This window comes from Stegodyphus dumicola, chromosome 1, assembly GCF_044657685.1.
Source record: "Stegodyphus dumicola isolate Sdum_Otavi_A_Nest chromosome 1, ASM4465768v1".
Lineage (NCBI taxonomy): Eukaryota > Metazoa > Arthropoda > Arachnida > Araneae > Eresidae > Stegodyphus > Stegodyphus dumicola.
In genome coordinates this window covers 224,942,266-225,086,444 of record NC_140768.1, presented here as the reverse complement: position 1 = coordinate 225,086,444, position 144,179 = coordinate 224,942,266, and the positions used below count along the sequence as shown (strand labels likewise).

Sequence of the window (144,179 nt, the reverse complement as noted above, 5' to 3'; positions counted from 1 at the left end):
TTCTTAACATCATCCTGCGACATATTCTGCCAGGCATTCATCAGTTGTCGCTCCAGATCTGCCATATTTTGTGATGACCGAATCTGGCGCCCTACCATATATCAGACATGCTCGATTGGTGAAAGGTCTGGTGACCTTGCTGTTCAACGAAGAGTATCAACCGCGCAGAGACAGTCCAGAGATATGCAAGCGGTATGTGGCCTGGCATTATCTTGTTGGAAAATGGCCCCAGGATGACGTGCCATGAAGAGTAATGCAACCGGCCGCAGGATGGTATCAACATATCGTTGAGCTGTTAAAGATGTACGGAGGATGACTAAAGATGACTTGCTGTCATAAGAAATAGCGCCCCACACCATCACACCAGAGGTTATGGCTGTATGCCTTTGTAAAACAAAGGCTGATTAGAACCGCTGGCCCCATCCTCTCCGAACACAAAAACGGTGGTCATTTGCTTCAAGAGTGAAGCCGGATTCATTGCGGAACACTATACGATGCCAGTCTGATGGCATCCATGATGATCGGCTGCGACACCAGTCCAGACGATTCCGCCGATGTTGAAGGGGTCAGAGGCAAACGTTTTAAAGGCCTCTGTGAGCGTAACTCTGCTTCAGACAAGCGCCGTGAGACGGTGGACGGTACCACGGGAGGTATAGACGTGGCTGTAGTGCGTTGAATAGTCGACAATGATACCGTTGGGGAGGGGGCTTGGGGCCTGGAGAACAATCATCCTATCTTGCCTCGCATTTGTGCTCCTTGGCCTTCCAGATCCTTCATTTCGTCGGCAATTTCCTTGTAGCAACCATTGCGGTCACGTTCGAAGTAGTTTAGTTGTCGGTAAGGTTTTCGATATCGTCGTAATGGCATCTTTAGTTGTTTCTTGACGGAATTACAACGGGACCAACAAAAAAAGATAAATTTTCCGCCTCTGTTACTGATTTTATACTTTGCGAATTGCGCACTAGAAATGCGTGCCATGATCGCAATTGCTGTTCATTTTCCTCGAAAGTTGATCATTTGCATTTTCGATCAAGATGTTTTTGCATACTAAATTTCGTCACTATCGCTTCTATGTGCTTCGATGTTTTTTGCAAAAGAATGTATATAGGAAAAGATGATGTTTTTGATGAATTGTTAAAATTAATTTCGAAAGTATTGCCTCGTCACAACGATTTATTAAAAATATTCTTAGCTGACATGTGAGTATTATTAATAACAATAGTATTCATAAAATTACTAACGGAACAACCTTGAGTTTGGCGTAGATTTAGTTAAGATCTCAACCCATTTCAATGTACCACTGCTTTTCAGTCTTTTAGATTTTTTTGCTATTGACGAAGAAGGACTTAGAAAATCATTTACAGCAATGATTTTTCTGTACCTGTTTGCCCTCGAAATCGATTGAGATCTTGACTAAATCTACGTCAAACGGAAGGTTGTTGCGTTACTAATTTTATGTTTCACTTGGTGTTTCTCATCTGTTTTCAATAATATTCACTTATCCGTCTAATTATAATGATGATATGGCAATCCGTGCGTCAATGATAAACATAAAGTTCGATTTTTTCTTGCTGAAGAAAGCATGGACCGGTGTTGAATACAGTTTTAATCTGTACTGGGTTGTTAGCAACTCATCTATAAAAACATTGTAGTACTTTTAGAATCTAATATTGCTATGAATGCAATAAAAAGAATTCAGGGCATACTGAATTTTTATTATCACGTATATTAACACCAAAATCCCCCATTATTGTTTCAGACTGCATGCATTAAAATGATGCAACACACGAGAAAAATGAGTGCTCTTATTAAATTATAATATAATCTCGGTATATCTGAAGTGGAAAGTCATAAATAATACTAATGATTATCAATATTCACGCTACAAATAATTGATATTGCAACAATAATCATTAGACTTAGATTATATCGTAAATGATTGCTGTAAATGATTTTCTAAGTAATTTTCAGCACTTAATATTCAAAGCATTTACTGAAAGGTCTAAAGAGGCTTTCGTGAAGTTCATGCATGTATGAGTTAAGATCGTTTATATATATATTTTACATTTTTTTTTGTGTGTGTGTGTGATGGTGTATATATGTGTGTATGTGTGTATGTAAGTGCGTAAAGAAAGAAACTGTTGCTTCGTATCTTTCAAATCTTTTTTAAACACAATCCTTTTTTTTTTTTCAGGAATTGGCTCGTTGATAACTAGAAAATACACAAAAATGTTTGCCCAAAAGAGCTCTCAAGTCTCACTATTTTGCTGTTTCATATTTCCGTCGTATCACTTTAAACATCCGAGTCGGCAAAGCACATCTGTTTTTCAAATTTGATAAAATAATTCATCTATTTAAAAGAAATGTGTTACCAATGCCCGATATAAAATATTTTTATCTTTCACGATTCAATTTGTTGCTATTAATATTTATTTTTAAAATTTAATATATCTATTTTAAATCAAAAACTAAACGATTTAAAAGCTATAAACACAGTTCTTTATCTCTGACACTGTTAATTGCTAGCTGGACCCTTGAAGTTACACTAACTGGATTTATTAAAATGATCATATATTTTTTTAACCCAAAGGGCCGTTAGCTCAGAAAGGCTATTAGTCTCGAAACTGCATTTTGCATCGAATCATTATAAACTGCTGGTATCACTTTACAAATTGTCGCCATCAAATATTATTGCCCTGTATTACATTTAAAGAAATGAAATCATGAAAAATCTGCTTTAATTTTTCTCCAACTGTAAAAATACAATGGTACCTAGAGCCATCAAATTCTGAATAACGTAGCCCTCCATTCGAATGTGGGCGCCTGGAACACTGGATCTTGAATTTCGCATTTGCTTTATTATCTATTTTATATTTTTTAAGCTTTAACATATTTCTGATTAAAAAACTCAACGATTACAAAGCGAGCAGTGGCAACACACTGTACGGAATAAAATGTTTTTATTTCCATCGTTATTTTCTGTCCATCGGAAATTATAAGATATGCTGTTTTTAAATATTTTTAGCCAAAGGGACGTTAGCCGAAATGTATATATAAATATATATATAAAGTCTCTTTAGGCGTAATATAAATTTTTTTACTATTATTTTTTGTTAAACAAATGGGCTGGTTTCCAACCTTACTTAACGGACTTAAATACTCGAATCAGTTTTAAAATGTCCGTTGTTCGAAGAGGAAAAGCTGTTATCACGTGAAAAACAATTCAGAAAGTTGCGCGAAAACAACAAATAAAATCTACAGATTGAATAATGTCAGTCTAAATATTCATGATTATAGTCCGGATTTTGGTAACCTAAAAACTTATTAAAAATGTCCTTAAATGTGGTCGGAAAATGCATTTAAAATGAAAAAAAATACGCTCAAAAAATAAAAAAGTACACCTCTAAAAAAATTTTAGAAATGGCACAACTCACAAACATTGAAAAATGAATTAAAACTCGAAAAAAGAAAATCTGAATGCTTTCAGATTTTACATTACGCCCGAAGGGGCGTTTTCTGAACGTTTTGTGTGTTACCTTTATTAATTAAATATCATGTTCTTCGCACTTAAACCATAAAATTCTGTTGAACAGCAATATCGCAAAATAATTTTAAAATGAGCATGTATTTAGAATTTCCGATACACAGTTTCGCGCTCTGGAGATAAATTCCCCCCCCCGTACAGAGTTGCTATTGCTCTCTTTGAAATCGTTGAGTTTGTTAATCAAAAATTCGTTAAGTTGTACAAAATATGAAATAGATAATAAAACAAATTCCAAATTCCAAATTTGGGCTTCCAGTTGCCCATATTCGAATGGAAACGTACCTTATTCAAAATTTGTTGGCTCTAGGTACCGTTGTTTTAATCACAATGCGAGAAACATACATTTATATGCAGATTCTTCATTATTTAATTTCTTTAAGTATAATACAGGGCTTTAATATTTGGTGGCAACAATTTGAAAAGTGAACTGGCACTTATTGTGAATCAACGCAAAATGTTAAAACGAAATTAATAACCCTTTGGGCTAATAATTACACATATATGTCACTGGAATTTTATCTTTTCTTCCGAATTTCCAACCTTACACAAAATGTATTACAATTGCACTGAATTATTAAGTGGCTCTTAATGTTTTTGAAAGTGAAAGATCTTCTGTTGCCGCTATATAAGTTTTCGTATTGTAAGAAGCGACATCTACTGCAGTCATTGGAGTATACATTAAGAAAAGTCACTTATCGTTAACTCTCTGTCAGTTTTAAAAGAATCTGCTTCTCCTTTGAAGATAAGGGATATTTCCCGCATAGTTTGAAAGACACAGATTTTTGTTAAAGTTGTGCTGAATTTAGTAAATGCAATATCTTTAATTTTTAAAAGGTCTCTTGATTTAACAATGTAATTTATTGCATCGATAAGTTCCATATTTTGCTCTTGTAGAAACTGAATAGTGGAAATTAGGATCTTGAAGTTGGATTTGGTGTATTCAAGATTTTTTTCAATTTTATCTGTGGAGGAAAATGCTCCTTTTGTTTTATTTTAACCGAAGCAGCATCATTCGCATGAATTTATATATTTATTAGTAGTAGTATTTTTTAACAAGGGCTTGTCTGATTTTATACAATAATCAAAATAAATAAATAAAAAAATACTATAGTTTTTTTTCTGCAATATTTTTTTCAAAAATGCATATATCATATTGAAAAATTTTATATGTATGCGCATAAACCCTTATGAGTAATCTAAAGTAGCTTTGTTTTAAAAATAGGAAAGTCTATTTTAAATTTGATATGCGTATGAAGGAACATGTTCTGCCCTAAGCCCTTACGAAAAGATGTGAACAAAATATGTACAGTGAAGATTTTAAATTTTTAAAAATAGACTATTCATTTCGGACTTACATTCGAGGCAAAAGAATTATTTGACGAAACGTACGGTAGGTAAACTTCTTTTGTGTTTATGACACTCCTAATCCGATAGTTCCTATTTTAAAAATGAAAAACCGTGGATCATTCGCCAACTTACCGCCTACGGACTGTACCAGCTGAGAGGAAGAAAAAATAAAAAGAGATTTTATCTAGGTAGAAAGATATATTGCACACAGCTGCAAGTGTAATTCCAAGAATGTATCTATGGAATAGCTATTCCCTTCTACATATAATCGTATGGTATTGAACATGCTCAAGAAGTTTTAAACAGTTACAATTGCCGTCATAGAATTATTCTTAGAAGTGACACCTTGTGGAAAAAGGCTATCGGGATAGACAGGGCTAACATGTTACACAATCAGCTTTCTGTGGATAAACAAGCCTGCTTAGTAAAAATGAGTTCATAGGACACCCTTATTTTAAGGCTGTTTAGTTTGATTATTAGAATATACCTCTAAAAGCTCTGAAATGCCCGAAAAATGCCCTAAAAATCCTTCACAATGCTTTAAAAGAGAAAAATGTTAAAAAAATGCATATGCTATCAAAATCCAGGCGTTGATCATAACAAATCGTCCTTTAAATTTGCCTTTCACTCTTACCTTTTAGTGTTTTTGTTGAAGGTTATTATTATTTGATATATAACGTTTCCATGTTAATCTAAACATATATCCCTCCTACAAAATGTTTCATTAAAATAACTTACAAGTAAAATTTGTACTTACTGTGTTATTATTGATCAAAACAGAAAAAACTTATACAAAGGAATTGCATCACAGACGAAATGACTTTATAAAAAGATGAAAGGAAAATTTTGTAGATTTGTTGCTTATGCAAATTTTAAAATGTATTTAGATTGGCAGTTTATGAAAACTGCTTAACATTTTCGCCAATAGCGTAAAGATGATGGGATATTTGGGAAAGAAGGAGTTGTCTTGTCAGTGTATTCCACGGAAGAACGGAGCTTTAAAGAGGTTGGACTTCTACTTCCATCCAAATTTTGAGGGACAGCACCTCGTGGGAGAGTGGTCCGAGGGTCTCCTACCCCTGTCCACTCCCAACAAACCACACAAGAGGACTTTCGGCTCCCCATACATTTAGAGTGACCCCATGCCCCAAAGACAGTATACATTTACAAACATCCATGCCTTCTCCAGAATTCGAACTTTCTGACCACAACCGTAATGAAATTTTCAGGGACGATCAAGCACGTGGACAATACAACAGATGCAAAGTGGCATTTTGCAATCGCCCAATGGATATAATGTTCTGCAGAAAAGATAATTAAATGGTCTAAGTATTATACCTTTGATGTTAAACTATGCAAATTTAGTTATTTAAAAATTTTTGTTATTATACACCCATTGTCATAAAAATTTGTACCCCAAGAAGTGATTTTCGGATCATAATGAAACTTGGGATGAAATTACGTGTCAGGCAGATATGCAAATGATTAGAAATATAAAATTGCGTATTTCATAGTGCCAAGGGAAGGCTTTGAGCTTCGTTCCTCTTGGCCCATAAAAAGGCGCGCAGAGGCATTTTGCCTGCACTTATTCTGATGAAGAGGGATACTTTTTCAACAGGAATGCCATTACTCTGCCATCGATGACAAAATGATCAACTGCCAGAGTTCCTGACCGCTCAAACGGGATAGTTACAAGTGACTCTGACTGCCGTACCAAAGAGCCCGGATTTGAATCCGGGAGAAGATAGGGATATTTGTAACGCATAATATCTGTGTGGCAAGGGATCACTCAAAGTATATGACGAGCCGAAAGTTCTCTTGAGGGGTTGAGGGCAAAGTAAAAGAGACGGGAATCCTCGGACCACCCCTAAGAGTCTTTTTCAACAGAATTGGGGTAAAATTTAACAGCGAGCAAGGCACAGCGATTTTGCCAATAGTTGTTGCACCTAATACAGTAGCATGGCAAGGCGATACCTATTCGCCTAATTCGGAAAATTCTTGGTGCCCTCCACAGCAGCCAGATTCAGAATGCCATCGGCAGACGAATAACCGAAAGGAGCATCATATCATCTGACGAAGATATACATCGTGAACTGAATTATTACCTGCCATCCAGATAAAGGCAGCTCTTTCAGTTCGGGCCCCTGTGTTTCTTCACACTATCGCAAGAAGCCTGGCTTAAGGACAATGGTATCTCCCATTATAAGTGCTGCCAATGATAGCCATTTACCGTTCCTTCCATCTGGAGTGGTATTTCGCTCGACGGGATTAGATCGCGTACGAAAGGGACTAGGCCATTTTCAGTCACGAATTGAATCGAGATTTAGTTTGGGAAGTGATGATAAATGTGAACATATGTAGTGAATGCCTCATTACTGTTGCATGCCTTTTCCAGAGCTGATTGATGGTATGGGGTACCGTCGCATACGACACTCTGTCACTTTTAGTATAACGACGACATCATGACAGACTAGCGGTCCTCTACATGCATTACATGCTCTACATCTTTCAACTACATGTGTTGACACTCATGATGGGGCTCCCAGGGAACTTGAACGATTGATTTTTTTTTTTTTTTTTTAACAGATGACAATGTTCGGCTACCCAGAGCAAAGATGTCACTGGCACATCACCACCATTCCCTGTTCTACCCGATCCTCCGATTTGTTACCGGTTGAGCATGTCTAAGATCACTTGGAACAGAGAGTTAGGCAGCCTAGGAATTTGGTCGAACTAGAGGCCGCCTTACATGAACCCGGACTGAGATGACTGATACTATACAAAACCTGTATGCCTCAATGCATGCACGAATTGCATCGTATATTAAAGCTAAAGGTGGCTCAAAGTGTACTAGAACCTTCATTCAATTATAGTTTTTTTTTTTCTGCAATAAATGATCCTTTTGCTATGAGTTTGTAATCACTTATTTATATCGATGTTGCATTGACGTATAAAAAATTTCGTTCGGTTCTGACAACTGATTATTGGTTCACAAATTTTTATGGGAATGAGTGCATTTTATTTTACCTTAAGTAACTGAGCAGAAAAAATTAAAAATTATTTTAATATAATTTTAAATGTTAGGCTGAGCTTATAAGACAGGTATGATTTTCAGAATATTATATCTGACCCAATATTGCATTTTGTGCTTGATATTAAAAATATAAGACTACATATGCTCTACAAATTAATTACAAAGCATAAGACCAAAACTTTAATGTTTTAATTTATCTAATTAAAGTAAAATAATTTCTTAAGTCCTTATGCCTCATATTCTCTCATAACTCATTAGCTAATTATATCTCAATTAAAGCACTGAGGTAACAAGGAAAAATGATCTAAGAAAAGGTGTTTCATCTGAAAAAGTAATGCACAGTTTGAGCTGAAAGATTAAGAGATCTTCAAAATGTTTTTCTTTCCATATTACTTTCCTTTGCCACTTTTTTAAATTAGGTTTTGCTCTAGAAGTGTTGAATTTGATAGAACTATTTTTCTAGCTTCCTTTTTACTTATTTATTATTTATTTAAAATGAAGTCAAGTTCTCAAATTTGTTCACAATTTAATTTTAGATTAAGGAAATTCTATTAGAACATGCTACGAATTCCTCGTAAGAATCTGATACAATCTTTCATCTTCAAGGAGTAGAAGTTGTAGAGAAAATCCACGTATTTCCAAAAAATTTATAACAGGTCTCTCGAAATGCATGGAAATTTGTATAAAATCAGTTTTAGGATATGGTTTAATCTTTATTAACTCAAACGCTGATATGTTTCTCTTCTCTACATCGCAACTACTGAGAGATATAATGCCAAGTAATAATCAAATGGGGAGAAAATTAGACCAAAAATTTCAGCAAGAATTTGGTACTTGATTACGAAGATACACACTCAGGAAATCAAATTTCAAGCATATACTGATTTATGTCAGTTGCTTGGTAGAAGCATCAGAATAAGTCTACGGATTTTATCGTGGTGGGAAGCGTAATATTGCCTCTGTCGTTGACACAAATGGTGAGCATATAATAGGTCAGTGCACGCAGATCGCATGAAGCATATGAAAACAGCTTATAAAGTATTTCTCCGGCCTTCTTAGCATGCCTTCGTGGTGTAATGGCCAGCACACTTGAGAGGTCCGAGGTTCGAGTTTCGGAGAAGGAATTGCTCATTTTTTATGTCTCCTGCTTCGAAATAACATAATTACTCTACAAACTGACGGGCCAGAATTTTTTTAACAAAATGAAAACTTTAAAAAAATAAATTTTAACTATAACAAAAAAAAATCAAATTTGTATCAAATCATATTTTCTATTTGGTACTTGTAATACATTTTTGTTGGTTACACTTTGTAACTGAAATATATTGACAGCTAAATATTAAATATTTAGACTGACAATTTTTTCAAATAATTTTAACATATTTAACTAATAATGAAGTAATTTACTTTTAAACTAAAAATGAACACATCACAAAAATTTCTAAGTTTTCAGAAAAATTTGAGTATAAATAATAACACCCTAGTTTCTTTCTCTTATTTATGAAATTTTTCTTCGACGTTTAAATAAAAATCCTTATATTCGTATGTAAATAATAATAAATTTCTTCATTTCTTATAAAAGCTTGTCATTAGATGGCGTTTCGATTCTGATACTGTAGCACTGGAGAGAAATTGCTAGTAATTGTCTTCCTCTCGGACTGTTGATGCTCATAGGTCAGCCAGGTTCTTTTCTTATTATTTTTCAGCTGTTCAGATATAAATGCATGTCCGAGCAAATCGTTTCATTCTTAGTGCAAAAGTTCGTAACTGAGCTTATTTATTTTTGACAGGGTAGAATACATGTTAATAGAATTCTGTATCTTAAAGTTTTTGAATAAGATTAATATCACACTGTAAATTAATTAGCTCCATTTATAAATTTTCTGGTGCGCTTTTTATGTTCGATGGAAATGAAAATAATGTAAACTCTGACTTCAAATAACTAAAATCTTAAAATCTCTTCTCGGTGCACATAAAATTGCATTGGGGGCCGCACGCAGTCCGCGGGCTGTAGTTTTAGATCACTATTATACGTGTCAGCACATTTCATAGTTTCCCCAGTTTGTCTACTTTCGTGCCAATTTTGAAGGAGAATCGCCTGGGAGAGGGATCCGGGTAATTTTGACCCCTCTTCCTTGCCACCAAATTACTTAACAGGATTTCGGCTCGCCATGCATTTTAAGTGTCTCTATGCCACAAAGGTATTATACATTTACAAACATCGAAAAATTTGAACTTGAACCTAGCTAGACGACAGCAGGCAAAGCTAACCACATGTTGCCAAAGTGCTCTTTTTAAACTAAATTTCCAAACTCTAACTCTCTTCCCTTACAGGTTTCTTCAGTGCTCAGAGAGTGCCGTCCTGTTGGCATAGTGGAAGCCGGCTGCCATACTCTTGGGTCTGATTCGAATCCTTTGAGGAAACTCAATACTGTCAAGCCGACAGTATTGAGTAACTGATGGTAGGGAAGAAAGAGGGTTAAGAGACACATTTTTCGAGTGACGATTTGATTTGAGTGTTTTTCTTTTATGAAATAAAGTGAACTCTCTCGCAGTTTTGAAATAGATCAATAACTCGAACTGAATGGCGAGTCCAGCCTAAGTAAACAAATACAATAGGCAATTCACCTATAAGGTATTTCTCGCCCCTTCTTAGCATGCCTTCGTGGTGTGATGGTCAGCACGCTCCGCGCGTATTCGAGACGTCCGTGATTCGAGTCGCGGGAAGGGCACTGCTCATTTTTCATCTCTCCTGCTTTAAAAAAATACCTAATGTCTGTACAGTGGCGCCCGAACTAAAACAGGTGGTGGATGATAACTCTTTACCACCAGGATTTGGCGATTGGGTCCCCTAATCTCCAGTCGCCCTTTAAAAGGGGGAGTATATAAAGTATTTCTTCCGTCTTCTTAGCATGCCTTCGTTGTGTAGTGGTCAGCACACTCCGCGCGTTCGAGAGGACGTGGTTCGAGTCCTAGCAAACGCATTGCTCATTTTTCACATCTCCCGCATCAAAATAACCTAATGTCTTTACACATCTAAATAATAATAATAATAATAATAATAATAATAATAAATAAATAAATAAATAAATAAATAAACAGGCAGAAGGTAATCCACCTAAGCAATCAAATAAAATAATCAAACTGCAGGGACATTAGGATATTTTGAGAAGCAGGAAAGATGAAAAATATGCAACGCTTCGCCGGGAATCGAACCACGGACGTCTGGAATATGCGCCCAGGGTGCAGACCACCTCGAAGGCATGCGAAGAAGGCGGGAGAAATACCTTATATACTCCCCCTTTTAAAGGGCGACTGTGGTTTTTAGGGGATCCAATAACCAAATCCTGGGCCTGGAGATTCATCATCCACCACCCTTTTAGTTCGGGCGCCACTGTAGAGACCTTAGGTTGTTTTGAGAAGCAGGAAAGATGAAAAATATGCAACGCCTTCGCCGGAATCGAACCACGGACTCTGGAATACACGCCTAGCGTGCAGACATCCACACCACGAGGGCATGCGAAGAACGCGAGAGAAATACCTTATAAATCCACCTAAGTAATCAAATAAAGCAGGCAATCCACTTAAGTAGCCAAATAAAGTAAACAAACTAAAGTAACAAAAAAAAAAAAAAAAAAAAAAAAAAAAACACCGGCAGGAGTTAAACCACTTCGTGTGAAAACAATTTCTCTAAGGTGAATTCTTAGAGAAGACTACTTCTCTAAGGTGAATTCTTAGAGAATTAGAGAAGACTACTTCTCTAAGATGACCACCCTGAAAATGATCAGTATTTCTGAGACCAAAATAAACCTCAGTACAGAATATTATTTTTCTGAGACAACCACCGCTACAACAGATCATCTTGGAGACAGGTTATTCTGTTACTACAGTATCCAATCATTCTATCTTTTGAAAACAATGTGAGATAACAATAATCATGATCACAAAATTTTAATAGCATATAACCTAAAATTAGACAAAATGTAACTTTTATTCGAATAAAATGTTATTTGTAGAAGATCCCTCATGAAACCTTTATTAATGTTGGTATGAATGTATATATAATAACTTTTATCTTGATCGTTTGGAGGCCAACTATTCGCTGCGATTCGTATCCGGTTGCTGAACTTCACCATCCCCTTCCTGCCCCCCTGACTTTCACCTTGCTATGGTGATCGAACTCTGGCCAGTCGTCGAATTCGAACATCTGCTGGCCAATCATGTAGGGGGCTGAAAAAAGCGTATAATTTGTCTGGCTGAGGATTTGAAGAATCAGTCTGTGAGTCCCTCCTTCTAAAAACAAAAAGGCCATCATTTACAGGAATTTTGACAAGTGTTCTTTTTATTTTCCCTTCTGAATTATTACTTCGATGTTCCATGGAGGGAATGTATAGAAACATACATTCCATTCCTTTTGAAAAATTAATTCGTTTCAATAGAATGATTAAAACTAGCACTAATGACTTGGATAGGTATCTGACTGGCATACTTTGCTTGAATGGTTGACATTCCTTGCCTTTTGTAAAGCATCTAAATTTGACTGAAAAACGCTCATATTGCTTATATTTGGATCTTTCTAAATTTATTCTTTGGTTGCTAATTTGAAGCTACATTTTTCTTCGTATTTTATTCCCCCCCCCATATAGTTTTTCCACTCTAAATAAATTCTATAAATTATTACGGAAAGAAAAATTGTAAATAATCGCAGCTAAATATTTATGAATTATGTAAAAGAGAAACGGAAGTTAGGAAACATTACATTTTGCAGTGCAAACAAGTTCTAAAATTTTTAAATCTTCGGATCAATAAAATTTCTGCGTTAGGGGCTGTATAAGATTGACAAGAAAGTAGTTTGCTTTTCACCAAAATGAAGCCACTTGAAATAAGCTAATTATTTTTTTTATAAGTTGAAACTATCACATAAAACTTTTACATTAAAAAAAAATCAATGTAACATTGATAGGAATATTGTAGAAGTTTCTCCGAATTTTAAGATAAATCTGTTGCGTGCCTCAGTTAAATAAATATCAATGACTACATGATGCTACATGTTTTAAATAAATTTTAAATAGGCTTGCTTCTATTGAGGCTTTATAAATTTTTTTATTGATGTCTTTCTGTCAATTTTATCTCGACAGCCCCAAAATACAGGTAAAAAATATTACGAAGTGGGAGGTAATTAAGAGGCCAATTTTCGGCATTTGAAGTAACATATTATTTAAGCTTATGTTGATTGTCTCATGTATAAAGAAAATTAAGAAGAAATTTAAAATGTAGCTTAAAATCCATGAAATTAATGCAGTTCTATACAATACACAACAATAAACTATAAATCTACACATCTAACATTTTTTTCCTAATTGAATATAAACCACTTGTAATTCTAAATTTTAAAAGCTGAATAATAGTTTCTTCTTACAGTAAAGCTTTTTTATATGTGGAATTAAACAAAAATTGTGTAAAACGGTTGTTAATTATACTGCTATATAGCATAAAACTTAAAATTTTAAAATAGAATAAAATTTCTTGAATTAGATGCTGCATTTTGATGGAGGACTATGAAAAGTCAAGAAAATATTTGTGTTAAGAAAGCAGTATCTCTTAAAAAAAAAAAGGTGGATCAGTTTTTAGACAGACAAATAATGTCAATACAGTATGACTGGTTTAGAAAAGACTTGTTAAACAAAATTTTACGTGTCTTTATTGTCAGAATGGATTTTGACAACTTGACCGTTCTTTGATTATGTAGGTAAATATGTATGATCTGATAATAATGAGAAAATACGTTAGACGTTCAATTTATAAATTATCAATAAATTAAGTCTCCAGTACTAATTTTTTAATTATTTATTTTTTACAGACATTTTATTGGTGAAGGCTGCTTCAGTGCTAAAGTTTCTGCGATCTCAATAACCCGCACAAATTATTCATAAATCTGAAAATTAAATCCAAATTACTAAAAATTAATTCAAATTATTGAAATAATTATTTTTTAATTATTAAAATCTTGATTAATTGCTTCTGAATATTTTCATCGGAAACGTTTTGAGGGTTTGTTCCCCGTTTTCACTTTTAAAGTAACTCCATTTCTGAAAAGTATTTTTCAAAACCTGCTTCAGGTTGTGAGGATGGTCTACGGATACAGTTAACGAACGAAACATTTCAAGGGTGTTCAATTATTTTGAGTGCTCGTTTTAACAATCTAATTCAATAAATAAAAATATTTTACAATTAAATTTTTGATTTATTTAACGGTTTGGCAACGTAATGTTCATGTGAATTAAATAAAATATCAAAATATTTTTTTAAGATACTATGAGAAAGATACACAGTTTGGGCTAACGCATCTCGGGCTTATGTTCTAGACAACATTTGTTCATAATTTGCATTCTTTGCATTCTCCGGTTACCTTAATTTAAAGCAATTAATTTATGATCGGCCCCTTTCTTTGTATTTCAGCTTGGGTGTTGCGGCTCCTAGAAATAAATTCCAGACAGTAGCTCTGTCTCTGGCTTATAATTACAGACAGAATTCCCTTAAGTACCATTACAGAGCTACAAACATTAATTATAAAGAAAAAAAGACGGCGGTTTTTCTTAAACGAATCATTTATAGCTGACCTATTACATTCAAGATCTGCATTCCAATTATAATTCCCGCTTTAATGACAGGGTATATAGAGAAAAAGATGCTCACTTTTTTGATGAATTAGAGAGGTTTTGAGAAGAATCATTTGAGGAACCGCAGGGATTTCCAGAAAACGCTTTTCTGTTCCACAGCATCTCGATTCATTAGAGATTAATTTAATGGCTTCAGGTACTTGATCAACACAGCTTATAAAGTACATTACAACATGTGTTCATCAATTAAAACTAAATACAATAAATAAATGTATTTAAGTGAAGCTATAATGTAATTAAATGTTTGTTTATTTTTTCTCACTTTGCACTGAAGTCTTTAACTGCCTTTTGCGGAATCATTATATGCACTCAGCATTTATTTCAATAAAATAAAACTAAATAATAAATTACTATAGGAGAGGTATTCAACATAAGCTATTAAAAATATTTTATCAATTATACTAGCAAAGGTAAACATTAATAATGTTAGGAAAAGCACACATGTCTTTTTTAATTTCACCATTTTTTTTAGTCCAAAGGGGCTTTGTCCCTGAAGGACTATTGTTTTCGTTTTGCGATTTTGCGTCGGACTCATAAACATCGGTTCACTTTTCAAACTGTTGCCACAAAATGTTAGAGTCCTGCATTATATTTGAAGAAATTAAATAATGAAAAATCTGCATAAATGATTGTCTATTTCTCGCATTGTGATAAAACAATGGTACATAGAGCCATCGAATTTTGAATGACGAAATCCTACTGCGAATATGGGCATCTGAAATCCCAAATTTGGAATTTGTTTTATTATAGATTTTATATTTTGTAAAACTTTAACGAATTTTTGATTTACAAACTCAATGCTTTAAAAGCGAGAAATGGCAACGTTATATAGAAAAAAAATACTTTTATTTCCAGCTCGCGAGACTGTGTATATCGGAAATTCTAAAGATATGCTTAATTTAACATTATTTTGCGATATTGCTCTTGAACTGAATTTTATGGTTTAAGTGCAAAGAACATGATATTTAATAAATAAAGGAAACACTCAAAACGTTAAAAAAACGCCCCTTTGGACGTAATTTAAAATGTGAAACATTTCAGATTTTTTTTTTTTTTTTTTTTTTTTGTTTTTGTTTTTGTAAATAATGTATTACTATAATCTGAATGCTGAATTAAAATTCTTCCGCCTCTTGTAATGGAGTGGCAACAATTTTCAGAATTGGCAATTTCCTACAAAATTATAATTTGGTAAAGTATCAATGAATGACGATACCGTAATGTTAAGAATAAAAAGAAAAGAACAAGGCTAGGGACATTTTTATCATCAATATACAAATTTCTAAATAAATAATCTAAATGTGTCATTACCTAAACGTAGATAATACACATTTAAAATGAACAAATTGTTACCTCAGCTTGCAATCTCATAACACAATAAAAAAAATTATGCAATTATTTACTGTAACGAAAAAGTGCGCTGTAAAGTCCTGAACACTAATAATTCGACCTAGATTCAGACCCTGGTGAACGGATTGGCTGCGTGTTAATTATAGTGATATTCTTCATGTGGAATAGGAAAACAAATCTGTTTCCCTTAAAAACTTCTCCAGGAGGGTATTCCTCCTCTTCAGCAGGTGGCTCTTGTGTACTTTGCCGTAATTCCAATACATCAAATCAAACAGCAACATAAAACTTAAATCTGAAATAATGATTTGATTTTCTCCCTGCGCCCTGTTCTTAAACTCTTCAAGTAAATTGATCAGAAAGTCCTTCGAGTTCATAGTGATTTTTAAGTTTTTCACAGCTACTACAGTCTTTTCAGAACCAACTAAGGCTTCTAATAATAGCAGGCCTATTGGTGGAAAACCTGAGAACACGTTTATGTTTCATAGTTAATTAAGCTTTCCCAGTTAAACCTTTTTATGCCAACTTTCATTTACACACACTATTATCCTTTACTTACGTATTTTTTAAAACGCAGGTTAATAAAAAAAAAAAAAAGCTGAATTGCCAAAGATAAGACTGGGAGTGAATGTGGCATAATATTTGATGAGAACTATGTAAGAAATTCGAATATAAAAGTTATTAAGGTTATTTTAAATATGGCAAATAGGGCTATCTGCCAAGACGAAGTTTGCCTTCGCGGAGTAGTTTCTAAGAAAAACTGGCTTAAGTTCACATTACAAATGTGGGAATCCCGAAACCCAACCATGCAACCAGCTCGTTTGCCTGGATTCGATATGGGGTCGAACTACCAGTATTCAGAAATCTTAACCACTCGTCCACTGGCGAAGTCGGATATTAATTAAAGGCCATATCTATTTATTACCGCATTCTATATGTAATAAAACTGGTAAATTTTTCCCAGTTATTTTTGACAGTCATGAATAAGTTTTCTAGAAAATGTCGGAAGGAGGAAGTTTAAAAAGTAACGTGAGTTAAGAAAGTTGGGCTGATTTTTTTTTAATTCAAAATTTTTTGTCATTAATAAAAAAAGTATTATTGTTGGCTAGGTTTTCAGTTTCTGAGCTTCTTACTAGTTAATGTGTTAGTTTTAAGTAAGGGTTTAGTGTAAACATAAAAGTTTACAGATTAAAACTTGTGCACATACAGACAGAAAACATGAATGCACATGAAAGAACATGTGCTAGCCAAGAAAATAATGGCAGTCGGCTTTCACTATATTTGCAAAGACGATGATCATAATTTTTTAATATTTATTGCATGTGTGTACGGCATTCAACAAACCGAAAATCCTAATTTTGATAACATTGATGCCATCTAGCCAGGAGCCTTATAATACCACGGAATTTCGATTATTTTAAAACTTAAAAGTATTGTGATGAAGTGCTAACTTTTAAATTAGGAAATTTAAGAAATTATATTCCTATTTCTAACATTTCACTATGATTTCTCTTGCTTTTGATTTAATACTGACATTTATAAAGTGACTTTTTTTTTTTTTTTTTTTTTAATTTCCTTGTTCATTTACACTGGAATAGGTCAAAATGCAATCTGTGTTAAAAGGTTGTGAAATACAATCATTTTTTTTTTTCTTTTTTTGCATGAAATCTATTGTACGTTATAATATAACATGAAAACATATTAATAATCCATATAAAACAAGATGCATTAAATAAACAAAATATTGCTTTTCCTTTTTGTGTCAGTGGTTTTCTTTTTCGTAATTTATGTAAGGTTAATTTATTTAATGCATTTTCTGTTAGTGTTGAAAGGTAAACTGCGTACAGCTCGGAAAAAGTCTGTTCTCCAACACGCAGCTGCATCCTACTATAAATCTTTTTTTAGTCCAAAGGGATTTGAATCCCGAAGGACTATTAGTTTCGTTTTGGCATTTTGCGTCGGACTATAAATTTCGGTTCACTTTTCAAACTGTTGCCACAAAATGTTAGAGTCCTGCATTATATTTGAAGAAATTAAATAATGAAAAATCTGCATAAATGTATGTATATTTCTCGTATTGTGATAAAACAACGGTACATAGAGTCATCGAATTTTGAATAACGTAATCCTCCAACGAATATGAGCATGTGGAAGACCAAATTTGAAATTTGAAATTTGTTTTATGATCGATTTCCTATTTTTTAAAACTTTGACGAATTTTTGATTAACAAACTCAAGGATTTCAAAGCGAGCAATGGCAACGTTGTGCAGAAAAAACATTTTTATCTCCAGCGCGTGAGTCTCTGTATCGGAAATTCTAAAGATATGCTCGTTTTAAAACTATTTTGCGATATTGCTGTTGCACTGGATCTTATGGTTTAAGTGCGAGGAACATGATATTTAATAAAGAAAGGTAACACACAAAATGTTAAAAAACGCCCCTTTGGACGTAATTTAAAATCTGAAACATTTCAGATTTTTTATTTTTATTCATTTTTTATTTTTTTTATTTTTTTCTTTAAAAAGATGTAAAAAGCACTTAGACAGTGTCGATCTTTAGTAAGATTTATTGATTTGTTGTCAATCTTTTACGAGTTTTGCTTTTAAATTAAAAAAAAAATTAATTTATGTATTTAAATTTGCCATTTTGCACTCTTCTCAAAGAAATTTTATTTAAGAACTTAATAAAGTTTATCTAATTTGAATAAACATTTATTTTATCAAAATGGAATTTATTTGATCGAAATAGAAGCTTCTTAATAAAGCAATTTACAGAAAACGGTGAATATTTCTTTGATGTAAGGAAAAACAAAAAAGAAATGACAGTTCGAAATTTCGAATTAGACAAAATTCAGTAAAATTCAATTTATAACTGAAATTGTTCTAATTTAAAAAAAAAAAAAAAAAAACCTCCGAACATTTTGGAAGATATTGATTTGGGTCCCTATTTCTCAAGAAGTCAAAATATTACGTCGAGATACAGTTATTTTCAGTAGCTAGCGCTTTACGCAGCTGCACCACTGGTCCGGGGTTCGATCCTCGGGCTGGGCAAGGTTGACTCAGCCTTTCATCCCTTGATAAATTGAGTACCAAGTTCGCTTGGGGACTAAATACCGGGTGTCCTGCGACAAGCTGAACACTTGCCCAGGGCATATACTGATGCACTCCGAGACCCAATGTCAAGAAAGCAGTTTTCGGGGCACTGCAAGCCGTGGCCCAGTAGGGCATGTTGCGCCACTGAGTTTCTGAGTTTAGTTTACAGTTATTTACTCCCGGAACCCTTTCTTTCTAGTAGGATGTTTTGTTCCTTGAAAAAGATTAAAATGCCTCAAAATGCTTAGAATTTTTGTGCAAAATTAACTTAAGACGATTGACGATTGGCTAATTTTTTATATTTATATAATATATCGTTTTAAAGTATTTTGCCTCCTATGAGGGTACAGACAATTTACATCCATGCCTTCTCCGGCATTCGAACTTGTGCCCTTCGGTACGGCAATCTAACTACTTTCCCGTCTGTGCGGCACTAATTAGAAATAATGTAGCATTAAGTTGCTTGGAAGTATGGTGCAATGCGCGATATTAAGGCATGGCTGAACCACGCGCTTACTTAATCAAGATATAAAAGTATTATATTAAATTCTTCGAAGATTTTTAGAGCAAAACTTATTACTGAAAGGATTTAGATCCAAAAATAGTTCCATTAACTAGTTCTTGACATAGAAATAACTATACTTTGAAACTGCAAAATAAAAAAATACTTTTTGATCTCTTACACTATTATATTAGTAATGAATGATGCTTATTGCTGTGCAGTAATGAGTAACAAAAATTTTCTTTAACCCACGAAATTTTAGTTTACAGGCGCAGTTAAAAACTATTCTGTACGAGGTTTAACTTGCTTTAATTTGAATTTATAAATAGAAGATTAATTTTATTGGGCTAAAAAATTCATTGAATGCCTTATCAGTCACCATTTAAGTGGGGGAGAATGTAATTATTTTCTTCTTCATTACTACTTCGTTAGGTAACTGAAAGCATGTCTAACTAGAAAAAGAGAGGTCAAGAGTTTGAATTCTGGCGAGAGCATTGCTGAATTTTTTTTTTTTTTTTTTTTTTTCCCGTTTTGTTTCCTGCTCTAATAAATGCGTATTGACTCTACAAGTTGTAACATTTAAAGTCTTTCACTGCTGTAAACTATGACCAGATCTTTGACAGACGTAAAGGGACTTATCGCTAACTCTAAAAGTAAGTGTAGAAACTTGAGAAAAATGTAAAAGTTCCTTTTATTTTAGTTTGAAATAGATAAACAAAAGGCACATTTGGTGCATACAAATCCGCCAGTATTATGGCGAGAACTGAAGGTAGAAATTCAAATGTAAAGCTAAATTTAAATATCTAATAGCCAAAGGCTACACAAAGTAATTCATCGCGAAAGTTGGCTCGGAATTCACTGGCGTGAATTTAACTATCGGCAAATAGTAATTCCAACGCCGAAAATAGGAATTCTTCCATAGAATAGCAAAACTACATAGTAACGTCGCCTTCAAAAGGCAGAACACAACGTGACTTAACAATATCAAAACCTCACTTAAATACACGCGAACTAACTTGCATTTTGGCGGGGAAACCGAAAAGAGGGAAGTGGCAGTAAAGATTCCAAACCTAAAACAACTGATATAAAATTAGCAAAGCAATAGTTTGGCGTAGATTTAGTCAGCAACTCAATCGATTTCGAGAGAAAATAGAAAGGTCCCTCTTCATGAGGAGTAAAGAAATCTGCAAGACTCCAAGTAACTTCCAAGTGAATTTTGTGCATTAAAGTAAAGAGTATATTACGAAGGCGTTGATAGTTAAAGCGGAGTTATTAATGTGAATGATGTGTAATCTATACTGTTAAGATGTAGTATTTTACAGTGTGTTTCGTGTATCTTAATAAATTCAGTGAGGAATTTATTCGCGATACTCCCACAGAGTACTAAGAATAAAATAAAGACAATGATTTCTTGTTCGCATAAATTTGGCTACATGTTCTCCATCGCATTTCGGGTAATATTTTCCAAATTCTGCCTTGTGACGTCAGTAACACCCGGCATATCCTAACCTTATTTCCTCATACCTGCTTCGTTGGTTTTCATCTGCCGAGCGTAACAGATAACGGCCTGTTTATTATAAACGGAGGGCTCAGGGCTGATAGCCATCGCTTCAGGAATTTCAACGACCTTCTCTACTCGATAAGTGTATCGGTGTCACGGGGCTCGGTTAGTGGCTGCTTTCATTAAAGCTGATCCTCGTCTTGGCCAATTCACTTAGCTCGATACGACGAGCTCGTATGCAAATCAAAACATGGCTGGTCTTAACTTAATTTGGGGAAGAGAGCGCGCGCGTTCTGAGGGATAACTTAATAGTAAAGAGAGTATTCTGAGCAGGAATGGAGTATGTAGTTATGTTACGGTTGGCGAAGGTGCATGAGTTACTGCAAATTGGTATGGATACTTCTACAAACCTCTAATTTGGCTCTGGAAATTAAAGGCATGGGTTTTGCTAGACATTGTAAATGAGGGTGTATAGGAATATGAACAAATGTGTACTAAGCTCAAAATATTTGTTGGGAAATCGGACTGGATCACTTATGAAAGACAGATAGAATTTGAGCATAGAAAATCGCGCATGAGTTTGTTATTTAAAGGAATATTTTTTTAAATGAAACATACTTATTATTTTGAACATTGCTATTAGCAAATAAATTAAAATGTAGGAAATATGTTATTAATTTCACTGCGCCAATTTAATGTTTTAACAAATAAGAAATCGTTTCTGCGTTCTCTTTGGATAAAAATATTTATGAGATATTTTTACAAACGATCCATTAAAAATGCTCTGGTTTTCTTGAGTAGACTCTTTAGTAAATAAGTTCAAATTCAAATTTAGTAAATAAGTTCAATGGAGCATTATGATGGAAAAATAAATAGCAAGTTTTTTTCGTAAATATTTTGCGTTGCTGTTTTCCATATTTAGTTTTAAATGCAAGATTTTATGTTCTACATATTGAATTACTGTGGATCAATTTTTTAATTAATCTGTCTTGTCTAAATTTTAGCTTGAAATTGTTTCAGGTGTTAAATTCGACAACTTAAAAAACTTATTTTTTTTTATGCGTTAAGTTTATAAGGTATTTCTCCCACTATCCTAGCGTGCCTTCGTGGTATAGTGGTTCTGCACACTGGGTCGATATTCCAGATGTCCGTGGTTCAATTCCCGGCGAAGGCGATTGCTTATTTTTTATCTTGCCTTCTTCAAAAAATCCTAATGTCTCTATAGTGGCGCCCGAACTAAAAGGGTGTTGGATGAGGTTTCTCCACACCCAGGATTTGGCGATTGGGTCCCCTGAAAGCCCCAGTCACCCTTTAAAAAGGGAAGTATATAAGGTATTTCTCCCACTTTCCTACCGTGCTTTCGTGGTGTAGTGGTTCTGCCCTCTTGGCTGGCATTCCAGAGGTCCGTAGTTCGATTCCCGGCGAAGGCGACTGCTTATTCTTCATCTTGCCTGCTTCCAAAAAGTAGTAATGTCTCTACCAGTTTCCTGAAATAGTCTTTTAATTTTTCTGAAATTCTTCACAGTGAAATCTCTTTTGAGTTATTAGATTCCAATCTGTAGTTTTCAAATTGTAAGGTTAAATTAATTTTTATTCTAAGTAAGTATTTTGCTGAACAGTCAAGAGTAATAACAAACTGTCATGGTTTTTACAATTAATGAAAGAATAAGGGTAACGTCTGTCATATGAGATTGATAAAATTATGTGTCTGTATTAGCTTACAACTACTTCTATGCCTATATATCTAGGTCTAAGTTATTTATACATCTCACATGTCAAAAAGTTTTGTTATGTATATAGACTTTTAGAAGAAACAATCGCTTGAGAAGAATTTGTCAATTTAAAAGTCATTTAAAATGTTCTATATTAAACATTAAAATATATCTTCTACAGTAAAGTACATATAACCCTAAGTTAACATACTTATTATCTTTTACAATAACTAAACTAAAATTAAAATGAAATTGATTGCTAAATAATACTGTTTGATCAAATTTGATTTATTAGTAATTATTGATTAATAAGTAATTTTTGGATTGATTCCTTTGAACATTTACCATAACTCCCATTATTAAACCATTTCACTATCGTGAACACTATATCTGGAACACCTAGTACCTCTGGCCAAAAGAACAGAAAAGCAACTGCAGGCAGTTTAACACTCATTTTCTCCGAATGCCAAGGTATTATAGAACTACATTCAACTCTGTGTAGTGGCAGGTATAGCCCCTTTGCACATCCTGAATATGCAGAGGAGTTACCTCAAAACTCAGAAAAAAAAATATAATATAGAAGAAGAAAACGCAGAGCATATAAAATAGGAATTCCCATATAACCCTTAACGAAGACGTCCAGCAAAGATACAAAAATATTATGCATAATACAAGATACATAGGACAAGATATCACATACTTATATTTATACAATTGGTTCCAAAATAGAAACAAATGTAGGATGGGATTGCTTTATTCTATAAGCGCTTCAAATTAAAATAATTCCAAAAGGTCGCTTATAAAATGAAAATCGTATAATTTAAATTGAACACTGTGCATTCAAGATGGGCATTATACACTGCATTGAAAATAATCTAAAAAATATTAAAATTTATACAGAGTGTCATTTTGCAATACTAACATTGAAATTTCTTAAAATCACATTTTCATCAGCTGTTTGCTAATAAGTAAATGCCATATAAAGCTCCACAAAACCAGTAGTTACGAATGTATCAACAAAACAAAACAAAACAAAAAAAAAAAAAAAAAAAAAAAAAAAAAAGTAGAGGTGATTTTCAACAACTTTTCAAGTAGAGGAGAAGAAATATGTGCATGAAACTAAACAAGTATGTATATATCTTATAGTCACAGGAAAAGTCAATATATTAATGATTCTATGTTATTAAACATTGCGTGATAAAAGACGAAATTCATATTTTTCACAATAGAACTTTACATAAACTTTGCATGAAGAAAAGTTACATAGAAGAAATTTATATTTTAAACTTTATATATATATATATATATATATATAAAGTTTACATAATATATATATATATTAACAGTTCTTGCATATACGAACTAGTAGTAAAATAATGGATACTGTGCTGAAATTTTGTCATAAATATTATTTTATTCAAATTATATCTGAATCATAAGAGATCTGTAAGTGTAATTTTTTGTAAGTGAGAAAGACATGAAGGTTTCTAAATTTTTGTAAGTGCGAAAAACACCAACTGCAAAACGTTTTTTAAGGTCTTCGGCGATTCCATTTTACAGTCCTGCTGTACATTACTGTCTAAATAGCTAGTAGTAGAGTCTTTTAGAATTTTTCAGTGTCAGGAAACGAAAGAAACATGCAGTGACATAGCCACATAGCCGGGGTTCGAACTCCAAACATTTCAAATACGTGTCGAGATTGCTTCCAATTACATCATGAAGGCATATGGAAAGGAAGGAGGAAATACCTTATATACTTCTTCTTTTAAAGGGTGAATGGGAACGATAGGTTACCATCGCCAAACCTGATGGTGATAAATTATAGTCCGCCACCTTTTTAGTTACGGCGCTAGTTGTATAGTCTTTGAGAATTTTCTTTTATGTCAGGAAACTGAAGAAATGAGCACTGCCCTCGCAGGGTCTCGAACTTCAGACCTACCGAATACGCATCAAGCGTGCTTCCAGTTACAGACATGCGGAAAGGAGGTAGAAAATACATTATGAAGTGAAACTGGAACTGTACTCACATTACCCATGCTTAAACGTTGAGTATTCATTATACTTCAACCTGACCTAACCTGAGATTTTGTATTATCTTATTTGAAAATACAAATCTCATATTCTGGTGATTAAATTCTGATATACTGAAAGATATTCTGGTAATTGTCCCCAGGTGATTGTAAAGAGTGATTATCCAGCTTAAATTTTAATAGTAGAAAGTTCTGATGGTTTCCCATGATTGCAGAAAATGCAAAAGCAGCTAAAATAGGTTTAGTTTACTGGCTATTTCTTTTAAATTATATATCACTACTAAATTTGTATTTGAAAATTTCATATGATGATGGATTTCTTTACCATTTTGAACAAGTATGGAATTGAATATGTAATTACCCTGTAAAAAGGTATAATAATTTTAAAGGAAGACTTGCAAAGATATCTACCGCACATTAAGCCAGATTTATGATTACATACGGAAAATTTTAATAAAAAATGCTCTTGGGAATTAATGAAAGATTTTATGAATAAGGCTGTTTTAACCTTTATTTATTTATTTATTATTGTTGAAGAAAGGCATCGTGTAAAATAATGGAAGTCTTTATTCATGAGGCCGCTTCAATTTTTATTCAAATTTTAAATGCTACTATCTTGTCACTTACTGTGCTTTAAATTTTAGTCCCTTACTAGACAACATTATAGGATTAATAAAACTAACGATTCTAAAGACAACAAGTTCTTGGAATCCTTAGTTTATGAAAGAATGAGAATATTTTGTAGATTAAAAATAAAATAGTGTTGCCTTAAATATCATAACTAAAAAAATTATTCTTAAGAATTACAAGTGGGAAAACATCAATTTTAGTTCATATTATTTTTTAAGTGTTTTATTTAACTCTAAAATTTGGCGTGAGTGGCCGATTGGTAAAATATTTGAATACTAGTTCTAGCCTAGATTCGATTCCAGGCCAATGGGCCGCCTGCATTGACGTTTTTGTGGCTTTTCCCAAGTATAACATGTATGCAAGCCAGTTTCCCTTAGAAAATCCCCCCCCCCCACGAAGGCATCCTTTCCCTTAGGCAGGTATCCATAGAGTGCTTTGCGATAATAAATTAAACTAAATTTAAGCCTAAAATTTGGAGATGAGCTCCTAGTGCTAAAGAAATATTAAATATACATTTATTGTGTTAAAAGTTTACAATAAAAAGTTAATAATGCAGCTATTTTGAGCCTGGTTCTTTGCATGTGTAATGTAAGAATAAACAAGAATATATTTTTTACTTAATATTTGCATAATTAGATGGAATTCTTAATTAATTCTCAATTCTTAGTTAATGGAATTTTTAATGTTCATTCCCTCATTCCAAAAGAAATAAAATTTGCGATTCCATCACACTTTTTATTTTTGTTTTTATTTCTTTGCCCATCAGAAATCATTTACTCAAACTAAAGTGAAAACAAACCAGGGCTGTCTTAACACGTGGACCCACTGAGCTCTCGCGCTGTGGCCTATGAGGACAAGGGCTCCATGCTAACTCATTTACATTTTATTTTTGTGAGTGGTTGTCGCGAGGACACCAGCACACTGGTTAGTCTGCTCTTAAGTTGGCCGTGGATATATGAAGTTTTAAATGCAAATTAAAAAGATGGAATCAATTACTCTTCTCGGCACCTCTCTTTACTGTATATAATGTATAAGAATAAAGATGGCAAGTTATGTTATGAGTAAAAGCACGCAATTTGTCACATCCTTGCAAATCAGTGTAAAGTATTTTCTTATTCACGAGTACTAAATAATTCCTTTTGCTCGCGCCTTCCCAGAAGCGCACCCCACAGCACTAGAGCTCGAAGACCCGCTGCCATCCACTCCTCCTTTCAATATTTTAGAGAAAACAGCCCCTTAACGGCACCTTAAGGATTAGGCAAACATTAGATTAACGCGTGGCAGCAAATGGAGCGACGAAAAGTGCACGAGAATAACAAATCATGTTAGTCCATGTCTTCTGTACCGTAATACGAACCGATTACGCCAGAAGGGATTAATCAAGTTATATACAGGCGGACCTTTCTCCTTCCCCAAACAAAGTACAGTCTTCGCGCTAAGAATTAATCATTCGCAGTCCGCTGTACAATTGGAAAGTGATTTCGAAGAGATTAAAGAGCTTCGGGAACTGCAATCCTGGTCATTAGAAATTAACACAAACCCGTCGGACTAATAGTGGGTGGCCGTTCCTCAGCGAAGCCCTTCTCCTAATACTTTCGTTCCTTCGGTTGGCAACAGCTGGTCGCCTTCCAGTGGTAGTATGTAACGAACGTGGGTGGAGGGGAAGGAAACGCCATTTTATATTTTCTTTTGTAATGAACTTCGTCGCCTGTTTCGCAGTGGACGTGGAAAATATGATTATGAAATTGTCGGGCGTTATGAAGAGGTAGGAGGTAAGGAAAGGGAGAGCGCTTTGTGAAGTGGATGGACAATAACTTCGTTATTATTATTATTAGAGTCTCTCTCTAATGAACGGCCTACGATAACCCCTGCGATTCTTACAGACCGTAGGTACCCGGCGCAAATGCCGTCTATAAATGCATTAGGGGAGATTTTCTGCCTTCTATTCGATTATTTATATGCGCTGCCCGTGATTTCACCCAATGCACTAGGTAATCAAACTAGCGCTAAACAAAAAGGTTCCGTTAATTGAGCGAAGAAAGTTTTGTCTCAATTTGTCACTTTGAGTTTGTTGTTATTACGAGTTGAGGTGAATATATTTCGAGCATAAAATGACTAAAACTTACGCGGTACAGATAAATATCATTAGTACAGAAACGTAAATTTTGAAGACCGGAACAATATTTACTTTATTGAGCAATATTTTTAACCAACAATAATAAATTGTTATTCGTTATGAAATAACGTTTCGCAGTAATGAATTTATCACTTAGATTTCCTTTATAGATACCAAGAGAAAATTAATATTGCCATATATTACAATATAATGTGAATATACAAACGTATTCAAATACATTTTTATTACATATATTCGAATGAAACTATTTTACATAACGTACTTACTTTGAAAAGACAGTTTCTATGTTTTGTGCGTAATCTGGAAATTATCGAGAACATTAGCAGAAGAGCAGCGTTTCACGAGAATGTCTTTTCATCACGTAAGAAAGAAACTCTAGATGATACAAAGATGTAGGAGACTAAATTTTGTCACAGTTGAAAATTCTGGCTTTCATCCACTGCAGCAAGACATTTTATACAATGCTGCAAAAATTCAATTAAATGCATGACATTACTCTACGATATCATTTATCTTTATACAAAATAGGGACTTTAAAAGAGAAAAACGATTGCAGTCAGACTAGTAGAAAAATGTGAAGAGAAACGATGCTATTCTAAACAATATTTTACTTAAATTACAAATTTCCTAACGAAATCAGCCCACTTCAAAGCATGTTTATTAAATACCCAAAATATTAGTGTTTCTTTACATAAATAGGATGTTACTGTTAGTTTCCCGACCCCGCTTTTAAAGAAAATCGACTCACAGGTTTGGTTTATTTGAGTGCAAAGCACTCGAGGGCTATCTGTCTAACGGGAGGGATGCCTTCGTGGTTTTGGAGGCGGTATTTTTTGCGTCAAACATTATTTTATTGAAGTTAGTCATAAGGATCATCAAGGCCTAATGGGAATAATGTAATTATGAATGCCCATTCCATTTTTTTTGGGGGGGGGTATTAAAATTATGGCAAAGCACACTAGGGTATTTGCTTAAGGAGAGGGGTCCCTTCGTGGAGGACTTTCAAAAAGAAACTGGCTCGTTTACACATGGGGATAATCACAGACGCCAATCCAGCCAGCCCGTTCGCGGGATTGGAATTTCGAATCGAACTACCAGTGTTCAGCAACTTTACCGCTCGGCTTCTGGTGAGCCCGAAATTAAGAAGAAAAGTAATTTTTACATAAGACAAAACATTCAAAGAAACCACCACGAGATTTTAACTGCTACCTATTCTTGTTATACCTTTCTTTCTTTCTTTTCTTTTTTTTTTTTTTTTTTTTAATTCTCTGGAAATTACTGTTACAGTAAACGAAACAAGAAACGTGGGAAGGCTGTCTTTTTTTTTTTTTTTTTTTTTTTTTTTAGGAATTTTTGTAGTTAATTCTAAAATACAATCTTCAGAACAAAGCTCCAAGTATTATAATGTTACAGCGAAATTTCTTCTCCGTTGCTATAAGTTTCAAAACGAGCAGTGGCAATACTGTACGGAATAAAGCATTTTTATCTCCAGCGCGCAAGACTGTCTATTGGAAATTCTAAAGATATGATATTTTTTAATATTTTGTGATCTTGCTGTCGAATCGAATTTTATGTGACTTAAGCGTTGATAATGTAGTATTTAATAAATTATATAAAAACAGAAAACATTAATAATAGAAAGACGAAAAAAAAAAATTGTAAAGCCATTTTGGGTAAGTAAACTAAACATTGATAATGAACTGAGCAAATACTGAAAAAAAAAAAAAAAAAAAAAAAAAAAAAAAAAAAAAAGAAAAAAGAAAAAAAAAAAAAGTCAGCATTTGACGTTGTATTAAGAATTCTAAACGTACACTGTTATGCTGTTTTTAAAATTTTTGTGATTCTGTTGTTGAATTGAATATAGCGTGATAAGAAAATGATACCTTAATAAAGCTAATACACACACACAAAACAAAACAAAAAGGTGTTAGTAGGAGTGAGTGTAACAGCAGACTGGTAGACTGTGAGCTCAACGAGAGCGTAATAGACCTTAACAAAACCCTTTTGGGCGACCGCTAAAATTTTTTTTAAAAATTTTATTTTATCCGTAACACCTTAGCATATTAATTTATTTCTTTGCAACTCCTGTAAATTTAGCTACACACACACACACACACATATATATATATAGAGAGAGAGAGAGAGAGAGAAAAGGAACGTAGAAATATGCCATCTAAGGTCAAACCTTATAAATTATAATGATGCAATATTTTCCTTAACTAACTAAAAATTTATAAACGCAATTTGAATTTGAATGTAGAATAATTTTAAATTGGCTGATGCATATGTGTGTGGGGGAGTGGGAAAGCTAAGACTCATATTTAAAGCAGTATTCATAATGCTTTAAATATGAGTATATTAACAAAGGAAACAAATATTTTAGAATTCTAATAATTGCTCGTTTTGTTTTCTTACGCACTTGCATTGTAAAAAGGTATTCAACTTTATTTATTTATTTATTTATTTATTTTAAAGAAATATTTGCATTATCTTAAAATTCTTATAGAGGAATAGGAATCTCAGTAAAAAATTCAGTGACTTAGTTCTTGGATATAATTCCAATTTAAAAAAAAAAAAATTAGATAGGAATATATTCTAATATTGGGCATTCTTTTAAAGGGATTCTTTCTAATATTGGGCATTCTTTTAAAGGCATTAAAAGCAACTGAGATGCCTTGCGCATAGTAAAAATGAGCCCCAATAAATTTATCTCGTAAAGTCTTTTTATTAATTCATTCTGAAAGACTTGAACTTTTGATAATAGAAAAAAAAAAAAAAAAAAAAAAAACTTCAATAAAGATAGGGGATAATTCTTCGTGGTTTCAATGTATGGGTTAGTTTCTAAGCGGCCAATTTCGTAACACAGTAGACCTTATAATATAACCAAGTAATTTTACCGCCGTAAAAACTAGCCGTTTATTAAGAAACCAGTGCTAAACTCTTCGATCTCTGCGATTAACCGCAGACCAGGGTGGGGCTTCGGAGGCGGAGCTTCTGTAAATGATGATTACTCTTAGTAAGCTTTCAACGGCTAGGTAGGACAAGCGTGACGTCACCTAGTGGGCACACCTATATTTCCCAGCCGACTGAAGTTTCCCGAGACTTTTTATCTCCTAAAATGAGTGAACGAATAACGGGAAATAGTAAAATACCTAATTAACTAATAGTTTTTTTTTAATAAAGGTTTGAACAACTGACGAGGTCTATGAATATTTGTGTTTATGTAAAAATGAAAATTTAGGGTAAATGATTAGTAAAAGACGGAAAACTGTCTAAAAAATAACGTACTATCTCTTGGTATAAATTCTGAGGCTCTGAGTGAGAAATCTACGCATTTATTACATTTTTTGAGATAAAAATTTAGTTTACACCAGAAAATTTTTCTCGGAATTTTTTAATTAAGTTTGCCCTTTTTTCTCCAGGGTAGGGTTATAATAAAGGGCATATAGAGAATTTATGTCATAGTAGGATTCAAATTGTTGAACATATCATTTTTTTTTTAAATGCTCAATTTTTTTAAAGGGAAACCTAATTTTGGGCAGTCATCATAGTACATGAATTAATTTTAATTATTTTAATGACTTGGAGCTTACTATTAACTATATATATATATCTGTTGTCATGGTATTATATGTTAACTTTTTCTTGCCCAAACTCTTTAATATTAAAATGCTTAAAGATATTTAAAATTGCTTTAAACACATTAAGTCTTACTCTGAATTGCAAGGAGGAAGTACAAAATATTTTTTCACTGATTTTTGATTTTCCCATTTAATCAATTGATTTCAGCAGCTTGTTTATTATTTTTTTTTTCCGTTACTAAAGAAAAATATTATATTATACAAGTATTTTCTTATTAAATGAAATGAATTTAATCCAAAATTCAAACAGGTAAGGCATTAAAAGAAATTAAAATAAGAAAATCTAAAGATAGTTACTATGTTTTTTAATATACTTTATTAAATAAATTGTTTCAGAAATAAGTGAATTCTAATGATGAGAAGAACCTTCAGTAATCATGTAAACATTTGAATAATTTCATATTTTGATGTTAAAATTGCCTTATTATAATAATAATATTTTGCCATAATTATTTTGCAAATTAAATAACTATTATAATCCTTATTTAACTGACAATGTTGTCTTCTCTGTTTCCTTCTTAAAATTCTCAGATAAAACAAATGGCAAAATACATAATTTTATGAAAGCATTTGAACAAAATGGCGTATTCCAGAAGTCATTTTGAAAAGTTAGTTGAACAAACCAGAAAACAGCATAAACTAAAACTTGTTCATCGATATTTAAGGATTTGTTTAGAACCTTACATAACAAAACGACCATCTGAATCAATTAAATTTTTAACTTTTGTATAACAATTCAAAAATAACAGATTTCCTGAGGAAAATCATAAAAGACACAAAAAGTGAAGGGGGGAAACTATTATTTTGATGATCAGTAATTAATAATCTTGCGCTTTATTAGAATTTTGTATATTATACACAAATACAGGCCAAATAAAGTCCTTTTTGTTTAGAAATGAACGTTTTCTGTATACTTTTACTCATATCGAGCAAAAAAGATATGCTCAATTAAATAACAGCCACTACAAGCGTTCTGTGTAAAAAAGTTAGAGAATTTATGAATTCTAACTCTATAATGATGCGACACAGAAGAAAATAACAAGCGCAAAGTTGCACTGTTATCATTCTATGGACTGACACCTAGAAATGCACTGACCCGCTAATAATTACCAGGTATTGCAGCATCGGGTAAAATCGACTGCAGACAGTACTGCTTTCGACACAAACATGGATATGGGGGCATTTCTGTCATATTTAAAGATATTTCTACGATAAATGATAGAAATTATGCAAGTTCAAAATTTCCGCCTCTTTTTTGAGATGTTAGTCCATATATTTCCCTCGTCACTTCCGTGCTGAGGATTGAGATGACAATGTCATATCAGGAAGGACAGTTGTGTAGAGTACTCGAATGCCCAAATATCTAAGTATATCATATCGAGGATGCTATTAACCATCTCGCGAAAACACTTGAAGTGTAGGTAACACTTGGCGAAAACACTTGAAGTGTAGGATTCTCACCCTTTGTTGCCTTATGCACCGCTTTCACCTCTGATAGAAGATTATTCCTACCTTCCTTCGAAAGCTCAAAAAATAAATATACATATTTATCTAGATTTAGATGATTTTCCAACGTGTTTTATTAATTAAATAACAAAAAGTGCAGAAAATGTTGATAAATAACAAAGTGAGTTATAACAATAAAAGTAGGGATTTTTTTATATTTATAAACTGAAACAAAACACTTAACAGATAAATTAAAAACTGGCTGCATTCCCTCTTGACACTACGAAATTTCCCCCTCCCTTTTGAAAGTTCTGATGGCAATCGCCTAAGGAGTATTACGAAAGAATTCTTAATTGCAAAAGTAACCCAAATGCCGGGATTTTTTGTAAATGGTACTTCCAGTGCCTTCTATTCCTCCTATTGAAGGCCCACCAGCGGTCGAGCGGTAAAGTCGCTGAAAGCTGGTAGTTCAATCCGCGGCTAGAATACCCACCAGCGGGCTGACTGCATGGGCCGTTTTCATGGTTTTTCGCGTGTGTAACGTGTATACAAGCCAGTTTTCTTAAAAAAGTATGCCTCCACGAAGGTCTGCTTTTTCGAGAACTTTGCCATATTCAAATAAACCAAACCAGCCCTCCTATTAAATGACAAAATTTAAAAATTCTTCTGATGATTCATAGTCTCGTCCACATCTTCCCAAAGAGATGAATAGCTAGCAATAAGTTTTGGATTTGATAAACCTAGACGATTAGATATTCAATTAACTTTGGAATGAACCTAGAATCTAAACGGACTGGAAACATCCTTTTACCATTTAAAGTATGAAACCATAGGCGATAAATAAGCAATGTGAAAGAAGTAGCATTCCCAAATGTACTAAAATTTAAATACTAAAATTTAATCCATTGGTTTCACAAAATCGTCGAATTGTGTTGCCACTTTACTTTCGGTAGTAGGTTTTTAGAAGTCGATTCATAGTAATTAGACGATGATATACAGATTTGTGTGTTACCTATCACACTTCATGTAGAGTTAGAAGGAATAACATTCACTAATTTTCGCTAGAGGCGCTACACTTAGTGTTTTCCTTGCAGATATATCTGTTTTGTTTGATTGGACCTCGCAAGAGCTGTCTCAAACTATTCCTTCCAAAACAAAATAGATGAATAGGGACTTTGTGTATTTGAGAATGTATTTATTTGTGCAGGTAGAGAGGCATAAGTGATCAATACTACTGCATATTTTTCTTGGATGAGATAGGATTTCGTGAAATATGCTTTAAAAGGAATTGTTATTTATTTACTCTTAGATTTCGGCAATTATTTATTCAACCAGCTCCTTCTGCTTAAAACTGAATCTTGGATGAAAGAATGATTTTTGGTCTCACTTGGGCAAAAAGATACTGAAGATGTGTGCACATATTATTTACCTTGGAATTGCCGCCAAAGCGGACAACACACTACGGCATATGAGAAATGGTACCGAACAGCCAAGATACTGAAGATGACCAACTGACTTAATTCACTATGCCACTAAGAGTTTTCAATGCTCCCCCCCCCAAAAAAAACAGCCGCCGTGTTATGCCTGGCCGCCACTTACACTTTTAAATTGTTGATAATTCTACAACTATTGCACTCAGATTAACCAAACGCTTAAAAACCTTAGCCGAAAAATAAAAACAACATTTTTCAATTAGTTGGATTAAGCAATGATTTTATCCGCTTGTACAGGAGGCTTTGAATATCTGCATGCGCAATATACTTATGTATAATTTATATAGATACTGAATGCAAGTGTAATTATATATACATGCTAGGCAGAAGTACCCGATGCCAGTTAAGTTAGACTGAGAGTAATGTATTATTTTACTCGTGACATTATTTAAAAACAAACATTATTTTTCATTTCGTGAAATATGCTTTAAAAGGAATTGTTATTTCTTTACTCTTAGATTTTGGCAATTATTCATTCAACCAGCTCGTTCTGCTTAAAACTGAATCTTGGATGAAAGAATGATTTTTGGTCTCACTTGTGGGGATCATTATATTGAGCCCGCTCGTGGGAATCATTATTTTGAGGGATATGGAACCCACATAAAATTTCGGTAGAAAAATAAACTAATTCTCTCTCTTTATATCAACAACAATGACACCAGCCATTTTTGCTGATACATCACTGTTGCCATTGTGATTGATATCAGCCCTGTTGCCACTCGAAAAAAAGAGCATTTTAAGTTTTTTTTTTTTTTTTAAAAAAAAGGGGACGTCTATCTTTTCCAGGACCCAGAAAAGAATTGTAGAAAGTTTGGTGACGATAGCTACAGTAGTGCCTGAGTTATTAGCAACACATAGGCACAACGCAAACACATAGGCTTTCTTCTTTATATATATATATATAAATCGCCTTTAAATAGCTATGTGGTGCTCGAAAGGTATGAATAATTTAAGCAGTTTAAAAATGCAGATGAAGAAGTAGTTCAAAAAAACTTGCTGCAATAAGACGTAAATGTTCTAGTAGTTATAACATTCACTTTCTTTCCTTTCCAGTTAATTAAGTAACATGTAAATTGATAATTAGAACTAACTAGTGAAAATAACTACTATCAAAGGAAGACAGGGTGGATACCCTATTATTAGAGAAGCATCCAGGTGCGGAAGTTTACAGAAGTTTTATGACAGTCTATGAAAGAATTCTGTCATCACGTTCGTCTACTTGTGAGTAGCATAAGAAATTGGTGGGTATAGGAATGGTGTTGATAAAAACAGACTTTGTCGGTGAAGAAGATCAGAAACGAATATTTACCGCATTCATGAAGTTATTTTTTTAATTTTATTTTTTATTCAAACAGTTCTCTAATGTTCTTTCCTTTTTAACATGCGCCAGTCTTCAAGTTAATATATCATTAACAAATACATCATTAAATAATTTATGGTTATTATTTATGTGTGTATTAAAAATAATGAAACAAAATTTACACCTTTAGTATGACCAATAAAAGTTTAATCTAATTCATTAGTCATTACTTTTTAACATCAGGTTGCTGATTTAAAAAGGAAGATATTATATAAAGAGGTTAAAGCTTCCTTTAGAAAGTTTAATGAAAAATATGTGTGTTATCAGCACTCGAAAAAGTTGGTTGATGTGAAAGGGTCAATACTTCTAGCAGTTAACTCATTCATTGTGAACTGACACTAGAGACTGATTTAGTGATATCGAATATCCGGACAGTATAGTCCCAATCATCCAACATTTAGAAGAGTGTTCGCTAATAGAAAATATAATATAATATCGATCTGCTGAAGGTTAATTATTGAAATCGTTTCGCTACAGAAAAAAATCATTTAATTAAAAAATCAGCACAGTAACAGTACGGCATAATTACTACATATATAAATCAGAGATTCAGTTTATACTTTTAGAGTAGTAAAATTATTCCATTATAATAAACTACGCTCTGTATAAGAATTATGCAATACAAAACAATATATTTCCTTGGTTATTGAACGAAGTGATTATGTATAACAAAAGCCGAAGTTAATTCATACAATTATCACTGTTTAGTAGAAATCATTTGACAAAGAACGGAGTTTTGAGTTCGGTCCTCAGCTGGAAGAGAAGTATATAAATACATGTGTGGGCATATATATATATATATATATATATATATACTCAAAAGTTTCAAAAGGAAATGATTTTTTTTAAAACTGATTATCCTACCCGAGAGAAAAGGTGTAGAAACTATTCATGGCGTCGTTATATTAAAAGTGAAGATATTTGTAACCTGAGTTGCTAACAAAAGTTTTGTTTGGAAAAGCGAAAATATTTAATGCGTAATGGAAATATTTAAATTAAAAGATGAAATAAAATTGATCACCGTTGCGTTTCAAGCAGAACGTGTCAAGGGGTACGTGTTTAAAACATTAAACTGGGACGATTAACATGTGCCGAACAACATGTTTTGCTCCAAGTTGTTGATTTCTAGCCTTACATGGCTTTGTTTAGTCTTTTTTAGGCCTCAAATTCCTGTCTGTTTTTCAGCATTTTTGTTGATACTTTCAATTTCAGTGGGGGAGGGGGAACCCTGATCACTTAACTAACATTCAAGACAAACTCAATAGTTTTTAATACAATCCTAAAGATGGGAAGCAGCAAAGGAATTTACTAAATACGCTAGGCTGGGGTTGCTAACTTTCTCTCCTAAACTTCGATTTTTGCTTGTTGTTTAAATTTTATTCATTTAAGTCTTCTATTGGAGTAAACAAAACAGTAGAAATACAGAAAAGATTCAGCCTGAGAAAGAACATGTTAATTAAAATAAAGATTTCAAGTATTTCAGGTCTGTCACCGTGAGGGGCAAAAGAATTTGCTTCTTCTTCATAAAGAAACATTTTTTGCACTTGATGAAGAAAGGCCTTTGCCAATCAGTTTGAAAACGAATAGGGTTATATGTAAAATTTATATCGCCTAGGAATTTTTTGGCCTAATTTTATATTTTTATGGTATGCCAGATATCGAAAGTAAGATATTCGAGACCCTAATGCATTATGCACTCAAATGTAGAATTTTTTTTGTCGATCAGCAGCCGGTTTATTATGTAAACTCTGTGTTTATTTGTAACATCATTTTTTAGACATACCCAATACTATACTTTTAGAATACTCATTTTTAGAGAGGGTCATACTCATTGAATATATAATTAATCTCAGCATTGAAGAAAGCATTTTTAATAGCTTCAAATGTATTTAAAACGCTAATATGTCTGTTGCAATTATAGACATGAATGTTACAGTTACTTTACAGCATACAGCAGTGGTCTTCAAACTGTGTTAAGTTAAAAATGTTTGGTTGCAGATTTGTATAGAGTACCGAAAATTGGCACAGATATAAAAAAATTAATGCCATTCGGAGCAACATATTTAAATGAAAAATCTTTCTCAACGTATGTGGCAACAAAACCAAAATATGAAAAAAATTAAATGCAGATAAATCAACAGAGCTAGACTTCGACAGTTCGTGTAAAAAAAATGCAAGCACACCTTTGCCACTAAATATAATGGAAAGGTAGGTGAGACCTGGAGCACGAGTTAATGCTATTAATGAGTAATATACGTTAATTTTATGTTAAATTTTTTAAATAAAAATACAATACTTTTCTTTAATTGTCTTAATATAAAAGTACCTATAAAATATTGATCTACTTTAAATATTATTCTAAGATATACTTTACTAAGGGCGGGATGGGGGATTTCCCGAAAAAAACCTAACTGTTCTAAGGGTTCCACGAATCGACAAAATTTGAAGACCACTGCTGTACAGTGAGAATGTAGAGCTAGTTGCAGTTGCTCTACAGTAACAGTTACAGACCAAATATGATTTCAGAGAAGTGTCAGTAACTTCTAATATCCGGCTGCTGTTACAGGGGAAAATAATATATTAAGCGGTCAAAGCTCCCTTTAGAAAATTTAATGCAAATTACGTGGATTATTAGTATGCGAAAAAGTCCTTTGCAGTTAAAGGGTCAATATTTTTAGCGGTTACCCATTCAATATCGAGTGGCCTCGAGGAGAGTTTTTCATTGCCACTCAGTCACACTCAGCATATTTCACATCTATAAATTTTAACCGAGCAAATACAAAATCTTAGTCAACTTGAAGAGTTTACAACATCTGGTAGACGTTCGTAATACACACGCCACAGCCGAAAAAATATTCTTTTTTTTTTTTTTTTTTTTTTAATCTCATTGGGTTCGAACGTTTGAAACCGGCCGCATGGAAATATATATAAAAAAATATGCACGAATGCTTCGCTCGAGATGTTTTTTTATCAGAATCCCTTTTAAAAGGGAAGGCAAAAAACATTTTTTCATCAAATAATAAAAATTTTCAACTTTTTTTTTCTGTTATTACTTTCCGATCAATGGCAGTATCTTCTACATCAGTGATCGCATTGACATGTTCACTAGCGCCTCGTCGGCTCTCGTCAGTCACTAGACATCTGGGTTAGAGACCCAGGGGCGATGTCCCCCCCCTTCGCGTATAAAAAAACGAGGGATGTCTTTCCTCTCCATTCCCCTTCATCAGTAGGTACAGTTACAGCTTGTCCCACAAACATATTCACCCCGTCAGCAACCTGAGTTCGTATTTATTCACCCCTACAGAACAAGGACATTTTTGCTTTTGTCAGTGTGAAACCTTTCTTTTCTGTGTTTGAAACGGTTTCTTTCTTTTCAGAAGCTTGCCTTCCATAGCATTTAAATTCAATATTTTCAATAACTGTATTTCAGATGGGGGGGGTTATAGATATGCTTATATATGTATGTATTCTTTGGTGGCGTGTAAGATCGCAACTTGAAGATTTCAAGGTTTTTCTTCTTCACCTCTTTGCATAAACTAAATAATATATATATATATATATATCTGAGTTAGGTTTGGGGGCAACTTTCCCTTGAAAAGATCTTTTTCCCCTGCTCAACACTTTATGCAAATTAAATTTAATAAAAAAAATCTGAAAGCTTTCAAATTTTATATTACGCCCAAAGGAGCGTTTTTTTTAACGTTTTTGTGTGTTACTTATTAAATAATATATTCTTGGCACTTAAACCATAAAATTCATTGCAACAGCAATATCACAAAATATTTAAAAGCCCATATCTTTAGAATTTTCGATACGCAGTCTCGCGTACTGGGGATAAAAATGTTTTATTACTTACAGTGTGGCCACTACAAGAATCTTGAGATCTTAGTGTTTATAAATGAAAATTCCTTAAAGTTTCACAAAATATGAAATAAATAATAAAACAAATTCGAGCTTCTAGGTTCTCATTCCCGGATGGAGGACTACGTTATTCAAAATTTGATGATTATTTTTCCACAATACAAGAAATATTCATGCAAAGTATTTAATTTCTTTAAATATAATACAGGGTGACAATATTTGGTGGCTGTAGCAATTTGTAAAGTGATGCGTCGTTTATAGTGAGCTGACGCAAAATTGTATATAACTAACTATACAACAAACTATTTTTTACTGCACTTTCTCTCTGTGTTATTTACAATTTTCTGTAATTTTTCTTCAAATTAATTTTTTTTTTTTTTGGGGGGGGGACGATTTCTAAAGAGCCCTGAATAAAGCCCAAATTTTCAGCACTACTGTCTTTATTTTTTTTATACCATCTCTAAAATCGCGAAAGTATTATCGATTTTTATTTTCTATGATTTTGAAGTATACTTAAAATTCTAAAAAGGTACTTTGGTGTCGAAAAATGACGAGGGTAGTAATCTCGAATTAATTCATGCAATTAAATATGATGATGGAAATGTATTAAAAATATTATAGACAAAGCATTAGATTTCTTAACGTAGTTGAATTAATTAATTAAGCTTCTAATAAAAATCACAGCATTTTATAAATTTGTTGTGGTAAGGCAGTTTTGTAAATTTCGAGTTTTAAGTTTTGATTTAATTATATTTTAAGCGATCACTTACGTCTGTGTAGTTTTAAATTCTTCACTGCTATTTTCAGGTAGTTATTGCAATATACTGAAATACTTTAATAAACTTATGTGTTATATTTTCATCATCAGGGATGCTGAGTAATTGCTGTCATTAATATGTGTAGGAAGTTCCAATTAAAGCATTGCAAATAAATTAATTGACAGTTTTTTTTTACATCAGAAACACTGCAGCTAGCAGTTATGGTTAGATTATTTGAATATGACAAAATACAAGACGGCTACCTGCCTAAGAGGGATTCCTTCGCGGAGGATTTTTAAAGGAAACTCTTTTTCATCCCCGTGCTTCTAGGTAAAGGAAGGTTACAAACAAAGTTTAAATATTTCTTTTTTCATATAAGTGGAAATTATCTTCGAAATGTTACCCTTTTTTTCCGTCGTTTCAGTCTAAACCGTGTATCCCTTTTCAAATTGTTGCCACAAATATTATCCCCCTATATTACATTAAAATTTTAAACAATAAAGAATTTGCACGTATGTATGTTCCTCGTTTTCTGAAAAAAAAAAAAAAAAAAAAAAAAAAAAAAAAACGACGGTACCTAACGTTCTCAAATTCCGAAAAACGTAGTCCTCCACCCGAATATGGGCACCTGGAAGACCGAATTTTGTAACTTCGAATTTATTTTATTACCTATTTCACATTTTTTAAACCTTTAAGAAATTTTTGATTAAGAAACTCAACGATTTCAAAGCGAGCAGTGGCAATAACTAAACGGGATGAAACATTTTTTTCGCGCAAGATTGTCTGTCGGATATTCTAAAGATATGCTGTTTTTAAATATTTTGTGATTTTGCTGTTAAATCGTATTTTATGCGGCTGAAGCGTCAAGAACGTGATATTTAATAAATAAAGTAAGCACAAAAAACGTTAATAATAAAAAGACAAAAAAGTTTTGTAATGCCATCTCGTAAGAAAACTGAACATTGATATGATAAGCTGAGAAAATATGGAAAAAAGGTATAAAAATGCATGCCAACACTTAATAATGCTTCGGAAATTCTAAATATATGTTGTATGCAACTTTTAAAAATTTCATGATTTTGTTCTTGAACTTTCTGTAAATAGGAAGTAAACGATGCTTAATAATAAAGTTAAAAGGATTTAAAAAAAAAAAAATGTGGATTAGTAGGAATGATTGCAAGAGCAGACTGGTAGACTGCGAGCTCAAAGAGAGCGTATAAAACCTTAACAAACCTTTCTGAGCGAGTTTTAAAATCTGACACCTTTGTGATCTTTTTTAAGCAATTATAAATAGCTTAATTTAATATGAATACATTGAGAATCGAATTTGCATTCCTCTCTTTCCGTTTATATTTATTAAAGTTTATATATGAAAATAATTTTTTTGAATGTTTACATTTAATAAATGTTAGCTCATTTGGCTTGTAAAATCATTATTAGATACTTCATTTCTCAAAGCTCTTCATCCTGAAAAACTGACTTTTAGATACAGGTGGCTTTCCGCAGGAGAAATGTAGGAGCTTTTATTTTGGAGTTGACAAAAAGGGTAAAGTATCCAATCCAAGCATGAAACGCCATTTATCATCTCCTCCGTAATTCTATGCTTCCCAATAAGGTAACAAAACACAACTACTACACAGTCACAATAATTCAAGGAAAAGAAATCATCCAACTGCAACAAACTGAGATATAAGTGGTTTTCTTCCGAGCTCTTCTGCTTGCTGAAGACCCCACTTGCCACCCACTTTGCCGCGTAACAAGGGCATTAAAGTTATCAGCTATCCTCTTCGGCTCAAGTCGACTGTACTCTGTTGTACTAGTACTGTCTAAATCCCTTATACGCTCCAAGTAACTCGGATTGGGTGGTCGGTCTGAACCCATCGCATTCTGCTTCTATTCTCTGGACCAAGAGAAGATGGGTGCTGTTCGATAAAATGAGCTGATTATAATGGAATTTCGAAGAATTCTTTTTGGGATGCTCTTTATTCAGTTTACTTTGAACCATGTTTTCGAAGGAATGCATTCTGTTTGCTTTGAAATTCATTTTTTTTTCTTGTTTTGGTAACTAAGATAAAAGCTGGGATACACTAACATTCAAATTCGTTGAAATTTACATGTTAAATTACAGCTTACTAACATTTTAATTATAAATAGTAATTTAAATTATAGTTTATAAATATTGTAGTTCCTATTAAGATTACAGAAGTTATCTTTACTTATATAAATTGCGTTTGCTGTCAAGAAATTACTGTGCTCGAAGCATTGTATTCCAAATTTTAATTATTCTCAAAACAAATACCTCGCTGTTATATTCATAAAAAAGAAATTGCATTTCGAATTCTTGAAAAATGGCTGAGTATATCATATGTGCTTCTATTTGTACGTAGCTCAAAATTCGGTACTGTTCTGCTAGCGGGATCGGATTCAGATATCGCCAAAAGGTGACGATCTGGCGAAAAGTTCGAAGCATAAAAATAATCGTCAAAATATTAACGATGCGATAAAATTGAAGAAAAATTCAAGGGTAAAAGTAATATAACAGATATTCGCAAAATGAAAAATTTAATGTAAATTAAACAACTTGCCAAAGAAATCGAGGGAAAATAAAATAAAAAATAAAATAATAATAAAAAAAAAGGGTTAGTGAATTAAGATTAACGCGGAGGCATGAAACTGCGGATATCATTTAAAATATCTGAAAACATTTGCGTTTTAAATGCGGCTGTCGCCACGTAAACTCAATCCAATAAGAATCTAACTGGTTAACGGCCAGTGCCGGGTTGAAGCTTATTTTGCATTTCGCGCAGCCCCATAACTTTTAATAGTTTCCGTCAGACAACCAGATTGTTAAAATAATATTTATGGCTAACGCAGAAATATTCAAATCCGGCCTCTTTTTATTCTTCAATATTATGCACATTCCAACAGTCTGAGTATATCATAATGTCCATCAATAATTTTATGGCTTTTGGCTTACTTTCTCACGAAGTGACTAATTCCTCGTTTCTGAAGAAACTGCATGGAAGCTGTTTCATCATTAAGTAAGTCCAAAATTTACATATCCAGTTGGTAAATACAGCAGTAATAAAAACACAAGTAATCGTTGCATCTTTAGAATTTGTATTCTCGTTGCCAATTTTGAAAGGCATTCTTTTGCTTTATACTTCCTTGTACGAAGTAAAAAAGGCATTGTAATCGCGAAAAATTCCGGATATCATACTTCAACGAAAATATCCATTTTGACCGCTTCCGAATCCATTTGAACATTTTTTTTTTTTTTCTTTTCGGGACATCTGTGCGTACGAACAGAATAAAGGACTCTTTTTTCCAAAACGGATTGTAAAATGCATTTAAAATGGTTTCAGAAGAGATTTTTTAGTGACGCCTGTACGTACGTACGTATGTATTTCACATTTAAAACGAGTACCTTTAGAACGTTGAAATTTTCTATTTAGAAGTGCTATAACATGTAGCACTTTTTCACTGCAATTGGCTGCATCAAATGTATTATATGTATATATTCCCACTCTGTTACCCTGCTCGTTGAGCTGAGATTTTCATCCTTATATGTTGGCAAATTGTGTATTTTTTCCTTTACAAGTGATTGAATTAGGTTATTCTTATGTTCCGGTTACATTTATGCCTTTGGTTGATCTGCATGCGATAGTTGCAGATTATCAACAATTTAAAAGTGGCGCTAGGCCTAACGAGGCTGACATTGGTTACATTTGAAACACTTAGTAGAATAGTGACTTAAGTCAGTTTCTGCACCAATTTAAGTACCTTTTTGCCCAGTTGGGGCAAAGATTAACTTTAACTTTTGTGCACCGAAAATTCTAACTTCTTGTCCGCCGGCCGAGTTGCTTGTTTTGGCCTAGAAACTTTTATTCTATTCGTAAAATTTTTTAAAACTGTTTTCAGCTATATTTGATATTTTAAGTTTTTCTGTTTTTAAAATATTTTAATGAAGATGTTTTGAGATTTTATGTATTTTTGCCTTGCCGTGAAATAAGAACTGAATTGATTGAATGAGAAATATATCGCTAACGAAATTCGAAAAAATAAATTTAAATAAACTAAAGCAAAAAATAATTTGATTTGTGCATAATTTAATAGGAAGTGTGATGTTGACATCAGATATTTTTAAAAGAGTAAACATTGTAATGATTTTAAGTAAACATTGGCGGCTTCATACGAACCAATCTCTTGGCGATTTTAACGAAACATTTGGCGACTACCCCGATCTCGATAACAGAACAGTACCCAAAATTATGTATTATCATTGCTAAATAATTTATATCCCTTATAATACGGATGGGGATGGGTGGGACTTGACATAATAAAAATAATCCGAATTCTCCAACTGACTGCAATTGCTTAGATTGAAAATTCTCATTTAAAGAAACAACAATATACCTAATGTTTGAAAAATGTTATTTGTTTTAATGGAAGTTCTGAGACTCATAAGTCTGACTGCCACCTGTAAGCTTGCGGCCAACGACAGACACAGTCTTATACTTCTTGCTACCATAATTCATGGGCTTGTTCTAATTACATCAGACAAGCGAAATTAGTAAGAGCAGCAACAACCAACATTAAGACGCTGCTCCTTTTTCAATAACTTTGCTTATCATTATGGTATTGAATTTCTTTGTATTTTATTTTGACTACAAAATTACTGTAAAATTTTCAAATTATATGGAAAGCTTTTATTTACATTTGTCAGAGACTTAATTTCGAATACATTTTTATTAAAATACGTTTTTTTCAATTCAATTCAATTAAAAATTATTTTTTATATAAAGAATATATAAGTAGATTAAAGTATTCTATAAACTAATTAGTTACCTCAGTTAGTTAAACAGTATAACGGATATTTATACAGTTAATAATACATTATAAGAATACCGATATTCAGACAACAATATTTTATAAGTGTCCGATAACTGACTCGTTCATATGTACCTTAGGAATTTCTTTTAAATCTTTGTATTATTTTTAAGAGCATAATAATTTATTTGATTTAATATTTAAAGAAAACTGATAAAGTACAAACTTCAAAGTCATGTTGATATTCCAGTGCAATCTTTCCTAAAATTTCATGAAAAATAATTGGTCTCCCCCCGATTGATCTAAATAATAAATATTTGAATGGAATATTAACCGAATTTTAGATAAAAATATGTCAATGTACGTATAAATTATACCTTCCAAGTTAATCAATGAATAATATTTCACAGCAGCATTAAAAACTGTATCATGTCCTGGAAATAACAAATATTTAAAAAGTAATCTCAAAAATTTTCTATGCGTATGATAAACAAGTAACTTATTTGTTATATTTCGTTTTCGAAAGAGTAAAGTCTAAAAATATTCTGAGTGTAATAATTAAAAAATATACCTCAAAAAGTGCATGAAATAAATAAAGATCATTCTCTGCCGCTCTTTTAAACACAACAATATGCATCCCACTTTTGGGGGAAAGTCTTGAAAAAAAACAGGAACAGGTGTTGCAACCTATTTCCTCAGTAACAACATCCTTTGCTCAACAAGGGGTAATTATCATTAAAGCCGGTGTTCCCGATTTACATACCACAGCGTGGGAGAATATTGAGGAAAATAACCGCGAATCTTTTTTTTTTTTTTTTCTGACATTATCGAGGAACTTTCGTATCATCTTGCAGTGGCTTTGAAGCGCTGAATCCAAGATGCCGTTTTCTTTGCTTCTCGCGATTTTTGAAGTGGCAATTTCCATTTTCAGTACGTGCACGTTTCATTTTCTTTTGCAAGATCTTCATGAAGTCACTTACAAGCCTTAAGCGAGTAAATATGGTGTTTATTGATGTTCTTCAGGTTGATGATGTTGATTCAACGACGCATAAAAATGCCCGCTGTTAGAATACTGTCGGAATCATGGCTGCCGTTTCGAAAAGTTAAATAATTCTGGAAACTATCTGATAAAAGCTGCATTATGGATATTTTAATTTAACTGTTGTAGATATTCTCAACGACAAATAATTATTGAAAACTGGATCTCGGTGAATCTAGACGAGTAGTCTTAGTGTTATAAAGCATTTTAAGCAGTGAAGATTTTATTGCGAATTATTATTATTAAATTAATAAATGTCTCAAGAACAGGATTATGAATAAATATCGAAGTATACGATCTGTATCAATTATACAATATCTTCGCAGGGATGGATTACTATCATTATTACTTATTATTGGGCTCAAACATATAGTTATTCAACTTTTATATGGAATCTGTTTTCAAAAAACAAACGTCAGAATTTCTAAATACATATTTATTATTAGCAAAGTGCTAGTCACACTCTAAATTATATAAATATAATTTAGTCTTATTTGATTTTGATTAGCTGCTCATCGCACCTTTAAGCAAGTAATCCAAAAATTCAAATAATTCCAACACATGGTGGAGTGATTTAATGCATGATAAAAAAACCAATAAAAGTGAACCAGAAAGGGATGTGTGCAGTAATTGGTAATAATAATAATAATGGTAGTATTTTAGCATTTAAATTCCCTGTTTACTTAATCTGTTCGCTTTGTGTTTGAAACGTAATTGAAGTGAATTTATTTACCATTTTCTTTACAATTTATAGTATAGATAAATAAAAAGCAGTCCTTAAGGTAGTTAATATCTGTTTAATTATTATGAATATATACTTCATTTGAAATGTATTTATTTTCTGAGCAAAATATGTGAATACGTTAGTATTAACAACTTTAATTATACAATTAAGGAATTAAAGTCTGAATAATGATGTGAACACCTGTTCTAGGTCTCTCCTTTTTTGTATAATCTAAGTGCAGCTTCTGTGCATATGGGTGCAGGTAAATATATCTACAAGTGAGTAAATGCGTAAGTATTTAGTTCTTCTATGATAATATCGTCCATTCCAAAATAAGTTGAATTTAGTCCGAATTTGTTTCATGAAGATCATCTCACGAAAGTATATTTTTTTTCGAATTTAAAAACAATTTACAGTTGAAAGAGAAGTAATTTTTAGTGCACTGTATTAAGCTGTGTTACATTATTTATTTATGTTTTTACAGTCTTTTATAAAATAAACTGCGAGAGCACGCTTTCTCATTTAGACTTCGATGATTTAATCGTCATCGAAATAACTAACACGCGTTTAATTTAATTACGCTCTTTATAAATTTGCAATATTTTAATCTTTTCAGATTTATTCTACCTTTAGATATTTCAAATTTAATACAGTTTGCTGATTTTAGAAACATTTATGATTCAAGCACACATCTTCCGAAATTTTCAAAAGAATTATAGTATATGAGTGTAACTTAAGTCATTACTTAAGTCAAACTTAAGTGTAACTTAAGTCAAAATAAATTTTCCAAATTTTCAATTATAACGAAGTTTTATGATCTTATTGAATTATTTTGACTGAAAGGATTACGCCTACACAAATTATCATATCAAGTTCATAATACTGGAATCATAGTATGCGGTAATTTAAGATTCAACACAAAGAATAATTGTTTTAATATTATTTACAAAAGTGCTTATACCAACCCTTTTCTTTTAATCTTAAAGGAGCATAAATACTTGGCTGAAATGAGCTACAATTAAAGCGAGTCATATCTTGAAGTGCCCATTTATCTTATTACCTTAGTGTTTGATCTGAGAAGCTGCATTAGATTAATTACTGTATAATTTTCAAAACTTTTTAAAACAGATTGCGTTTTCAGTTCATGTAACAGTATAAATAAACAAAATACATACATAATACATAATTACTCATATTCAATACAGTAGTCCTGGAGAGATTTATCCTCCTCGTGTTTCTGAAAAATAATTGCAATTGTACTGGAGAAGTTGAATAAACAAGCGTTAAGTTTCCGAATATTTTCAGAACCCCTACGCGTAGAAGTAAGAACTTTCCTTGTGAAACAAGAACTAACAAATTTTATTTATTCATTTCTGAATTTTACTTGTGAGAAGATTTTAGAAAATGGTTTCAGTAGAAATAAGCGAAGATATTTAATCAATTTATATTGAGTTGTTTGTTAAAATATCTTAGCAACTAATTTAGAAAAGGAAACGCATAGACTCATAATTTATGGGCATACTTATGAATTTATGGAATGATTATGCCAACGATAAAAAAATGTTTCTTTAATAAGTTAATTGAAATTTTATTTATTCATTTAATCAAATAAAATTAACAGAATTTTTCTTTCGTCCTAGAAATTGGAAATATTTAAAAATTTTACTAGATTTTATGGATTTTTTCCGCTAGCATGCAAGAATTTCCCGAGGTGAACATCCTTATTTGTTAAATATGGAGCTGGAATTATTTTCCATAAAATAATTAATTTCGAAAAATGTAAGTCATGTATATACCGAGTGGCATTAGTTATTTCCATAATGTAGGTACAGTCTTTTCAAACTGAATTCTGTTTCGAAATATTTAAACAATGTGCACTATATTCATTCAATGAAAATTCTTTGATTTCATTTATTTCGCTGATTCTTTGAGTAAAATGGTTTTCCAGTGCACATCTAAGAAACATATGATAAGTAGAAGAAAGTAATGACAATTCATATATTTTTCGCAATGAGAAGATTAATAATGTATTACTGTGATTTACTAGCATTACTATTGTGATTAATGCATTACTAGCAATCTCAAATTGGGCAACTAAGCAATAGAATTAAAACGTGGTGTATTATTTAAGCCTGCGTATAGTATTTAGACTGATGTTAAAGTGTATTATTTATTGAATTTATGAAACATTTTAAAATTAATTAACAGCAATTAATTAACGCCTAAATTCCTTTTGTGTATATGTATCAATAATTTACATAATAAGAAACATAGAATGTTTTGCAATGAACAAACAGTTATAAAATTTGTCATTTGTAAAACGAAAAGGTTAATGAAAGGTAATTAGCTAATAACAGTAAACAAGGAACTCGATTCTGAAAACGTACAGAGACTCTTGTTTTATTTTGAATTCATTTTAGTTATTTTATTAACCAATTAAAATTTCAAATTAAACTGAATTATTTCAGTTAATTTAAATATGCATGGAAGTACATAATGTAATCTTCAATTTCACTTTATTTGTGCATGGATGTACATAAAATCTATGGATATATCTATGGAAATCTATGGATAATAAAATCTATGGATATCTATGGATTATCTTAAATTTGATTTCAAAAATTAAAACGTTAATTTTCTTAGTGTCATATTTTTGACTTAAAATTTGTATGTTGCTTAAAGTTTGTAATATTTACATCTTTACGGAAAAAAAACTGACTTTAATTACTCGCCTAGTTATTTCGAGTTAATTTTGTCATCGAAAATAATTATCACTCGTGATTCATGGTCCATAATAGGCTTTTTTTTTTTATTTATTTTTTATAATCTGCAAGTGTGTTTTGAGACTATGCTAGTGATCTTCACGATGTTTTGTTATGATAATACGCAATTTTAATGCCATGCTTCTATAGAATCATATAGAATCAACATTAATCTCATAATTCGGATAATTTTTTACCATTTACTTTGAGTCATAAAAGTATATATAAATATAAAAATTTTGGATGAATACTTGTAGAGTCTTTTATGTCTTCTTGCACTAATTAAAAGTACGCAATAAAAAATGGATAATTTTCGCACAAAAGCTGAAAAGGGAAGTGTTAGTTAAGGCTTTAAATACATGTAACTCAATTTCTTATAGTGAAGCAAAAGAGAATGCCCTATAAATAATCCATAACTTTTCATGAGGCGTTTTTCCGCCAAATTTTAATTCATGCTTATTAGAAATTTTGATATCATTTTATTGTACTAGCGAATTTACTCTACTAGTTTTTTAAATTTGAAATAAATGAATAGCAGTATAACATTTTAAAAATTAAACAAATAATTTATGTATACGTACATTAGAATCCGGGGCTAAAACTTCATCAGGATTTAATCATCAGGTACTCTTTTCCTCGCTGTCAAATTAATACATTTCTTATTCTAGAATAAGCATCAAGCGACATCCAAATTGTGTACTTCAATTAAGTTACTACAATTGTGTACTACAATTGTTAAGTACTACAATTGTGTACTTCAATTAAGTTTCAAATTTACGTTTATTTTGTAATACTAATGGAGTATGTACCTTAATTCGATATTAAAACATAAATATGCAGACAGCATAAGTATAGTATGTATATTTACTCTCTGAGTACTTCAAAGTGGGCAAGAACTATTGTAGTTTGACTTTTCATTTAGGTTGGAATTCGAAGTAACTCCCAGAAATGAGTTTTAAACACCAATTCCGAGAAGATTATTAGTATATATGAAGCAAACTGTGTTTCGATAAAGTGCGTCCCAAGGAAGCTCATTAAGCTAATTTACACTCGTTAAGCAAATTGAAGTTTAATTATGTTGCTTCTTGAAAAGGGATTAATGTATTGAGTTGAGACATTCGAGGCTGCGGTAAATTGTCGTATTTTTGAAAAATTGAGAAATTTTATGTTAGAGTTCCCACCCAACTTATGCTTTTAAAATACTCTGATTCGACTCCGAGAGAAAATAACAAGCTTAATGATGTTAAAATTTCCAAACTTCAAACTTTGTTCTTCCATCTCTTTGCTGTCTTTAATAGGTGATACACGTAGATTCTGTATAATTAAAGAAGTGATTGAAAAACCAGAACGTTTTCTAATGTGTTATTATAATACTTTAACTCGTTATTGTGACGGGCAATTTTGTTTACATTCTTTTTAACATTTCGATAACATTAAAGAGCACAGTATGATATTGAAGCAATGTTTCGAAATACTTTTTTAATGCAGAATGCGCTTCCCCCCTCTACAAAGAAGCACTAAGAGAAATTACGAAATTTTAAGTATTTGCCGGAAATGATTTTGATGGACATGTTATTTTTACTATTGCATTATTTTGGATTTTTTAAAAACAATGCAGATTTCAATTAATTTGACGAAACCTTTCGAATATAATTTACTTCATTTGGATAAAAACATTCATATACTGAGCTATCATAATTTTCTGCATTAATAAATCTAGCAACTTCATATTTAAACACTTCAAAAATTTACGTATTATATACTGTATATGTTTCTAACACATCAGACAACGTATCTTTTTCAAAACATGTACTACATCTTTTCAATTACTAAGGGTGGTGGTGTAGTGGTGTGGTGTATTTAATTATGGCAAAGCACACTAGGGCTATCTGCCTAAGAGGAGGGATGCCTTTCGTGGAGGACTTTCTAAGGGAAACTGGCTCGTATACACTCAATTACTAAAGGATTTGCAAAATCTGTAAGGGTATCCAAAGTATAATACGTTCAGTAAAAAATTATTTGTTGGCATCAACATATCTGTAATATATTGTCCATTAATTACATCTTTAGAATAAAGTTCGCTGGTTTCATGGCTAAGTATATTCTTGAGTGATATAATTGTTGTTCTTTTTGTATTCAGCCTTTAAACTAACTGTTTTTACTGACATTTTCTACAAGAATCCATATTCTAAAGGATTGTTTTCAAGTAACACGATAAGAAATCACGGTAAGATTACAGAAGAAATAAACTAACTGGAACAATAATGTAGTGTCAAATTTTATGTAAGCTTTCTGTAGAATCTTTGACACTTAATTAAGTAAATGTATCCGTTTAATTTGTTCCTCGGGAAACACTGTATTCTTTATGATATTTTTAATTAGTATTTAATTATTGTATTCATTTTAAATGCATTTACATTCGAGAATTATTTAGCTGAATATAACACTTTTTTGGAAGCGCGGAGACGTCCTGCTTTGATCAGCATAACAAATTTTATTTTAATTTCGAAGTCAAATTAGTGAAACTAATGCATTAGAATTAGAAATCAGAGCATAGTGAAATTAAGGCATTCTGAGTAAAATAAGGGCATAGTAGAAATTTATTTCAGAGGAGATAAAATAATGAACGATGGATCATTAAAAAAACTGTTAAAATAAGTTAATCTACTCTTTTTATATTTACGTCTATAATTTTTAATTAATTAACGTCATTTCGAAATAACCTCTTTTTAATTAATTAAGATAGGATTAAAATTTTTAAAAAGGCTAATATTTTATTTACCTTTAATATAACTATTATATATTGAAAAACTGTGAAGTCATTTTATTTCAAACAATGTATTTACGATGTATTTATTTCTAGTACTATTTTCTATACTGTATATGTTTCTAACACATCAGACCACGTATCTTTTTCAAAACATGTACTACATCTTTTCAATTACTAAGGGTGGTGGTGTAGTGGTGTGGTGTATTTTATTATGGCAAAGCACACTAGGGCTATCTGCCTAAGAGGAGGGATGCCTTTCGTGGAGGACTTTCTAAGGGAAACTGGCTCGTATACACTCAATTACTAAAGGATTTGCAAAATCTGTAAGGGTATCCAAAGTATAATACGTTCAGTAAAAAATTATTTGTTGGCATCAACATATCTGTAATATATTGTCCATTAATTACATCTTTAGAATAAAGTTCGCTGGTTTCATGGCTAAGTATATTCTTGAGTGATATAATTGTTGTTCTTTTTGTATTCAGCCTTTAAACTAACTGTTTTTACTGACATTTTCTACAAGAATCCATATTCTAAAGGATTGTTTTCAAGTAACACGATAAGAAATCACGGTAAGATTACAGAAGAAATAAACTAACTGGAACAGTAATGTAGTGTCAAATTTTATGTAAGCTTTCTGTAGAATCTTTGACATTTAATTAAGTAAATGTATCCGTTTAATTTGTTCCTCGAGAAACACTGTATTCTTTATGATATTTTTAATTAGTATTTAATTATTGTATTCATTTTAAATGCATTTACATTCGAGAATTATTTAGCTGAATATAACACTTTTTTGGAAGCGCGGAGACGTCCTGCTTTGATCAGCATAACAAATTTTATTTTAATTTCGAAGTCAAATTAGTGAAACTAATGCATTAGAATTAGAAATCAGAGCATAGTGAAATTAAGGCATTCTGAGTAAAATAAGGGCATAGTAGAAATTTATTTCAGAGGAGATAAAATAATGAACGATGGATCATTAAAAAAACTGTTAAAATAAGTTAATCTACTCTTTTTACATTTACGTCTATAATTTTTAATTAATTAACGTCATTTCGAAATAACCTCTTTTTAATTAATTAAGATAGGATTAAAATTTTTAAAAAGGCTAATATTTTATTTACCTTTAATATAACTATTATATATTGAAAAACTGTGAAGTCATTTTATTTCAAACAATGTATTTACGATGTATTTATTTCTAGTTAAAAAACGATGTATTTATTTCTAGTTAATTTCCTACTAGGTTCTGACTGAAATGAAATAACAACGTCAATCGAAAATTATGCATCGAACCTCTTTTGCTGTAGGAAGGAATATGGAAAACTTTTTTCATGTGATCATATTAAAAGATGAATATATTCTTTACAGCATAACGCTATTTAATTTGCATTCAAATATATTAAAAGAAGTGTTCAATATTTTTAGAAGAACGCAAATGGAATTTACGAATATTGTAAATGAAAAGTACGGAAATGAATATGAATGTAAATTACTTTTGGCAAACCATTTTTGTCAGCTCAAATAAAAAAGCCGTAAATCACAAGAAGTATTTTCTAATTAAACTGCTGGTTGATTTCGTCCTCTGAAAAATCTAGTTACCTCAAAAGTTTACACATAAATTGAAACTTTCCTCCTAGAAAGTGCTAATTACCTCAAATACCCACATATGAATTTCTGAAGAAGCTACTATCAGTTAATTTAGTTACGCGCTACTTGAGAAGTTCAGAAGCAAAAATTATCTAATTTAGGATGATTTCATCGTATTTCCGAAGGTGTGTTCGTTATTATTAAGGTGCGGCATATGGACTCCATATCCACCACAGTGGCGACAAAAACAGCAATTTCCGTGTGGGCCGGTCAGAAAGCCGATGGGCGGTGATACTTTTTAATAGCTTTTCTTAAGAACAAATATTTTATTCCATGGGGGCAGATTTAAGATCTAGTAACAGAGTGAATTTCCTTGTTATAATGTCATATGCCTCATGTAAAGGAAACGAGGCTTGTTACTTAGCACGTAATAAGATAGAATACCGTTTTACATCATGATCAATCCTAAAAAGGAAATGGGAGTTTTTTGTTACTGCTATTTAGACTATCTCGCGGTATAAATTCGCATTACGCAATTACTCTGAAGCTAACAAATACGAGAGTCTGGATCGAATCTGTATTTTTAAGAGGACACTAGCTTTTGTTATATTTGTATGAATATAATGAGTTCCATAAATGTTATTAATACCCAGCGCATTTTTCTACAACTGTTTGTACTGATATATTTATATTATAATTAAAACTTTGCCACTGCATCATGACGATACGCAAAAAATTAGAAAGCTTAAAACAAAGCTTTAGTGAAGGCAAAGGAAAAGTACAGTAAAAATAAAGTCAATATGTAGAAAATTTTAGTTGAAAACTTATCATCAAAAGAAAGCAATATCACACCATAATGCACTTTTTTAAAAATCATCAATTTTGGGATCCAGCAAAAAAACAGTTTTTATTTAAATTCTAACAGCTTTATATTTCATTTTATTTTTTATATGGCAAATCCTTTGTTGTAGCTACTTATTGATAAATTTTCGAATTTCGCCGACCCCCCGGAATCTTTGTGAAATTTTTTGATTTGTCTCATACTGTTCATGTACAATAAATATAATTGATAAAATATATGAATATATTTTTTTATCAATTCGTATATGTTAGTGTGAGTGTTTCTTTCAAAGAATTGACAGTTTTTCTGTTTTAATTTTAGTTTCTGCCATTACGAATATGCACACAAATTTTCTAAGAAAGTGTTTAGTCAACATTTTATATGATTTACTATTTTTGATATTAAATGAGTTAAATACTATTTTAAGATAAATAATATCGTTTTTCTCAGGTCTGATAATTTATTCTGACAAAGATTTTATAGCTGCCCCTCAGATTTTGCATTACTAAAACTAAGTTAGAATAACTTAGCAAGTTGATAAGTTATCTAATTAGAAATACAGTTATTCTAATTTACTAATTCGGTATTAAGCTTGCTACTGTTAAGTTAAAATGCTTTTAAGCTTAACAATTATAAGGCTTTGTGCTCTGATTGATAAAAAATAAAAATAACGATGCTGTAGATGAACATATGTAAATTAAAACTAAGTATTATTCATGAAACTGTATCTTTTCTGTTAATTCAGTGTCAGTCGTTTCAACAATGCATTAAATAAAATAACAATAATTTAATGCTAATAAGTTTTATTACCAATGAGTCGATTCCTAGAATTAATTTTATTTATACAGAATTATTCAAAAAGTATTTATGCATACTTAAACAATTATTTAAAGTATATTAATGGCTTTTTGGATACATGGATCTTTCAACTGCATTAATAGCTTTTTCAAGTTTCAAATACATAAGACATGTTTGTGAAATATGTATTGAAGCAAACTAACTATTACCACAAAAAACGTATACTATTAAAAAATCACGAAAGTAAAATTTTATTACCTTCATATTTCATTCATTACTGCAAAATTTATATCTATATTTAAGTTGTGTCATTAATATGTTGAATATTTTGCAGTCACTAAATTAGTTCTTTATAAATTATCATGCAACTAATTCATTCCCTCCTTTTTTAAAAAAAATATTACCGCAGGAAGTATGCAGGTAATGTATCCAGACGTGCAAAGGAAAGTATGTGTTAATAATTATTCATATTATAATGTAATATGAGATATTAAAAAAAACTCATTGCCACAAAATTATATTAATTGGCATAAATTTGTAGTTAAAATACTTTTTCATGTTACGAATACGTGCTGAAAATTTTCCCGCAGCTTGCCGTTAAGGAAACCGACAACTAGAAGCCAACCGCGGGAACTAATTCCCTTGTTTCGCGTAACTATCGCCGAAAGAGACGATCTATTCGACCGGCTTCACTTTTCTCGCGCCTTTCGCATTGCTTCCTATAGTCTTCGCCGACGATATTTTTTTCGCTGAACGTAACAGAAAAATGTCAGCGGAAGTTTGTAAAATATTTTTTTCATTAATAAGTTCAATTAATTATAGCTTTTCATATGCGGCTAAAATATCTGTGATTATGTAATAAATTGCAAATTACTGTATTTGTAATTACGTATTAAGATGTTTCTAAAATTCTGTTTTATTTCTGTACCTGATAAATTTTGAAAGAATGATTTTACTAACGCAGATTTAAAATTTGAATCTTTGCGAAAACTTAATTTTAAATAAGGGCTTTTTATCTCTAGGATGAAAAGATTATTACATGAATTAAATTTTTATTTATTCACTGTGCAATTTAATTAGTAATATATTTTAATCTTTATATAAAGATAATAAAATGTTGCTACAAAAATCTCTTTATATAACGTAGTTCGGTACTAACTTTTATTGGAAGTCATGCAAATTAATATACGCATATATGTACCTACAGATGAACGTAGTTGTAAAACATAAGCATTGTTCTTTTAAGATTAAAATCAAGTAATAATTGTAATTTTTAAGGGAAAATTGAATAAATAAATCCAACTGCAGTTTTTCCTCTTTTTAAAATTTGCTTTGCCTCATAAATAATGAAAAGTTACGAATGTCAGTAAATGTTAATTCAAAAGTCAAACAACAAGTCAGTAAATGTATCAAAAGTTCAGAATTAAAATAGCTTTATGCAAATAACAAAAATAATAGATTAAAAATTAAGATTAACAGCACAATTATTCCTAGGAAATGTCCTAAAAAATGTTCTGCAATTTAAATTTTATTTGAATATGCAGTTTTAAGGTGCTTTATTATTTGATTGAAATATTTGCATTTCAAACTGTTTAGCTCCAATGATAATGTAGGTACAACCTTTCAGAATTCGAAGAAGCGAAGGCTATTAAACAAAAAATATTATTAAATATGTAATATATGAAGATTTAGAATAACCAAAATAAATTTTTCGATGATAATACTGGAAAATGAGAACTGTTAATAGTGAAAATAACTTTATCTGCGTAAAGTCTTATATATAATTTTGTTTCAGTTGAAACCTAAGTAAACTACCTATTAAAATAATTAGCCAATATGACACTTGATATCTACTATTTATATTATTTTATTACATGCTTTCATTTTTTAAAGTACCGAACTAAAGTAATTATTGATTTTACGATTCAGGCATTGCGGAATTTCTATCTGAAACATTTTTTGTCGAATTCTAGCGAACGTATTACTTTATACCTGGTGTAATTAATAAATTAATAAGTTATAACTTATAAATATAATAATAGTCAATTAATAATATAATATAAAATTCCATTATTATATCACAATTAATAATAATTTAATGATATAATTTATTATACTGATATTAATTTATAACTGTTATTATGCTTTTATTGTATATTTTCATTAGTTCTTATTTTGTAGTCTATTATCTATCAACTTTATCGTGAGCATGCAGGCGAACTATTTTCATTATGAAACATTTGCTGTTTTAATGATTTTATTTCTATTCAAGCAGTATAATTTTCTGTTGCGTTGATCTATATTTGTATTTCGCTTAGAATTACTTATTCTGAATTGCAACGTTAGAAAATTTTATAAAAAAGGAAATAAAGTATTGCCTTTGAATACAAAAAATTACTTTTCGCATATATTTTGTTATCATTTGCTTATATTTACGTTAATCCATTATCTTAATTTTTTAAAATTATTTTAGTGTTCGAGGTGCGAAGATTACAACGTCTGTTCATTACGTTATTTGGTATTATAATCATTTTCAATAGATTTAGATGACATTAATCCTAATTCTACATAAAAATAAGAATTGTGCAAAGATTTAAGATACTGACTTGACCGGTCATACAAATATTTAAGTAATTATATTATTGATTTTGAAATTTGAACATATGCATGATAGGCAATTTTACACAATATAGTTGGTATCGAGTTCTTTACATAAAGGAATCTGAAAGAGAGATTACTAATTTTATTTGGCATTACAAAATCACAGCATTTTGCTTTTTAGTTTATGACACTTTCTCTGCTAACTCTCTACATAGTGAAATCTTAGCTTCAAAGTTTTATAAGTAATACATTTGTAATTTTCAGCACAGCTAAAATGTTTCAAATAATGAAGAAGAATTTAAATATCTAGGTTAAATTATAGTTTATGTGTGGTTGCCAAGAATTTTATTTTGATAAAACTTTAACGTGATAAATATTAACAAAATGATACCACTGGTTAAAAAAATTATTTTTTTAAAATTCAAATTATGGATTTTTCAAAATCAGTTATAAAATTTCGGTTAAATTTAAATGCATTACATTAAAAATATTTTACCCATCTATGCAGAAATCAACATTTCCTTATTTTACCTTGAATCTTGTCAGATTATACTCTAAGGGACTTAAGAGCTGATTTACAGATCGTATTTTTACAAAATAAGTCTTACATAGTCATTGCATTGTACCAAAACAAACTATTGTACTAAGAGCAATTATTTAAAATAAATGGAGTGTAAACTATAAAACATTCTCGTAAAATGCATGGTGTTCTGCTTTAAATGAAGTTAACACTAATACATGGTATTTTGATGGTATGATGAATATATAAAAATATATTTATCTGCAAAAGTTATATATAAACATCACAGATAATCATTTTTTGAAATTATGTATATGATCTATTAATCTATATCTGCACTATTTTACTATTATTAGTCCAAAGGGGCAATATGCCCAGAAGGACTATTAAATTGGTTTTGGCATTTTGCGTTGATCCACTATAAGTGTCGATTCACTTTTCAAATTGTTGCCACTAAATATTACAGCCCTGCAATATATTTAAAGAAATTAAATAATGAAGAATCTGCATAAATGTATGTATGTTTCTCGCACTGTGAAAACTACGGTACCTAGAGCCATCGAATTATGAATAACGTCCGATTCTACTGAATATGGACGTCTGGAAGCCCAAATTTGAAATCTGAAATTTGTTTTAATATCTATTTCATATTTTGTAAAACTTTAACGAATTTTTGATTAAAAAACTCAACGATTTTAAAGCGAGCAATGGTAATACTGTACGAAAAAAAAAAAAAAAATCTTTATCTCCAGCGCGCGAGACTGTTTATCGGAAATTCTAAAGATATGCCCATTTAAAAATTATTCTGCGATAATCACTCTTAACCTGAATTATATGGTTTAAGTGCGAAGAACGTGATATTTAATAAATAAAGGTAACACATAAAATGTTAAAAAAACAACCCTTTGGGCGAAACGTAATATCTGAAAGCTTTCAGATTTTATTTATTATTAATAGTATAAATTATTTTAATTTTTTTGAAGTTTTGATATTACTTCTCAGGATATGTGTTTTGGTGCTAAAAATAATAATGTGATATATGTTAGAAAAAACTGTAAATAATAAAAATGTTAAAATTACTGCACAGTTTAATTAAATTTTGAATAACACATTTTAGTAATTCAAAAGTATAACGCAAAAATATTTCATTGGAGAATTACCATTTCTTTTGATGCTCTGTCTTGGAAGCTTTCTGTTCATTCTTTTATAAACTACAGAAACATTTCTGAAAATTTTCCATTTAAATATCATTAGCTAATGATGAAAAAAAAGGTCAAGAAAACAAAAGCATTTGTGAAAATGTTGTTTCGTTTCGGGGAATTGCACGTTTCATATAAATATTTTGGTAAATACGTAAGTGTATCTGAAACGTTGTGTATGATCATTTCAAATACCAATATTATTACAAGCAGACTTTTCTTTTCAGATTAGCATGCATTATTTGATTTATTGTTATTCTACTGATGTAGTATTATTGCAATTGTATTGATGTATTATTTTTGTGCTGAGATTAGTATGCAGCTGATGCATGGTAAGTATATAATGCATATAAATGTTTAGCAGAATACATCAATACGATACTTCTTAATAAAATAAAATTTTTTACTAGAAGAACGAATAAATATATTTTGAATTTGAATAAAAATACGTATTTGACATCACAAAATCAAAATAATGGAAATAATGGAAATTCCTAAATCATTTCACTTTTTTCTTTATACTACGTGTTTCAGTATTTCTTGGTAATAAATTCTTATATAGGAATTTACATCCTATTTAGCTGACATTTATAAAGAGAACAATTCAGTTTTAATCGGAAAAATAATAATTGTTTTGTATTTTGAAGGTTAGAGTGTTTAGCAGATTCCCCCCTCCCTTTCTATCGTTTTCTGCAGGAAAACATGATTACGCCTTATAAAGCTTCTTGCATGTAATGGAAGCGAAAATCTTCTCATCCGTAATCGCGTTGGTCAACCCCTGTAGCTAGAACCTTCAATTAAGTGGTCGGCCTCCTCAGCGTCCTATAATTTCGTATATCACAAACAACTAGCCACTAATAGAAGAATCTTTATATTTTCGCTTTGAAAATAACCACAGCTTGGGAGTTGAAATCCTGCAGAACTTTGCTCGCTTATATAAGCGTTGCGCTTATTTTGTTCTGCTTTTCCGATTTTTTGCGATTTTAAAGAAATATAGAAATACTTTAATATTAGATTAGAGACTGATTAGGCGTACGTTTAAGCAACTGAACCTCAATGCTGTCTGAATGAATTGTAGCTTACGAGTACATACTATATATTCACTTGAAAACTTAGTCACTCAAATTAAAAAAATCAAAGCACTTCGATAGTAAATGCAGGGTTGAAAAATAGACACCGATGTTAAGTGCAAGGTGTAATATAGTAACTTTTGTTAAGTACATCGAAAAGCTGAAACGTTTCTTTCAGTTTTACACATGAAAATAATTTCCTTGTAAGTAATGCCTAAAATGAAATGAAAGAGATCTTTAATTTCTTGATGCCTTACTTTATTTGTTCATTATTACGTACTTTATATTTAACTGAAGTTAAATCATAAATAATAGTAAATCAAAATGTCATTGAAGAATGGCAATTACTAAGACCTGAAGCTGTGGTTTGTTTATTCTGGAGGCGCAGAACTCTTATGTTTTTTGGTTTGGACTGGATTATTCAATTATGGCAAAGCACACGAGGGCTATCTGCCTAAAGGAAGGGATGCCTTCGTGGAGGACTTTCTAAGGGAAACTGGCTCCTATACACGTTACACATGGCGAAAACCACGAAAACGCTCATGCAGCCGACCCATTCGCGGGATTCGAACCTCGGACCGAACTACCCCCCAGTGTTCAGCGTCCTTACCGCTCGGCCGCTGGTGGACTTTTTGGTTTGGTTTATGTGATCGTGGCAAAGCACTCGAGAGCTGTATGCCTAAGAGGAAGGATGCCTTCGTGGAGGGCTTTTAAGAGGAACTGGCTCGAATACATGTTACATATGGGAAAACAACGAAAATGCCCACGCAGCCAGCCTGTTCGCGGGATTCAAAGCTCGGACAGAACTGCCAGTGTTCAGTGACTACCGCTCGGCCGGTGGTGGGCCAGCTGCCACCTATGAAGAGACGGACAATGTTACATCCGTGCTTTCTCCGGGATTCGAACCCAGGTCCTTCAGCACGGTAGTCAGAGTCGCTAACCACTTTGCATCTGGGCGGCTCCAGAATAGAAGTAGAAAGAAGGATTTCAGAATATGGCTAAAAAGTGCACTTTAAAATCTACATGGAGATTATTTCATGGAAAAACTTACTGATGTAAAAATATTATTGTCTATTATGTACACTTGCTTTTTGTTCTATCCCAATGGTTTTTCTCCTCTAAATATCCTTTTTCAAAATGTTTTTAATAATATATTTTAATAAAATGTTTTAATGACTAAATCGCATTTTTTGGAAATAGTAAATTGTAAAAATTTTCTCCTTATATTATTTAACTAATTTATAAATAATTCAACTTAATATTCATAACACACAAGAACTATTTTTTCTATTGAAATTAAGTTGTTCATATTGTATATATGTGAACGCGTATACCCGTTATTTTATTATTTCAAACGATCATGCTGTAACTATCTCATCAAAATTTAGCCATTGACATATTTTTATACTTTTTGATGACGGTGACGCGTTGTTTCGACGCTTCTGTGCAGATTCGTATCTTATCAAGCACTAGACTTCCTCACGTTACTTTGACTAATCTTCCGGTTAATGCTGGTTTATGTTATACCTTTATAGCCCTCCGGCAAAGATTGGCATCTCATCTAGAAGCGACGACATCTGCATACATAATTATTTACTCCTCACCTACTTGTGAATTGTTGTTCTTCAAACTGAACGCAATTTTCAAGTGATATGTCACATGCAATTTTTGCTCTCTGATCTATTGATTAATGTATACAATATTGTAAAATTACTAATGACTGTTATAAATACATAATATAAAAAAAGACATACGTATTTTTCCCCTCTTGTGCCTAAACGCTTACTGATTTTTCAGAAAGTAGATTCAGCACGTAATTTAATTATTTTAAAAAAAAATATTTTTTAAAATTAAACTCTTGGTATTAAAACAATTATTAACTAATAATAGTGCCATTTGGTTTCATATGCATATATGTGGGATTTTAAATCCATAGTTTAATATTTTTCCTCGCGCGCTCGTTTTAGCTGTTGACTGCACGAGTGAAATTGATAGAACTCTCGCCACTTTGTTTTACGAAAGAAGATGTAAAATGATATAGATGTATTAATAAATGTAAGATGTTGTTCTATAGATGTAAGATGTTGTTTTATAGATGTAAGATGTTGTTTTATAGATGTAAGATGATATAGATGCTGTATTAATAGATGAACGATCTTATAAATGTATTAATGTTTTATTAAATGTGTTTTGTTTGAACATGAATTGTGATTTTGAAACTCAAGAACCCACATATATATATGTATATATTTAGGGAAGACTGCATTTTTTAAAATTGGGTTGTGCGCTTTATTCAGATTTTGTTTATTTTAGATGAAAGAAACATAATTATATAAAATAATCAATTTAATACGTATTTAATATTAAATATCAATATATTAATTTAAAGTTTTGAAGAAGAATTTTCCAATCGAGGGGTATGTCGTTGTTTAAGCAACATTGCTTTACAGAGTAATGAATGCATAAGTAATCAAATGTGAAATTTTATTAGAGATATCTGAAAATAAATATCTGAAAATAATGAATTTTATAATTATATTAACCTTAGTTTCTATATTAAATTTTGCTTCAATTAGATTGGATGGGAGATATTGACAATGACTCCTAAAGATATCCATCTTTAACTGAAAACTGAAATAACTGAAAACTGTACTATAGTTAAGATTAAATTCTTCTTCACAGTTTTCCAAATTTTTTGATTAACAGAAATAAATTACTTCACATATCAGAAACAAAAGTGGTTGTTAAATAATGGAAGTAAAAATATTTGATACCAATACTTCCTCAAATTTATTCTTCTTTCTTTAAAATTATATTCGTTTACAATACTTTATTTCTTTTTAATTCCTTAATTTATTTTTAAAACTTACTCCGATTTACAAGCAATTAAAAATGTCTAAATGGAAGCAGTACTGACTCTGTTGCTATTTTTGTAACACATTCAGCACTTGAATTCGTGTAAGATACTTAAGTAATCTAATCAGCACTTAAGAATATAGCTACATATGCTCTTCTACGACATTTCCTGAAACTTTTCTGAAACTTTCTGGCTAAAAAATCGAAATTCTACTGCATTTAAAAATATGCCAGATTTTAAATAATCACATTTGGGTAATAAACTGAAACAATGCAAGAAGATTTTGTCACAAATGAATCATTTAATTATTACAAGAAAATAACAAATTTCACAGTAATAATTAAATAACATAATTTTATACTTTATGTGATGTGTGTATTAATATACTGTACGTTAAATTATTACATCATTTTTTGTCATCAGTTATAAAAACAAGAAGAAAAAATCTGAAAGTTAAAAAGTTCAAAAACTTTGGAAATTCTATTTGCAGAGTTTATAGAAAAAATTTATAATGCAGTGGAATTAACAAAACTGTTTTACATTTGAGTACAGTGGGAAAGGCTTGAAATAATAAAATCTCATAATTAACTTTGCCACTTCTAAATTATTTTTTGAGAAGCAGCATAGTTCTTCTATTGCATTTAATGTTATCCAGTTTCCATATAAATTTATTAATATGATTCGATTTTATTTATTATAAAACAGAATTCATACATTATTTCATTTCTTTTTAAACTATATAAAATAACGCAAGCTATACTCTTTTAAATTGAATACTTGTGACACACACAAAAAAAAAAAATAAAAATAAATAAATAAATAAATAAATAAAAATAAAAATAAAATAAAAAATAAAAAATAAAAATAAAGATTCTACAAATAAATAATTTAAACAAATCAGGAATTGTTTATTTAATTACATACAGCAAAGCTCATAAGAGCCGCGCGAAGGGGAGGGGGAAGGAATGCTTTTGTAGGCAACTTTCTAAGGAAAAATGACTCGTTTGTATAAATAACAAGAAAATTAGAATTAATTTGCTAATTTTTCTCACAATTACTTCTTTGTAGCGTTAGCAAAATTGTTTTTAAACGCAAAATTGTTTTTAAACACAAAATCACAGAAGTATAATCTTTAAAAAGAATGCATTATTTTAGGAAATGCCTTTAAAAATGTTTCCTTAATGTTATAACACTTTAAGCATATTTTAAACAGCCAATTAAATTTTATTTTTTACAATATGTCGAATTTAAGAGAAACTGTAAATCCAGTTTAAGCAGAAGTCAGATAGCTTCTTTGCAAGTTAACGCGTGCGAGTAACGAGTTATGCATAAGTTTTTTTTTTTTTAAAACTTACTTATAGCGTTTATTAACTTTATCACGGTAACATTCATTGTTTTGCAATAATTTGTACCACGAAAGAATTTTGTGTTTTAAGATAAACTATCGCATCATCTCAAACGTAAGACAACTTCACTTATAAAGACGATCTTTTATTTTTATTTTTATTTCGCAAAATAAAATGAGCTCTTAAATACAAAAGAACTTCGCATAAATAAGTTTTATACGCTGAACGTAATCGACAGTGAAGACGCAACATAGATCTAATGAGATAAAACTGAGTATAAATGTTTCGTTTAATGCAAAGGTATGCCGAAAACTGGCATGGAATGTATGAAAGAATTAACATTTCACATGCTTCCTTGGTATTATATAGAATGCCAAATAGTGCACAATCGATACACTTAATACATTATTCAATCATTCCATACATTTCAAGCATTTCCATAATTGTTTTCTTTAATAAGAAAGGCATAAATTTTGTTTTATATATCTTTCATTTTTCTTCAGGTATTTTGAATAAAAGTTTTTTAATGGCACTCCTTTGTTATTTATTCAAATTAAATTTGTATTTTTGAGGTATGCGCGTCTTTAAGTAATAGGATTGTCACGACCTTTTTTTCATAGTTTCCCTAAATAGAATTTGTAGTTCTATAAAATTCCTAGGTATTAGAGGAAATACCTAGATAAAGAATATAATAATTCTCATATTTTATACTTTGCCTAAAAACGCCAGACACATTCTATAAAATGACTGTGTATTCTATAAAATACCGGCGTTTCACACATTATCTGTAACATACTTATCGCAAATTACTTTTATGAAAATACTAATGGGCCATTAGATAAAAATGTATCCCTATACAAAGTAATTACGGTTAAAAAATATATTTTTACACTGTTATTTTGTTTGCTCTCTCGAACATTCAATCCGTTAATAACTTTAAAGCTCGGATCAGGTATCATTATTATGGGTATATTATAGAAATTATAAGTTTGCATGATTAAGCTTTAATTCAATAGGAAATGATCACGTGACTTGCTAGGGTGTTGCCACTTTTGCTGAATCTCCAACATTCTATCATTCGCAAAGTGGAATCAACTGTTCCGCTACAATAATTCCTCTACTGCCTTGCATATTCAAAATCCGAAACAATAGTAGTTAGCCAGTTAAGTGGACCACGTGACTCATATCACGAAACCGTTACCTGGATACCGCAAAAGTCGCAATGACTATTAAGACCCTGGGCACGGAGCAAAACGCTTGGAGAGGGCGTATCGTCCAAAAGCTCTGTGATATGACAGAGCAATGGGCAGCGGATTGTGACGACATGAGTTTGCGCGTATGTGTGCCCGCTCAAGGCCCCACCTCCGGGTTGGGGAGGGGGCCCAGGTAAAGTTGGCATTTCGTGATTCCAGTGGATGGGTGGGGCCACATGACGGATAGTTCTTGATTATGAACATTCGTTATCATTTTTGAAAGAGAGCCGCTGAAGCATTTTTATGGTCGGATGAGGGAAGATCCTGATATAACGAAGATGCCACTTTTCTAAGAAGAAATCGAAGTTTTTTTTTTTTTCTGTTTCTTTTCTTCAATAAACACGTGAAAGTCTTCACTTCAAGCATAAGACAAAAGTTTTCATATGGCGATTAAAATAGTTAAAACTGAATAAAAAGTACAGTGATTTTTCAATCCTTATATCAGTTTCTTGGAATGGTTATAGCAATATGCTAACAATGCATTTGACACCAGAAAAAATGTTGAATGAGTTTTTCAGCATTTAAATATTTTCTTTCAAAGATTTCTCCCAGAAAGAATTTTTGAAGTTTTCATTTATCAACTTTTGAGGTAATCCGGCCAGACGGTATAGTGGTTAGGGTCGCCTGACTGCAATAACGAAGGGCCCGGGTTCGAATCCCCGAGAAGGCATGGATGTGAAAATTGTCTGTCGCTTCATAGGAGGCAATGGTGGCCCATTTGTTAGATACCTCCAGGAAACTCTACCAGTTAGAAGCGAGCATTGACAACACTATATGGAATGAAAAATTTTTATCTCCAGCGCGAGAGACCCTCTATCGCAAATTCTAAAGATAAGTTGTTTTTAAATGTTTTGTTATTTTGTGGAATTTTACGTGGCGTAAATGCTAAGAACATGACATTTAAAAAATAAAGTTAACACATAATAAGTTAATAATGAAAAGGAAAAAAACGTTTTTGTTAGCCATCTTACTGAGAAAATATAGATATGTTAAAATAAGAAAAGACTGAACAAATATATGCTAACACTTGACATTGCATCAAGGATTTTAAAGCTATGCTGCTAAGCAGCTTTTACATCCATGCCGTCTCCGGAATTCGAATCCGGGCCTTTCGTTGTCGTAGCCAAGCTTTCCTAACCACTATACCGTCTGTGCGGCACGTAAAAAAACTTGACAAACCCTTTTTGGGACAGTTAAAATCTGAAAACTTTCAGATTTTTATTTCTTTATTTATTAATGTGCAAATTATAATAATTTTGAAAAATAATAGATTTAAAAATTTGACGGAATTTTTCCTATGATTACGTTTTTATTCGAAATCTTTGCTATAACCATCTGAATTGTAACTGTCTGAATTTACTTTTTCTATGCCGTGTAAAATATGACCGCTTTATTATACAGTGTGATTCAAAATTCACAACATCAGTTTCTGTATCAGCGAACATGCAATGTATCGTATAGTTAACAGAGAAGCACATTAAAACGTTTAAAGAAGTTAATCGTGTAAGTTTTATTATTATATTTGCTTTAGAAATGTATGTATTTCAAGTCAGAACTATGTTAATCTGTTTCGAAACGTCATCTTTTTCTTGGCCTAGAAAAAAACAAGCACTGTAATTTGTGACATCTGAACTTTATGTCCAAACGCATTGGTATCTATCACTTATACACTGATATTCACATTAAAAGTTATATGTTTCCATTCCTTTCCTAATATATCATTTTTTGATTAAAATGAAGAAGTAATTTTGTTCAGGTGCTGTAGTCGCGAAGAATCAAGGGACCATTTTACGTTCAGAACAAGTGATCATCCAGATGTCAAGACCTGAAACCTTGATATTTTCAGTCATTAGACTGAATTCGCTGGTACACAACAGAGATCACTAAGTTCGTTGGTAAATTTAAAAAACACGATTCGACGGCATGTTCAGAAATACTTAAGAAAATGCTATTTCCTTCATAATGTTACCCAAAAAAAAAAAAAAAAAAAAAATCGTTTATATGTCTTGGCTAGTCTGTAGAAATATTAAATGATTTTAAGCAGGTGATGTAAAAAATGTGCAATGCCCTCGAATACGCGGGACACGAACATGGACCTCTCGAATAACGAGCCGAGTGTGCTACCGCTACACCACAAAAGCATGCAGAAAGGAGGGGGAAAATACCTTATATACTTCCCCTTTTAAAGGACGACTGGAGATAGGGGACCCAGTCGCCAAATTATGGTAGTGAAGAATCATTATCCACCACCTTTTAGGTCACCACTGTAGAGACATAAGTTGTTTTGAAACAGGAGTACATGAAAAATGAGCAATGCCCTCTCTGGGACTCGAATCTGGACCTCTCAAAAACGCGCCGAGTGTGCTACTCTTACACCACGAAGGCATGAGGAAAGGAGAGAGAAAATACCTTATAAGTTTTCGGGAAGTGTTTAGTGATTGTGGCTTCTCATTCTATCACGAGATATTTAGTGCTATTTTATGGAAACACCTGGCCGATATTATTTTCGTTGAAGGAAAAAAAAAAAAAAATGCAGTATAAAAGTTCTTAAAAAAAAACTCCTTAATTTTCAGCTTTTTTTTATGTTGACCGTGTGATTATACATTTCCGTATCCCGAAAACTACAGTCTTTTTAAATGAATACTAGCTGTTTAATCACCATGTATGAATGATCTTTCAAATGATCTTTTTAGTCTTTTAAAGGAAACTGCACATATTTCAACACACACAAATGTAAAACCTTTGCTTTAGTTCAAGATATTTTAATGAAATTTGTTAAATCCGGGTATATACAGTTAAAACGGTTAAGTTGGAAAATTTTCTTAACCGTATTTGTTGAAGATTTCATAATTAAAATGACGTTTGCTTTCAGGAAGGTACATTTAAATTAAGGCCAAAAAGAGAAGTATAAAGGCATTTATTCCTTCTCAAAGGCATATGTGTTCCATGGCAAAAAACCATACGTGTTCCATAGCAAAAAGAAATTTACAAGGCAGATTAAGAAGGATATTTTTACGGGTATACAATTTAAAGATATTTGATTGAAAATATCCCATTACCATGCTGTTGCTATTTATTTTTAATGATATACGGAGAGTAATTGGACATATGAATTTTAATGTTCTACTTGTTCAAATTTTGTGCGTTAGCCTGAATACTAAAAATTCACGAAATAAAAAGGAATTCATGTCATAACATAGCTCGATCTTACATAATCAGAGATTGCTTCTGTAATAATACAAAGTTTACATTCATATTCCTTTCTTTAACAGATTATACAGCAAAAATTCTGAGCTATTAGAAGTTTATTTATTCCTAAGGCTTTGAGACGGAACCTTATATATCTTATATTATCTACTGAAGGGCTTTATGAAAGGTACGGAGTTTCATTGAAATATCTGTTTTTCCGCAAGGGAAAATCAAAAAATTGCTTCAAGAAGATTGCTCACAGTCTTAAGCTCTGTGAGTATCAATATCACCAATCTATAAAATAAATTTTTACCCATTGGCGATCAATGAAATTCGACATTGTCTCTAGATCTTATACTTGTGATTAATCACAGTGCCGAAAGGATTCAAGATACATCCACATGAACGAGTATAGAAAAAACTAGCCAAACCATGGATTTATCACCTAATTTGCTTTCATTTTCAGACAAGCGGAAAGAATTGTATTTACAGTTCATCTATCTAGACAGCAGCTCTAGACCTGTGGACGCTTTGAATCTATCTAGGGAACAAGTCAAGTGTATGTATATCTATATTCATTGCTTTTGAGCCAAGTATAAAAAGCATTAAAATTTAGCTTTTAATGGTAAAAATTACTGTTTTTGTTTAAGATTTATTTGTTTATATTAACAACTTCATAACGAAATAATTTGAACAGTAGAAAATTAAATTATAATTTGTTAATAAAAGCTACATTTCTAATGTTTTTAATCCATGATTATTAATTGGGCAATTTTTTCCTACTGTATCATGGCCAGTACTTTGAATCTTTTCGGCAGTGTAACTGCTTTTAAAATGAGGTATGAAAATTTAAAATCTCAAAGATCGATAATAATAAAAACTTACTACAAACTTTTATGCATTCATATAAAATGACATGGGTTACAGCATAAATAAAATAAAATAAAATATTCGAAAAGTTTTCGAAAAAATAGTGATTTCTCAGACAGACTCGTACTGTCCGTTAATTGAGTAAATCAAAACACCCGCAAACCCAAAAACTTAAGGACCATATTTCAGAAGACTCCATAATCTTCCTGTAGTTTCTTTTTATCCCGTTTATTCCAATTAAAGAAAGGAAAAGTGGACTAGTGTCCCAGAATGCCTTAATCGGGCAGAGAGAGAAAAACAGAGATTATGTTGATGCTATAACTATTGTAAATATTTAATATTTTTAACAAACTTTACTCAATTTATTAAATATATCTTAAACTGATAAAGAGATTTAAATTCAGAATAATAATTGAAAATTTGTTGTTAATACATGTGAAGAGGATGCCCAAATTTCGTCCATAGGCTGCTTGGAAACATGTCGAATGGTTTCGGATATGCAATACAGATTGCAGATTTTATCTATTGTTAAACATAACTGAAAATTCAGCTGAACCCACTACAGCCTCGCTTCGGTATTTCTTAGTTTTTGATTGAAATAATAATTTCAATCGATGAGCATCGAAGGGAAAGTAAGAAGAGTCCTTGTACTTTGTTATATAACGGAACGTGATATTTAGGAAACTTTTATTAATAACGCAATATTTTATTTAGCAATTAGTAAAGCTGATATTGATAAGAGATAATGAACGTATACCTGTTTTCAATGAGAATAGCAAAATACGCAGGAAAATTTGAACAGGTACAAGAACAAGTAAAGTATAGGGCGATGTACCGTAGATCAACTGGTAATGTCTGCCCGTACTAACTAACCCTAAAAAATTGTAAGCTTTATAAGAGTTTACAAAGAAAGATTGAGGAGATGAGCAACTGAAGCTTTCCAAAGGATCTAGAGCTTACCTATTATGGTATATCGTGCAACCCCACCGTACATCATCTTACATGCAGTATTTATTAAAAATGCCGTAGGAAGGCAGTTGTTGCATAATTGTTTTTAAATGTAGGATGCTGATGTTTATCATTACTTAGAAATCTTCCCAGTGCAAGGAGAACCGTTTGTGGGGATTTTATGTGACTATCCTCAGTTAAGGGCTATGAGAAACTAATGATCAGGAGTTCCCCGTTCCCAATACGTACAGATGTCAGAGTTTGCAATGTTTCCTCTGAAGGATCCATGTCCTGTTATATAGTAGTTTAATGAAGAATCTGAGTACATAGATGTGAAGCTTACATTGGAGATCAAATTACATGTGCGTCTTTCCTGTGAATTCCAACAGTCTTGTCAGAGTTTAAAGCAAGCTGTTTTAGTCGGTTTTTGAAATCTGAGCGAGGCCATGCAAAGACGATTTCAACCATATTAATTATGATCTTCTTTTTTTGGCTAATTTATCTGTTTGTTCCAGTGCTTAAATTGCGCCGGAGCCCACCGGAGCCCAGCTCCGGTACTTCTCAATTTTTAAGATAAAGTATTATTCCAGCCGGAGCGCACCGAAGCCCTAAATAAAATGAGCTCCGGTACTTCTTTTTATAAAACTGAGTCACAATTTCAAGGAAAAAAAAATTAGAATTTCTAACGTTTTAGTTTAGCAATAAGCAGACCTTGCAAAACTCTATTACCCTAGAAATACAAACTCATAAACATGAGACGGTCAATTAAAGTCCCCTCGCTTATATTCGGAAACCTTTCCCTTTAAGAAGGGCAATAAACTTGGGGAATTTGTTTAGGAACGCGTAAATTTCTCGCCGTGCCATCCTATCTGGTCTATTGTTATCGATGCTTACAGTTAGTTATTCTCGCAGTAAGGAAAATTTGTGTTCTCAAATGTGCGTTAAGTGACAGCGAGTACAATAAGAGTGAAATACAGAGATAAACTGCTCAAGCACGTTCTATAATGCATGCTCCTATGCTCAAGCATCGTCTTCCCACAGTATCCACTAATGTAGCCAAATACGGGGGGGCGAAAAGTGTAACCAGCAACTTTAACATTCATCCTTAGGAGTCAGATTCAGGACTCATTTTACCCCTGACACACATCCGCTTGATGGCTACATCAGCAGAGATCCGCGGTCTTAAATTGAACGTTCTCTCTCATCAAGTTTTCCTTCAATTTTGTTTCCACCCACTCATACTCTTACGCCCTCATTCTCTTTCGCCCTGTTTTTAGCATTATCTGAATTTTCATCAAGTATACTTAATTTTTGTGATGATAAAAGAACTTCTTCCCCCCCCCTTACGATCCGAGCTTATTGGGCCGGTACTTCTTAGTTTTTGTAATAAATGATAACTCTAGCCGGAGCCCTAAATAAGAAGGCTGCTACTTTTATGTAATTGAAAAACAATTTCAGTAGAAATTTTATCTCGAAAATTTTATTTTTAGCAATAAAATTATATTAAAAATTGCTTATTAAATTTTAATTTATCTCTTTACATTTAATTTAATTTTATTTATTTAATTACTTTAATCTTTAATTATTTAATTATTTCAATAAATAATAATTAATAATTTATCTAATAATTAACAATAAAATTATAATTAATTATATAATAATTATTGAATAAATAACAATTAAATAGCTATTAATTAATTTGATAATAATTAACTATTTAATTTTAAAATTATTAGTGAGTTTAATAGTCATTTTATTTATTTATTTACTCTTGTTCCTCTTTGCTGACGGTCTTCCATAGGGCTCCGGCACTTCTAATTTTAGAAATTAAACCCTGGTTTGTTCATTATCAAAATATCCTTTCATCCATATTCTAGATGCCATTTCATACAACGCAAAGAAGTATTGATGAAAAATTAATACCTATTTAAATTACATTTAACTTTATTTTTTAATATTTTATATCTTTATTTCATTTTGATTGTCAATTATTTATTTTTCTATTAACTTTAATGCTATTCATTTATTTTTGCTCACTCCTATAGGGTTCTAGCAATTCTAATTTTAGAAATTAAGCCCTGCTGCCAAGCTACTGTTTCTTACTAATTTAAATGCTTTTGGAAGAAAAAGCATTATTTAGTAGCCTTAGTGTTGAAGAAAGTATGCATCGAACTTTGCCAAAGATCGTAACTTCCTTGGAAAATGCTGCACAGAAATCTGAGGTCAAGATTGTTTTGTAGGAATATATTTTGGAAGACCTAGACCTCCTAATTAGAAAATGGAAACACCATGTCGTCAGTGTATTGTGTATAACTACAGAGCAAGAAAAGTCTTAGGTATGATCATAAAAAGTGCTTGTTGGCTCTGCACATGCCTCAGTGTTTCCAGATTTTCAGCAATAAAAATCTGCTGTTAAAAACCTTCATAAATATAAAGGATGACCTTACAGAAGCAGAATCTTCTTCTGATTGGTTTATTTTCTCGACACACAGCTTCCAGCTTCATTTTTTTCTCTAGCATCATAAAATATTGTAAGTACATATGCGAAATAGATGGCTGAATGCAACTGCCCCAAAGGTGCGGCTGGAAACCTGCCATTCAAACCTGCTGTTCTCGGAAATATATGTTTTATTGGGCAAAGTTTCTCTTTGTCTTTCGCTTTTGAAGTGTGATAAATTAAAGTCACCTTTACATTATTAAAGTTCTTAAAAGATTAAGTTATTACATCCAGCCATTTATATATTGGAGTAGAATTAAACACGAACATTTGTAATTTTACTGCCGAAAAAATATTATACGCAAAAGAACATTCAATGAGAAAAAACTGGTATATCTCAATGAATAATCTACAGGGTGACTCAAAAGTCCATTTACATTTGAAAATTCAATAATTCGCTGAATAATGTAGATATAGAAGTAAAAATTGAAACACATGCTTGAAATGTCATGGGGTTTTATTGAAAGCATGAAAACTGCTTAAAATGGCCAACAGGTGGCGCTTACCACGCATTTCTTTGAAGAAAAGGGTCCGATCGCGATTAATATGATAAATCCACCTCACACTATTGACCAACACACGGAGGCGAGGATAGAAAAGTCGCAAAGTCATGAAGGGACTCATTATCGTTCTCACTACAACTCATTTCATACACGATATCTCATGCGGCATTACTGACATTTTGCTGCCCAGCTCCATATGTTGGCCTTCTTTTGAATTTTTTATCCTTTTAATAAAACCTCATGCCATTTCAAGCACGTGTGTCAACTTTTTACCTGTCTACTTACATTATTCCGTAGGTTATTGAATTTTCAAACGTTAACAGACTTTTGGGTTACCTCGTACATTTCTCAGCTTTGTTATTTTTTCCTTGATTTGCGTTTACATTACATTCAGGACCCCGATGTCTGATAGTAGGGATGCTGAATTTCACAAATAAAGTAGTTATTTGTTTTCATGAAATGTACTTAACAAAAAATTTTTTTTTCTAGAAGATTTGAAAGAAATAGAGATACCTAAATAAAAAAAATTAAATTTAACTTGCAATTTGGCGAATTGATAGTTTCAAAAAGATACCAAGACACCAGTAGTCAGAGCTTAAAGAACACAGCAGTCTCAACTTCTGCGTTTCTTAATTAAGTTACGAGCGCTGAAGTCCTGGAGTAAACCATTTTTAATTAAAACTCTCCTTTAGTTTACAAGATAAGTTAAGTTTTACTGTCCTTTATTAAATTCAGTTATACGGTGAATGGTTTGTGTGGAGAAAATAATTTAGATATTAGGATTCTCCCACGGAAAATTAAGCAGCAGTTTCGTGAGAGGACTTAATTGTATTAATTCCTTAGTGATGAAAATAATGCTGATAAAGCAATCCATCATGATTACCTGTCTAAGCTTTAAAGAGATCCTCTGCCCATTTTAATTAATAGTTCTACCAGCCTTTAAAAGTTATATGAGAAGCGAATAAAGCAATTAAAATTGGAATTACATTGTTAAATGCAATTCTTATCTTAATTCGAAGACGAAATCTAGAGTTGAAGCCTGGAATTTTAGAAGTGTATAACTATAATGGTAATCTTACTTTCAGCTTAGAGATAAAGAACTAATATACTAGTGTTTCTTATTTTAACTTTCTTCACCAAAAACAAATATAAAGTTTTAAACACTGCCTTTTGAATAAGCTATTGCATAAGTTTATTTATTTTATTAGTTCCGTATTGTTTTAAAAAATACATGGGAATTATATAACTCTCAATGGTTTTTAGAGAGAACAGCATAATTTTAACAATTCTATCTCTCAAGTACAAATGCGACTAGAGTATTTTCTCTGCTATAGACGTAAGTCTGTTGTAGAGTCATTAAAATTTTTATTGGGGCAAGAATGAGGAAAAATCAGCTATGCCCTCTTCGGGATTCTAAACCAGACCTTTCGATTATTAGCTGGATATGCTTCCAATTACACCGCGGAAGTATATCGTAAGAGCGGAGAAAATACCTTACACTGTTAGTAGGGGTAACAAAAGAAATGGATAAACATGTGTTAAACACAGTTTATTGATGATGAAATGTATTATTATATTTAAAATAAATATATGGTGATTAATATAAGCAAAGAATCTGTACTTTTACCTTACATGAGAAGAACAGCATATAATACCAGTTATAAATAAGAGCGTATTAATAAACAGTTTTAATAGACTAGAGCAAAAAATAAGAAAGCCAGCAAGTATAATACGAGCCAGCAAGTTTACTTGTATAATACGTTATACTCCAATTAAATATTATAAAAATGTAATTACATATTTTCATATTCGTACTTGAAAATGCAATGCACTTTGCATATTTTGTGCTGGAAACTTCTAGCATTTAATAGCCAAGGGAGAGTTATAAGCACACTTCATTTTGCCAGCTATTTGCAAAAATATATTTTGCTCTTATTATATATATATAAATAAGAAAGCCAATAGATTAAGGGTACATAATTAAAGTTCAGAAGTATTAATTTCTTTTTCTTTCAGAAAAAAAAAAAAAAAAAAAAAAAAAAAAAAAAAAAAAAAAAACACCACTACAGCCTTTTCTCTTAATATACCTGCTGACGATATTTTAAATCTCTAAAAGAAAATTATAAATGTTTTTTTTTAAAAAATCTTATTCTCTTGTCTATATAATAGAGAAATAAATTAATTTTCTCACAAGCAGAATAAAAACATCTTTAAAAAAATGAAAGAATGCATTGTTTCACTTGAACATATAGATAAAAGCGTAAGTTTTTTACCAGTCTGTGTCCAATACAACAGACCTATCGTATTTCATATATTCAGCTCAAAAGAATAAATATCAAACATACTAGTTTTAACATATCCTATAAATATTCAGCTGAATTACAGTTAGCAGTCTCTTGAAGCCAAGTTCATCGAAAACTGAAGAAGTCCATAGTGCCTCGCCGGGATTAAAACTCCGGAACTCTCGAATACGAGTTGATCGTGCTTCTAGTTACACCACGAAGGCATGCGGAAAGGAGGGAGATAGTGCCTTATATACTCCCCTTTTAAAGGACGACTGGAGATTAGGGGACCTAATCGCTATATCTTGATGGTGAGGAGACAGAATCGCCAAATCCTGGTTGTGGACTATAATTTTTCTCCACCAGGATTTGGCAATTGGTTCCTCTAATCCCCAGTTGCCTTAAAAGAGGGGAACGTGAGGTGTTTTCTCCCTCCTTTCCAGCAGACACTATAGATCGCTCTACCCGAGAGACAAAGTTGCTCAGCGACACAGTAAATTTCCCTCGTCAATTTGTTGCCTGACAGCAGTTCGTCTAAGGGCCATATCACACGGCGTTTTGTTTCGGAAGGACAACTGTTTGGAACAATTTTTCTGCTTTGTCACGTGATATACAACAGCCAATCACCGTAGATCACTTTGGGGTTAACATGTAAAGGGAAAACTGGTTCTCTACTACAAACACGAAGGTTACCAAAATTAGTTATTTTTAGCGTAGTTGGCGACACATTAATTAAATCGTCTGCTTGTGATTCTGTGACAATACACAGATAGAAGCAATTCTGGGAGCGAAGTAAACACGGCCATCAAACGCTATGTCGAATTCAAAAGAACGTTTCATTTTAGGAGTGTCTATATTTGCAGCTGCTTTCCTCATCAAGAAAAAAAGAAAGGCTAAAAGAAAAACATGGGCAAGACAATGGCTGTTGAGACGTAAAACGCTGGGCTGCTATGAAAATTTAATGCGTGAACTGGCATTAGAGGTAAGAGTTATTTCTTTTTTAAGTTTAAATATGTGCACATATGCATCCAAGGTTTTACAAATAAAATGTGGATAGTTTATAATTCATGAAACGTACTTAAGACTTTCCATATAATTTTTAGGACAGAATTTCATTGCAAATGATTGTAGATAGATATTTCAAGATTTTTTTCTAAATGCTTTAATTTTTAATATTTTATTTTCATTCACTTCCATTTTTATGTAGTTGTATTAGCATTTGTATGTATGTGCACTGTAATATGTATTTAACTACATAACAAAGTATATGTGTATATATTAAAAGCATAAATTTAAGGAATGTTTTATGGTAGTCTTCTGTTATCGGGATCTGATTCAGAAATGTATACACATACATATGTACATACGTATAGGGAATGTTTTATGGTAGTCTTCTGTTATCGGGATCTGATTCGGAAATGTATACACATACATGTGTACACACATATACATATGGAGTACATGAACACATACATCCATACATTTCTGAATCTGGTCCTAATAACAGAAGAGTAAATTTATTTTTCAAATGTTGACTGTTCAAAATATTCTTTAAAATTTTATGCTGCTTGAGTACTTGCATTCTTATTTAGTTTGCTGATTTTAACTATTAGTAAGTAATATATGGTGTCGCTTTTCTGTTCCAATTAGCTATACTAAATACTTCATTATTTTATTTATTGCCTTTTTTAAATTAATTGTGATGATTTGCCTGCCTCTTCTTGAAAATGTTCCGACACACTAAAGAAAGTGTTAAAGCAATTTGGTATTCCTCGTTAAATCATGTTAATTATTTTTTTATCTGATTACATTTGATTCTCGGGTAAATAACTAATTGTTCAAATATTCAGTACTCTTCTGTTAATGGGACTGGATTCAGAATGTATGTATGCATGCACGCGTGTATAGATTTTGTATGTGCATATTTATGTATATGTATACACACACATACATACTTATATGATTATGCCAAAATATACTAAAATATAAGTGTATAGATTTTGTATGTGCATATTTATGTATATGTATACACACACATACATACTTATATGCAGGCAATGAATGCATATATTCATACACGCAAGCATATATACATACATTACCTGAATCCAGTTCCGATAACAGAAGAGTACCTGTCTTACTTCCAACACAGAATTTACTGTTAAAAATACATTTCAACTTATATATTTTTCCCATGCTTCAAGTAATATAAATATTATGTTTATACAAAAGCCTTTTATATAGAGTACCTTTAGTAATCTCTGGCACTTTATTAATTCCACCATATCTAGGCTGCACTCATGTAATTAATTTTATATAATACTGTTAGCCTAGCAAAAAGTGCCATATTCTTTGAAATTTTACATTCATCCTATCTCAGCTATAACTTCGTTATAAATTCAACTAAGTTACCTAACAATTATTCCAATTTTTAATCTGTTGCAGTTATAATACAACTGCATATGATAAATTTCAGGAATTTCTTTAGATTTTTATGATGTATATAATATATTTTATCAGTTTTGCATTTTAAAGATATTTGCTTTAAACTTTCTTATATTTTAGTATATTTTGGCATGTTTTATGTCAAGGAAATTTACATCTACTTAAATGATTGTATATATATAAGCATTAAATACATATTCATTGTTTGTGCTTTTGATGTTTTGGTCATAAATACAGACTTTTAAAGGCATGAACTGAAATTAACTTAACCATTGCTTAGAAGTTTAATAATGTTAATTATTAAATTTTTAGGACACTGAAGGCTATCGAAGATGGCTGCGGATGGATACTGCAACATTTGAGGAAATTTTAAGCCTGGTTTCGCCAATAATATCTAAACAAGATACACAAATGAGATTATCTATACCAGCTGGAGAAAGGTTATCACTAACTCTTCGATTTCTAGCCACAGGTAAGTGTCCGACATATTAAATTATTAAAAATATGAGCTGATTCTTATTTAAAATGAAAGAAGAGATAACATGCAGTTAATTCTGTTGTTATTTTTCAGGAGAAACTCAGAGCTCATTGGCATATCAGTTTAGAATTGCTCAAAATACTATCTCGGGTATCTTGCCAGCTGTGTGTAAAGCGCTGTATGATGTCTTGAAAGCTGAATACATGGACACGCCTACGTCAAACAAGCATTGGGAAGAAATCGCTACAGATTTTTATTTAAAGTGGAATTTTCCAATGTGTTTTGGTGCCCTAGATGGCAAGCACATTAAAATTAAACCACCACCTGGTTCTGGTTCAATGTACTATAACTATAAGGGAGATTTTAGTATTGTCTTACTTGCACTGGTTGATGCTAACTTAAAATTCATATATGTTGATGTAGGAACGAATGGAAGAATTAGTGATGGAGGTGTTTGGGACAAAAGTAAATTAAAATCACTGGTTGAAAGGGATGAATTATTTTTGCCAGCACCAAACACTTTGCCAGGAACAGATGTTAATGTTCCATATGTCATAGTGGCAGATGATACTTTTCCACTAACCCAATACATTATGAAGCCATATCCTGGAAGGCATCTCACAAAAGAAAAAAGAATTTTTAATTATAGACTGTCACGAGCAAGAAGAATTGTAGAAAATGCATTTGGCATTCTAGCTGCCAGATTTCGACTTTTCGGAACAACAATATTGACATCGCCACAAAAGGCTCAATACTTTGTTTTGGCAGCTTGCTGTCTGCACAACCTGTTGCGCAGCAAAAAAGAAACAACAAATTTATACACTCCTGAACATAGTTTAGATGCTGAGGATTTCGAAAATAATTGTATAAGAAAAGGAACATGGAATGAAAGTACTTCTAAATTTATTTCATTGCAGCGAAGTGCACGCAATGGTTCGCAGGAGGCAAAAGATGTCAGAGATAGATTTTGCAATTATTTTAATGGTATTGGATCCATTCCCTGGCAAGAAGCCATATGTGACTTACACTAAGGCATGTTTGAAATTATTCTGCATGTTCCAATAAAAACTCATATATATCTCAAGTAGTTCCTAATTATTAATAATTTATTAAAGCCTCTAGTATATTCTTAATCTTATATACAAACACACATAAAAACAGTGAATCACTTTATTATAGTTCATCTATTAATGACTGCCATGAAATTACTGCAAATTTATAATTAAAAAGAGAAAATATTAGAAATAAATAAACAAGTATATTCATGTTTAACAGAATTTTATTGTGGATATTTGAATTCATAAATCAAATTTTGAATTTTCATCCGTAACAGTTCCTGATCAGCAGGACACTTTACTGTCTTCAGCTGACCAGCAACATACGCTCCAAACAAGTCGTTCACATCTTTCTCTTCTGTTATGTTTTTTAGACATTTTGTCATTGTAGTAAAAAATTCATCTTCCGGTTTTTTTCTTTTTTTGCTTGTGCCTGGAGCAACCAATTGACTTCCAGACATTTTGGGGTTTCTAATAGATTGCATGTTTCTTCTGTGCTTGTAGGAGGAAGAACACTTTCTTCTGAAAACATTTCAGTTTCTTGAACAAAATTCTGAAAGAAAAAGAATATTTAAAAAATGAATTTTTATCAACTCTATTAACACGTTGATGGCCATGGCACTTTTCGGATTCCGGTCCGAGAAGCCAAATCAATTTAATCATATGTTATTAATTTTTATAATTATATTTTTTGTTCATTTTTAATAAATTTTCTGTTTATGCAAGCTAGCATTGATTTTTTTGTTCTTTTCCCAGAAGCAATCTATCAATATTAGCACTGATAAATTCCGAGTTTAATCGTAGCTGCACAAAAATGGCAAGTAAACACAGTGCGAGATAATTCGTAGTTGCCGTCTTAGAAAAGAACGCAATCTACGAGTTATCTCATAGTTGGCAGTCAACGTGTTAATTAATGAACAATAAATATGATTCAACTAACATTATGAATAAAGTTATTTAATAAAAGGAATAAAGTGCTTAGACTTAAAATTATGGGAATAGTAAAATAGTTAAATTAAAATAAATGACTATGTAAATTCGAGGTAGGTTAATAAGTTCTTATGGCAAAGGATCTGAAGGATACCAGAGTAAAATAAATTAAAACCATGTTTATCAATCCAAAATCAATTTGCCCAGAATGATTACTAATTTCATTTTCACATTTTGTGTTGATTCAATATAAGCTTTGTTTCACTTTTCAAATGGTTGCCACCAAATATTATCGCCCTGTATAATATTTAAAGAAATTAAATAATGAAGAATCTGCATAAATATATGTTTCTCACAGTGTGATAAAACAATGGTACCTAAGGCCATCAAATTTTCAATAACGTAATCCTCCTATGAATATGGGCATCTGGAAGTCTAAATTTGAAATTTGTCCTAATATCGATTTAATTTTGTAAAACTTTTATTGAGTTTATGATTAACAAACTCAGGAATTTCAAAGCAAGCAATGGCAACTTTGTACAGGAAAAACATTTTAATCTCCAGCATGTGAGACTGTGTATCAGAAATTCTAAAAATATGGTCATTTTAAAATTATTTTGCGATATTGCTCTTGAACTGAAATTTATGGTTTAAGTGTGAAGAACATGATATTTAATAAATAAAGGTAACACACGAAATGGTAAAAAACATGCCTTTAGGCGTAATTAAAACACTGAAACCTTTCAAATTTCATTTCATTACTTTTATGTTTTTTTAAATTTGTTTTATTGAATATGGTAGATTCTGCAAGGACTGTACATCTCAGAGGTGGCTTCATGGTAGGTAGATTTCCGAAAGAGAAACTGGAACACTTGGGCAAAACAAACATGCAACCACCCTGATTGCCAAGATATGAATCCAGAGTGGCAAATGATACAAAATTTTAAATTTCACATGAGCCGTAAACACAGAGAAAGAAACATTGTATGATTTTTATATTACAGCACACATATAAATTTGCTAATTTAATGGATAGTATTTTTAATATAAAAAATGTATAGATTTAAAAATTACCATTACAATACACTCAGATGAATTATCCATATTGCTACAACTGGCCATAGCAGCAAAAGAGTCATCTAAAAACTGAAGCCGTACATAGCGTTCCCACTTTGGAACAAATCCAGTGGATCCTGTTCCACTTTTAAACAGCTTTGCCTTTTTTCTTTCCTTCCTAAAATATGTCCTGAGGTTCTGAAATTTTGTCATCACAGTCTCTGTAAAATGGAACAATTTTATTATATGTAGTATTATTCATTCTAACAGATTTTGTAGAAATGGGTTTATAATCTGTGGCAATATAAGGAGTGGATCTGAAGATCAATCTATGTTAACACAAATAAATTTAAAAATATAATTAGTGGTAAATAAAATAATAACATGATAAAAAATAATTTGACAGAAACTGCAGCTGTGCATCTGCTGGTATGTAAATATAATATGCATATATATATATATATATATATAATTGCATCAATATAAAATGACATATACATGTTTTATAGAAATACACATGTCTATGTAAGTATGCATTTATTCATACATGCAATCTAGAAATGAGGACACCTTATCACATACGTACATATGTATTTATATGTAACATATGTAGATATAATTTTATATGCATTTAATTGTATATATGCATATTACACTTGTATACCTGCATACAGATGTTTAACACAGCTGCCATTTTCTTGTAATTTCTGACAAATCATTTGCCCAAAGGTGCATTAGCCCAGAACGGCTTATTAATCTCAAAAAGGTATTTTGCATCATATCACTAAAAATGCAAAATCACTTTTAAAACTGTCGTCACCAAATATTATCACCCTATTTTATATTTAAGAAAAGTAATAATGAAGAATCTGTATAAATGAATGTATACATTTCTTGCATTCTGAAAAAACAATGATAGCTAGAGCCATCAAATTTTGAATAATGTAGCCCTCCATTCCCCGTGGAAGCCCGAATTTTGTTGTAATTTATTTCATATTTTGTCAAACTTTAGAGAAATTTTTTATCCAAAACACCCCTTTGAATGTAATATAAAATCTGAAAGCTTTCAGGGTTTCTTCGTTTGCTTTTTTACCCCTGATTATATTTTTAATCTTATTTGTATGAACATAAATTGATCTTCCGATTCACTGCCATAGATTTATGGAAGATATGAATTACTATCCATACTTAGTTTAAAAAAATTCAAAGCTGATGCCATAACAAATTATAAAACATTTCACAGGAATATTCTACTTTCATAAAAGGAAATATATATATATATAAAATTCATGCATGTATATATAAATGAGTATACCTTATTTCACAAATGAAGTTGTATGCACCAAATTTACAAATAATGAAATACGTGTAATGTACACTGGTGAAATAAATTAAGAGAATTTGTATATTTTATCAAATTGCATGAAAAGAACTGAACTGAAGGAATAACCACTTCTTCTGGATAAAAATGCAAGTGTTGTAGAGCAAATACATAAGCATACACATGTGTGTAGGCCGAGTCAGCAGAAAAACAGGCTGTCCACTAGTTCTGGAGATCATAGATCAAATATGAAAATTCTCTTAATTTATTTCACCAGTGTACGTATATTACATAATGCACAAATATATGTAAATATTAGATTTGTAAACATATTTTTAAATATGCTTATATAAAGAAATGCATAAATTAAAAATGTCTATATATTAATATTCTCAGCCACTCTAAATTTCAGTAAACACTGCAGTATAAGATTGTTTCTTTTCAAAAATTTATATCCCTGACAGGGCCTTCTATTAGATTTAAACATATTTTTAAATTTAACTGAATATTTTTCAAAGGACACATAGGTGTGTATTTATTTATTTATCTATCTTTTTTTTTTATTAGAAATCTCAAAAAGCAGTATACATTTCTTTTTATAGTCTAAAATATTATTCAGATATTGATCAATTGAAGCTTTTAGTCAGCTCTGCTTAAATTTAACTTTCCTTATTTACTTTTTAAATAATAATTTTACCAGAAAATCTGTTTCTGAAATAAAAATCAGATTTCTAAGTTTTAACTGGTACAATTATATTGGGAAATTTAAAGGTTTTTATTCTTAGCTACATCTTTTCGGGTGATCCATTGCAATTTAGTAAAATATGCTCCTTTGCAATATAGATTATACCCATATGCATAAATAAATCATTTTCATACGAGTGTAGAAATACCAAAACAGATATTAGGGATATGGAAGTAACTGCGTCACACGCTATTCCAATAAATAAATTTTTAAATTCACCTGGTAAGTTAACGCGATGAATACCATGAATCACGATAATGTTTACAAACATAATTCTGCGAAAATTTGGCGTTCGTTTTGGCGACAAAGCCGCCTGTGTTTTACAAGTGTTTACTCAGATATCGCGAATGTAAAATACATACTTTTCTTTACATAATTATGCTTACGTAACATGAAAAACATCAAATGATATATACATAGTAAATGTTTATATTTAATTAACAGCACAAAATGCAATAATAAACTTACCAGGCGTAAACGTATGTCCATATTCAGGCCATTTGTCTGCGAGATGCTGGGCGATTGTAATATATGCATTCCGCTTCAGAAGTTTTTTGGTGTAACTGGGATCTGTAATATCCCATAAACATCGCCTTTGCCTCACTTCTTCAATAAGTTCAGCTTCGATTTCCGTACACCACTTGCTACCACTGCAGTCCGCCATCTTGAATGTTGTTTTGGTTGATGATGATGATGAGGGATTCGAAGCTGATAGCTGATTGGTTGAAAACGAACAACCTGCAACTTTTTCCGAACGGAAGCAAAAAATCGCGCGTCTTTTGCTCAGTAGTAAACCAGGCAGAAAAGTTGTCCGAAACAGTTGTCCTTCCGAAACAAAACGCCGTGTGATATGGGCCTAACAGAGAGCAATTTTGCTCTAAAAAATGCGGGAGGTAACGGGATTGTCACTTCAGGTGATTCTTTCTCCAGCATTCCCCGAGAAACCTTGGCCGATGTCCTTCATCAAATTTTAAAGAAAGTTATATGCGCTCTCATTTATCTCTAAAGGCAGAAGATAGGGCAATACAAGTGTCTCAAATCCCATGGTTCGCTTCGTATGACTCAGCCCACGATCCAGTACAGAACCTTTAACCACGGCTATAAACGCCGCTTCGATTTTGGTTGTGACTCTAAGAGACATTAATTCGAAGGAACATGGTTGTATGTGTAAGCTCTCTAATTTTTGCAATTAGAATGCAGTATTAAAATGCTTGATTAATAAAGAGTTTATTTAATTACTCCCTTTAAGATTTAATATTGAACTTAACGTACGTACGTACGTATATACAAACGTCACGAAAAAATTCCCTTTTGAATCCGTTTTAAATCCTTTTTGTAATGTTTTTCAGGAAAAAGCATTCTTTATTCTATCCGTGCGTACAGACCTTCAGACAAAAAATTCGTCCAAATAGATTCGATAAAGGTCATATTTCTTTTGATATATGATATCCGAAATTCTCCATTAATCCAATGCTTTCTTTACTTCATGAACAAGGAAATAAAAACAACTTTAGAGTTTTTTGTAGATTTTTCGACCACATTCGAAATGGATTAAATTCAAAATTTACATCAAAATAAAATCGGTTTTGTTCCTAATTTATCACACCGCAAAAATAATTTATGCTTGCATTAATAACTAGATAGATAATACATTATACGAGTGACTAAGCACGCGAAATTCATCTGCATAAATAACTTTTGGAAGAATTTCTAAAAGACAAATGCATCACAAGCTCAATACAGCTAAGCTATCCTGTTGCTGAAACTGAATCTCGAACTAAAAGAATATTCAATGGTTTTTTACGTAGTTTATCACTGGCTATCTCATTCATACTGAAAAAAGGCTAAGCTTCTAATTGCCGAATACTAAACAATTATTGAACTATACATTCTTACTGAAACACATATCGTAGTTAACAATTGATATTGGACGTAAGTTGGTAAAGCTAAGATGTTTTTTAAGAGGTACTGAGTACAGTTGAAGGGATCGCTAATATTTTTATTCTCAGCCTTTTCAAATTAAGGAGACTAAATAGCCATATAACGCCATTTGATGGAATGTTACATATATTTCAAAATTAGGTGTTCGCAAGTCCCTACGAATTTCCAAGCGCGGATACTGTTTGCGCCCCACGCAATCATTTGCGTGTGCATCCTATTTAAGTACTATTTTCTCTCAGCAGTGGGGGGGAGGGGGTAATTAATATGTGGGCTTGGTGACTTTTCGGAAATTTTCGGAATTAATGACGTTTTCGGGGCCCGAAAGGTAGCTTTGAAATATTAATGCCAGCAGGTAAGGGCATCATTAATGAGATAACGTGCTCTCAGGAAATTCGAACCCCATCGTTCCAAAATGAAGACGATCTAATCAAAGGAATGAGGAATGTTTTATTTTGTTTCCTTCGATACTAAACTCTCAGAGGAGTAGAAAGGTAAATGGCCGGTGAAAGGATCTTCGATTCACGCATAACTCGCATTAAAAAGAAGGAATGAAGAACTAAATTTAAATCCCAATCTTTATGTCATGAAATATAGATTTAACGTTAAATGGTATCGGCATTCTATCAATCCAGGAGTTGTTCCCTGGAAGTCTGTAAGTGTCTGAGAAGAGAGTTTTAAATTCATTTAAAAAATTCTTAGAAAAAGAAATATCTAGAAGAAAAAGTATAATATAATATAATATTATTAGTCCAAAGGGGCTTTGTCCCTAAAGGACTATTGTTTTCGTTTTGCGATTTTGCGTCGTACTCATAAACGTCGGTTCACTTTTCAAACTGTTGCCACAAAATGTTAGAGTCCTGCATTATATTTGAAGAAATTAAATAATGAAAAATCTGCATAAATGATTGTCTATTTCTCGCAATGTGATAAAACAATGGTACATAGAGCCATCGAATTTTGAATGACGAAATCCTACTGCGAATATGGGCATCTGAAATCCCAAATTTGGAATTTGTTTTATTATAGATTTTATATTTTGTAAAACTTTAACGAATTTTTGATTTACAAATTCAATGCTTTAAAAGCGAGAAATGGCAACGTTATATAGAAAAAAAATACTTTTATCTCCAGCTCGCGAGACTGTGTATATCGGTAATTTAAAATCTGAAACATTTCAGATTTTTTTTAATCTATTTATTAATATGTATTTTATTAATTACTATAATCGTTTTAAAAAATATTGCAGCATTTATTTTATCTGATTCATAATCATCTAATGCGGGATATTTTATTCTGTTTTTGCAGCATCAAAATATATTTCATTGTAAAAATAAATTACTAAATCAGAATAGCACTTTATCCTAACATTACTTCGAACTTTCTAAAAATGCTTATGTGGCTGTCTTAAAAAGTATTTAATAATTTCACAAATATTGCAAATGTCATTCATTAGATACAATAATCAGAAATCACTATAACAGCTTCGTCGCAGCAAATTTTGAAGCATCAGTGTAGGATTCGTTAATATGTATAATTAACTAGCAGCTACGCTGCCAGCCTTCATCTGGCTTTTAAATGTACCGGGAAAATGCTTGAAATGAACACAAAACGTTAAATTTAAAAACTTCGCAACTCTGCACAACAAATTCATCCAAAAAAAAAAAAAAAAAAAAAAAAAAAAAAAAAAAAAATGTATTACATATAACAAAATTACAATGAAATAAGCAATATCCCTTAATACAAATATTAATTATCCTAATAAATAAATTAAACAACTTCTCAATGCCTTCTCTCAACAAAGGTCCAGTAGCCAAGAGAAACATTAAATTTAAAAACTGCAAAGAATTATCGCCCTCATTTTTCCAAGTGGCAACAGAGCTGATTTTCAACAGTCAGCAGTCCATACAAGTGAATGAAAAACTGTTGAAAAAACCACATTTCTAAAAGAATGAAACTGTTCAAAATGATGCTATAAATCGAAAAAATAAAATAAAAATAAATCTGAATCGAATTTTGAAAAAATCGCTTCGAGGTGCACTGGCTTTTATCTAGATGCACCTATATACCAAATTTCGTAACTCTTGGTCTCTCACGCGCAGCACGAACGAAAACGACACGCAGACTCTTTCTTTTATTATCCGTAATCTTTTTCATGTGTTAGAAACGGGTCTTTGGGTCTTTTATAATCTGCAATTTGTTCCACATTTTATGGAATCATAAAATGTATTATTTAAATTACTTAATCTTATTAATTATAATTAAATTGCATAATCTTATTAAAACACATTAGATAACAAGCGAAATTTTTTAAATTCAACTGGAATTTTATTACTGTATCTGGAAATTATTTCAAATTAAAATTATCTGAATAAATCATGTATATGCTAATCCACTGAGAAATAATTCTTCAGGATATTTAAATTTTATACAGTTGTCTTTTATTTCGTCACGTATAGAGAAATAATTTTTCTTTGTAAAATAAATTAAAATAAGAAAATATAACTTTATTTCTGACTTTGATTTCCTATACGCAGTTAGAATTCTGTCATGCGAAGAGTTTTTGCAATATAAGATTTACTAAGGTACATCCGTATTGAATAAGAATTCTGACTGCGTAGAATGCTAAAATGTTGAATCCGTAATGAGTAGGAAACATGGCAGTCGAGGCGGATTAAATTTCATTTTCATTTCAATTGACATTTGTGAGCACAATTTACTTGGCACTCTAATCGCGCCTATTCAAGAAACATTTACATTTTTGATACTGTTGCGATAGTAAGAGAGCAGAAGAAAAGAACGTCTTAATAGGAAGAAAGGCAGAAGCTAATGTGCAAAATTATCCATTATGGAGGCTGACTAAGAGAAAGTATTGGTTTAGATTGTTATTAAGAGAAAGGTTTCTGTTTTCGAAATTTTGACTTTAGGCTCTCGGATTAGTTACGTCATGAGTGTTACTCAAGCCATGTGACATAAATTGATCTAGAAATGACGCAGTCCAGAAAAGTTGTAAGATTCTTCAACTGTGTACTTTTATGTTACAGCTGAATTTGAAGAATCTTAGGACCTAATCAGCGAATAATCGCTTGAGTTCGTGAGACAGTGAATAAGACTTAAAAATGGTTAAAGACCCTTTATTATTCCAAATTAAACTTTAACAGAACTCCGTCTTGGAGTTTTAAAATAAAGCCGACGCTCGGGCTTGAACTTAAGATACTAAGAACTAAACTAATCTTAACTAAAAAGATATAGCCGACGCTATCAAACTTTTAACAGAGTTGGCCCCTTAACGCTAAAAAACTGCGAAGCTATCAAGGACCTAAAGTACGGGCGAGCGTAATAATAGCTTAAGAGAGAGTAGCCTAAAAAAAAAACGGACGTGTGCTAGCCAGAATCTCTAGCAGTGGCGTAGCGAGCATAACTGGCGCCCGGGGCAAAATACCTATTTTGGCGCCCCCCCAAAAAAACCACTTACAGCAATATAATGTATAGAATATATTCGTAATAAGAAAATAACGCAAATAATAATAAAATGCTGAATCTGCCATAAAATACTCCAAAATATATTAAGAACAGTCACTACCTAACTACACTAGCATTGATACATTCGGAAAATGTATCTGTGTCGGCGGAAAAATCAGTTTTTAAACAATTAAAAGTTTAATATATATTATAGATAAGTAGATATATTTATTCATAACAATATAGTATTATAATACATTAATATAATTAATTACTATGTATACATTTTTCTTGTCTTGGATGAAGCAAATTTATCAATTACTTCATCAAAGTCGGTAATTTAAAATTTTTCTCTTTCCACATTTAAAAAAGAACTTGAAAGGGATCTTGTCCTATTGTTAATTGTAAATATGTCAAAATTTATTTTAATTTGCTGACCGAACGTTCATAGCTACTAGCATTTGATAATGAAACAGTAAGGGGTATTTGAAGTGCTACTCTTTGGTTTGGAAAAGCATTCTCTCCAAGCATTTTCATTATAGATCTGTAATGGAGTTTTAGGTTCAGTTTCTTTTCTACTGCGGAATAACATCTTGCAGACATTCACTGCTCAAAAGAATTAGGGGACATTGCGAGTTCGGTATTAAATAAATATATAATCGACAACCTTTTTAACAAAAGGAAATAAAAAAGATTATAAAGGAAAATTATAACATTTACTAAGTTGGGAATATGCAAATTTAGTCTGTGACGTCGGAAACTATACGTTTTAGATAAGGAGAAAGGAGCGACCTGCAACATTCTTTTTCAGTAGGAGACTAAAAACAACTGACACGCGTTGAATGCTTTGTAGCAGTGAATATACCATGTCTCAGCAAGATAGTTTAATCGGTAACCAGGAAGACCATCAGTCGTTTACAGGATAGTCAAACGCAATCCATTGTAGCGGAAGCGTTACGAGTTTCCCAAAATGTCATTTCCAGACTATGGAATCTGTTTTTTTAGAAAGTGGATAAGTTTGAGGAAACCGGGACAAGGTCGTGTTATCGTTTTAAAATAAAAAACGGGAGTTATACGTACATTTCGTTTAAAAAAGTAAAAATATATCTCTGTTTTAGAGAAATAAAGTGGTCAGAAAGAACGTTTTGTATGCGGAGATATTTGGTTGATGTACTGCAAGCATTTTATTACAGATTTTATCAGACAAATCAAGCAAATAAGTAATTAATTATATTGCAATAATTATTAATTTTAAATATATTTTCTAGAAATCGATCGAAATAAAAACTGAAATTTTCTGGAAAATCTTCTTTGGAGACCATTTGGCGCCCCTCTGCGAGCGGCGCCCGGGGCATCATACATCCCCTTGCCTCCCCTTCGCTAAGCCACTGATTTATAGTTCTCTCTGACTAAGACAGTAGAACTTCACGGTAAAATACTACTCCTCAAATTTAAATTCAAACATGATTCTAAAACTACGTTCTGGCCGGAAGTTGTAAGTTGAAATTAAGAAGCGATAGGAAAGGAACTCTAACTCAAAATTTAACTGTTAGGAAAAAGTAACATAATCCTTACAAAGTTATTACTATTTTTAGAAATAACGATATATAAATGAAGAAAATATATAAATGGTAAAGAGTATATAAATGAAGAAATTATCACTTAGGAAAAGTGGAGGAAATCTGAAGGGTTTTGAAATGGAACTTCTCATTATCCTTCATTCTCCTCTTTGCGATATGACCATTAATTTGTTTCTTGCTTCCAACTGGGAAATGGTCTTATTTTCCGTGCTCTGGGGTGTTTTGCAGTTCCTCCTTATGTGAACTTCAACACCGCAGCTCCAGTAATTTAGGTTAGGTTTCTTGTCACTCTTATTCCGTCTCTAGGCATTGACTTGTTTGGTTAAATCATCTAGGCGAGCAGCCATTTGATTCACTGTCTCTTGGACTTACGCAGCTCTGATTGGGCGTCGGTCTCTATGAGTTGCTTGCTGGGCTACCTCGAATTTCATGGTGTACAGAATTTCAGAGTACTTTTTAAGTCGGTGTACAGCAGAGTACTTTTTAAGTCCTTCACATCTGTCATTCGCAGTGCTTTCTGTATTTCAGGATCCCGGATGCCGTCGATGAAGTACTACAAGGACAGAATTTCTCTTGTTTCTGTCAGGCATTCCAAAAAGGCGAGATGAAACAGCATTTTGACATCCGTGGCTAGTTCTTGGAATGTTTCCGCGGGCTTCTGTGGACGGGGTTTTAATTGAAGCCTGCTGTAATAATTTAAACACTTCTCGCCAAAGCGCAGCTCCAAGACACTGGATAGGGCTTCGAAGTCTAGTCTCTGGTTTCCTGGAAGAGTTTGAACAATATCCGCAGCGTCTGCTCTCAGAGTATCGGCGAGATGACAGGCCTTAGCTTGGGAGTCCCATCCATTCGCATCCGCCACTATAGAAAATTGTATCTCATATACTTACCAGATGGTCTTCCCATCATACGTGAATACATTCAGAGAGGAACGAGCAGGCATTGGCAAAAATTTAAAGCCATCAGAATTGTTTCCTGCTGTCGTTATGCATTTATTTAATGTGTCAACTTTTTTGGCGACGACAGCAGAAATTTGTTGTTCGATATGTCCTTGGGCGGCAGAAACTCTTTCTTCAATTTGTTGTCGGACGGCGAAACTCTTCCTTCGGTTCGTTGCTCCACAGCAGAAACTCTCCTCTCTAGTTGTTCTTTCCTCAATGTGTCCAACTTTATTTTCAACAGCGTTTATTCTGTATTTCATAGCCTTAAATTTGTTTTCTATTATGCAGGTAATTTCTTATTTTATTTCCTTTTTGACCTCCTTCAATCTTTTCTTGAAAGACTTTCATCTCTCCTTTAATAGCTTTCATCTCTGCTTTAACGGAATCTTTTGTCTCTTCTTTAAATGCAACAAAGGATCTCAAAGAATATGATTTTCCATTTCAGGCCTGTTCTTTGAGATCATCTGAGATTAGTTCTTAATCGCAAAAGCCATCAGCTGTCTTAACTACTCCTCCATTGCTCTTGTTATTGGTATTAAGGACAAAAATAGACAACGATCGTCTGATTAAGAAAGGTATTCGAAATTATGACCTCAGAATTTGATGCAGGACTCACATCTCCGGCGCATAGAAGAACTGCATCCCACATGGAAGGAAAATCACATGAAAGATGCATATATATATATATTATTTGACTACATACCATCTTTTTAAATCTGCAATGAAATGGAACCATCATATTGTAATAATTGTAACTATAAATTTAGCATACCGCTTGGGGTATCAGGAAATAGTTTTAAATTGGCTTGAAATAATAGGGGGACCGGAAAGTAATGTCGTTTCTGCGCATGTCGACAACAACATGCTAAGGGCAGAAGTGGAAGCAAATCTATGTCAAACGCTCTTAACCAACCTTGGTCGACCATCCAAGAACATTCAAAGCAGAATGGAAAAATAAGCAAAGCAGATGTTTGAGTCCCCCATAATCTGTATGAAAAGAACAAAGCCAACCTATCCATCTCATGCAACGTATTGCTTCAACGGCACCATACAAAACCGTTTTTTGATCGTTTGATTACTGGAGACAAAAAACGGGAGTCCTATATGATAATCCAAAACTCAAAAGGCAGTTTTAATAGGGGTTACAAAGGGTTTAGATTCCGAAAAGACGCTTCTGGGTGTTTGAGGGAGTATTCGCGGAATTGTTCGTTTTGAATTGCTGAAACCTGGAAAAACTGTTAATGTAGACCTTTATTGTGAATATTGGATCTAGTGAACCAATCTTTAATCGAAAAATATCCGGCGATTGTCAACGGAAAAGGCGTCATTCTGCAACACGACAATGTAAGACCGCACTGTGCAAGACAAACACTGGAAAAATATAATGAATTGGGGTAGGCGGTACTGCCTCACCCACCATATTTTCCCGATATCGCACCCTCGGATTTCCATTTATTCCAATCCCTATATTTTCTAAGTGACAAAAAAATTTGAAAATTTGGATGATGTCCAAAATGCCATCTCGAGATATTTTACTCAAAAGCCAATTGATTTTTACCGATCTGGAATTGAAATCGGTATACTAGATGGCAAAAGGTTGCTGATAACGAGGGTGATTATATTATTGATTAAAAATAAAAACTTGTTACAAATTTATTCGTTTGAATTTAATGTAAGAAAGCGACATTACTTTCCGGTCTCCCTATTATTTGAACCATAAATCGGTTACAAGAAAGAATTTTGTACATTCATTCTTGGCTTGATAGTGTGTTTCTATAACGTTTACTCTATTTCTCTTCTTCTAGAAGTAACCTCGTCGTTGGAGCCAGCATAACACATATCGACAATTTCTAATGGCAGAAGAAGGAGGCTGCTGCTATAGTCTTAATCGCATGAGCCATCTTTACATCTCAACAGTTAGACCGAAAATTGCGTATGTCTCTCCTACATGGGCAAACGCTCTTGACAAGTGCATTCTCTTCCTGCATGGACTTCAAAATAATTTCCTTAGAATTATTACAGATGTCAGAAATGTTACTCTACACAAAGATTTGAAGATGATTTCTATTCGTGAATTTATTACGGAGGAAAATGAAACATTCTGCAATACAGCACGTACAAGTAACTTGCTGAATTTTGCAGATAATTTGAACTAATTGTGTGTAGTTGTAGAAAAAGATTTATAGACATCCTCCTCACGACTTCCTCGCGACGCACGTCCTTCTTAACTCCTTTGCGAGATAAGCATTCTTCTTCCCTATTATTTTATGCTTTTTTGCTACGTTTACTATTAAGTTTTAATGCGACTTAAAGAAGACTCATGTATTTCATTAAGCTCAGATTCATGAATAAATATTCTCATCAAGTTTTTTCGCTTTTATCAAGCAATATTGTTTTTAGTGGCCAATGTTCAACTAACAGCATGGTCTGTACATGTAATTTGCAGTGCGTTATGAAATTTTTGTTCTTTCACACGTTCGAAACTCTTACATTTTAGATGTTTTATATTTGCATAGGAAATGTACCTTCCCTCTTTCACCAACTGACAGTTGCCTTTCTTCTATGGGAACTACAACTCAGGACTGTATAAAGTCAGGCTAGTCTACTAAGGTATGAATTTAGTTATGCTAGAAAATGCCAACAAAAGAAGTTTAGCGAATAATCTTTTAGTATCCAAGTGTAAGAGTATACACAAGAATGCTGTTTCTTGAAATGAAAGAAGATCTGCATCAGATAGTGTCTCAAAATGCAAAGGATTTTCTATTGAAAATCAACTTCAATTAGAAGTGGAATTTTAGGTAGCTTATAGCCAGTATTCTTATTTTTCATCTATTAATAAAATAATCTCATTCTTATTTGAATCTTTTTTACCACTTAACTGGTGTTTGAAACTTATTCTGACAATTATGAGCTATGACAAAAATAAAATTTCTGGCACAATGTTTTAGATTACTTTAACATTTCTGTTTTTTTATTTGTTCTTACTATCTGAAATATACAGATTTTGGAAGTCACTGAATCGGTAATATAAGTTGATTTTAATACTTAGTATATTTTTGTTGAATTATAATTACTAAATGGCATTTGAAAACAAAGAATGTAAAACCATCTGTGAACGTAAAAGCACTGCAGAGACTAACAGTATCTTTTTCTATAAGACGGATCTCTCTTATTTACATATAGGATTTTCTTATTTACCTGTAAAAGTTCACAGTACGATAATGAGTAATTCATATGCAAGTAGACTTAGGACCAAATATAAATTTCAAATTCAGGAAAAGTGCTTATCACACAGGCATAAAAAAATAGTAAAAGCCACTTAAAATTATCTCTACTTTTTTCTTGAAAGAATTTAGTGGCACTTGGCAAAAATTAAATAAATGAGATTAAAATTTTAGTAATATCTTTAGAATGCAAATACGTGAAGGTAACTATGCACTGGGTATTTGACATTAAATCTTTCCGATGCCAAAAGTCATAAGAGATTTGGAAAATATTCAGATTTTAGAATATCTTCAGATAAGTCCATGTACTAGTTCAAATTTCAGCAATTTTCTACATTTTAGGCGCAAAATTGTTTGAGGACAGTCAGTCCATTTCTTACGATTACGACCTTAATTTTGAAAGCATTGCAAAAATACTTAATTTTTTCCTACATGACAAATATGATGTACACGGCGAATATACACGAAGGGTACACAATAGATAGTTGCTATTAAATCTTCCAATGCCAGAAGTCATAAGATACCTAGAAAATATTCAGATTTTAGAATATCTTCAGATAAGACCATGGGCAACATAAGAAATTTGAATCTAAAAAGAATGCTGGAGTAAAAAGGAATTCAAATTTCAGCAAATTCCTAAATTTTAGGCGTAAAGTATATTGGGGCTAATTAGACCATATCTTAAAGATAAGCAAGCTTATCTTAAGATTACGGCCTTTTGCAGGCTCTCCAGAAATTCTTATCTTTTTTCTACATTAGAAATACGAGCAGGAAGGTCAGCTAGAATTTTTCACATCAGTCAGTATTTCTGAAAGCTGCATTTGTAACTGTGATTTTACTGGACATCGAATATATCTTACTGCTTGATTTTGAAATTTTTAGTTTATTCACAGAACACTCACTGATAAGCAGTTGCGAGAATTCTTCAAAAAGAAATCAAGATTAGGAGCTTATATATTGTCTCTTACATCATAATTAAAACACTTTTAAGACAAACTACCGAACACGATACAATTAATTGAATATTCTGATTTATTCCTTTTAATGAAAAGCAATATTTTACATAAAAGGAAGAGCTTTAAGTCTTAAATTGGATTTAGAGCTAAACAATTTGACAAATGGTAAACATTTTACTTAAATGACAAATCACTAACTTTTAAATCATATTGAATCTACTGAATTAAATGAAACTGGAGATAGTGCTACTGACTTATATTAATTAAATTAATGTAATTACCAGTAATTAGATCTGGTGCCCTGCTCCAATTGAATTATTTTGCATTAAGACTGCTATACAAATTTAGAGAAATTCTATTTATTTTGGGAATTATTCTTGAAACTTTCGTTACAGTACGGAGAATGAATGTTAAAAGGCTAGGGCGGGGCAAAGAAAAAACGATAAATTTATTATACTTCAGCTCACATTATAAAATATTTCTTAAGAAGAAATATAATTGAATACCATTTTTGACATTAGCAAAACCGTATCTTTGCATTCTTTCTATTAATTCAATGATTGTCTAATATGATTGCTTTTCATTGTAAAAACTGCAAGAAGATACCGTATTTTCCGGTGTATAACGCGCAACAGTGCGTAACGCTTATCTATTATTTCAAGATACACTTTTTAATTTTTAGGTATATTCGCTGTATAACGTGCACCCAATTCTTCACGAAGAAACCTAAAATATACATGTGCGATGCTCTTACTTTTTGAGGTTACTTATTTGAACATTTGTTCTAGCCTTTCGAACAACGGTAAACCGCACTGACAGCGATAGGGGAACAATATGTGTGTGGGTTAAATGCTTGAGGGAACAAATATTCCGGCAAAGAGGGTGGATTGTATTTAATGAGGATGTCCAGACGAATGTTATTGTAAAGCACGTCCAACCTGAATGAATTCCTGGAATTAGGAGTTACATGTTTTCTCTTTCTGGAGTCATTTGAAGCCGAGGTTTAGAAGTGAAAATCGACGGCTTTAGTAAATCGCATTTGCTTTAGTTTAAATACAGTTGATCTAGTGCTCCTTTTAGTAGTAAATATTGCTCCCGCGAAAAGAAACAAACACAGTACTGGTTTCAAATGGCAAAGCCATTCATTTTGTGAAAGAAAATGGAAATTTGCTGCAGCAAGGTTTGGTGTTGGTAAAAGATGGAACGGATAATGATTATTTATTCATGGATGAAAATAACAATGATGATGAAGATAAAACAAAATTCGATGATACGTCTGAAGATATAACGGAAGACAAACATGAGGAACCCTTGTTGTTATCCAATAATGAAAATGTTGATTTCATAAGGTATGTCATTTTTTTAAATAAGCGGTATTTTGGCGCATGTTAAAATCTATTTTTTTCTTATTTTTATAAGCTATCATTTTTATATCCGGCGTATAGCATGCACCCGTAAATTTCGGTCCTATTTTTTTGTATTAAAAGTGCGCGTTATACGCTGGACTCTATGGTAACACATATTTTGCAGCAACAGAAATTTTTATTTTCAGAGTCAAATGTCAACTACGACTTCGGCAGAAAAAACAAAATAAATCATCGGCATCGGCAGAGAAAACAATAAAAATTTTGAAGCCAACTATAGAAAAGTTATGAATTGACTAAAAATGCACTATGTTTCAATAACGTACAAAATTATCAATATAAATAACAAAGTTATCTTTATCAAATGTCGTCAAGTGTTTTCCTTTAAAAATTCCGTGGCGGCTAATGTATAATGAAAGAGAGATACATATATATTTCCTCCAATTATTAATCATCCCTTTGTCGCTAGATATTCTGCAGTGAATGAAAAGATCTAATCGCTGAAGGTGCGAAGCCATCGTAATTTCTTTTGTTCTTCGAGTAATGAGATAAAACATGCCAACAGCCGTTGCATTTTTTGTGATCTTTTTTGGTAGTTAATGATTATTATGCTGGCAACGACGCGTTGGTTGTTCCTAAGCGCGTGGAACGTGACTGCACCAACCAGAAATTCAACCAGCCCGATTAAAAAAGTGAAATGATTGCGATACGTTTTCGTACTTTCTTTGTTCCCATTCCTTTTGGGCTGGCGATCTTGGAGATGAAGAAGAAAAGATGCCCTTTGAAAAGGATGAAGAGTTTAATTTAAAGGGCAGCTTCAAGGCCGTCAGAGAAGGTATTCGAGTAACAAATTCTTTCTCGCAGTGCTTTTGATTGTACATTGGCCGAAGTCTCTTGATAAGACATTTATATAAAAATGTATTTGTTAATAATGCCAGAGAAATGATTAACTATGTGCTTTATATCACATAATGCTTATTTAGTTATGTGCAGAATTCTTAAGAAATTGTTTTTGTCCAATGCAGTGTCACTTTAAAGCCTTTCGTTATACAACAATCTATGTTACTTATAATAGTAAAACTACTTTTAATTTTTAACGTGTGTTCAATCGATAATAATGGCGCGGCATATCTAAAGTTCTACAATACATTTAAATACCGCATATAAATTAAATCAACATTCAGCTTAGTTTAAAAAGGTATTTATTTCAATACCTAAAATATTAATCTAATCTAGAATATATTTAACATCTCATAGGCAGCATTCCAGGCTGCATCAAATAAATCAAAAGCAAGTTTCAAACTTCAGATTGTTGCCATTTAGCGTTCTCTAAATCATCGCGCTTCTATTGATTTTCGCGTTGCCATTCAGAGACAGAGAAAAGTGTCAATTCAAACCTGAATAGCATGCTTTGCGTTATCAAACATCTTACAAATTTACTTTATTCACTAATATCTTTGTAGAAGAAGTAAAAGAAAAATTTTTAATTGATAACTATGTTATCTGGAAGCATGCAACGTTGAAAAGGTAAATTCTTAACTTCCTTTAGCGAAATCGTCAATAAAATATCATCTAAAAGTTACAGACAGACAGAGAAAGAGAAGGAAAAGTGGAAAAATGAAAGCTTTCGCAAATCTGAAAATATAGAACAGTTAATAAGTTGTTTTTGCGCAGCGCTTCTTCAAAATTGTGCGCCTGTATTCATAAGTAAATGAAATTTAGAGAAAAACAACTTTACCATTGGTTAGCCTTCTAGACATATTCCTTCTAATGATGTTCATTTATTAGTACATTGTGGGAGCTATTGAATGACTTCACAGGGTATAATCATTCGAATATTTCGAGTTGGCTCTTAATGTCCTGCAATACTTTTTATGTGGTGTCTTTTATTTACCTGCTAAATTTACTACTTTACTTTACAGTGATGATATATATGAGTTGATAAGAACTGATCCTCACCCTGTAAGTCAAAGGTGACGTACAGGGTGAGGTCATGCCTTTCTTAAAAGTCATCCGTATACTCAAATTTAATTAAATATATATATATATATATATATATATATATATATATTGCACTACCTTACAGTTTTGATCTACTGATTGACTGCAAGTGACCATCAAAGTGCAATTGAAAATGGGCAACTGTGACCAGTAACATGGTTTTTAGCGCCGTTGTTCACAAAATCCTGACATTAGAAGGGATTTTAGCAGAGTGTTTCAAAATATTTTGAACCTTTACGTTATACTATTCTACAACACACGTATCATCCATTAACTTCGGCAAATGTTTCCATTGCAGGGAATACAATAAGGTGTTTAATTTATCATCCTCACGCCATATCAATTCTTAGATTATAACCATAACCATTTCTCAGAATATTTTTATTTGGTAAAACGAGAGATATTATATATATATATATATATATATAATTGTTGTATGAACTTAAATCCATTTAGTGCGAATACAAGTTATTATTACTTGCGCAATTGCTGCAAAGTTAGTTAATAATAATTTATTTCCTAAACAGTATTGATAAATTGATTATATTATCTCCTAAGTTTAATTAAAGTAGAATTATTTTAAAAGTGTGCTTCCATACTGGTAAGTTATATTTTGAAAGATGTTTTGAAGTAATTTGAAAGCAAAATGTTAATAATGTTTTAACGGGGACTGGAGTTAAATCATCACGAAGAATAATATTACAATTGTAAAAGGAAAAATTAAAACATGTAATTATTGTCATTGATCGGAAATTAGTTGACTTTTCAAGGGGAACAAACCAACTCCCGTTCAATGAACAATAATTGATAAAAATACGTAAATATGAAAGTGTTTCGTCTTTACTCGAGTTATAAGTTAAAGCCAAACCGGCAATTCCAGTCACGCCAAATATTTCCGCGAATAGTTGCTACTCAAAGAACTTATTCTCATGAAGCATTTTAGTCAATTCAATTTGGAGTAAAAATCAATTACTGTAGAGAAATCCTGTAAAACTCGAGTAATCGTCCCCGACACTATCATCTTTATGTATTTGAGTACTATATTATTTGTAGAAATTAAACATTGGAAATTGTCATTATGAAATCGAAATCAAAGTAAAGTTGAAATAAACATAGAAGATTATAAAAAAGATAAATAATGCAAACTTTGTAAAAACAAATCAAAGAAAACATAAAAATAATATAAAAATAATATAGAAAATAATATAAATAAGATCAGTGAATGTACATGAAGATATAAAGGCCAGAAGGTATATAAGTGAGGTATATAAGTTTTCAAAATCATAGCTGTTAATATTTTGGATGTTAATGGTATGAATGGTATTAATGACAGGAGTGTTATTATGAATGATCCAGCAATAGTTATGATTAGTGTTACAATCATTGAAAATAAATTTACAGATTTTATTAAGTTGAATTGAAAAATAATAGTCTATATTTTTCTTTTAATTATTAGTTCCATTAGCTATAAATCTAAATTTTAATGGTTTTTTATGGAATTTGGGAATCGCATAAAGATTAGTAAATCTGTTGTAGTTTGCATTGAAAGTAATATTGAGTTTCTTATGAAAAGTTTTAATCCTGTTTATTATAGATGTTTCTGTAAGGTTGGCTGATTGATAAGTAGTTGCGTTGAGAAGTTCTTTATGAATAATCTCAGTGTAGAATTGTTTTCATATAATGCTAAAGTTATTAGTTGCTTTATCTATTTTTGTAATAGTAAAAAGCTGTTTTAATTTACTAATATCTGATGTAAGTTGCGACCAGTTCAGTGTACTTTTAAATTTGAGGTGACTGATTTCTGTGGATATGCGTTGAAGAATTTTAGCTTTCCATTTTAAGAAGGTATCTATGGGAAAATTCAGTTGATAGCTTGCTTTAACTATAAATTCGTTGATGTTGTTTTCGAAAGTCTTGTAACAGTAATTTGTAGTCATGTTTCTGACTGGTCTAAATTTTGTACCATAACTCATTAGTGTTTTAAGTTGATGGTTTTGTATGATATTCATGTTGCCAGTAATTATGTGCTGGTGATGAGAATCTACGTAATTGCTGTAAATTGGTGTCTTACAATGTCATTCTGCAGTTTCATCTATTTCATGGTGGTTAGTAAGCAAGTTGCTTAAGGTCCTTTGATATTTAAATGCAATCATTGGTATAGTGTCAACTGCGGGGAAGTAATCTTTACAATCTCTGATGATTCTTGAGAAATGAATATTGTCAAACTGCGGATGCAGAAAATTGACTTTAAAATAAATTTTGCGTTGAGTGAGACTATTAGAGAGTCTGAAAAGACTAAAATCAAGAATCATGTCTTTAATGATTTGTATGTCGTCGTAGCTTTCTTGAATGAATTTTTTTAGTTTGATAAGGAATTTATTAGTACAGGAGTGTAACCAGTTGAGAAGTTTCTTGGTAAAGCAGTCTGAGTCAAAAAACATTTCAATTGTTTTTTCAATGCAAGTGTATTCAAAGTGGATAAAAATCTCGCATTATTTTTTATTTTGCTTCCTCTTTTTCCTCTCTGCGTTTTGATGCTGTAGAGTTTAAATTGGCTGAAAATAGACTTCTTAGAAGTATCTCTATGACTATGTATATAAGTGTTAAGTCCATATGGATAAAGTGAACGTTGTTTTAGTATATAGAGAGATTCCTGAAAAATTCGTGTTTTGTGATTGGGTATTATATCTAGTATCTGAAGTTGAATAGAGTTGAAGTCATGGTGTTTAAAGTGTTCTAATTCTGCTGTATTAAGTTGTGATGGTGTACTTATTTTAATGTTATTTTTTTGTGCGTTGAATTTTTTGATTTGAGCTCTATGGTTATTGATTCGAAAGTTAAGATTGTTTTTAGTCTGTCCTATATATTTAATATGTCAAGTACCGCATGTAATCATGTAAATACAGTTAAATGTTTTTCATAGAAATTGTTTTTTGGGTTTACCTGTAGCAGGCATGGCGTTAAATTTTCAAGTTTGTCATCTAGTGGAATGACATTTAGTGATTTCAATATGAGTTAAACTAGCAAGATATAAAAGTAAGGAGGCTGCTAACCTTCAATACAGTAAAGTTTTTGTATAACAACTTTAAAACTTAAAAAGGATGGAGATAATATATAAAGTGGGTACATTAGGTAAGAGATAAATAGCGCTAATAGCTGCTATTTAGCATATCAAATGTTGTATTCAAAGACCCTACTGCCGCTAAGAATTTTCGGACACCCTACACTTCTGAGTCAGACACGAAAAGAACACTTTGCCAACTCCCCCACTAGAAAGAATGTAAGTTACTTAATACCTTTCTGGCCTTTATATCTTCATGTACATTCACTGATCTTATTTATATTATTTTCTATATTATTTTTAGATTATTTTTATGTTTTCTTTGATTTGTTTTTACAAAGTTTGCATTATTTATCTTTTTTATAATCTTCTATGTTTATTTCAACTTTACTTTGATTTCGATTTCATAATGACAATTTCCAATGTTTAATTTCTACAAATAATATAGTACTCAAATACATAAAGATGATAGTGTCGGGGACGATTACTCGAGTTTTACAGGATTTCTCTACAGTAATTGATTTTTACTCCAAATTGAATTGACTAAAATGCTTCATGAGAATAAGTTCTTTGAGTAGCAACTATTCGCGGAAATATTTGGCCTGACTAGAATTGCCGGTTTGGATTTAACTTATAACTCGAGTAAAGACGAAACACTTTCATATTTACGTATTTTTATCAATTATTGTTCATTGAACGGGAGTTGGTTTGTTCCCCTTGAAAAGTCAACTAATTTCCGATCAATGACAATAATTACATGTTTTAATTTTTCCTTTTACAATTGTAATATTATTCTTCGTGATGATTTAACTCCAGTCCCCGTTAAAACATTATTAACATTTTGCTTTCAAATTACTTCAAAACATCTTTCAAAATATAACTTACCAGTATGGAAGCACACTTTTAAAATAATTCTACTTTAATTAAACTTAGGAGATAATATAATCAATTTATCAATACTGTTTAGGAAATAAATTATTATATATATATATATATATATATATATATATATATACATATATTGCAGTAAAATTTCATTATTACAACTAAGAAGTAAATTTTCTAACATTATATAATAGGTATCTGGTGCAGTATTATTTAATATTATTATTGAACAAATTCTGTGCTTTATAGGGTCTTAAACTAAAGCATATTATTGCAGATTAGTTACAAGAATTAGCAGTAATCAGCTTATTGTCAGGCACAATTCATATGGTCTGCAGTATGTTACATTTATTGAAGGTCTGATAAAATTACAGGAATAGTTTTAGATCAAAACAAAAGGGAAAAATTCTGATCTTAATCCATCGATAATCCACTTTTCGTATCCAATCCAGCGAAAACAGGAAATATCGGAGTTGAAAAGTTGTTAATTTTCTTCGCGTGTTAGGAGCAGATGTCAGATAGATCAATACAACGCGCCGGCAATAGACAGATCCAATAATCTGATATTGTCAGCAACTGCCGATAACATATAATGTGTAAATGATATTTACATGTTTTCCGGTCGCTTTGGTGATCAAAAGTTTTTCCTGGAAGGAGCGTCTGCCTTTGCTTCTGCATTGGGTGGAGCGTGACAGCAGCCGAGAATGTGATTGAGAATGCAAGGGTTTCGTTAAATTAATGGATGTTGTTCACAAATTATTGTCATACTGTTTAAGACTAGAAATTATAAATTAATTGTAGCTTTGTATTAAAATAGACTCGCAAAACAGAATTTACGGTGGCTGCTAACTAAAAGTCAATGATGCAGTAGAGCGCAATGCAATTCATAGTAGCGAGATCGTTTCGGTAAATGATTTTTGCTCGCCACTGGCTAATATTTGCAATTAATAAACAAAATGGATGCAAAAGTTAATACACCAACATTCATTTTGTTTATCTAATACCATTTACCCTGATGATCTCTGTCTAATTTTTGCTTGTTTGTCTGATTCATCAATTCGTTCTTACAAGATATTTAGAGTACCATTTAAATTTTCGAACCCGTTATTTTATGTTGAATTAGTATTATGAAATTATTATGAAAAGTCAATGATTATTATGAAATTATTATTATTATTATGAAAAGTCCCGTTATTATGAAAAGTCAATGATGCAGTAGAGCGCAATGCAATTCATAGTAGCGAGATCGTTTCGGTAAATGATTTTTGCTCGCCACTGGCTAATATTTGCAATTAATAAACAAAATGGATGCAAAAGTTAATACACCAACATTCATTTTGTTTATCTAATACCATTTACCCTGATGATCTCTGTCTAATTTTTGCTTGTTTGTCTGATTCATCAATTCGTTCTTACAAGATATTTAGAGTACCATTTAAATTTTCGAACCCGTTATTTTATGTTGAATTACCTTTCCTTTCAGTTCTCATTTCATTTTCCCAGCAGAATGCAAATTTGCAGCTGGCGCGATGTTCAGATTAGGTAGAAGGAAGTAGTTAAAGGAAGGGTTTTGGATGACGAAAGCAGAGCGTGTTCTGCTTGCATGAAGGTCACGTTGCTAACTTTGATTCTCTACCGATTAGAATTCTGCGACTTTGAGTTAGTCTTGCCAATAAGCTTGGTTACGCCGAATTTCTAGTCAGATCCGGCTTGCTCGATAGTTAATCTGTGAAGCCGTTAGACTATTCTTATAAATATTCTTAACTTTAAGTTATTCATTACCTTTTGATTTAAGCCAAAAGTGTTGGATTTTCTAAGCACGAGTTGGTGCCGACGTTTAACCTTTATTTGAGTTAATAAAGGCTTCTTTACACACTTCTTATGAATCTATAGTGCATTAAAATGCTTGGTCATAATTCACCAACAGTCTTTAACGTCGCGAACATTTTATGTTAGTTAAGCATACATGACGTTAATTGCAATATTTAATCATTAAATATGACCAAAATGTTAAATTCATGTTGCTACACTACCTGTAGGAATTTAACCACACAGTTACATTAGATTTCAGCCCACCAGCAATCCAGTGGTGAAATCGCTGAACATTGGTAGTTTATCGCTTCTGGGCTCGAATACTAGCAAACGGGCTACATGAGCGGTTTTGTAGTTTTACCCTATGCGTAAAATGTATATGAGCCGGTTCTCTTAAAAAGTCCTTCACGAAGGCATCCCTCCCTTAGGCAGATAGCCCTCGAGTGCTTTGCCGCAATTAAATAAAACTAAACCATTAGACTTTCACACATGTGTGGGGAAGATTAATATACCATTTGAATTCAAAAGAAAAAAAAACCCCGCTTGGAGAAAACTTTTAGTTTTTTTTTTTTCCAGAACGGCAAAGAGAAATATTAACTATGCCCTCGCTGGGACTCTAATCACTATCATCTTGTATGCGCTACGACAACACGCATGGGATGAATGCACTAGTTTTTTTATATTCTTCTCCACTTAAAAGGTGTCTGGATAATGAACGGGATTTAGTTGGCCAATATACAGGCAAATTAAAGCCTACGACATTTTAGTTTAAGTGCACTGTGGATACATTAAGATCTTTGAAACAAGAAACGTGAGAAATCAGTTATACCTTCGACAGGATTCGAGCCATCGATCTTTCAGTGCAAGCTGGACTTATTATCACTTACACCAAGACAGTACAAACGGGGAGAACGCAATAATTACTTACACACTTGCACAAAGTACTTGAAACGAATCCATATTGCTTTAAATAGCTATTAAGATTGCCATGTCCAGCCAAAAGTTTAGTTAGTTCAAAATCTGTTGAAATGAATCAAGTGAAAAAAATGTAGGAGAAAACTTTTTGGTCCTTTGTGCTTTTGGTGAGGCCAGATATTCTCTGTTCCAAATAAAGATAACATCACTTCCATTAAAGCGCTTTTAATGAAAAACAGTTACGCGTTCATCTGAATAATTTTGCGTTTCCTGAGATACTAAAATTAATTAATAGTAATTATATTTTTAGTTAAATTAAAATTTAAACAGGATTAAATATTTTTTGAAAAATATAAACCATTTAATTTTTTAATTAAATTAACTCTTTCGATTTGAACAAAAGATGACTAATATTATTTTAATAATTTGGATTTGGATATGCAAGTAACACAAATTATTTTATCCTTTGTGTTTGTTTCATGTTTTTCTATCCAGATAATTAAACATTCAGGATATCCCGAGATGTTATTATCTGGATATCTTGAAACCTGGTAATTCGGACATTTCATTTGAGAAAAGAAAATTATCTCTATAGTTTAGAATACAAAATTATTAGGCAAGGAGAAAAAAACATTTAAATTTATTCGATACTAATGTGCTTAAAAATTAATTATTGATGACTCTGGCCTATGAAAATTAAACAATACATTCATGTGATATCATTTAAACAATCTGACGTTTTTATCATTTTCATCATTTAAAAAAGAATGAAGATAATATGTTGCTTCTGAAATTAATATATTTTACTTAAAGCAAAACTGTATATTAATTAATTTATTTTTAAACTTGCGCAAAATTTCTCTTATTATCTCATACCTAAAAGAAACATTTTGTAAGTGAGAGGACGGCTGTCGAAAAATGGAGGAATTATGGAAAATGAAGAAAATATAATATTTCAAAACAAAGAGATAGCTGACAATCATAAGTAGCACGAATAGCTGATAAGCATATGTCCCACACAGCGTCAAAAAGTAGTTAAAAGCGGACTCGATTCGAAAAGGAAAATTAGAAAACAGTTAAAACCAAATGATAGGTAAGAAAAAGAACGAAGAGGGCTTTTTTTTTAATCAAACATAAAATATAGTTTTTTTTTGACGCTCATATATAAGCAAAATATTAAGAAAAATTCTCGCTGGAAAGGCAATAGCTATTTTGTGATTAAAGATTCTTTGAATTATCTTTAAGTTTTAGAATGCCATCCATGAAGTTTACAGAAATATCGGGTTGGCAGGAAAATAATTTTGGTGTTTTAGTGGGAAATAAAACTCAAAGTTTTATTTATAAAAATATGATGTGGACACCATCCTCAAATTTCATTAGACATGATTTTCGCATTCAATTAATTCAGCTCTCACTTCGCGGCAAGGCAAAAATACATAAAAACTGAAAACGCAAAAACAATTAATTTGGCCAGCGGGTAAGACTTTAATTTAAGATATTTCGGTGCACAAAACTGAAAGTTAACTGAAATGGTTCAACTCTCCAGAAAGACATCGAAGGTGCAGAAACTGACTTAATTCACTATTCTACTAAAGAGTTTCAAATGTAAGCAAATGCTAACTTTGATTCTCTACCGATTAGAATTCTGCGACTTTGAGTTAGTCTTGCCAATAAGCAAGTATAACGTAGCTTATTGGCTATACTTGCCAATAAGCAAGTATAGCCAATAAGCTACGTTAGGTTTAGTAGCACTTAAACAAATTTTAAATTATTGATAATTCTACAACTATCGCATGCAGATTAACTAAAGGTATAAAATCTTTAACGAGAACATGAGAAGAATATAATTTAATCACTTTATAAGGTATTTCTCACGCCTTCTTGGCGTGACGTCGTGGTATAGTGATCATGCTGGGCGCGTATTCCAGAAGTCCGTGGTTCGATTCCCGGGGAAGGCGTTGCTTATTTTTCATCTTTCCTCCTTCCAAAAATAGCCTAATAACTCTACAGTGGCGCTCGAACTAAAAAAGGGTGGTAAATGATGAATCTTCACACCCAGGATTTGGCGTTTGAGTCCCCTAAACACCTCAGTTGCCTTTTAAAAGGGGGGAGTATATAAGGTATTTCTCCCTCCTTCTTAGCATTCCTTCGTAGTGTGGTGGTCTGCACTCTGGGCTCGTATTCCAGAGATTAGTGGTTCGATTCCCGGCGAAGGCGTGGCGCATTTTTCATGTCTCCTGCTTCCAAAAAATACCTAATGTCTCTACAACTTTAAAAGCAAAAAATACATAATTTACCAACATATAAGAATAAAAAACTGAACCCATTGAGCCAGGTAACAGAATGAATATATATGTATATGTATGTACTTTTGCTGCGACCAATTGCAACAGAAAAAGGGAGGTTCTCAACTGCATGTTATAATAGCCTCATATATAAATTTTAAACGTTATGAGGCTACTCGTTTTTGAGTTATGCTAGATAATATAGGCAAGATAAAGAGTAAGTAAATCAAAATTATAATTTAAATTAACGGGTAAGACTTTAATTCTCCCTCTCTGTTCTAAAAATCGTAATAACTTCTCTGGATTGCGTCATTTCTAGATCATTCTATGGTTTGCACAGCTCTGATGACGTAATAATTAGGAATCAAAACTTTTCTCTTCGTGTGCTTCCATCTTGCATAGCTACGCACTTCGGCTTCGCTCTCTACCCTGCTAAGATGTAATTTCGCTATCTTGCTTGCTATCGCTATAATATAAAAAATGTAAATGTTCTTGAATAGTGCCAGGTGAATTGTGGCCACAAATGTCAACTGGAATATAAAAATGGTATTAAAACTGCCTCGATCCTTTATTATGCCCGTACGTGCAGATATCACGCAAAAGCTTCGCTCAAATGGATTCAAGAACAGTCAAAATGGAAATTTTCGGTGAAATATAATACCAGAAATTTTTTGTGATTGCAATACTTTACTTCGTACAAGGAAGTAAAAATGAACTTAAATCAGTCAAATATCTTCCACTCTGTTCGATGATCTTTTGTTATTTTTCTGGTAATTTTATGATTCCGCGCTCATGGAACTTCTGGTCTTTATGACAGAAAAAATTTCAACCAAGTACGATTTGAGGTCACCGTTATTATTGAAATTTTTAACATATAAGAAATTTTGTAAACTTCGAAATAAACAATAATTCGATGGTGCAAGTTCGGGGTTATACGGGGAATGCGACATTACCTCCCAGGTAAACTCTAATAATGTCGTACGTGTTGCAAAAGACGTGTGAAGCCTAGCAATGTCAGGGTGGAACATGATTCTTTTCTACGATTTTCTAATTCTGAATTTTTCTCTTTGATTGTTTCCTACAGTTTCATAAATAAATTGCAGCAATAAACATCTGAGTTGATCGTTTGGTTGCTCGGAAGCAGCTCAAAATGCACAAGACTTTTGTAATGTCGTTTCGATATGATTTGGTCTGATTTAGCATGCTTGGACCACGATCGTTTTTGGTTAATGTTATTGTAGACGATTCATTTTTCATCACCGGCGCTAATTCATTTAAAAAAAAGGATCAATTGTATTACGTTTGAAATGCGTATCAGAAATACTGATTCGTTGTGTTAAGTGAATTTCTTTCAATTGATGCGGAACCCGAGTATCGAGCTTATTAACGAGTGCAATGCGTTTTACGTGATTTTCAATTGCTGTGTGTCATACATTTAACTTCTTGTAATCCCTTGCACAGTTCTATGATGATTAATTTTAATTACGGCTTTAATTTTGTCATCATCAACTTCAGAAGTTTGACCAGAACGTTGGTTATTTTCAAGTGAAAAATCTGCAGAAAGAAATATTTGAAACAAATTCTGTCGCACGCATTTTGTTAAGCAATCAACACCATAAACTTCGCATATGTGTCTGTAAGGCTTCAGCCACTTCCTTACCTTTTTGAAAAGTAAAATATGTCGAAAATGTTTATATTTACACCCCATGTTAAAATTGACCGTAAACTATTAATTGCAAATAAAAATACACGGAACTTGTTTCTATAGCAACCTAAAACTTTCAGATGCCAAAACGCAAAAGAAAAAGTATTATAAGATTGACAGAAGAACAACAAAACGAACAGAATACTATCTATTTGTGCAGGCCGAAATTGCTATCTTACTAACTCAATAATATAGTTTAAAATGAAAGATTATTTTATCGAGTTTGTTTTCCGAATTAAATACACATTTTCCGTTTAAAATACACATTTATTCAAAGTAATCTGATGGATAATTCCCTCCTTAAATATTCCTCTTCGATTTTGACTTAAATTACGAAGCTCAATTTTTCTCATTATAGTGCTCAGAAAAATACAACATTTTGAGTTGGTGTGCCTTAATTGAAACTACAACCCCCGTCATAAAACGCATAATTAAACTGCATAGCGAGGAACTTTTTAAGCAAAGATATTTTTCCATCCAAAAATACGTGATTAATGACAGATTGAGTGCTTAATGCAAGCGGAAAAAGAACAAAAACGACACGTAAAAATAACAATATTCCCAAAGGGCTAGGAAAAAAAAAAGAGGGAGTACCGTAATTATAATTGGAGCACAGGTTTCTTGATTATGATTGGTCCAAGATCGGGTCATTCGCGTGTCACAATGCACGGGACTGTGCGACATAGTTGCTGACTGCTCCTTGTACACACCTACAACTCCGGAACTTTGTGACTGATATGTGTAATTCGCAATGCGTGACCACATCTATGCAATACTTTAGAAAAGCCAGGCATATGTAAACGGCCATGTTTGGTCTGATTTTTCTGCATAGCAGATAACAACTGTACTGATTTCTGTCATTCTTACTTTAATTTTAGCTGCTTTTTTTTTTAGATGTGAAGAATAAGTTCAACTTGAACTCGAATTCAGGAGATCCCCTGCGCGGCTGCATTACACCGGTAACCAGTTTCATATAACATTTATATGATGAGCTAATTTGTAGAGTTATTAGGTTTGTCGAAGCAGGAAACGTGCAGTGTGCTCTCCGAGACTCGAAACCTTTACCTTCTGACTGCTAGCCGGATGTGCTTCCAATTATACTAGTGCAGAATGGAGGGTGGAGAAAATACCTTACATTTACCCCCTTTTAAAGGGCGACTAGGCGGCGAATTATCACCCACCACCTTTTAGTTCCACCACCGGACTTTCCGATTGCCAACCAAACATACTTTTTTCCGTACCCCAAATAGTTTTAAATGTGAAGTCAAATGATAAATCTCTTTACGATTGTACAGTTGAAATGGGGAACGCGCTTCGATCTTCGCTGTAATATCTCGCCTTGAAGTCATTATATTGACTACAGGTAGAAGCTACCAAGTAATAAAGCCTGGGTTTAGAGGTTGGGCTAGGCTTGAATGGAAGATGGAATAATTGGTGTCTGGGTCACATTTCTTGGTATGAATGTATTCTTAAGAGGCCAGTGGGAGGCGAAGATTAATACGTTACCATCAAATGCTGTTTCATTTTTTATTCGCTCTGAGGTCTTCAGCTTCAACTGTTGTATTTAATGCAGCTGCGCACAAGAATGTTATTCTAATGTTTCGAGATAAGGGAGACATTATCTGGGACAAAAACGCACTTCCGATCAGAATGAATTTATGGAATTAGCAGTTATTCATCTTTCCTTCTGTATTCATTTGAGGCCGTGATTTTGAAGTGAACATCGAAGGCAAGGAACGAAGATAAAGCAGGCTAAATGCGTCACGCCAGTTTAGAAATAGCGTCTGAGTAGATAATAAAAGTATGGAATAAATTAAACCCAATATAGTTCAAAGGCCATTATAAAATGTAGTATATCTAACAATCTAGATGGAACGGAAGATGATTATTTATTTATGGATCAAAATAACAGTGATGGTGAAGAAAATATGCCTGAAGACATAATGGAAACGGTCATAGCGAAAGTTTCATGTCATCAAACAAGGAATTTTTTTAAGTTCATAAGGGATGTCATTTCTTTTAAACAAAGAGAATTTAGGTACATATAAGAGAAGGGCAAAAAAGCTGCTTTAAGGGATCAGATCGGAACAGTTCTGTCACTGAAGTGAATCAGTTCTTTTAAATAAATGATTCCCCGCTCACTAATAATGGCCTTGCTGAATGCACTCGGAACAGGTATGGATCAAGAGCGGTGTTGAAAGATAGGAGAAAAGCTGAAAGAACTGAACAAGGAGTGGGATCGCTGGAATCCACTCAACCAAACCGCTCACTCCCTGGACTGATTTCTTTCAACTGTACTTTTGACATTCCCTAAAAACGACTTTCTACTTAAAACAACAATTAAACTGTGGAATAAAAAATCCTAAAAGTTAAAAAGTATTGAAAGCTAAACTCACTTTTGTTAAAGATTACATTATTTTATTACTATAATTGATATTTTGTCGCTACTACAAGGCACACTGCAAAAATAAATTTTTAGATTCCAAAGAACAGGAAATTTTCTGCTGACAATCCCGATTGTTTTCCTTTTCTTTTCTTTTTTAAATCTAATTTGACAAAATGATGCCGAATATCGCTCGAGGTTCTTCTGTTCGGTAGGATCCACATTTTGTTCTGCAACCTTGAAAAAATACATTAGATGGAAAATTTTTTGTTTATAAATATATACTAATTCTAAAAAAGATTTAAAAGAAATTTACAGCTCTTGGTTACAAGACGTTAGTAAAATAAGTAAATAAATAAAAATATAATTTATTATTTTAAACTATTACAGTAATATTGTATAAGAAAGGTAATACCTAATTTACATAGCTATACTAGGACACAGTGTTCAAAGAATCGAAATGAAACTCAAAGAAACAGCCTTGAGGAGGCGAAAAGAGCAAATAATCAAGACTCCGTAGGACCCAGATCTGTGATAGAAAGTAGAAGCGCCCTAGCGCTGACAGCTGGCAATCCGAGAAACTAGTTCCTATAATCTACGTACTTTTAAATAGAGCCTCACACTGACAGATGGTGAAAAGAATATCGATTTGCAAACAGGAATGGTCAGTTTCGGTGAGATGCATCGGTTTATTTAAAGTTTTGTTTTTTGAATACTAGATGGAACACAAGCAAACCAAAAGCACAGATACATACACAACACACATAAACACATAAAAAATATGTCACAGACGTTTTCTTTAAATATTTTTTTTATTTATCAAATGCTTGACCATTGACCATCAAGTCAATAGGCAACGAGCTCTCCAATACTTCTTTACAATACAGTCCAAACTCTTATAAGTGCAGAGCACACGTCCAGATGAGCAGCGTCCATGACTTGCCCAGAATCGAATCACACACAGCACATAAATGTGAGGCAGTCAAATTCAAACGAAACAAATGAGCACCGAGGCAATCATGTCCAGTCAATAGTCTAAACTTAGCCACAGCAGTAGCACGAGGAGAGTTCGAGACACCCCCGTAGCACGAGGACAGTTGGAGCTTTTAATAGCACCCTCCATAAAAAATCCTAAAAATTTACAGCCTTATTTTCAGAAGCACTACGAAAAGATTTAAGCCCCTGGCTAGTGCGAAGCCTTTTTGAAAAGTGAGGCATTTTATATTACAAAACACATTTTTATAAAAACGATAAAACGACCTCTTTAATGTTTATATGGTAAGGTTTATGCTAAGTTTTTAATAGTTATCTTTAGTTAAAGTTACTTTCCTGTCTTTTCTAATTTCAGCTTACAATTTACTACCAGAAAATGTTTTTAGAATCGCGGTTAATACAAATGAATAAGAGGGGTATTTAAGTCGAAGTTCCACTGACTTCGTTAGAAAGCTTCAGAGTTTCTTACTAGCGTGCGTTCGCCTCTGGGCTACGTTTCACTCTAAGTTCTTATTACTCTCGGCTGTATTTCAGGCCCTTGATAGCTTCCTAGCTATTTAATGATTAGAGTACAACTACTTAGAATCTTGTTAACTTCGACTACATCTTTTCAGATTAGCAATTAGTGAAGTTTTATTTATTATTACTTCGATTTCAAGCCCAACTGAAGGCTTTGCTGTACGCTCTGAGGAAGGAACCGACTGTTCAATTCTTATTTTGAAAAATAAGAGTAATTAACCATTCTAGAGTTTACGTCTCTGCTCATGAAGTAAAGTGATTATTTCCTTATCTGTTCACGAGGTTCTGACACGTTTAGCTGTTAGATAAAGAGTGGAACCCCACAATATAAACATGGTTACTAAAACTGTGTCATAAAATACACTAAACTAGTACTTAACATGTGTTATTTTATTTTGACAATGATTCTTATATTAGTACAGGTAATATTTCAGTTTGAGAATTTTACCCTCTGCATTTCAGAATCACGATTGGCGTGGTAACAACAGATTACCCTAAAATTCTGAGTCATATTGGCGTGAAACAGAATGTAATAAGTAAAACAAAAAGAAACAGTTTTAGTAACAGATTGAATTGAGTTACTAATTGTTATTCACGAACGTTTATTACTTTGCATGCTCAGCGTTTTAATAACGGAGTGTTTTTCAGTAAATCAGAGTTCACAAGACTAAAAGTTTATAAACTTATGGAAACGGAAAGAAAAACTATGCGCTGCTTGTTTATCATTATTTCTGGAAAACCTTACAGAAGATTTCGGTATCTACTTGTTAGGATTTACTTATTTTTATCCAATCAGTTGTTTTTCCTACCAGAATGCTAATTTTAGTTCGCTCGTATTCAAATGAGGTAGTAAGATATAGTATTTAAAGGAAGGGTGTATATTGTTTAATCAGAGCGTGTTACGCCTGCTGAAGACCACGTTACTAGTTGCAGTTCTTCGATGGCAGTCTCTGTCTTCGGCATTACGTCATTCTTGACAATAGTGCTTATCACGCCGGAATATGTTTGAGCCAAATTGCGAGTTATTCTCTTCTGTGTAGCCTTTGGGCTAACTTTATATTTATATTAATTTAATTTCAAAGTAATTTCTTTTGAGTTAGCCCATAAATGTTGGCTGTTTTGTAAGCACTGGAAGTGCTTTCGGTTAAATTATTTTGATTTCTGAATAAAAGGGTCTTTTATACCCTTCTTAAGTTCTGTTTTATCTTAGACATAGCAATAAGTCGCTTACACTTATGTTTGAGGATTTGCCACAAGTTACACGTAGGCACAATCCCTACACACTAGCTAAATGCAAAAACGTTAGATGCCATTAAAATAAAAAGATTGATATTATTAAATATTCAATTTATAATGAAAGTAAGGCCTGGTACTGATAAATATCCAAGTTATAATGTAAGTAATGTTACAGGGAAACAGAACAGTGGCAGTGATATTAATTGAAAAGATGCCGATGAAGATGTCGATGACAATATATTATAAAAAAAAGTATTTTCAAATGAATTCTAAAACTCTCAACTTCAGTATCAGTGTTTAATTTTCTAGGACGATCAGGGTTGGCCGAGAAAAAGCGAGAAAATCCATAATGCAAAGGATGAATTAGAACTGAATGATAATTTACTATAACCATAATACGGAATTAAAAAACGTTAATTTAGAATAACTATAACGCAAGTTTAAAAAAGAAATAATTGGTAATAAACAATTTAAATTAAATCTGTTATAACACAAAAGCGCTTTTTAAATCAACGCTAGTCAAAAGACGCACTTCGGCATTGGAGTGTTAAAAAACAATTTCAGTACAACAAGACGGTTCAAAAATGGCTGTCAGATATAATACTGCATTTTAAGAGAGAGAGTCATTGCTTGTGCTCGTATAAATCGTGTAATGGAATGACAATGATATGCGTGCCTGTTGGACAAACCTCTTATATTAGCAAGTATAATTTATTAAGTGAAGCTATTCTGGGCATTAAAGAAGCATTGGGATTCTGTAATAAATTACAATTTGCATTCATTTCCAGTGGCTTACCAACGGAAAGGAATAATAACTTCTGTGCATGGGAGTTGGTATATATGTAAACTGTGTTCTTTTATGATAAGTTTTCTTCTCTGACTACATTGATTTATCTTCAAGCAAAAATTATTTTAGAAAATTATAGTCTTGAATGAATTAAGTATAGCTTATTCAGATAACTTAAATTATTCGCATTCATACATGAAATGTTAAAGTTCAACAACACTTACGAGGAATTACTATGGAGTGTGTTTACTGAAATTATGATATTGTCAAATATGTGAAAGCTGGAGAAATTAAGTGGAGTATTTTCAGATGGTACAGGAAAAAAAAATTATAAAAATTTAACAAGCTTAAATTTAAAAAAAAAAAAAAAAAAAAAAAAAAAAAACTAAAATGCTTTCACATGCAGTCTCTTCTAAAATCTACGGATAATCCCCGTATAACATGATTGTTAGGTATGCAAAGAATGCCGTGTTATGCGAACAGTTCTGAAAACTGTAAGCATGTTATATGAACCGAAGAGCCAATTCAAAAAACAAGGTCATATTACAAAAGTTAAAAAAATTTTTAAAAATAAAGAAATAAAAATAAATAAAAATATCTGAGAGGTTTCAGATTTTAACGATCGCACAAAAGGGTTTATTAAGGTTTATTATGCTCTCGCTGAGCTCGCAATCTACTAGTCTTTTATTGCATTCACTACCTGTAAACCATTTTTGGGGGCTTTTTAGCTTTATTATTAAGTATGTTCGTACTTACGTCATATACAATTCAACAGCAAAATTACAAAAGTTTTAAACAGCATAGCAATACACGTTCAGAATTCTTGATATAGCATTAGCTGTTGTCATGGATTTTGTTCTTTTGTTTTTTCAGCCTTTTCTCAGTTTATCATATGAATATTCAGTTTTCAAAGATAGCTTTACAAAACCTTGTCTTTTCACTATTAACGCCTTCTGTGTTAACTATATACTATATTAAATATCACGATCTTGGCACTCACACCACATAAAATTCGATTCAGCAGCAAAGCCCCACAAAATTCGATTCAACAGCAAAATCAAAAAATATTTAAAAACAGCATATCTTTAGACTTTCCGACAGATAGTCTTGTGCGCTGGAGATACAAATATTTTATTCCGTACAGTGTGACAGCTGCTAGCTTTGAAATCGTTGAGTTTATTGATCAAAAATTCGTTAAAGTTTCACAAAATATGAAACAGATAATAAAACAAATTCCAAATTCCAAATTCGGGTTTCCAGTTGCCCATGTTCGGGTAGAGGACTAGGTTATTCGAAATTCGACGGGTCTGTGTACCGTTGTTGTTTTCACAGAAACATGAATACATCTATGTAGACTCTTCATTATTTAATTTCTTCTTGAAGTTGAAAGGTTTTCATACGGGAAATATAATTCTAATATTTCGGCTAAGAGGGGAGAGTTAACTGTTTTAACTGGTCTTTTAATATCGTCCTGACAATATCATTATGTTATTTAAATATACGATAATGTATAGGTATGTATCATGGGTATTTAATAATGGGAATTCCTTGGCCATTGATAAAAACCGTGTATAGATCGAAAGAATGTTGTAGGAATGTCGCCTTGTGGGAATTTTCTTCAACTCTAGAAATGGGTTAAAGTCAAACCTGTTAGAAGAAAGCCGTGCTATATATACGTACCTGTAGGTAAAATGGAAGAGTTAATATAAGCAAACATGTAGTTAGTCCAAAAGCAGTTCTGCGTCAGAAATCTCTTCACATTGTTGATACAAATACTGACAAAACTAATTTATAAAATATTATTGGAATATTTTTTTAGCTTGTTAACAATAACAGTCTGAGAATTTTGTAGAATAATTCATTGGTTGTTATGCATTTACGTATTATGTCATGAAATGGTTATGTATTTTTCCCAATATATTTTAGCTAACGTATCTTATAGTACCTGCGTTCTCAAGCAGCGACTAATTTTTCGTTAGTAGGAACATGTAGGTAAGTAAAAATAGAGGCAATAAGCACGAGTATGATGTTACGCGAATCAAACCTAGAAGAAGATTCAAATGTAATATTTTTTTCTTCAATGCATACATGGAAGAACAAATTAAATTTTCAAAAGAAAAATTTGAAATGGCTCATATTTTAAAGGTCGCCCAGAAGAGTTTGTTAAGGTTTTTACGCTTTCGTTCAGTTCGTAGTCTACCAGTCTGTTGTTGCACTCACATCTGCTAACCGATTTCTTTTTGCCTTTTTATCTTTATTCTTAAGCATTTTCTTCGCACTTGCGTTATATACAGTTTAACAACAAAATTACAAAAATTTTAACAGCAGCATGTGTGAATTCCCGATGAAGTGTTAAGTGTTGGCATATTTTTTTGTTTTTTGTTTTTGTTTTGCTTGTTTTCAGTCTCAGGCTTCCAAGTTGTTTTCTGGTCATTTTACTGTAAACGTTTAGCGTGTTAAATTTATTAATTAAATATCATGTTCTTCATGATCACCCTACATAAAATTTGGTTGAACAGAAACATCGCAATTTATTTAAAAACAGCCTATTGTTAGAACTTCCGATATACAGTCTGACGCGCTGGAGATAACAATTCTTTAATATATACAGTGTTGGCACTACTCGCTTTCAAATCGTTGAGTTTGTTGAAAATTCATTAAAGTTTTATACAATAGGAAATATAAAATTCGAAATTCAAAATTTGGGCTTCCATGTGCACATGTTCGGGTGAAGAACTACGTTATTCAGAATCTAATGGCTAAATCCCGTTTCAAGACTAACAGTCCATTTGGGCTACCGCTCTTTTGGGCTAATACGTATTGATCTTGTACTGGATACAGTTTGAGTACTTTAATTTGTCTCATAAAGTTTTACGTATTCGGATAGGTAGAATTCAATAAGCATGATTATTCAAAAATGTAATTCAGTAAGTCCGAGTTAAAACAATTTTCATTTTCGAATTTCGATCCATAAAAGCCGTTAAAAATATTGAGATGAAACATTTATCGATGAAATTGTATCTCTAACATCATTTCACGTCCAGTTCCTCTAAGCAAATCTCTTTGAAATCATGAAATTAGAATACGCATATTTTATCTCAATTTCTCTTTAAACAATCTTGAGCTCACTTCGTCTTAAACCCTAGAAAGCGAAATCCAGTAATTGTGCTATCCCATCCGACTTAGCAATCGATAAATTTTGCCTTTTCTGTAAACCTCAGTAAGTTATATCCTCGTCCAATAAGGAGCAATTCTAATACCCAATCGACTTTAGAGTATATATTCCAAGGCACAGCAGTTAACCTCACAATCTATGCTGTTGATGATATTGTCCATGCACACAGTGCCCCTTTAGGACCCCTGCTATCGCCTATCCTAATTAGTTTATAAAAGAGCACCTATTACGTTTCATAACAGGCCATATTGCGTTGCGAACGGCATTACTCAATGTCAGGCCTGATTGACAGGCGAGGAGGAATTTAAAACTATTACATTTACATATTTTCTTCGCGTCTTCATTGATTTAGGAATATTCTGCGGTGGAAGCTATCTCTTCAGACGCGTAGTTTCCTTTCTGATGCACCGTTTTGAGGGTGGTGGGGTGGTTCAAAGGGTTTGGTATATGTGGTAAAATCTGAAGCGTTTCGATGCTCGTCTTTGTCTTATTATCTAAAGTATTTAGCAATTTCTTGTAAAATTTAACACGCATTTTTCGAATTGAGCATTAAAAAAATATGTGCTTTGTAATTCCTATTATATTCCGACCCTATATTTATTGCCCAATGGCATACATTTTTTCCTTCAATTTATTTAACAAAGCAAAAGCTTTTTCTTTTTTCGGTTTATAAAGTGAAACCTAATTAACTACTTAACTACACCTGATCAACCTTTCCTTGCTTAAATGTGTGTGTATTTGATTATGGAAAACACTCGAGGGCTGTTTTCCTAGGGCGAAGGATGTTTTCGTGGAGGACTTTCTAAGGGAACTGGTTCGTACACACGTTACACATAGGAAAAACCACGAAATGCCCAGGCAGGCAGTCCATTCGCCAAAATAAATTTTTATCTTCGCGCTTGTCGAAATCTGTTAACTGTGTAGTTTAGGTCTAAAACTTTAAGAAGATACACAATTAAAAGCAAAACTCAACTAAAAAAGTTTATTAAAAGTTGCCTATAGTACAGTTCATATTCAATAAAATGTAACTTATGGCGTCTCAAAAATTCAATTATCTGTATTAGTACAGAATTATTTATTTTCAATGTCTAATTAATTCGGCTGCAATTATTCTAACCACTTAACTCTAGATCTGAGCGGGAACAAAATACAAAGCTCATTCATAAAAACGCAAACATTATACAAAGGTGTTTGAAAGATAAATAAAACTTACTGGCATTTCGTCGTAGTCTCTGTAACTACAGATTCATTCGTTATTTAAAAGCAACTTATTTTGCAATCTGGTGATGGCGAAATGGAAGAAATAAAAGATAACAGAAAAGAAATAACATAAAAATAAAACGAGATACTTAACATAAATTTTATTAACTTAGGAATAATCGTTGGGAAGAAATCATGATTGTGCTCTGTGTGCTACATTTATAGGGCATATCGACCGTGAAATATCGAAATTTTATTGATTATCGTTATTTAATGCAGATTCAAATTTATTTTGATATGAATTTTGGTTTTAAACATACAAGATATTTTCTCCCGTCTTTCTGCATGCCTTCGTGGTGTAACGGTAGCACACTAGGCGCGTATTCGAGAGGTAGTTCGAGAGGTTTGAGTCCCGATGAAAGCATTGCTCATTTTTCATGTAACATGCTTCAAAATAACATAATGACTCTACAAACAGCTAAATTTATTGGTATTTGTGAATGGATACGAGCAAGGAAGTTAGTATTTTGACAATCTATAACCTTAACCACTTTCTTTTTTTTTCTTTTCGCACAGAGTTATACTTTGATAAAAATGTGAAATAAAAATTGGGAAGGTTAAGAATTGTGATCTCAGAGAGGTTCAGATTTTAAAGAGGAATCAAAATTTTCATCAGTAAATGCTATTGACGCATAATCGAGGTCATAAATTAATATTAATGAAAAAGTAGTATTATAAGGTGTATTTCCACTTTTAACCGTGTGCCTTCGTGACATAATTAGAAGCACGTTCGGTTAACAATTGGGGGATCCGGAATTCAAATTCCGGCCTGGGCTTAACTAAGTTTTCATGTATGTTACATCAGAAAATCTAATGGCTCTGCAATATTTAATTCAGATTTCTATCTATATTTAAACATCATAGGGTAATGTATATTCCAAGTCCCCAAGCAATTAAAATTTAATGTGGCTTTTGTCATCTCGTTTCTTGTTTTGTACGCAGAAACGCTCAGCTAGATTCAGAAGAAGATGTATTTTAATTAATGTGGAGATGAAGCTAATTTTGAATACAAATAGTCGTCTTTAAACTATAAATGGTTAATAATTGAATTGACTGATGAAGAATGAAATGGTTGCTGTGAGTAGTGAGTTTTGCTATCGCACGTTCTCACTGCCAGCTGAAAATGCGCCAAGATAAATTTTTTAATTTCTCTGTAAATTTCGCACCAAATTTACAAAATTTAATATTTAGGCATAATCAGAGTCGTATAATCGAAGTATGGAAAAAATTGTCATGTCATTTTAGAAAAAGTCCAATTTTGTGTCAAAATACTTATCTTAGAACAGTGTTGTATATAAATGTAATATATATGCTAAGTCGCGCTTTCGAGACATGAAAAACGCAATTTGAATTTTGTCAATTGGTCCAGTAGAATGGAAGATATAGAACTCTCTCCTTTTTTCCCCCGCAGTGTATATATATATATGATACTTAGGGCCATCGAATTTTGAATAACGTAGTCCTCCACCCGAACAAGACCACCTGGAAGACCAAAATTTATATTTCATATGTTGTAAAATTTTCATGAATTTTTAACAAACTCAACAATCTGAAAGTGAGCAGTGGCAACACTGGACTATTTATAACATTGTTATCTCCAGCGCACGAGACTGTATCCTGGAAATTCGAAGGACACTGTTGTTTTCAAATATTTTGTGGTTCCGCTATTCAACTGAATTTTATGTGGCGTAAGTGCGAAGAACATGATATTTAATTAATATATTTAACGCAAAAATATTAATAATAAAAAATTTTGAAAGCCATCTTACCAAGAAAAAATTGTATATTGATATGATAAACTGAAAAATATAGAAAAATAATATGAAAACACTTAACACTTAATCAGGAGTGCTAAACAAATGCTGCTGTTAATTTTTTTAAATTTTTCTTTTGAATTGTATATGGGCAAGTGCGCAGAAAATGATTCGTAGTAATAAAGCTAAGAAGATAAAATAAAATAGGTTAGCAGAAGTGAGTGCAACAGCAAACTGGTAGACTGCAAGCTCATCGAAAACACAGAAAAACCTTAACAAACACTTTGGGCGGCCATTAAAACCTGAACCCTTTTAGTTTTTTTTTTTTTTTTTTTTTTTCTGATTTATTTCGTATTTTTTAAAACTTTAACGAATTTTTTATCACGAACTCAACGATTGCAATGTGAGCCGTGGCAACACTGTACAGAATAAAACTTTTTTTATCTCCAGTGCGTTAGACTGTCTATCGGAAATTCTAAAGATAGCGCTTTTTAAATATTTGGTAATTTAGCTGTTGAATCGAATTTTATGAGGCGTAAGCATCACGAACGTGATATTTAATAAACAAAGTTAACACCTAAAAAGTTAATTATAAAAAGTTAAAATAAATATATAGTAACTATTTTACTAAGAAAACTGAGTATTGATATGATGAACTGAGTAAAAACTGAAAAAAAAATAATAAAAATCTATTGCAACATTTAATACTACATCAGACATTCTACACGTATATTGCTATGCTGCTGTTAAAATTTTTATAATTTTTCTTTTGAATTGTATGTGGCGTAGATGCGAAGAAAACGAAGCTTAATAATAAAGTTAAAAAAAAAAAATTAGTAGAAGTGAGTGTAACAGCAGGCTCATAGACTGCGAGCTCTGTGAGAACATAAAAAATCTTAAAGACACCCTTCTGGGCGATCGTGAAAATCTGCAATCTGTCAGATTTCCTTTTCTTTCATTTTATGTATATATTGTCGATGACTTACTTTTAAAAAAAAGTTTCTCCAGTTTTATCCTCGATGCTCCATTAGTTAAGTATGTTCTTAATTAATTCATTCCAAAATCTAACATTATTTCCCAAACTCAATATATGTTTTAATTTGTAAAGTATTCATAACATGAGATTATAGATGAAAATAAAAGTAAGCAATAATCGAAAAATAAGAAATCTGTTTTTATATATACATTTGTGAATTCTTTTCTTTTGTGAAAATCCAAGAAATATCGTATTGCACATTTTCTTTAATATTACAATACTTAGTTATCTGTAGTAAATATAGGATGGTTTCATATTCTTTGCAGGGTACTATGCAAAGTACTTCAATTATCATTTCCCCTATCGTAACTAGATTTTTATCTCACTCTGTAACCTAATTACAATTAAAAAGAGTCATTAAATGCTTAGTCTTGCTACAGAGACTCTTAGGTTTCCATTTGCCTGTTGAACGTGGTAATCTCTTACACTACAAGAAGGATGCATGAGAGAGTATGATAAATTCTTATATTCTTCCTCACTTCGAGAGCGAACGGGAAGAGGACCGAAACCTAGTAGACAAGATTTAAGTGTAAGGAGTTATCGATGGTCATATCTTAGCCTGGGCTCTAATGTCGAGATATTTTAAGTCTCTTTTTTTTTTTTTTTTTTTTTTTTACACTGGAGACGTAAGAAATCAGTTGTGTCTTGGTCAGGATTTTAGCCATGGATCTCCAACTGCTGGTTGGACATGCTAATCACTTTCACTATAAGCGTGCGTTTGAAGGAATTACTTTAATGTAATGTATAATGTATAATTACGGAAATTTGTCAGTATTGGTTTGGAAATGTAGACAATGAGTTGAGCACAGTTTGTATTTGTTTGCCATACACGACAATATTCATTTATAAATAAAGATGTATGGAAATGCACATAGCATAACTTCTCCATATGTGTTTATTCTAGGCTTCATTTACATAGAAAATAGTCGAGAACGTGTCCGTTATTTGCCATATACGTACTGCCAAAAGATAGTTCAAGGAGAACACGTTCATTCGCCGTGCTGATTTTTAAATAAAAACAAAAAAAGTATAAATTAAATATAAATTACATTAAAGTTTCTAAGTAAAAAACTTTATTATTAATTAACAATAGGCATTCTGGTTATGATATTCTATCAAAAACATTGCTGCTTTCAAGATTTAATGTATTGCAGATTTATTTAACACCATGCAACAAAATATATAATTTTATCCTTGATATGTCTGATATTGGTTCACTGTTTCTGCATTATGAATTTCCAATCTGTGGTCTTTCCTGTAGATTTATTACGTCGCTCCAGCAACTATATTTTTATCAATGGGATTAATTTAATTTAAGGAAATGAATTTTTTACATCTTCTTTTAATGAAGAAATTTTAACAGTTTGATGTAAAGTTTTAATGTAATTCTGTATAATGAAACCCGAAGGCCCGCCAGCAGTCGCTGAACACTGGTAGTTCAGTCCAAGGTTCGAATCCTGCAAAAGGGCTGGCTGCATGGGCATTTTCTTCGTTTTTCCCATATGTAACTTCTATACTAGCCAGTTTTCCTTAGAAAGTCCTGGATTTTAAATGGAATTAGAAGAGATTTTTTTTCTTGACATCTGTATGTACGTACGTATGTATGTATCTCGCATAATTGGGCATTTTTTGCTCTAAAAGTGATTGAATTGTGTAGTTTTAATGTTCCGGTTAAGGTTTTCATGTGTTTAGTTAGTCTGCATGTAATAGCTGTAGAATTATCAACAACTTAAAAGTTTAAATGGAGAGTTAAGCCTAAAGAACCTACATTTGTTTACGTTTGAAACTCAGCAGAATAGTGAATTAAGTCAGTTTCTGCACCGTCAGTGTCTTTTTGCCGAATGGGACCAAAAGTAAACTTGCAGTTTTGTGCACCAAAAAATCTGCCTTCTTGCCCTCTAGCCGAATTGCTTGTTTTTGAGTAGAAACTCTAAAATTTTATTTGCAAAATTTTTTCTTTACCTGCTCTAACTGTATTTGGTGTTTTATGCTTTTCTGTGTTTTACAATTTTTAATGAAGGTATTTTGAGTTTTTATGTATTTTTGCTTTCCCAGGAAGTGAGAACTGAATTAAATGAACGAGAAATATAGCTTTAATAAAATTCGAGGAAATACGTTTAAATGAAATACAGCAAAAAATGTGTATAATTTAATAGGCCGTACAAGGAAGTCATGGGGTGACCACAGCAGATTGTTTAATTTTCATGGAAGTAATCGTTCTAAAGAGGTGTTAATTTATATTCTCTGAAACGTGGTTACATTTAGGGGTAGCCACCTTAAAAAGGTGATCTCATAAAACGGTTCTTGGTAATTTTCTGAAGATCATTTTAAAGGAAAACTAGCTTAACCAGCATGATATTATGATTTCTGCACTTCAATATGACATCTAGAAAATATTGTTACAAAGCAGACTCAAAAATCCATTTCGAAGCTTCAAATTTATGTCGCTTCTCGTGTCAAAAAACAGCAATCTTTATTTACTAGAACCTATATACAGAAGGAAAAGTACACAATTAATGGGTAAATATTTTCACCTCCCCCATTCAAATGACTAGGCGAACAAGGAAAGAGTCTGAGCAACTTTCATCTGCTTTTGATGCTTTGAATATGAAGCAGTTCCCGGGTATCTTTTTTAAAAAGAAGGACTTTTCTGTTCACTCTGGGACTATCCATCAACAGGGGGACGCTCTAATCACAGCGACGTCAACAACCGTAGTCAAATATTCAAGTTTCGCAAGTCAGTAATTATTGATTTTTCTCCGAGTCTAGTCGGCTGTACTTTTGAGATTTGATACCCGTTGGAAGGCTCACTAATGTAATTACAATTAGCCCATTCCCTCGGGAAGCTAACTGTGCAACCATCTTCGTTGTTGAAGATTTAAGTGAATGTTTCGTTTGTGGTCGGGTTGATATTTTTATCCGTAAGAAAGTAATTTAGGATTCATGTATCCTAAGTAGCTCTAGTTAAGGTGTAAATTACTCTTTGTTTAAGCTATTTTTTTCATGTATGTTCTTCATGGCTTATAAAATGACACAAACCTCTCGTAATAAATTATTTAGCTAGGAGAATTTTTGTTCGGTGTAGAATAATTATAAGATAGCTCTGTTTACATTATAACGTTGCGCGCCTCTAACTAGCACGCAACCAAGAGGTGACTGTGAAAGCTTGTATAAACCACAGAGTCTTATAAAGGGTTTAAGTCCCTTTTTATTCAACGTACTAATTTACAATTGCGTTCTCTTGACGCTTACAAACGGTGCCAACTCGGCAGTCAAAAATAAAAATAAAAACCTGAAAAGAAATTAAAGACAATATTCTAACTACGAGGCTCTCTCAAATAACTTACTCACCGCGTTTTACAATACGGCTGCTAATTCAGCAGACTTGAAGCTCACTGGAACAATTGCAACTACTTCCCGCCAAGCACATAGGCCGCAACGCGGGGCTTTTCAAATCTCTATAACTACCTCCGCGCTCGCTAAGTAAAAATAACTCTCTCTCACCGAACTTGTTTCCTTCTATTTAAATCATACTACTTCCGCTGATAATTTGAATGCTTGCGCGTTCTACTCAAATTTACATATTCTGGCATTGGCAGTTCCAGGGGAAAGTAAGGATTGACAGGAAAGATAGTTTAAACTTAAAATAAATGTTAGTTAAAATAAATATAAACCCTACATTTGCCGCTGCCAGAATTTGGAAAACTTGGAAGCAGGTCCTACAAACGACCTGTTGTAAGTTTATCTAATTCTGAACTAACTGGCGAAAGCCTCGTTTACACAAAAAAAAAATCTTATGTAACAATTATATACTAAAATTCTTTTACTCGTTACAAAGCTTTCTTCTTACAGCAACTTTTCCTGGACTTCATCAATCAATCTTGGTCTTTCCTTCCAGCATCTGGAAGGAAAAAGTATCAGTATCTTTCTACATACATTATAATTTACACTTTCTTGACACAATAAATTTTTGTTTTTAACGTTTCGTTTTTCTTAGTTATTGCTTACTTCACATTCATTCAATTTTTCAAGCATTAATTTAACTTTACCCTGGCTCTCCACCGTGTGTGGTGTCAAACGGGACTATTCGTGTTTTAGTCTTACAATACTTCCCCTAACCACCATGATTTGTTAGAATTCAACAACCAAATAGACACACCTTACTCGACATTCTACAACTCAATGAGCTACTTTAATATTCTTAAAAATTCAAATGTAGGTGGAGAACCCTACAAAACACATTCATTCTAACTTCCCCCTCATTCATCTTTTAAACATGCAGGCTTTCGCTCTAAAGCATGACTTTACAGTTTAATACTTAAATTTTGACTTCATTGCTTTTAAGCATTCACTTTTAGCATCTACAATTTTATGCTTCTAGACTAAAATCTACTTTTACATAACATGCAAGTATTTGCATACATTTACAAAAGTTTAATACATATGCTTTTTACAATTTACCATAAAATGAATAAGAGAAAATAAATTTTTACTTTACTCATCCTTCGCCAAGCTGGCGGCACTGAAACTAAAATTCTTATTAGTACATACAAGAATACGAAGTTATTTTTATCTCCGGCCAAATTTTGGCTTTAACATAACAGAATTAGTCTTTCGACCAACAGAAAATGCTTGTTTTTAGCTTTTACACTTAAAGAAAATAATACTTTTGCCTTAGCTAAATAAAGTAAAACAAAACTAAGTCTCAACCGAGACATATTGACTTTCGTCAAAACATAGAACTTCGTACTTATGCATAACATTTCGGAACAAAAGAGAAAAATATTTATAGAAGGTTTTAACTTATCTTTGAGTTTTCGATGCTTGAAACTCCGTCATCCGTTTTTGACAAAATTGATCCCAAGTTAGAGGTGTCATGGATGTCAATCTTCTCCTTGTTGATCTCCAATTGTCGTCCCCGTTGATCTTTCTTTTGCGTCCTCTACATGCTGGCCTCTTGACGGAGTAATCGTCTGGTTGTTGGCTTTTGCGTTTCTGCCTGGGACGGCTGGTCTTGACGTCCTCCGGTCTGGAGTCCTTGAATTTCTTCTGTTCCTCGTACTTCTGTGCTTCCTGTTGGCGTTTCAGTTTCCGGAACGGCGGCCTTGCTGGCACCTGACTCTGTGGCCGTGTGCGCGTTCTTCTTGATGTGTAATTCCTCCTGCCATCCTTTGTAGGTGGTGTTTTTCTTTTTACCACGGTTTCTTTACCCGGTTCATCTGTACTTTTGTTTTTCTTAAACGCCGGAGTTTGATAATCATTTTTTCTTTTTGATACCGACGTCCGGGTTGTAGAAGTGCTAGGTCTCTCTTCAGTTCTCCGTTTCTTGGGTGGTGGAATAGTTGTTGCAGTCTCTGGCCCTTCTATTTCGTTTAGACTTGAGTCCTGCAAGAAACTTTTAAGGATTTCAAAATCATTGGGATTATAGTATTTTTTCACCTGGTCGGGACTTGCTTTACAGATTTCCCCTCTCTCGTTTTTAAGATATAAAACTACTCCTTTGATTTCCTGAATTACATAGGGGCCTTCAAACTTTGGAGCTAGCTTTGCCATAAAATTGTCTGGGGCACTTGATAAAGAAAATTTCCGTTTCAATACTTTATCACCAACTTTAAAATCTGCTTCACGGCGTTTTTTATCGTAATAAATTTTCTGCCTATTTCTTGCCGTATCCGAGGTTTTAAGCGCCTGATCAATTAGTTTTTGCACGTCCTTTTGTTTGAATTCCTGCTCTCTTTGTTGCACAAAGAATAATTTATCTAAAGGCGTAATTAACTTTCTGCCTAAAAATAATTCTGCTGGAGTTTTTCCCGTAGTATCATGATGTGCCGTTCTTAAAGCATAAGCTAATTCATTTATGTAGCCATCCCAGCGCTTGTGATGTGTCCTAACGTAACTGCGAATTATTTTTACAATGTTTTTATTAACTCTTTCTGCTATGTTAGCCTGTGGTCTATACGGAACCATTTTGATATGGCGTATGCCAAGTCCATTGCATATGTTTTCAAATATTTGACTAATGAACTGTTTTCCGTTATCGCTAATGACTTTTATCGGTGCACCGTATTTTAAAATGTATCTGTGTAAGAATGCATCTGCGACTGTTTTGGCTGACGCGCGTTTAAGTGGAACAATTTCTATCCATTTTGAAAAATGATCTACTATTACTAAAAGAAAACGATTTTTATTTAACTCGCTCTGGGGGAAGCGACCAAGGAGATCTATGCCTAAAATTTCATTCGGAAATGTAGCGCGAATGCTATTTAAGTACCCGGCCGGGCTGTAATTAATATCATTTATTAACTGACATTGATTGCAGGACCTGACATACGCCGTTACTATTTTGTATAATTGCGGGAAATATACCGCCTCGCGTACCCTTTTTAAAGTCTTTTTGACCCCGAGGTGGCCCGCTGTTTTTTTTTCGTGCAACTCCCTCAAAATGCTTAATCGAAGCGAGGCTGGGATGACTGGCTTATACTCAAGATTTTCGTTCGTTGTTTTCGTATAGAATAATAAATTATCTATTATTTCATAGTTTTTTGCTCTATTTCTTATCGCATCGATATCTGTATGCTCAAAGCCTTCGGGGTCTTTCAAATAAGCATAGATATTTCCAAATTCAGGATCAGCTTTCAGTTCAGTAATAACCGTATCTCTAGAATCTAAAATTTTTGAAGTCAACACAGCGCATTTAAGTTCATTACCTTCCTCGTCCAGTTTTATACGAGAAAGTGCGTCAGCTACATTGTTTTCCTTACCCGGTTTATATTTTATTGTGATATTATATTCTTGGAGTTTTAAAGCCCATCTTATTAACCTGGGCGTTAGGTTTTTTCCCGAGTAAAGTCTACCAACAGCCGCATGATCCGAAAAGACAGTTACTGGCGATTTGCCGAAATAAACTCGAAATTTGTGTACAGCCATTAATACGGCTAATGTTTCTCTTTCTGTAGCTGTATAATTCCTTTGTGTTTGATTCAATGTTTTACTAAAAAATGCCAGCGGATGGTTATTTTGCATAAGAACCGCACCCACCGCATAGTCTGATGCATCTGCCGCAATTTCCAGGTTTTCGTCCCCCTCAGGGAATTTTAAAACAGGGGCATTAATAAGCGCTTCTTTTAATCTTTCAAAAGCCGTGTTAGCTTCCGCTGTCCACGTAAATTTACTCTTTTTTCTTTTGATTACTAAGAGTGGTTCAACAATATTAGCGAAATCTTTTATGAAAGATCGATAGTAAGAACATAGTCCAAGGAAAGACGAAAGTTTCTTGGCGGTGTTGGGCGGTGGGAAATTCTTAATAGCTTTTATTTTTGAATCTTGCGTTTCTATACCCTTTTGCGAAATTTTATAACCGAGATATTTAAGTTCTTTAGTTGCGAACTTGCATTTTGAGGCGTTAATTGTAAGACCGGCCTCTTTTAATAATTTAAAAACTTGTTCGAGATCACTAATGTGTTGTTCCAACGTACTACTCGTTATAATTATATCATCTAGATAAATTAAAGTTGATTTTCCTAGGACAGGCTTTAGAACAATGTCCATAGCTCTCTGGAATGTTGACGGGGCCCCACACAACCCAAAAAGGCATGCGTAAAAATGCATAAGTGCCCGATTTTGTTATAAACGCGGTTTTATGTATATCTTCGGGTCTCATAGCTATTTGATAGTAGCCAGACGTTAAGTCCAAAGTAGACATATATCTCGTCGATTTGATATGTCTAATGATCTCGTCTATAACCGGCAAAGGGTAATCTGGGAATTTAGTTATGCTATTTAGTTTTCTATAATCGATAGCAAACCTCCAAGCCCTTTTATCCGAAGGAGGAAACTCGTTCTTTTTCCTACATAGTACGACTGGACTCGCGTATTCACTATTTATGGGCGTTATTATTTTATTCTTTAACATCTCCTGAATATGTTCTTCGATGATTACGTCTTTTTGTTTGTCATAGCGGTAAGGTTTAGTCCTACAAGGTTTTTCGGCATTTAATTGAATCTTGTGAGTTACAATCTGACAGTTTCCCGGCTTTTCTGAAAACAAATGAGAAAAATTACTCACCACTTGCTGTATTGCTTTACTTTCCTGGTCATTCAAATGGCTAAGGTCCAATTCAGGTGTCTCCACCGGTTCCACCACCCTCTGGTCCATCTCCAGCACCACGGAACTATCTTGAAAATTTAATTTGGCCCTCGCGGCCCTTAAAAAGTCCATACCTAAAATAAGAGAGTGTTGGAGGTGTTTCACCACAAAAATTAATACTTTGAGATTTTCCTCTTTTACCTGTACGTTTAATGCTACTTTCCCGATGCAGTGACATGTTTTTCCTTGCGCCGCTATAATTTCCGTATTTCTGGTTTTAAAGAGTCGTATCCTATAAAAATTCTTTTTGAAGAACTTTTCACTCATGAAATTGCCTTCTGCCCCTGTATCGATGAGGGCTTCTACTGGTACATCGCCAACCAGGACTTGTATAATTGGTAGCTGTGAGTTTTTTACGATGACTGTATTTAGATGTCTATTTGAGGGTTTTTCTAAAACTTCCGGGGTCTGGACCCTCCCTTTCACAGGCCCCTCTAGTCGTTTAAAGCTTTCCTTTCAATCTGTGTCTTCTGGGTACGCGGATGCTTATTTTCAAATTTTCTTTTTGGGCCTTGCCCTTCAAGTTTCGATGCGTTAGCTTGATAGTTCTTTCCCCCATATAAGCGATTTCCATTTCTTGTTTCCTCCTTCCTTCTGGTACTTTGAGAATATGTTTCCCCTCTCGCTCTTTCCGCGATTCTGCGATTTTGAAACTTCACCGCCAATTCGAAAAGTTCCTCAATGTGGTTGGGTTTCTAATTTCAAAGTAGTCTTGGACAGCGGGTAACAATCTTGGTAATATTATTTCAATAATCTCCGCATCGGGTTTTTTCCCATACAACATATCCGTTAGCTTGATTTTTCGTAAAACAAAGTCCGTCAATTGTGCTGTATCCCGTTGATAGAAACTATATAGCTCGGCTTCCAGCCGTGCGCGATCTTTCACTATGGGGAAGGCCTTTACTAACGATTTTTTGAAATTTTCAAAAGTATACGTCGGGCTTCCAAATTCACCTAGAAGAAATTTGCCTATATTTTTCCACCATAGCCTGTCCTCTTAGTGCTGATGTGGCGATAGCAACTTTTTGTCTTTCGGGCACAGGATAGAGCTGAAAGTGGTTTTCTATACCTTCTAAAAATACGGACACCGAATTTTTTCCGTCGAAATAGACGTTTGGCTTGATTGATGCTCTCAAAGTCTGGACCAGGTATCCAAATCCTTCTAACTGCGTTGTCATTTCTTGGTGTTGTCCAGCGGCTTCCATCCAGTTTTCGGCCATTTCAGTTCGATAAGTGTTCGGGCGCCAATATAACGTTGCGCGCCTCTAACTAGCACGCAACCAAGAGGTGACTGTGAAAGCTTGTATAAACCACAGAGTCTTATAAAGGGTTTAAGTCCCTTTTTATTCAACGTACTAATTTACAATTGCGTTCTCTTGACGCTTACAAACGGTGCCAACTCGGCAGTCAAAAATAAAAATAAAAACCTGAAAAGAAATTAAAGACAATATTCTAACTACGAGGCTCTCTCAAATAACTAACTCACCGCGTTTTACAATACGGCTGCTAATTCAGCAGACTTGAAGCTCACTGGAACAATTGCAACTACTTCCCGCCAAGCACATAGGCCGCAACGCGGGGCTTTTCAAATCTCTATAACTACCTCCGCGCTCGCTAAGTAAGAATAACTCTCTCTCACCGAACTTGTTTCCTTCTATTTAAATCATACTACTTCCGCTGATAATTTGAATGCTTGCGCGTTCTACTCAAATTTACATATTCTGGCATTGGCAGTTCCAGGGGAAAGTAAGGATTGACAGGAAAGATAGTTTAAACTTAAAATAAATGTTAGTTAAAATAAATATAAACCCTACAACATATTTAAAACAAAGATACGTCAGCTGTTAGTGTCAAATAATTTGGCGCCTAATAATGGGCATTTAAATTCCAAGCAAAATATGTAAACGATGAGAAATTGTAAACGCAGAACTGAGATGACCATTATTTCCATGAATTGGAACTTTAAGTGGAGCTGAATGCCTAAATGTAAAGTTCAAAATTAATGTTTACTTTTTTTGATAAGTCAATTTTTTTTTATTTCACTTAATTTGTTTCTCTTCCTTTCAGTTTCGTTTATCGATGTTCAAAAATATTTTAAAAATTAACGTTTCTCAACTATTCAATTTCTGTTAGCAAGATTAGTTTCATATCATGTCGTGTTTCTTATATTAGCAAGATAGGTTACCAGGCAAGAATGTGCAAATTTAGCGCAAACTCTAGTTTTAGTCTTTTAAACTCTGTTCTTAGAAATACGAGTAAAGATTTAAGATTGTAACCATCTCTTTACTTAAATAATTTTGCCTAACTGTGAATTATAAATCATAGCACATAATGAAAAAAAAAAAAAGCTGCTGTAGGCAGTCATAATACAGATAAATTCAAGCTAATAGAAATATTGAAAGAATAACAGAGAACGTAAGGCATATATATGTAATGAAATGGAAGTAGACCTGTTTCTCGAGCTCAGTTTCCAACAACTGTTAGACATCATCCAGACTGCTGGCAAGAAAAAGACAACTACTTTTAGTACACTAAATACAAATGAAAAAGTTAATATTATTTATTAGTTCAAAATTCACTGTTTCTTAGAGGTGTGTTTCAAGATTAATGTAATATAAATGCATTCTACAAATAATTATTTTATCATAATTTCAGGTGCAAGTAATATAAACATGTCTTATATTCCCATTTATTCTTATTTATGGTCTCATTTATGAGAAACAGTGGTAGAAATGAGAAGCAAAAAGTATCTTTAAATCAATTTGTTTTGGAAACTAAATTTTAGGGAGTTATTTAATTAGTAGTTTTTTTGGAGAACTTAATTTTTAACTAACTTGTGAAACTTTTAATTAATCTAATAAAGTAGAGGTAAGTAAATCATACATAATTTCTATTGCAAGTAAAGTAGTTATATGGTATAATTCCATTTATTCTAATTTAATGTAAATTTTTTAAAGAAATAATAGCTCCAATATGTCGAAAAGAACCAGTGGATTTATTAAACTACAATTTTGGAGATTTATTTTATTTAATTTTATTATGGGTGGAGAGACTTAGATTTAAATTAAACTGAGAGGTTTCAGTTAAATCTCTCATTTTTTATTATTATTTTCTCTTTAGCCACAAAATAAATAATTATTTTTTGTCATTAAGTGAACAGATTAAGATTTGTTCTTTAGACTTTTTCCTCACTCCAACGTTTAATGATACCAAAATGTAACTTTTAACAATTTGGAAATTCGCAAAAGGAGATACGTCCAGAATAGCTTGACAAAATGCAGAGTTGACAGACTCGGCGATTAGCTGGTTTATATATATATATATATACACTTTTTTTGGGGGGGGGAGAAAGTCAGAAAAATCATCGGCATTAGGTTCCTATAATAATTACACTTCATTCTTGAAAACGTTTGTGGTAAACATGAAACGTTAGGAAAAAAGGTTCAACTAAATCTCAGACTATTCATAGGAATAATAAGAGCTCAGCATATAGTTGCTTTAAAATTCTGAAAACATACACAGTGTGAGCGTTCTATAAGAATGTCTTAAAATCGCATACCTTTTGTTGCAGATTGAACAGATAAGTAATTCAATAAAATTTAAACACCAGATATTATGTTTGAATTTAAGGTAGGTTGTTAATAGTCTTTTATGCGAAAGGCTTTGTGAAATGAAAAGGAAGCTTGTTGAAGAAGTAGATCCAAAGAGTCAGGAGAAGTAACACGGCACAATGTGCTCCTTCTGTTTTTTCAATAATGGTGTTGTTATACTACAATTTTCTTGTTACTTTTGTTTTATGTTAGAAAGATCTTTCCACCAAACTAGTGAAGACATTTTTGTGTGTTACCTTATTTTGGTAAAGCGTTTTTGTGATAGGAGATATTACAATTTTTTCGTTTGGATTTATATCAATTCCTTTTGAAAGATATATATATATATATATATATAAGACTATAGCAATAAAGTAGATAAAGGTCTTCAGTAATAAATTCTACCAATTTCTACTTCTTGAGCTCAGTAAGAGTAACAGAAAATAACATAAAAATAGTCAAAGCTTAACAGCTCAAATTTTGATACCGGAAATTTTAAATAGATATTCAAAGAAAATATAAGTTGTAGAAATTATGTTCTCAGGAGAAGGTCATAACCCGGATTAAAAAAAAAATTCTCAAATGAAGTTTAAAATCAGAAATGTAATTCCCTTTCAGATTAGTTTCTTGAAACAGAGGATGAGCCAGTATTTTAAAAAGTATTAATTCTTTTTATTTAAAAGGATATTCAGTTAAAAACAACTTTTTTAGTGTTTTTTTTTTTCCATTTGGAAGTCATATAAAACCTAACTGAGTCTCAAAACCGTAGACTTTTATTTTACAAATTGAATTAAGCCTAACACGATTTAAAATATATATATATATATATATTAAAAATTTGCTTTCAACAAAGATTTTTTTCCCTCCTGCTTATACTTCCAGGTACTTAATCTCCCAAATCCTATTACTCGTGTTAATTTAAACAGAACAAGTTGTCTTTCTGGAAGTTAATGTTGTGAACATCTGCTTCCGGACAGCAAAAGCCTGGTGTTGTCATTTATGTTTCTACTCGCATCACGTGCATTGTAGAGAATGATTGAGCACGGGAAGTAAAACAAAGATTGAGCAGATCAAACCGCATGAACGAATTTTAATAATATTAGCCATTCGCTGTTTATTAAAATTTTGGTAAATTTATTAAAAGTTTGGATCTTAGCACAATATTAACCACTCGTTCTTTTCTAAAATAGGAATAAAATTTCAGTTACACTTTGCAGAAATTAATGTGCAGAAAGTAAATGAATATATACCGTTCCGCACTACTATGAATGTTAACTACTAGAATTGTGCAGATAATCAGAAAACCCACCGTCCCATTGTAACCTCTAGAATGCAGAGAAAAAAATTGAAATGAAGATTTAACAGAAAATCAAATCTTCGAAGCCTGCGGGAAATGCAAAACAAATGCTTAAGAAAAATTAAAATATTAAATAATAAGCGCGCCTGCTAAACTTGGGTTTAGGCTTAAATTATTTACGAGGTACTTACGTCTAGCCAAACTAAATCAGATTTAAATAATTAAGTCACAGAAACAAATAATAGAATGAAGACAGGGATAGCAGCCAGTCGTCTTTGTCTATGTCTTGAACTCAAAAGCTCTGTGTTTAAATAAATTAATTAATGTGCATCGTTGTGGAAGCCGAAGAAAGGGAAGTACAGGCAAAATAAAAGGAGAAGTACTTAGTTAATATAAAACTGCAGTAATCTTTAAAAAATGACAAATTGTAGACATCATTACAGGAAATTATGGACGTTTAAATCTGCTCACAACTTCTATAAACTGGAAGGAGGAAAAAGGCATTAAAGAACGTGATAAATTATGATAGTAAAGGATAATACGTTTATGTAGAAATAATGATAAGATAATAAGTCAGAGGAAAATGTTGAAATAATAACTGCAATGTAAAAATAGCTAATAATAAACGAAATTGTATGAAACAGCTATTGTAATGTCAGGTAACAGAAGCAGAATTAAAGAGTTTGAATTAAGATAAAATCAATAAGGTGAAATACAAAAAATGATATATCTGCTTTTTTTCTTTTAAATTCATGCGTTAAATTCTGATTTAGAATAATTATTACGTGCTTTACTTTCAATTTGGTTCATCGCTTATTCAGTTACCTAACGATATACATAAAAATCTTCAAGAGGAACTTATATTCCAAGAAGTTATTTACCAACTCTCAAAAGCTAATTTCGATTATGTCGCTTAAAAACATTTAAACTCCAGGATTTATGATACAAAATTTCCGTCGTATTTTTATCATGATCTCATGCAAATGGAAATCAGTCTGACAAATGATCTTGTGACGTCGTGAATGTGCCAGTACTAAGATGCACTGGTGATGCATCAATTCCTTTATTCACAACGCAAGAAGACATAGATACAAAATTCAATTAATACAATAGAAAACTTTAACAGATATCCGAGTTGGTGACACGATCAGAGACGTTAGTCAATATGGCCCTCGTCACCCCCCCTGGACGAATAATAAATCTCCACACCTTCGCTCTCTGGCGGAGCTTCCCAACTCTCTCTGAGATCCATCCACGTCAAAAACCACTGCTCTTATACTTGCACAGGCCGCAGTACTCTGTAACGTCGGTGCCATCCGAAGTTCATTATAATCTATTGACTATTCAGGCTTCAAAATTTGGGAGTATAAAAATATGCATTATGTGTTAAAAGAGGAAAAGGATAAATTCTTTCATTAGCGTGAATGTTAGCAATGCAGAATATACAAATATACGAATTTAAAAATATGTAAACACGGGAATATGAAAATGTTGAAATAAAGGAATAAAAATTGTTAACATTTGTAAGATCGCATTACGATGATTTGAGAATTTCATTTACCACCTTTGCCAAAACTACTAAATAGACTTAAAGAAAATCGAAAGTAAAAAAAGCAAGATGGATATAACTTAGTTTTCTCTAGTTATCTGAGTTATGAGAAAGGTTGTCAGAAATTAGTTTTTTGTTTTAAATTTTAAGACAAATGATATTTTTCTTTTATTTACTTCAATTTTAAAATGTTCTTTGGGAGGAAGAATTAGAATTATTTCACTTATTAAACATCATTTTCCACACGGAAATGCATCTACAATGTCGCCAAGTTTAGAGAATTAGTACTTTATAACTTTCTCAAAGTTATCACGATTGCTGCGTCGATTGTGCAGCCATTAGAGAAACAAAAACCTGTTCAAAGAATCAATTAATAAATTAGTTTAACTAATGAAATTGCGATAAAAATACAAACTTTTGTACTCCATAACATTTCTGTGACTTAAAGCTTTCCATCAAAAATGGTTTAGACAAAATGATAGGCGGATCCCATGATTCCATGATAAGAATAGCAGGAAAAGTTATTCTTTCTCTGCATGTTCGTCTAAAAGCACTTAATTACTTGCACAGCTTATAAAGGAAGGGCTTGCTTAAAAAGTTTGAATACTTTTTCGACTAAATTTTTAATTCCTTGCATCTTATCGACTTACTTGTAATAAAACTAAATGCTTTCCTTAGCTTAGCAACTAAGCATCGATTTTGCAGATTTATTGCATTCCGAAAGAAAAAGTCATTCTTTATGCTGCATATCGTTCTGCTGTACATAATTCCCTCCTAACCACTGATTCAGTAACTGCGGTTTATGGCATCCACATTACATAGTTTGTAAATTAAAAAAGCGAATGGTTTATAATTTACTAAACTTACGCTAAAGGTTACAGCCGAAAACATCGCGGAAAAAACATCGCGGAAAAAAACGTCGCGGAGAAAACAACGCAAGGCGAAAACGTCGTGATACAAAACATCGAGGGAGAAAACATCGCAAAGAGAAAACATCGCAGTTCTAAAACATCGTGATACAAAATATCGTCGTCCAAAATAAAGCGGTTAAAAAATTTCGCAGTTTAAAAACATCGTCGTCGAAAATATCGTGGTAAAAAATAAAGTATCTACAAATCATCGCATGACGATAACATCGCAGACATGCTTTTTTCAGGCTTTAATATTTGTAAATGGATATTTCCATAATGATTTGTGAGCGCAAGATGGAAAGAAGGATATTCTTTACTTTCATATCTTTTATTAACTAATAAATTTTTGCTGAAAAAGTAAGAAGGAAATTTAAGCATAGAAAATTTAGGCAACTTATAGCACTTAATATAATTTTAAACTGACATAGTTAACTAACAAAGGTCATTAATAAATCATTTTTTATAAAGTTTGTACTAGTAATTTTTCATTAAAAGTATAATCTAAAAATGTTTAGAAAAAGGAAGCTACGTAACTGCATGAACTTATCTATAAAAAATTGCTAATTATGAGATTATTTTCTTCACTTTTGTCAATCTAATACTCTTAATGAAAATTATTTCTTCTTCTGCTTCAGTTTATTCTTAAGTATTAAGTTTCCTTCTTACTTTTTTAGCAAGAATTGATTAGTTAATAAAAAATATGAAAGTAAAAATTATCTTTCTTGCCATCTCGCGCTCACAAATCATTATGGGAATATCCATTTACAATTATTAAAGCCTGAAAAAAACAGGTCTGCGATGTTATCGTCCTGCGATGATTTGTTGATACATTATTTTTTGCCGCGATATTTTCGACGACGATGTTTTTAAACTGCGAAGTTTTTGAACCACTTTATTTTCGACGACGATATTTTGTACCACAATGTTTTAGAACTGCGATGTTTTCTCTTTGCGATGTTTTCTCCCACGATGTTTTGTAGCACGACGTTTTCGCCTTGCGTTGTTTTCTCTGCGACGTTTTCGCCCGCGATGATTTTGCAGCGATATTATCGGCGGACACCACGCTAAACGAGAGTGAATCGTATATGTGGAAACATAGCTATTCGAAGGTACTGAATAGTATATTTTCACAGCAGTCATAACCACGTGCACTGTTGCTAATGCAGGATTTGAGCCGCTTTTTGTTGTTTAAATTAGTATTAGTAATCATTGTAAACAATAACTGAGAACACAAGGAAGAGAGAGGGAAAAAACTTTTATTGGAATTACAAGTTTTTAACTCGCCCACCAACACGCAGACGATAAAGCACTGCATGCCGGGGAGATTGTTGACAACAAAGACAAACGTAATATCGCAGAAGGAATCTGTACTAACTTCACGTTTTATGATATCTTTCAGTTCTGACAAATCTCTTGGCTTTGATGTCTACGCTTCAGATTTTAAATAATCGTAGAACCATAATTCCATCGCAATAAGGTCGGGAAATCTCGGTGGTCACAGAATTGCACGGGAGATAACTCTATCTTGAAATCTTGTACAAGTTTCAAACTTGTAATTCCAGTAAAAGTTTTTCCTCCTATCCTCTCTTGTGTTTTCACAGGTCATTTACAATACACTTCTTTGCAAAGGTTTTACGCCGGCAACTTTTATCATACGTGTATCGTTCCAATGCTATTTATGTTTTTTCGATACACTGATCCGTTTACGAAGGGTATTGTCACCTGAAAATTTCTAAATGTTTTCACTGTAACCTTAACCATGAAAAATGGGAGAAATTGTTTTGAATCATCCCAATGTCGAGCACATACTTTCAAATTACAAATTGAAGGGGTTCATATATCTAGGAAGTTTTTTTATGACCACCCTGTATTTAGTTTTATCCTTACGATAGGGGAAAAGAGAAATAACTTAGTATATAACATACTTGACTGTTATATTACTTTTTGTGCCCAACTAAGCGTACAGCATTTCTTTAACACTGAAAACTTCTCATATAGCGTTATTTATCAACTGAAATTGATTTATGAATGCTTTACATGGGTAGTTCGATCTACATAGCATTATCTGGTATCATCAACGGTATGTTTTGGAATATATCCTCCAAAGATACGGAGACAATGTCATATTTAAATTTTATACCAAAATAAATTCTTTGGCATACTGTAAAAGCAGTTTGTAAACTTATGTGGACTCCTGCATAATCCCAAGGACAACTAGCAGATAGGTGCATCTCCTACAGGAAATTTTCAATTGAAAGGCATTTTACTTGAACCGCAGTAGTCGGATATAAGTTGCGAACAACAGTAAAAAGAACAGCCTTGAATAGCAGAATAGACATGACATAAAAGAGGTCAGATTTATTGAGTGGTAGCGGCACGTATATAATAATATACTAGATGGCCGCACATAAATAATATATTTCTCGATTCTGCCTAAGAAAGAAAAATCTACGTGTTTGCTGAAACGAAAAAAAAAAAAAAAAAAAAAAAAGAAAAGAAAAACAGAAATGAAAAATGTACTTTCGCTGTTAGAGAAACACCTCTTTCCTATGAAAGAACACTTCGTATAAAACGCCCTCTCTAAAGTTTAGGAGGGAACGAAGATGAGCTGGAAGAAATCGGAAAAAGGCGCAGTCATCTCGGATATCCGTGGAGGTCAGGGGTCAAATGGTGGGTCATCCCTTACTCATTCGGTGGCGGTTTAACTATCTCTTTCTATCTCAACCACACTTATTTGGGGAAACAAATAACAGACATTGGCTTGTTGGAAAATGGAGTAATTAAGTGATTTGTTTCGTACCTTGGGTTATTTTCGTGGTTTTTCTTTGGGGGATATTTTTAAAAATGTGGCATGCCAAAGTATTTTTTTAAATTTTTACGGGGGAATTTTGATTATATGCATGCCAGAAATATTCGTACACTGTGCTGTGTAAACTTTAATGTTTAAAAAATTGTGTTCGTGGATAATTGAGGTAGCTTATTTCTTCTCTTATTTTCAGAAATAACATTTCAGACTAAAAAATTGCTTTCATGTTTTAAAGATTAGAAACATTTATTAATTACTTTATATGATAAAGGTTTAAAAATAAAACTGACGTGGACACATATGACTTCATTGTATAGCCTATTAAATTATACACACTTTTTATTGCATTTCATTTAAACTTATTTCCATGAATTTCGTTAGAGATATATTTCTCATCCAATTAATTCAGTTTTCACTTCGCGTCAAGACAAAAATCAAAATATCTTCATTAAAAATTGTAAAATACAGAAAAATATGAAACACTAAATAGTGTTAAAACTGTTAAAAAAATGTTACAATTAAAAGTAGAGTTTCTAACCAAAAACAAACGATTCGGTCAACAGGCAAGAAGGCAGATATTTCGGTTACTGAAACTGAAAGTTTCTTTTGTTCCCACTCGGCAAAAAGACATTGATGGTGCCGAAACTGACGTAATTCACTAATCTACTGAATTGCACATGTAAATAAATGGCGGTTCTTTGGGCTTAACTCGACCCTTAAAAATGAGGGGAACCGAGCATCAAATCCTGAAGGTGACGAATTATCGTCCACCACATTAAGTCGGGTGCCACTTGTAGATTATTTTTATAATTTTTTGAAGCAAGAAAACCGAGGTGATTCAGAATGCCCTCGCCGGAATTCGAACTTCAGGCTTCTCGATTATGCGTCTGATGTGCTTCCAGTTGCACATCGAAGTAAAGCAGAGAGAAAGGAAGAAAATATCTTATAAAGTAATACCTTAAAACATTTAATTTTTTTATTATGCTTTGGTTTATACTCTGACTTTACTAAGTAAGACTTCAGCGATAACCCATCTAAATTTTTGCTTAGAAGATTTTACCCTTTTTGAAATATTCAAACTACACTAATAACTTTCCTGAAATTAGCATGATGCTTCAGTTCTTACAGGAATTTCTTCGTTGGCAATAATTGCTCACAGAGGTCATAAAACTGTTTTTGCTCTTTTAAACTTTTTAAATTACAAAACTCCTATAATAATTATTTTCATTAAATGGAATATTGCATTCTTTCAAATAATTACTCAAATTATTAGCCCAAAGGGGATGTTAGTCCTGAATGGGATATTATTCTCAAAACGGCATTTTACGTTGAATCCCTCTAACCAATGTATCACTTTTCAAATTTCTGCCACTAAATATTATCGCCCTGTATTATATTTAAAGAAATTAAACAACGGAGAATTTGCCTGAATGTATGCGTGGTTTTCACACTGTGAAAGAATAACGTTAGCTAGATTCATCAAATTTTGAATAACGTAGTACTTCACACGAACATGAGCACCCGGAACCCCGAGTTTTGAATTTCGAATTTGTTTTATTATTTATTTCATGTTTTGTCAAACTTTAAAGATTTTCGAGTAACAAACTAAAAGATTTCAAAACGAGCATTGGCAACGCTGCACTGAAAAAAATCAATTTTATTTCTAGGCCTCGAGACTGTCTATTGGAAATTCTAAAGACATGCTGTTTTTAAATATTTTGTGATTCTGACGTTGAATCGAATTTTTTGTAGTGTAAACAGCGAGATATTTAATAAATAAAGTTAACGTACAAAACGTCAATAATAAAAAGACAAAAAGTTTTGTAAAACATCCTAGTAAGGAAACTGAAGAATGATATGATGAGCTGAGAAAAGACTGAAAAAAAAAGCAGAAAAAGGTATGCCAACACTTAATATTGCATCGGAAATTCTAATCGTATATTGCCATGCTGCTTTTAAAATTTTTGTGATTT

At 32.3% G+C, this 144,179-nt stretch overlaps 1 long non-coding RNA gene across 1 annotated transcript; it reads left to right on the top strand.

The window, feature by feature from the left end:
- The first annotated feature begins 45,809 nt into the window (after nt 1-45,809).
- LOC146999485 (uncharacterized) lies at nt 45,810-95,413 on the top strand. Its single transcript, XR_015039734.1, has 2 exons — nt 45,810-45,873; nt 94,362-95,413. It is a non-coding gene; the product is annotated as an uncharacterized LOC146999485 (long non-coding RNA).
- Nucleotides 95,414-144,179: the final 48,766 nt, after the last annotated feature.